Source organism: Taudactylus pleione, unplaced genomic scaffold (assembly GCF_031769625.1).
Source record: "Taudactylus pleione unplaced genomic scaffold, aTauple2 ptg000044l, whole genome shotgun sequence".
NCBI classification, from domain to species: domain Eukaryota; kingdom Metazoa; phylum Chordata; class Amphibia; order Anura; family Myobatrachidae; genus Taudactylus; species Taudactylus pleione.
The window spans coordinates 6902840-7044594 of record NW_028284446.1 but is presented as its reverse complement, the minus strand read 5'-3'; the positions used below and the strand labels follow the sequence as shown (position 1 = coordinate 7044594).

Here is a 141755-nt window from a genome sequence, read left to right as displayed (position 1 = left end):
CTGTGCTGCTGTATCAGTCTAGTGGTGCTTTGTTACTGTATCAGTCCAGTCCAGTGTTGCTGTGCTGCTGTAGCAGTCTGGGGGTGACCTGCTCTGCTGTATCAGTCTGGGGGTGACCTGCTCTGCTGTATCAGTCCAGTCCAGTGGTGCTGTGCTGCTGTAGCAGTCTGGGGGTGACCTGCTCTGCTGTATCAGTCCAGTCCAGTGGTGCTGTGCTGCTGTAGCAGTCTAGTGGTGCTGTGCTGCTGTATCAGTCTGGGGTGACCTGCTCTGCTGTATCAGTCCAGTCCAGTCCAGTGGTGCTGTACATTCAGTCCTGTGTGGTGTAGGGGTACGCTGCCTTTCATCTAAATATTTTTTACAGGGGCTGCCCTGTGTGGTATAAGCTGCCCTTCATCCAAATAATTTTTACAGGGGCTGCCCTGTGTGGTGTAAGCTGCCCTTCATCCAAATAATTTTTACAGGGGCTGCCCTGTGTGGTGTAAGCTGCCCTTCATCCAAATCATTTTTACAGGGGCTGCCCTGTGTGGTGTAGGGGTATGCTGCCCTGTGTATATTCTCTCCAAATAAAAAGGGGGGATTTAATTAATCCAAATAATTTTTACAGGGGTTATTTAATTCAACCAAATAATTTACCCTGTGTGGTGAAGGGGTCGCTGCCCTATGTGCCGCCGATTTGAGTCACTTAGCATAGTCATCCAGCTACCTCGATGCAACCTTTTGGCCTAAAAACAGGTGTGAGGTGTTCAGAATAGACTGGAAATTAGTGGAAATGAATGTTATTGAGGTTAATAATAGCGTAGGAACAACAAAAAAAAAAATTCTGTGATTTTAGCTGTTTTTATGCTTTTTTCCAAAAAAATACAGATCCAAAACACAAAACTAGAGATGAGCGGGTTTGGATTCTAGAGTTCCGAACCCACCCGAATTTAGCATAACCAAGTCGGATCCAAGCAGGCTCGGAGTTTCCCGCCTTACTCAGATCTCGAAACCGAGGCAAGACGATAGAGCCTGAAATCTTGCGGTTTGCGAGCTTTCGTCTCTATGATCAATGTAGTATATAAGGGACCACGCGACGGACGCCATTTCACTTTGGCTGTGGAGACTGAACAGGGAGGGTGGGTATTGTGGGGCTGGGAGAGGTGCTGTGTCCTGGGCTGGTGCTGATCCATTCTGGTCTCTGGTCACGGTGCTGTCACTGTGCTGTCTGCTGATGCATTCTGGTCTCTGGTCACGGTGCTGTCACTGTCACTGTGCTGACTGCTGATCCATTCTGGTCTCTGGTCATGGTGCTGTCACTGTCAGTACCAGATTAAGGTCCACATGGGCCTGGAGCTGACCTTTATGAAGGGCCTATTGTGTGCTGCTGCAGGAGATGCTAGCAAACAGCTTTGCAATTCAGTCTGTGCTGATATGGTAATACAGCAGGAGGCATCAGGATTAGCTTTCCTGCAGGGCCGCCTTCACGGAGCTGCCTCAGACTGCTGCTTCACTTCCTTCAGGCCAGGGAGCAGGGAGTTTTAAGAGGTGGTGGCAGGACGGCACCTTTGTGACATCATGATGTCACGTGGTACAGAAGAGGCGGATCACATCTGTTGGGGCGTGGCCTCGGATGGCCACTGGCAGGCCGCAGGCTGCTGTAGCAGGAAAAATAGTTTTCCTGTCAACAGCAGGAGCACAGCTATTGCTGGGCCTATTTTGATTGGGGGCCTGGAGCTGTAGCTCCATCAGCCCCATTGTTAATTCGGCCCTGGTCACTGTGCTGTCTGCTGTTCCATCTTGGCTGTCTGCTGTGTCCTGGGCTTGTGCTGTGTCCATCTCTGGGCCCAAGTTCTGGACTCCAAATAAAAAAGTAAAAAGAAAAATCAAACTGTCTTTTATATTTTTCTGTGTGTGCTCGTGGGTGTTAGGCTTAATCGCAGTAGCACACAAGAGCCAGCCAGCAACGCACGTTGCAACCTTGTGCTGCCTGACTCTAGTCATTATCCAAAAAAAAACAATAAAAGTGTCTTATATTTTTTTTCTTCTGTGTGTGCTCGAGGGTGTTAGGCTTAACCACAGTAGTGCACAAGAGACAGCAGTCTTGGTGCTCTGGGCCCAAGTTCTTCTGGAGCTGACAAAAATAAAAAATCATCATTTGTCTTTCTATCTAATATTTTTGTGTGCGCGCACGACTGCACGTGTGTGAATTTTGTAACCGCACCTTCTGTGGAATTGCACATGGAGGAGGAGGATATTTTGGTAGTTGAAGGTGCTAAGGATATTGAGGATGTTGATGATGAAGATGTTGGTGATGAGGATGTTGATGCCGAGGATGTCCTTTGTGTAAGTAAGGCAACAGCTGTTGCCAATGGTTTGAAAAAGCCAAAGCCCATTGTTGTCATGCCGAGACAAAAGACAAAAAAATCAACTTCTCACGTGTGGAATTATTTCCAATCCCGATCCGGACAACAGTTGTCAAGCCATATGTGCCCGTTGCCATACAAGAGTGAGTAGAGGGAGGGACCTAAACCACCTAGGAACCTCCTCCTTGTTACGTCACTTGGAGCGCATTCATCAAATATAAAAGTGTATGTCGCCAAGTTCCAAAACTCAAAACGTAGCAAGTCCAGTGTCACCTACCTGCTCCCTCTCTGTGGGATCCAAGCGCCTTCGATCTCCAAAACCAACACCTGCATCATCATCAACATCCTCATTCGTGATCGGAAGTAATTTAAAAAAAACAATTGACTATTAAACAGTCCTTTGATAGAGGAAGTAAGTATAACAGCTGTCACCCAGTTTCACAGCGGATCACTGACGCCATGACAGCTGTGCTAGTATTAGATAGTGAAATAATACAAAATGAGAATGATAGTGTGGAGGAAGTGCAAAAGGAGGATGAGGGGGAAATTTGTGTCCTATCTGACGCTAATGTGGATGTTGATGATAAGGATGTGGTTTGCGTAAATCAGCCACCAGTGGCAGCAGTTCTTGCTAATGATAAAAAGAAAGCCAGAAAAGCAACGTCTTGGGTGTGGAATTATTTTAATCTAAATTCTGACAACATTTGTGAAGGCATCTGTTCCATTTGTAAAGCCAAAGTTAGCAGAGGAAGATACGTTAACCATCTAGGCACCTCCTCCCTGTTATGTCATTTGCAGCAAGTTCATGCAATTTGTTTAACAAAATTATAATTTGTAAATTAATAACAAACAGTCCAGTATCAGCTACAAGCAGTTTGGACCATAACATGCAATCTCCACCACCAACACCCTCATCATCAAACTCCTCCTTAATAATTGAAGGTAGTCCTTCCAAAAAATGTTTTGTGGGGCCCAAACAAACCATGGAGTTCAGCCACGAAAGTGTCAGTCCTAGTCGCTAAAGTGCTTAGTTTGTTAAACTGTGCATGTCCTTTTTAATATCCCACATAAGAGTGGGTGGGAGGGACAATTCCATCTTGCACCTCTTTCCTATACATATGGCACAATTTGGGGCATTGCCGACTGACATTATTATAGTTTATTAAACTGCCATCCTGTCTGCCACCGCTGTGTGGCAATGTTTCATAGATGTCCTATATTTTTTTTAAACTGCCATGCGTTTGTGCTGCTGCTCTGTTGCTTACTTCAGCCAGCCAGCTCGCTGCAGCCTTTGGCCTACATATTGGTGAAAAATAGTGAAATTAATATTGTAAGCTGTGAGGTGGTTAAAAATGTCTAGAAATGCCTGAAAATCATTGTTATTAAGGTTAATAATACTGTAGGAACAAAAACAGATCCAAATTATGTGGTTTTAGCTGTTTTTATGATTTTTTAAGAAAAAATTCAGATCCAAAACCAAAACACGAAAACAAAACACGGAGGAAAAAAATCCAAAACCAGATTCAGATCCAAAACCAAAACACAGGGGTTGGCGCACATCTCTACACAAAACATAAAACACGGAAGGGTGGTTTTGGCAAAACCAATCCATATCCAAAACATGAAGATCCAGATCCAAAACCAAAACACGAAAAGTGGCTGGTGCACACCTCTAGTACACACTTGTCATTGGTGGCACAAATCACAGAGATGGATGGTATTTAATTTTATTAAGCAATTGTTGTAACCGCTCCCCCTATATACTAGTATTACAGACTTTCCAGTATGTATTTTGTGAAAATTTGTTGTCTAGTGCCTGGGCTATTGTTTCTCATAAATGTTTAAAAAGTAGGTTTCATACTAAAATATACAGAAAAAGCCATATCTGCATTATGAGACAAAATGAGTAAAGGGGAGAGAAGATCCATTTACTAGTCTTGCAGATGTACCCCAAAGTGAGTTATGGTGTTGCCCAATGACAGCTGACGTAGCGAGGGCTTGATTCAGCAAGGAACGCAGTTAGTAATACTCATGCAATCGGCTGATTGTTGCGTACTGCGCATGCGCAAACTGGCCACTACCATCTATGCAGACCCATCGCAGAGTGATTGACAGGAAGTGCCGTTTGTGGGTGTTGATGAGGGGGTGTTCGGCATAACACAGGTGTGCCAATGCATTTGAACGCCGTTGCAGGGGCGTGCATAAATTATCCACTGCGATGCCCTACGCAGCCTGAGGCCTCATAACGTGCGTGAAAGTTAGCAATTTCTGAGTAAGGTCAGAGCTTGTGTAAGTGTGCGTGATGCTGCGATGATCATCGATTGTACCGATGTTTTCACAGTCTTGCTAAACATCACAGATGTGTGTAAGGTAAAGTGGGCGTCCTTATGTAGTGCTGCGGCGGCATAGTGATCGCAATGGATTAGCATACTATCCCAGTGGAACTGTGTGCGTAATCGCTATTGCATTCGCAGTTGCATTCCGTAATGAGTCAGGCCCTGAGTTCAGAACCTTCTCCAACTCCATATTAATATGGTTCAGCTCAGCTATGTTGGAGTGGAAAGCTTTGTAAAGACGTTCTTGCACTGGGTGGTCATTCTTACACACTCCTTCAAGCTTCATTGTGGAATCAAACACAAAGGTATTTCAGTTTTACCCCAAAATGTCAGGAAAAACATCAATGGGCTTCCTTAAGGTCGTCCAGTTGCACCTGAATAGCTCTTTTGCATTGTGTAGTCGCTTTAGCACAGAGCAGGTTTAACAGATATAGGCGTCTTTTATTGTGTATTCTTATTGCTATTTTCATAGATATTGTATGGGTTTTTTTTGTAAGCATATTTAACTGTGTTCTGTGTGGATCTATAATAAACATATCTTTAAAAAAAAAATATAGGCGTGTTCCACCAACCTGAAGGGGCCCATTTATCAAAGTGTATTTGAGGTAAAATCCCCCAAAACACCCGTTTTCGGTGGTTTACCTCAAATACTAAGTATCCCCCGTATGTATGAAGGAGGGACTGCAGCAGGTGTCTCCGATACCTGCTGTGATCCCTCCATTAACGCTGGCAACCACATCCCCCATAGGTTCTATGGGGGATGCGATGCTGAAAAATTTACCAATATACGGAATGCAATGCATTCCAGATATTGGCTAACGTCATCTGAAGATGGCGTTAGCCTATTAGCCAGCAGAGGGATTTGCTGGAACCCTCCCCAGATATGGCGGATGTGCATGTGCAATACACGGGACTGCGCAAGCGCACCACCCCCTGCACTGGCCGGCAGCTCTCCGGAGACCTTGCAGGGACGGGCTCCTTTCGTGTCCCTGCCTGTCCCGGATGATACATCCGGCTGAAGAGATCGTTTTTTGCAATGCGATCATGGGTGTTACTGGCATGCCCTGATAGCGTTGCAAAAGCGATCCTTGATAAATGGGCCCCAAGTTTGAAATCAGCTTTGTGGACTTTTGCACATTTAAGCTTCAGGAAGGCTTTGTTTGATGCATTCCCTAATAAACTACATGTGTCATAAAACTTATGCTTCAGCCTTCATCCTTTTCAGGTGATTGCAGTCACCATCACCACTGCATCATCTGGCTGATATCAGGGTTGTGTTTTTTTTAACTGACTGGAATGAGATTTTTCAAGCTAGAGTTGCACCATTTGAAGGTCCAGTGTAATAGCCTGTGAGATGCAGCCACTGGCGATATTTTGGTGATGTAGGAACTAACTTTAAAGTAGTGATTTATTTTCATTCAAAACCTTTTTATTTTTGCTTTAAAGAAAATTGCTGCTTTAAAGCTAATGGCTACATTGCCAAAATCTTGCAGGCTGTTAAATTTGGTCGTCAGAAAGTGCCCAGGAATTAGCTGATGGCCCACCACCAAACTCCACTTATTTATTTATTACCAGTAATACCCCTTTTACACCGGAGTTAAAATCCGGGTTTTTGAAGGGTTAACCCGGGCAGCTCCCTGGTGTAAAAGGGGCGAGAGTTGGATTGCCGGGTCGAGTGACCCGGCAATCCAACCCAGGTAACTAGCAGGGTTTAACACGGGCGTAGTCCGCGAAACCCTGCTGTGAAAACAGCGCACTCTGGGTCACGATGACCTGGAGTACGCTGCTAGCCGGCCGATTGGTCCGGCTTCAGTGGCGCTTGGAGATGACGTCATCTCCAAGCGACCACTTTCACTCCGCAAAAGCCGGGTCTATGCAGACCCGACTGCGGTGTGAGCGGCGCTGACTCGGGAATATCCCGAGTCGGCGCCGGCAAAATTCCGAGTCTGATCCGGATAGGAACTTTGTTCCAACTCTGGGTCAGACCCGGAATTTAGGTGGAAAAGGGGTATTATTTATATAGCGCTCACATATTCCACAGTGCTGTACAGAGTATATTTGGCCATTCACATCAGTCCCTGCCAAAGTGGAGCTTACAATCCATATTCCCTATCACATGCTTACTTACATACACACATACATACACACATTGGTTAATTTTGTTGGGAGCCAATTAACCTACGGGTATATTTTTAGAGTATGGGAGGAAGCCGGAGCACCTAGAGGAAACCCAAGCAAGCACAGGGAGAATATACAAACTCCACCGTCTGTGCTGCTCACTTCTATGTTATCATATATTACAGGTTTATGGGAAGGGAACCTGGAGCGTCTCAGAGGTTACTGTAGAATATAGTCATTGTATATATTCTAAACCTATTTCATTCTCTCACACTATTTGTTATACATTGACAACAGATATATTCTAAATTGCACAAATTCTACACTACTTTAGTCAATGAAGGTCATTTGTAAACAGTGGAGGAGAGATTCACCGTGTTTTAAATCCACACGTGCTGTCATCATCTATTTTCCGCTAGACTGACAAAAGCAACTGGTTCCTGTGGTGACTGTGCAGATTTGCACCTTTAAACAGTTAGTAAATACCTCTTATAGTCTTAATTATCATGATCTCGTGTAATAAAATACTTCCCTGAGGAAAAAAAACCCCAAAAATTCATTTAAGCTGGGTATACACTGAGATGTCGGCACAAAATGTTGTTTTCGGCTGAATTGGAACGACATATCGTCCCCAATGTGCGCGCTCCGGCAGCCGTGCTGCACATCCAACCAAATTATATTGCAAGCGGCCCCGTGGAGGTATCACTCTGTCAGTGTGTACCCAGCTTAAGCTAAAACACATGAAATGGTGCAATGCTCAGAGATACAATGTTCACATGGTAAGCACAGAACTGCATGCGTACATTACCGCTGTCCATATAGGCAACAGCACATACGAGGTGTGTCTATTAAATAGCTAGACAGTACTTGTAAAAAATAAACCATACTGCGTGAGTTAAAAGGGAATAGCGAAACATTCACTTTGGACTATACCAAAACAGTTTTGAAAGTTTCACCCCTCTTGCACAGACTGTTTGCTGTCACACAGCGTTTGAAGAAGTTGTGTTTTTACCGTGCGTCGTAAAAATGCTTAGTTCAAAAGAGGAGCAAAGTGTTAATTTAAAGTATGTAGGTAAATTGAACAAAACCCCCACCGAATCTTTCAGGAAGCTAACCTAGGCGAGGCAGATCGTAGGTCACGTGCACTGTTTGAGTGGCACAAAAGATTTTGGGGTCTATGTACTAAGCAGTGATAAGAGACAGAGTGAAAAGTGATAAGAAAGTGATAAGGTGCCAGCCAGTCAGCTCCCAACTGTCATTTTTCAAACACAGCCTGTGAGATGGCAGTTGGGAGCTGATTGGCTGGCACCTTATTACTTTTCACTCTGTCTCTTATCACTGCACTAATCTTACATTATAACAGAACCCTCGCCCTCTAAGTATAGATTAGTGATCGTCTTTTCAACAGTAAGGTAATAGCAGCGCTTTCAGACTAAGGAGCTCATTCAGTCCCACTTGCTAAGATGCATACTCTCGCTCTCGAAGGTTTGCAGTGTGTATGCATTGTGCACATGTGCATACCTTAGCGAAAGTTCACAATGCATTGGCTCGCAGCGCATAGACAGCCCAGCAGAGTGAGTGACAGAGGAAGCCATTTGTAGGTGGTAACAGGGACTAGCCATTAAAAACGGGGGAGTGGAGGTGCAAACGCAGGCATGCCTGAGCATCTCATCAGCGTTTTAGAGGTGTGCATTATTAAGATACAGCATCATAGTACATGTCACCTGGCTGGTTTTTACACTGAAGTGCTCACAGTGCTTGCGGCAAGGTATGGTCAACCTCAAGCGCTGCGATAGCATCCGATGTAATGATGGTTGCATACACAGCCTAGACTTGACGTGCACAAGTGGGTGTCTTAAAACAGACTGGTGGGTGTCTGCATACACTATGCGATCGCTCTCTAAGAAATACTGGGCGTGCTAATGCAATAATGTTGTGCAGTAGCACTGCCTACACAATTTGCATACACATCGTGCGAGCGGCTCTGAATCAGACCCTAAGTATACAAGTTAATATGCATACATAAAAGATTAACCTTACAAAATGTTGCATTCAGTGCTAGTCATAGGAAAAGCTATCAATAACTTGCTCAGGAAGACTGGATCCATGAGTGTGTCAATGTGTCAATGCCATTGTCTCTATCCACATTTTCAATACTTTTGTTCTTTTATAAACCAGTTGGTCTTGTTCAAATTTAAAGCTGGCTACACATCAGAGTTGCCTACCTTTGCAGATCTCTTCCCGGGAGAAGCCCGGGTAAGAGAAGCAGGAGGGGGGCAATGGGGGTGGGGCCTGACGATTCGCGTCATCAAGCCCCGCCCTCTCACGTTAAAATTGCCGCGATTGGCTAGAATTTGCATAGAGGGCTGGGGCCAAATGACGTGATTCATGTAGAATCACGTTTTAAGCCCCACCCCCTACACGGAGGCTCGCGATTGCCACAGGTATTCTTCTCATTCTGCCCACTTCACTAGGAAGTGGGCAGAATGCGGGAGAAATGCCTACCCTTCTGGGGGTGCGGGGGGTTACCCAAAAAATCGTGAGCCTCCCGCGAAAACCGGGAGGGTAGGCATGTATGGTACACATAATACAATGTATCATAAAATATATTGTTCTAGCATGGAACGGAACAATATATTGTACACATCATATAGTGTGTACGCACAATCAGTTGTTCATCACACTGTCCCATCTGCTGTCAAGCACATCAGATGGAACGATGCAACGATAGACGCGGTGATGTTACATTCTGCATGTAATGATACATCACACCATCGTACACCAGATCATACAGTGTGTATGGCGCGTATAAAGTGTTGTTACATCGCACGGTGTGTACCTAGCTTGTTGAGAAAGTTTCACAATTTAGAAACATTACAACAGTTTGGACACTGTTTTACATCAATGCTAGCACCTGCATTATGGACCATACACTAAGGATCAACCAAACTTGGACTGTTTATAAAGACAGTGCTTCCCAAACTTCCTTAAATCACGGTACCCTAAAGTATCAGCATTTTTTCACGACACCTCTGTCAAAAGTTTCTTATTTAGCAATTCAGCAAAATGATGATATTATAAGTAAATTGTGCCTGCCTATCTTCATTAGGCTCAGTAATGTAGTGGTGGATTGTGTTTGCCCATATATTTTATGATTGGCAGTCACCAGCACTGGTTTTGCCCGTCACATTGATAATAAAATAAATAATTTGGTCCTGGACTATAGGGAGTATTCATGAAAGCTTGGTGATTGATATAATTGTGAAAGATAAAGTACCAACCAATCAACTCCTTTCATTATTCAAGCATGTACAATGACAGTTAGGAGCAGATTGGTTGGTACACGCAGTTTAAATGCACAGGACTTAAGAGAATGGCAGTTGAAATAATAAAGTCTCACAATATACTGTAGGTTTATTTCAAACAGCTAATCTCTTTTAACAAGTTATCTTTTTGCTCTAAACTTTCCTTCATAACGTCTTGGACATTAGTATTAAAAAAAACATTGGGCCTGATTCAGAGTTGGGAATAGAGAGAGATAGATAGCACTTAACTGTGTACCTGGACAAACCATGTTGCAATGCAAGGGGTGTAAATACATAATTTTTTTTTGTATGTAGGGTAAATACTGGCTGCTTTTACATGTAGCCCACAAATACTGCACAACTGTATTATTACTCTACAATTTAAATGTCAGTTTGGACACCTCCATCCCAAATCTAAATCTCTCTGCACATTTTAAATCTGCCCCACCTGCAGTGCAGCATGGTTTCACCAAGATGATCAGTTGAGAGAGAGATCTCTCTCTATTCCCAACTCTGAATCAGGCCAATTGTGTATACAGAGCCTTGCAAAAGTATTCACCCCCCTTTGCATTTTTCATGTCTTGTTTCCTCACAACCTGGAATTAACATGGATTGTTTGAAGGTGTGCATCATTTCATTCACAGAACATGCCTACAACTGTGAAGTTGTGTTTTTTTTTTATATTGTGAATTAAAACATTTAGGACAGCATAACAGAAAACTTCAGCATGCATAACTTATTCACCCCCCCTAAAGTCAGTACTTTGTCGAGCCACCTTTTGCGGCAATTACAGCTGCAAGTCGCTTTGGATAAGTCTCTATGAGCTTGCCACATCTTGCCCCTGGGATTTTTGCCCATTCATCAAGGCAAAACTGCTCCAGCTCCTTCATCTTGGATGGTTTCCGCTTGTGAACAGCAATCTTCAAGTCTGACCACAGATTCTCAATTGGAATAAGATCTGGGCTTTGACTAGGCCATTCCAACACATTTAAATGTTTCCCCTTAAACCACTCAAGTGTTGCTTTAGCAGTATGCTTCGGGTCATTGTCCTGCTGGAAGGTGAACCTCCGTCCTAGTGTCAAATCACAGGCAGACTGAAACAGGTTTTGCTCAAGAATACCCCTGTATTTAGCACCATCCATCTTTCCCACGACTCAAATCAGTTTCATAGTCCCTGCTGCTGAAAAACATCCCCACAGCATGATGCTGCCACCACCATGTTTCACTGTGGGGATGGTGTTCTTGGGGTGATGGGATGTGTTGGGTTTGCGCCAGACATAGCGTTTTCCTTGGTGGCCAAAAAGTTAAATTTTAGTCTCATCTGACCAGAGCACCTTCCTCCATACATTTGGGGAGTCGCCCACATGCCTTTTAGCAAACTCAAATAGTGTCTTCTTATTTTTATAACTAAGTAATGGCTTTTTTCTGGCCACTCTTCCATAAAGCCCAGCTCTATGGAGTGTACGGCTTATTGTGGTCACATGCACAGATTCAGTCTCTGCCGTGGAACTCTGCAGCTCCTTCAGGGTTACCTTTGGTCTCTGTGCTATCTCTCCGATTAATGCCCTTCTTGCCCGGTCTGTGAGTTTTGGTGGGCGGCCTTCTCTTGGCAGGTTTGTTGTGGTACCATGTTCTTTCCATTTGATGATGATGGATTTGATGGTGCTCCAGGGGATCATCAAAGATTTGGATATTTTTTTTATAATCCAACCCAGAATTGTACTTCTCAATAACTTTGTCCCTGATTTGTGTGGAGAGCTCCTTGGTCTTCATGGCCTCTTGCTAAGTGGTGTTGCAGCCTCTGGGAGCCTTTCAGAAAAGGTGTGTTTATACTGACAGATCATGTGACACTTACAGGGGTATTCAATATGAAACGTTAACTTCACTGTCGAAGTTAACGTTTCATATCGGAGTTTTTACCTGCGTTAAAGTATCAGGCGCGCTCCCGCTTATACCCGTATTCAATATAAAATTAAACAGGAAATTCCGAAGTTGGATTTGCGTAAAGTTACAAATTTTTCCTTAAAAAAATGGTAAGACCCCCCTAAAGTAGTAAAAACATGGGGGAACTCTATGGGTACCCCCGTTTTAGCCTTTAATTGAAAGTCGGGGCTTTAAATAGCCGCAGCAGGTTTTTTTCCTGACATTGAAGAAGTGATGCAGAAGAGCACTTAGGTTATTTTTTTCGTTTTTTTAAGTGGTCCCATCAAATTTGGGGTCCATGAAAATGGGTACTAGCATATTTTTATGTCCCTAAAGTAAGTTTTTAAAAATTCTGCATTTGTGCACCTGCCGCTATGATTCTATTCTAGAAAACACCTGCCGCATACTTGCAGAATAGCCCTGAAGCTATTTCCCTATTGTTAAACAATTTTTTCCCATTTTTTTTTTCACCCCAATTTTTTAATAAATTTTTTAGGGTGTCCCTATTTTTTTTAAAACTTTTTTTGACACAGTTCTTTTTTAAATGTCATTCCCAGGGGTGCAGGCTATTTTTTTTAAGCCTGAACCCCTAAACCCCAATTCTGCACTTTTTTTCGACACCTATTCAATGGTGAAAACTTATCCCCGTTTTTTATCAAAGACTTTTCAAAACTGCGAAAAGTCTATGAAATTGAATACGGTGTAAAAGTCAAACCTGCGATAATGACGTCAAAAGTGCGACATTAACGCAAAAACGATGTTATGGCTACCATATTGAATACCCCTGATAGATTTCACACAGGTGGACTTCATTTCACTAATTATGTGACTTCTGAAGGTAATTGGTTGCGCCAGAACTTTTGAGGGGCTTCATAGCAAAGGGGGTGATTACATATGCACATGCCAATTTTCAGATTTGTATTTATAAAGATTCTTTTTTATATATATTTTTCTCATTTCACTTCACCAAATTAGACTATTTTGTGCAGATCCATCACATAAAATTCAGATAAAATAAATAAATAAAAAAATTACAGGTTGTAATGTAACAAAAAAGGTAAAAGGCCAAGGGGGTGAATACCTTTGAAAGGAGATATATATATATATATATATATACACACACACACATATATATATATACATACATACACACATTTTCTTTTATTTATTTTTTTAATACGGTGACTTGAGACGTGCCTGAGTATTAGTGTGTTTTGTACGCACAAGCTGATCTGCAGCCTCACAAACTCATGCTGTTGTAGGAATATTTATGTTGTCATAGCAACTTGCAACGGCTTCCTGTATCTCCTCATCCACCCTAGAAAGGTTTCATTCATCTTCTTGGAATAATCTGTTTTGCTGTTAGAGTGAGTTATAGCTACTACAGAAGTGTGCTTCAGTATGAACCAAAATCAGAGTGTGCAGTACAAACTCTAATAGAAGAGGGGAGTATCTCTGAAACTAACCTTCCACCCCCCCCTCGATTACCCACGGTCTCTTCCTGTCCTGTACCAGGAACACTTGCAGCTACTTCTCGGCAGCCAGGGTACTAGCCTCCCCCTCAAAACACCAAAATTAACTTTGGTGTTTGAACAAATTACTGCTTTGTACCGGCAATCTTCATAAAGGCCACAAACTAAACAAAAACAAAAAAAAAGACACCACTTCAGGGAAAGGGGTCTCAAACTGCCATTAAAAATGTTAATACTGAATATTAAGCAAAAAGTCTACAGCTGTAGATAGTATTGCTGAGAAAGTGCTAGATTTAGCAAAACACCAAGCACATACCTGCCCTCCTGCAATGTATACACTGAAAACACAATCACCATGAAACATTAATTTAGTCCTGCAATGCTGAACAATGCATGGCTTCTTTGCAACTAGTCCTCACGCCTGCAGCTTGTGTGTAACCTGTAGGGCACAGGTTCTCAAAGTCGGTCCTCAGTACCCCCAAACAGTGCATGTTTTCCAGGTCTCCTCACAGACTCACAAGTGAAATAATGTGGATCTTTTAAAATGTTTCAGTAAGTAATGACTACACTTTTGCACCTAATGGGTGACCTGGAAAACGTGCACTGTGTGGGGTCCTGCGGACAGAGTTTGAGAACCAATGCTGTAGGAAATCGGTATGTATTAGTGCCAAACCTAAGCCCGGCGGATGAAATACTGACGCCGGAAGGCCGGCAGAAGAAAATCCCAACTGAGGAGAGTATTTACCCTAATCCTCCCCTCTCTCCCCATCCTAACCTCCCCCCAGGGGTACCTAAACCTAACCCCCCCACGGCTATGAGCTCCCAGAAAACCATTACAATGTAAAAATTCCCAGGATGTCCATTTCATAAATAATTGAGCTTATAAATGTGTTTTCCACCAAACAATTGGTATACATGCCCTTTGATCACCTTGGCAAAGTGTTATACTCAAGAGCAATTACTTCACTGTACCTAGCATCTTGTTATATATTTCAAACAAACAGTTCAAAAGGACAAATTGAAAAAAAAAAAAATAGCATTTACAAGTAATATACCTGAAGGCAACTGTGAATCAGGGCTCAATAAAGACCAGGGGCCATTTAGGTAATGCATTTTGTTTAAATATATTCTATTAAAATATACAGATTTACTTCTACCCTGGTTCTAACATAGGGAGCAATTCAATTCAGCAGGAGATTGGGAGTGCAAATTTGCAACTAATGGGGGGTATCCACTAGACGTTTAAGATGAATGATAACGATAACATTTTTCAATAATCGTTTGAACATCGTTTGAAAATTTGGTCTTTTAGACAACTATCATCGTTCAAACATGCTGGTCAACCTGACGATATCGTCAGGTTCAGCATGTTTGAAGATGATTGATTGTGCCTGCACTGAACGACATATCGTTCAGTGTGGGCACCCTGCAGTGTAGTGAATGACTGAATTACATAGTTATCGTTCAGTCTTTTCAGTGTCGGTTAGTGGACACCCGCCTTTAAATATTGCACACATGGCAACTAATATTTATGAAGCACACTCCAGCACCTCTCACAAATCTATTGTAAATGACCATTCCCAGGAATTGCGACAATATTTTAGCTATTTCTACAATGTGCGACCAGGGAAAAGTTGATAAATCACTCTGAACATCCCAAAAGTGCCAAATAAAACCCCTTTACCACTAGCTCCAATAACACGGGTTATTGAGCGGTGTGAAAGAACTGGGTTGAAATAAGCAATTCAACCCTGGTCACGAGTAGGGTTGAATGCAGTGTGAACGGGTAACCCTGTTCAATGCGACCCGGGTCCCGTTCTCTGCATAGGAAGAGCCGGCGCTTGGAAATGAGAATCTCCAAGCGCTGACTCATCACGTGACGCCAATGGCGTCATCGACCCAGCATTAGTGCTGTCTGACAAGTGTTTCAGCCGGGTCGAAGCCGGAATGGGTGCGTGAACATAATACAGAGTGTGACCTGGCATTCTAGTTGAAAAGAGGTAGCAAGAAAGTAATAGAAGGCAAGCAAATTATTGGATGCTCTTAAAAGGTGTGAAACAGTAGAATTTTCAATTTTTTAGTAATGATAGAAAAATGGTAAGTAAGCATTTTACAGCAAATTAAAATCTGTGCAATATTTTGGGTGACAGAAAATTGTATTTAATGCCCTTTTTCAGTGTTTTAAGACAAATTTGCAAAATGTTGGAAAAACCTTAACTCACACCTGCAAGTTCAAAAGCAGTTTGCCATAAATGCAACACCCCCACATACCTGTGCCTGATTATTCAGTGTCAGAGAGGTTCTGCATTGTCCAGATTTTATTGTATTTTTAAAGTTAATAGATTTCCGCACCTTTTTCCATGCTCAGGTGGGTGAGAGGGAAAAAAAAAATTTGATTTTGCTGTAAAACTTGTCTAGGAGTTTGGAAATGAATTGCACCGCTGACCCAAACTCCCATCACATTGTGCTGAATTGAATCACCTCAATAGTCTGCTATTAAGTAAAATTAATTATATCCTTGACTTTTACGAAAGGGGTTCCAGGTTCCATACAAAAGGCAGACAATGATAAGGTCAACATGAATGGTCTCCTTTTTTTTTTTATTAGGGTTGGGCACTTAACAGAGGGCTAGGGTTATGCCGGGTACACATTAGACAATATGTAGTTTGATCCGTATCGGATGATATATCATCCATATTAGGCAGTGTGTACCCGCAATGTCGCTGACTATTCCATGTCAACCTTTTGAACCAGTCAACCTTCTTTACGTTCTACTTTTTGTCATGTCGACCTTTTGTATCAGACCCTACCAAAGATTACAAAATCCACAGCCTTATGACAATAAATGTATAAAAAAGGTGGCAAATATACGAGACAGCTCCAGATGCCACAGTTTATCATATACATTACTGTTTCCAAATTCAAGCTCTGCCAATCAGTACTGAGAACTAGGTACAAGACAGCAATCAAAGTTTCTCCCTCCTTTTATTGTTTATAGAAGGCATCTCTCAGTAGACCCTAAAGGCGGGTATCCACTTATAGATATACAAACGAGAGCACGATTATGACATTGTAATCGTGCTCTCGTTTGTATATCTAGTGATGTGCCTAGACTGAAAGTTCACTCGTTCAGTCCAGGCACATCCCTCATATGCTGAACCTGACGAGATCGTCAGGTTGACCAGCATGTACGGGAGATGTCGGAAGCACCCAGCTGGCATGCGCATCGCCGGTCACTTCCAACCAAAACATGCCCGATGCATGCGCGATTTCACGATAACTACGTAGTTATCGTGCAAACGCTTGGTTAAATCGTTAAGTGGATACTCCCCTTTATTGAGGTCACACTTCTTGCAAAACATGTTTTTTTGTAGATCGCAGTCACCATTTCCCTTCATCCAGGATCTTAAGCTATTATTCACACACCCAACAGTATATATGCGTCACATTAATACACTAATTAGACATCTGCTCATATTCATGAACTAATCACACAAGGCTTGAAGGCTAACTGATATTATATAAATAGCCATCCAAGACTATTACCAAGCTGAATACACATTGTTTTAGTTCAAACAAAAGCAGTTGTCCACTGTTGGACAAGATCTTCTTTAAAACAATAAACAAGCCCCAACTCCCTTTACATACCTAATAGTCTGATACAAGATATCCATGTAATACTTGGGTGTAGGACAATTTAGAAATCCAGCACACTTGTAGTGCTACAATAGCGCTCTATGAAACACCTTTCAAGAGGGAATGTGGCCAGATTGGAGTGATACTTCCTAATGCTGGGCATACACAGCCAGATTTAATGTCTGTCAGACCGACAGACATTTTATCTGGCAGGCTGCCAGCCGCAGATGTCGCCGGCATACACGGTTAGAGAAATCTCACAGTGTATAGCCCGACATCCGCGCTCCGCCCCCGGGGGAGGAGACATTTCCCTGTTCCTTCCAGAAATGTCTGTCTGTTGGCCGCGCTGGGCATACACTGCCCGATGCGGCCGACAGTTACCGGGTAAATATCGCATCGGACGGGCATGCAGGACAATCCTGCATGCCTGACCGAGCAATATTTAACCCTCGGTCGCCCGCACACACGCTACAATTATCAGGGCGATCCGCCGATATCAGGCGGATCGCCCCGATAATTGTAGCGTGTATCGCCAGCATTAGTTATTTCACATAAATGTGCTGTCCTAGAGTTCAGTCCCTTTAACTATTCTGGAGAAGCTTACCATGTTAGGAGGGAGTTACAATTCTAGCACATATTGAATAGCTTAGCAGACTAATGATGCATCAGAATCCACTACAACATTGCTCTAAAAAGGTTGTAAGATCCTGAGTTATAATAATCATTTTATTTATATAGCACTTTTCTCCAACAGGACTTAGGACGTGGAGGGAGGTAAAGTGAATTATATCAGGTGATCACTGACTACATTCATGTATCATCTGAAAATGTCAGTTTTCAGGTACAATGACAACTATCCACCATTGAGCAGAGACATGGAAAACAGTTTATAAATCGGTCAGAACAGAATAACTATTGTACAGCAAGGTTCATTGGGCATGAAGAGTGACATTTATATATATATATATATATATATATATATATAATCATATGCACTAGTCTACGGCTATACAAGTTACACACTATAATATAGTGAGAGATCTGTTCACCCAAGCGGTTGAGCTAGAGCCCATCTGCATAGCTAGCAGGGAACCAACCTTGGAAACCAAAACGCTAGAAAGTCAGTGGTCTAGCATTTTATTCCTGAATGAGTATGGGGTGTCCGTTTAATGAGGGGTCCTTTTTTAAACATGCAGATGTGGATATTTATCTGTAATTTGCCAACTAGTTCTAGAGAAACTGGCTGTGGACATGACATCCACTAAAGAAGCACTTGCTTCCTAACATGGAGCCTGCTGCTGTGGAGTGCAACTCAGAATTCGTGGACATATTTAGCAAAGTAAAAAAAAAAGTTATTTCTAGTGTACAATTCTTCTTAACACCACTTCTGACACTATGCACAATAGTGATTTCCCCTTTTAATAGAATTTAACTTAATCACTCAAAGTTTAATTCTAATGCAGTACAAACAAGTTTGATAAGATGTAAAAGTGATTCTTAATCAAAGAGAATATGGGCCAGAGACAGATTTTGCAGTGACAGAACACAGAATAAGCCATAACCAGGACAAAGGCACTAACAGATCAGTAGTAGCTAACATGTGGCACTACACATTACAGAATGCCCTGCCATAGTGTTACTGGTAGATCATGATCAAACTGTGGCAAGCATGCTGGAATGTATAGTTCCAAAGTAGTTGGGTTCTCTGCCCCGGTTATAGAGAATGCTTCCATATTCAGCACAGATCATGTAATTGGTCTAGGAACAGTCAAATCCCCAAAACCACTGACACAAATACATACTACAATCCTTCAATCTGGCCTAATACTGCCATGTGAGCTCAGCCCCAAAACCAGCATGGCAGATGACCCACAGACTTTGTGGTCATCTCGCAAGGGAATCAACAGGCATTTGTGAGATCTGGAAGCTTGACCAGAACTTTAAAAGAAGGTGAATGTCAAAATTGGCCAACAATGTACCACCAAACTAGAAAGTGACCCTCTTACTTGGCAAAGAGATGAGATCTGGAAAAATGGCACTTGTTTACAGCAACTTAATCTGGATCTTTGTTTCTTTGCCTTTAGCTTTGAAACAAAACAAAAAAAAAAACCACAACATACTGCTACATTTTTTTTTCTTTTTATTTGGAGAAAGTCTAATCTGAAGGACTACGTTTTCTGGTTAGTGTACTTTCATATCAAACTGCAAATGGATATGTGCCCCAGCAATGGTCTTCGCTCAGTATTTCCAGAAAAGCAGTGTACCTGTGTGTAACCCTGAGGTACAAAAACTATATTTAAACAAAAAAAAAAACAAACAACCCCTTCCCCCCCAAAACACTGGAGTTTATAAACCATTTAGAAAGGCATAAATAAAGCAGGTGCTGAGCAGACTAGGCTGTTAGATGCATTGTCTGCACTAGTAGAACCCACAGATCCGCAAACAAGAATTAGATTCTCCGGAAACATGTATTTGGAAATGAAATCACTGCTTGGAGCACACTATTGTAAATTGGTAAGATGCAAATACAAAAACAGATCACACATTGCAGATTTGATGGGGAAAAAAAAATTAACAGACACAAACAAAAACCATAACTGGCTTTTGTGACACTACATCCATACAACATAGCCTGAAGAAAACAGAAACTGATGAAACGGTATGCATCATCCCTGCTGTCTAGCTTGACCGTATCATCAGCCCACTCCACTACTTAATGTTAACATTGAGATCAGTGTCAGTTCCAGGTCAGCAGCAACACAGAAGAAGAGTGGGCCCAAGCTCAGTCTCTCTATGTTGTAGCGTTGTAGAACGTCAGTGATTTGCACTTCTTCCTGCAACACCCACAAGTGGGGGAGAAACACTAACAATTCTCACGCACAGACTGCCAGGAAACATACCTGGTGCATGCAGAGAGTACGTCACAGTGAGAAAGCAAATTCTCTGCATAGAGCAAGAGAGCAAAGGAAAAGGGCAGAGAGAAACACTAGGACAACATACCCATGTGTACCAATACTGCATATAGAATTCATTCCCCCCCAACATTAGCACACAGCTCCAAAAACATTTAAATTGAAAGAGAAAAAAAAAGTTTCAGTCAAAACCCAAAAAAAGTGTCCTAAACTGTTGATCAGGGGGGGCAAGGAATAAAAATAAAAAGTCCAACATGTGAGGTAAATATGATAGAAAGCTTAAACACAGCACAGAATGCTGCCTCCCCTCCCTGCTACTGTCCCCCACTTCATGGTTATTAGAGGGGCAGGGATGGATGGGAGCCACAGCATGCAGAACAGAACCCACCCCAACACCAGTCAGAGGAGGCACAGAGGCCCACAGCATAGTACATTGATGCTACATATGATGGTAACGGTGATGATTACAAACAAAGTATTGTAGATGAGTCCCGGGTTATCCTCGACCCAGGTAATTCCAAGTACAAAGTCCTATAGAGGCAAAACGCACCCTGAAGAGCAGCATATCGGAGGTTCTGTCCCAGAGCAGGTGTGTTAAGTATTCCCAGGTTCTGAAATGTTCCCACCTGTGCATTCATGTGTTGTGGAATTGATCCAGGAGTGAGGGAGGTGGGAAGAGAAACACCATCTCCAGGAACCAGAGTGTGCCTTATTGCTTTCACACTCCAATGCAAGGGTACAGTTTAAACCTGTAACACTCATGATAAAGCGTTTAAGGCAGACAGTTATGTTTTTATTGTCATTCAAGTCTAAGATTTTTTTTTAAAGGTTGACCATTCTTTGTGTTCCATGGTAAATCACATCTTCAATATGATACGAGTCTTAGTTTCCAAGGTACATACACAGCAATCGAAGCAGTTCTTTCCTGGACCAAAAAAAATAAAAAAAAATACAAAAAAGTAAAATAAAAATGTACGATGCTGTAGTATATGCCTCAGGCCACCACAAACTCAGAGTTAAGTTCAGCCTTGACCTCTGGTTTCCATAGAGAATCCTCGAAGTCCATGTCAAGGGCACCCTCCCCACTAGATGCACTGCTATTACTGCTGGTCCGACTGGACTTTCTAGTAGGGAGCCACTGATATGGTGCCCTAGAGTCCCTCCGTGCCTTCCGACGCAGTCTCTTCTGATGCATAAGCAACTGCAATCTTTCCACTTTACAGCGAGTTGCCCTGTTTTCTGTTTGCCGCAAGCGATCACCTGTGAACAGAATTATGACATTTGAATGTGCTTTAATGTCAACATATGAGCTAAAATTCTAGGCACCCTGCACACAATACATGCATTCAGTGGTTCTGTAACGCAACAGAATGCTGAATACTTCATATGCAGGTATGGTCTGCTTCTAGCAACTGATGAGCACCAATCCATCTATAACAAAGGAAATTACATTTCAGGGGAGCACAAATTTAAAAAAGCCAGATATACTGCAGAAACCAACCAATCTACAGACAAGAGCTTGGGCACCGTACCCCTTTGTGTACACATTGAGCTTTTCCAACCAGGAGCATACAATAGGTATAAGTCACTGAAATAGTTAAACAGCCTGTGGACTATCAGCTGCACACAGGCATTGAATATTTTATCATGAAGCTCCCACAGCTTCCTGCTGTATAATGGGATCTGCTCACCCCTCCCACACTCAGTCGCTCTTTGTTCTCCAACATAAAACACACAGAATGAAACCGGCCAGATGCATCAGGCCCTCCCCCCTCTCACCCACACCCTCCATGAAGGAGGTGTCAGGCACCTCCTCCTGGGGTCTACAAATACACTGAATGCTGGAGTCACATTCTGAGAATGTGCACACTGTACAGGCAGACAATCTTCCCAGGGTTTGCCAACTAGGTTGTCTTGTTAAATACACTGCCCCTAGGAAACAGTCAACCCACTCTATTTGTACACCCCCACAAATCCTGTGTAAGCACACATTCCTCACCCTACTGCACAGACTCCACATAGGCAGGTCAATGGGAAGAAAAGAAGAAAAAATGGCTGCATCAGCATACCTGCAATATGTACACGTGTTTGACTTTGCCTTCTTTCAAATCTGTTGCAGGCTGTGGTTGGGGAGAAGAGGTGGGCAATACAGGTTTAATCTTCTAACACACACCTAGACACCATGGGTGGGGCTTGAATGTGGTATTGTGAGGTCTATTTTCTTTTATCTAGTCCCCTCCTCCCTGCCCTTCTGCAGTCCACTGAAGAAACAGGCAACTGGCCTCCACCCCCATGAACATGCAGAGGGAGAGGTCAAATAACCCATTCAGTACTGGTCAGGCCATATCTTGTTCCCAAATTCATGCACACATTCTACTTACCAGTAGGTTTGCATTGGCGAGTTTGGGGCTGGGAATGTCCTGTTGGGAGGTTTGTCTGCTGGGTATCACTATTTTTGGGAGAGGTAGCCTTGGCATTCCGGGTCTGTGATGCACACTGGGTGTGGCAGCGGAGTGTGGTGAGTGAGGGTGGCATACCCTGGTAGTGGCGTGTGGCACTCAGCAGGTCATTGAGTATCTGCAGAATTGTCCCAATGTCACGTCGAGGACGTCCTGTACTGTCCTGGCAGTGGGGGTGCAAAGTGCCTGCGGAGTGGAGGTAGTATGAAGTTAAAATTAAATGAAGTGCAAGATGCCCAATCATACTACATGAAAAATGCATGTTGTATTTCCTTTGTCGCTATAACATACTGTTGAATTCCCTTACAAGACTTTTCCGTCAAACAATATTCTGCAATTTCCAAACCATCCACTTAACTGCCCTAACTAATCCACTCTCACAGTTTCACTTATTTTACTTTCCACACTCTAATCAACCCACTGCTGTACTACTCAATCATTTAGCGCTAAGCAGTTTCCCATTTTAGCCTGGGGCATTTCATGAAACCGCACTGATGGGATGTAGTTAGCAGACCGAAGGCTGCCGATCTAAATCCCAATGGTTGAAGCCCAACAAGGAACTTAAGATAGGTGTCAAAATACTGACGCCTATCTTAATCCTGAGGCCGGAACACAGGAGGCAGACTGAACGAGGTAAGTCCGGGGCGTCCTTAGTGTTAGCCGCGGGGGGTTTAGGCACCAACGGGGAGGGTTATGTTTAGGCACCAAGCAGGGAGGGGGGTTGAAGGGAAGACTTATGTTTAGGCACATACAGGGAGTGTTAAGCTACAAGAAGGGAGGGTAAGTATAGTTACCCGACCCCTGTCCGGATACCAACCAACCATCGGGAGACGCCGCTGTCGGTATTGTCACAGGAGGCATCCGGACAGCCAGCATTACATACAGATCCCCACACCAACTGGTTAAATTTGCCTGCAAACTGTAAAGCTGGGTACACACTATAAAATGTATAATTCAGACAAGGAACGGAATGCTACATCGTATAGAGTGTATGCCAGCTCTGGCGTTCATCTCATCGTCCCATCCGCTGTGCAAAACAGCATATGGGACAATCTGAACGACACACCATGTAACTGCACCGCAACAATACATTGCTCCGTCGTACACCGGATTGTGCAGTGTGTATACCGCGTGCACTGTCGTTCAGGTGTGTACCCATTTTAAGAGGGCCCCGCTTCGTTTTGCAAATACTCAAGTCTTTATTACCATTTATGTTCCCTATTGCACTGCACAGTATGTTAGCTCTATATGAACATGAATAAAAACATAGGGACTGCATGGAATGGGTTACAGAAGGATGATCATTGAAAGGTAAAGAAAAATTATCAGCTACAACACTGCACAATTTTTTCTAGCGATAGGAGCAAACACATACTTACATTACTCTAGACTGCGCTCATACTCCTAATTTAAAAAAAAATAAAATATGAAGCTTTATCTTCATATTTTTTATTTTTTTTAAACTAGCAGGAGTAGGAGTTTAATAAGTTTGCTCTAAATGCATGCTTTACTCCTTATCCCATTTCCTTAATATGCAACAATCACACAAAAACGAAAATGAAGATGAAGATAATGGTGTAGTCATTACTAGGCCAGACTTCGCTTCCGGAACAAGCTTCATATATTTTAGAGTGGAATACTGGTGGGAAACTGACCCGAAAAAGTCCCTGAGAAGACACCAGGAGCATGGTTGACAAAACTCTCTATAATGGCACCAGGCTTGCGTTGTCGACCCGATTGGGAAGTACTGGCATCTTCGCTACTCCGACTGCTACTACTGCATTCCACCTGCTGGGAAAGAATGGAAAATTTGATCAAATAAAGTCTATATGAAACCAAGAAATACCAGGCTACAGACAGACCAAGCAACTTTATTCCATAAGTTTTATCTTGACCTCAAACTCAGCCAGACTCCCAGTGTACTCACCTCTGTACGGGGTGATGTAGTCACACCCTCTCCATGCGAGCGGAAGACGCTAGTGGTGAGGGAGGAGTGAGGGGCATTGCAATGTGTGGAAGCAGTGGGTGCTGACACAGGTGGAGGAGGAGAACTCTGTGAGCAACCTGCCAGTCGGGTAAGCGCAGGTGTGGTGCTTGTATGCAGGGTACGGAAGTGGGGAGCTGCATTGTGCTCAGTCCCTCTGGTGATCAGATGGCGGTGCTGGAGGTGAGACCCCCCAGCTTGCTGGGCAGCCAACTGCAGCTGTACAAACATCATGTGATCCCCAACACGAAGTGCCAGAGTAAGAGGGGAGCGTCCAAATAAGAAGTCATTCACCTAGGATATAAAATACATTGCATCATCCCAATACAGCTTTATATATTCAGCACAATATAAGAGATCAGCACTAGCAAACCTACATATGAACGGTCTATCTACACATACAAAAATCACACGATACATTAGCATAAATCTGTTGTAACATGGATAAGCACATGTCAAGTAACTGCTTCTGGATTAATGTAATATTTCATTTGATATCAGTTAACTTACACCTTTCACATAAACCAAACATTTCTGAGCTATAAAATACTGTGATCTCTGCAACATCCTCTTATCTGGCCATCATCATCATCACCACATTCATCAGAAATTAAAATGTGGCTATTGAACCAGGAACAGGTTAACAGAAATTGTGATCAAGAGTCTACAATCTGAACCCATCCAAAAAAAAAAAAAAAAAAAAACACAAGCTACACAGAAGCACCACGCCATCACGACTCAGTCATACAAGCAGTCATGAATTCAGCACCCCTCCCCCACATCACGACTCCCCCACCCCCGCATCACTGGACAAAGAGCAGAACATTAACCCTGCAAGAACTGGAGAATACATAAACAGACTTCATATATGACCAGTACAGCATGTACTCTTCTCTTTTGCATATATACATGCACACAGCTACTCTCCCAGTTTTATCAGGCTGCTCTCTCTGACTCACCCCCTTCCAACCCACGCCTGCAGGAACAGCTAAAAATAGCAGAGTCCAGCACGCAGCTAGGAGAACAAGGCCATGGGAGGGGGATGAGGGGACTCAGGTACAGAAATGGTAAAGATTTACAAGGTACGAGGAAAAAGGTAGATCCACAATGCTAGGAGAAATGTACCAAGGTTCGGGACTAAAAAAAAAAAAAAAAAAATAGCAGTGTTCATGATGAATAAGTGTTAAGCTGCTGAATAAGAAGTGACACAAGTATCAATGGCATGTAAGTGTTGCAACAAGGAAATGCCAACACCATATAAATAAGGAAATGCCACCACAGGATGGAAGTTACTCCCTGAGATTCATGAATTAAAAAAAATAAAATAAAAGCAAAACATCCACACAAAGTAGGAAGTCAAAGGCCTTAAGAAAAAGTACAAGAACTACATAAGGAAAAACAAAACAAAAAAAAAAAAAAAAAACACACCCTCCACACCATCTGATTAGCAACCAGTTTGTCAGTAGGACAGGCATGATCTGCGTCAGAGTACATGGTGACACCACTCTGAACGTAGTGACTTCCCCTTGCCCTCCCCCACAATACAGTGTTGTAGCTACTCACCTGCGTCTCTGTCAGACTCTCTAGGGCCTGCATCACTGACTGCTCTGGGCGGGACATCTGGGACTATGGGGACAAATGGGGGGAGAGTCATCACTATACAGTATAATTTGTATGGATCAGGATTAATGCAGGAGCTGGTTTAGACACTCACCATGAGTCCAGCCTCAACAGTAGGTAGGAGAGTCAGTCTGCTTCCGTCTGAAACCCCCAGATCCAGCAGCTTTCCAGAGCTTAAACGTCTAAAGAGAGAATGGAGATAGAAGTTAGACAGACATTCCAGAAAAAATGACTTGGCAGCAACCCCCATGCAGACAAGAGACCACCCTCTACTTAGTTGACTTATTGGTTCTCTTTCAACCTCCCGTCATGTTTTGGCTATTCTTGGCAATGAATGGGTTATGACTAGGCCACTTTGGAAGTGCCAGAGTGGTGATGGGGGCAGGGGGGGGGGTGAGAAATTATGTTGATGTCATCACTTTTAGAGCCTCCCTGAATTACTTACTGGAAGAGGGGGTAGCTGGGGCCAAACTGGGGAGCGGACAACAGATTCCACTCTCCTAATAACCAATATCCACATTTTTAAGAATGTAAGTTGATTTAGGATGAGAACACAACACTAAACCTTATAATGTTACACAGTACTCCCCTGAGGAAGGAGAGTCGCATAGTATTAAGTTTATAAACTGGGGCAAAGGAATTGAAAAAAATATTTTTAAAGCATGAGCAACAGTATAGACTACAGGAGTCTAGCTATAGGAGCACAGGGAGATACACAGGCACAGGGGGGAATGGGAGCAGATATGCAACCTAAGCTGGCACATTAGCAGATGGGGTGACGGTGAATGTATGTGTGTGGGGGTAAAGGACAGCTGTACACCGGGACAGACAGACACAGGATGGGGGGTGCACAGACACACTGATCAGGAAGGAAGCAGACATCGCAGGTCGTGTAGGTTTCGTTAAACAAAGACCCACCGCCCAGGCTTGAGGAACAAAGGCCGGAAACACCGGGGGACCCGTGGCGGAGGGGGATCACACGTCCACACAAAGCCCATCACTCTGCCCGGAGCACTCTCCCCTCCCCCCACGACACATCCACACATGCTGAGCCCGGCGCTAACCGGCCGGGGCACCCAGCACGGTGGGCAATGTACCCGGGCACTGCTGCCACTCACGTCTCCCGGTGCAGTAAGGTGAGCCGCTCCTTGGGCACCTTGAGCCGCTGAGAGATCCGCCGCTTCAGTCCGTCCACCGTCTCCTCGGCCGGCACATGAAGCTCATAACGGGTGCCCGTGGTGCTTTGGATGTTCAGGTTCATGAGCGGCTCTCTAGCTCCGTTCATGCAGCTCCGAGTGCTGGGCTGCTGCTCCATCCGGGGATCGGTCGCCAGCTCCGGTCTCCGCTCTCAGCTCCGGCGTAAAACTAATACAGAAAGTTACATGGACTCTCCCCCTCCAGAGAAGAGGCGACCGACGCCGCCGCCGCCGCCCCCCAGCCAATGGCAGCGCACTCTCACCTCCCCCCACGTGGCGGCTAAATGACACCTTCTTCATGACGTAACACCAATCATCATCCAGTTTCTAATGCCACCGCCCACTCCAACAGTCACCACGCCCTCACGGCCATTCATAATAAATTGGATTTAAAACAAAGAGACGGGAGACGCAGCCAGCGGGTGACGGGGACGCGGAGGGTTACACGGGGCGGTCTCTAAGGTTTAAAAAAAAAAAAAAAACTAAAATACACCATCCATCCATCTGCAGAAAATGATGGATTTAATATGCAGCTTTCAGAAGTAAATGTAGGATTAATGCCATGGAGGACTCAGAGAAATAAACGCACAGAAGCCTTTTCTCTGTGTATGAAAGCTGGTGAAACGATACAATGCAGGTCAATCCTATTCCATACGAAGGGTGCGACTGCGAGTTACCGTTGTTTTGAAACTCTGGCAACGGACTGGCACCGCGCACCCTTCACGGCCTACTTCAAGCCCAAATTTACTTAATTTTGCTCTGAGCCCTATGAAACAGCGAACACTTTTAGGCGTAACTGGGATTCCATCACACGTGGCTGTTGTCGCGATGACTCACACCCCACGAGTACATCACGTGGAATAGGATTAGCACCTAGGTCTCAGTACACATCGCAGGCTCGCAATATAAAAACTTGTATCACCACAATACACATTTTAGTAGCTGCGCAATTTACCAACTCTGGGTGGTATTCAATTAGTTCCACACCCGCTGAAACGTTTTGCCTGCTCGACTTTTCGCCGACATTGCGTGTTTTGGATGCGGAAACTTATGCACATCCCCACTATTCGCCGTATTCAATTACAAACCATGCGAAAACGGCAAATTCAGAACAGACGGAAAGTGCTGTCAGAATTGGGGAAATCAGCCTGAACACCCCTCCCAAAGATGCACTAACATTGGGGAACAATCAGTGCCGGCCCTAGCCCAAATTTTTTGGTAAGCAAGTATATCTTTTGGCGCCCCCCTATGCAGTGCCCCTTTTACAGTGCCACCGGTAGTGGTCCCCCCTGTGTGGTGCCCCTTGTGCCCCCAGTAGCAGTCCCCCTATGCAGTGCCCCCAGTAGTAGTACCCCCTATGCAGTGCCCCCGGTAGTGGTCCCCCTGTGCAGTGCCCTTGTGCCCCCAGTAGTACTCCCCCCCCTATGCAGTGCCCCCAGTAGTGGTACCCACTATGCAGTGCCCTTTATATAGTGCTCCCAGTAGTGGTCCCCCCCTTGTAGTGCCCCTAGTAGTAACCCCCCCCTGTAGTGCCCTCAGTAGTAATCTCCCCTTGTAGTGCTCCCAGTAGTAGCCCCCCCTTGTAGTGCCCCCATTAGTAATCCCCCCCTTGTAGTGTCCCCAATAGTAATCCCCCCCTTGTAGTGCCCCCAGTAGTATTACCCCCTGTAGTGTCCCCAATAGTATTATCCCCTGTAGTAATCCCCCCTTGTAGTGCCCCCAGTAGTATTACCCCCTGTAGTGTCCCCAGTAGTATTACCCCCATAGTAATTCCCCTTGTAGTGCCCCCCAGTAGTATTCCCCCCCAGTAGTATTACCCCCTGTAGTGTCCCCAGTAGTATTCCCCCCCTAGTAATCCCCCCTTGTAGTGCTCCCAGTAGTATTCCACCTTCCCCCGCCCCCCGCAGTAGAGACGTAATGAAAATTAAAAAAAAACCACTTACCTGAAACCCGCTTCTGCTCCTGGTCCCGCCGCCGATACCAGCTCCTCCGTCCGCCGCTTTGCATTATGGGAGTGACGTCACGTCATGACGTCACGTCTGACTCTCATCAGCTGCTAAAGCAAACACACAGCTGCCGGCAGCTGTGTGTTTGTGCTGTGTAGCGCTGACCGAACTCCATCCGGTCAGCGCTACACACGCGGTGCAGCTGTGTTACAGAGACACAGTCTGCACCACGGCCCACATGGTACGCAGCTGAGGCGCCCTTCACTATGTGGCGCATTACGCAGCTGCGTACCATGCGTAACGGAAGAACCAGCCCTGGGAACAATGTAGATGTATCTGAATAGCCCTAATAAAACTGTTTGGGGTACTTAAGTTGTTTCAATAGCTTATTAGCGTATTTGCACAGTGGTGAAGAATGGCATTAAGCAGTATTTTTGTGTGAAAATAAGTAGTCCTGTCATATTTGTGGTACTTGCAATGGGTACTAGCATATTTTTCTGTCTAAAAGTGAACTTGTGGAAAAACCACCCTCATACATGCACCTGCAATCCCAAAAACACTTGGCCCCTCCTTACAGCACCCCAAGAAGTCTATTTCACTAGTTTTTATGCTTGTCCCCCCACTTTGTACTTTTTCGCCTCCAAAATGAAAGTACTTTTTTGGGGTGTTCTTATGGGGTTTTTCTCCAAGGGATTTTTTGACACAGTTGTCCTTTGGGGGCTGTCCCAAGGTTTCTGAGTGGTTTCTCCACGTTTGCACCCCAAAATAAAAATGTTGCACTTCTCTCCTGCTATACTTAGGTGAATCTTTTTCACCTATTACATTGTATTGACGTTCCGCGTACGTGAAACCCGGCTGGAATTGAATTTGGAGATAAGTTCCGACCACACAAAAAGCTCCGATATGCGATACTTTTCCGCAGAAAACGTATTTTCGCTTCTAATTGAATATGGCCCTTTGCGAGGGTTTTCTCCACATCATCTGCAGCTTAGCTCTGGCAGTGAAGGGTAGATGTGAAATACCAGAAAGTTGGTTTTGGACTTGTGCCAGATATACAAAATTCAACGGAATCAGTTGCAGCCAGGAAAATTGAAGAACCCTTCATCCCAGCTTTTGTGTATCTGGAAAACACTCTATGATCCTCAGATCTTCTGCTATAGTAACTGTAGCCAATATTGTAATGTCCCTGTAGTGCTGCTTGCAGAAAAAAAAAAAACGAAAAAACATTACTTACCTCAAACCCCGCTCAAACCCCCGCATCCACTGATGCTCAGTCCGCCCGGCTGCTTCTCAGAACTATGGGAGAGACGTCATGATGTCTCTCCCATAGTGCCCGTGGGGAGAGGCAGAAGCTGGAGTTCAGGAGAGAACTCCAGCCTCCGGCTACCGCGGCGTTGAAGGGAAGGAGCCGAGCGCCCGCTGGTAATAAAATCAGTGGGCATCCGGCTTGGAGCCTCCCTGCGGCGCCGGCGGCGGGTGCTTCGGCGCACCCGGTGCACGTGCACCTCCAGCCCTCCCCTGTACAGCTGTATTTTTATGGACAAACCCCCATCCCCGGCAGGTACAGGCCAGTCACTTGAGAGTCTAGGTAACCTATATGTGGGTTCTCTGCAACGGGGAACCTCTGAAGAAATTGTTCCTCTCTGGGCAGATGGTGACTTACATCAGTATTCACTATACACATAGAAGATCACATGGTCTTGAAGATGCCTGTTTGCTAAGTAATGATAACATTGGTTATATTTCTACACAGAGGTTTGACCAAATACATACAGGTTGAGTCTCCCATAACCGTATATTCTAAAAACCGAAATATTCCAAAAACCGGAATATTTCGGGGCAGCCGTGACGTCATGACGTCACTAGTGTCAATGGCCAATGACTAGAAGGTGGGTGTGGCTTCAGAGGCATTTTCTCACCAGAAAATATGAGTCTTCTTCTCCTCCACATGCCGGATCTCCCCCACGGCACACTCCAGACAGCACGTCACTCACCGGATCCCCGCGACATCCGACGGACATCCTCGCAGCGACCTCCAGTGACACCCGAAGCGCCCGCCGAACCCAATGCACTCGCCGGAAATTCCAGTGACAAGTGCCGGACCCCCTGCATCCTCCTGTTACACAAACAGCGGCACCCGCCGGAAATCCCTCTGACACTCGCCAGAGCCCCTGCAGCATACCTCCTGTTACACCTGCACCACAGGCTGGACCCACTGCGGCACTCACACACTCACACAGCACCCTGGCCTCAGGTATTCTGAAAACCGAAAAAACCCAATATCCGAAATGCTCCTGGTCCCGAGCATTTCGGATATGGGAGACTCAACCTGTACTAACAGAAGTTTTGGTGCAGGTCAAAATGTGAACTTCCCTGATCAAACAATTTTCTATTATTACATTTTATTTGCTAATTTGGTACCAATTGTATCAGTAATGTTTCTTAAGAATGAAGATTACTGTCCCTGAGCCTTTTCCTTCTAATCCTGCTAGTTGTGGATAATCTCCAGCCTCATACCAACCCTCCCCTATGTCTCTCCAGCTACCTTCTCTTTCTCCAGCCCCTTCTGTCTATCCCAGACCCATAACAGGGCTTCAGTGTGCCCTATGCGCTGCCGCCCCCTCCCTCTGAACGTATGCCTTCATAAGGCTGCTCCCCAATGGGTGAGTGGGGGTGTCAAGACGAGAGCACTGCAGCACTAGCCCGAGGGTCCTCAGGACACTCCGACCAGCTGTAAAGGCTGTATGGCCGAAGCATCTGATGGACACTTCGGCTGGCACTGCAGCACCAATACACGCTGTAGGGTGCCTTTCCTGGCACCCTACTATCCAAATTCAGGGGTTGTGCCCCTACAACCCTCTCTCCCCCCATAGAAGAAAGTGTGGGGGCTGGAGAGATACTATGTCTTGTGGCTGCCCACCGCGGCTCCTCTCTTTCAACAGAGTGGCGCTGCCTGCCATCATGTCGTTACGCACACTGCGCCTTAATAAACAAAAAACAGTATTGCAGCGGTCACCACCAGTGCAATAAAGCTACAGCGGCTCCCCAGACAGATCTCGTATATGCCTGCACCCTTCTGATCACTGCAGCAGTTTGAGTTAGTTATAGATGTGCTCCTAGTCGTCCCCATCCCGACCCCCTCCCCCCGTCGCCACTGGGCCTGATCGTAGTCATAAGGAATATTTTTTTGTGCCATCAACAGACTCTAATAAGAGCCTATCCTGGTAACGAGTAAGAAGTGATAGGCTAGTTTACGCACACGTGCACAGCAGAAAAGTAGCAATGGGCATAGTGGTGTCGAAGCCGGATGATTGCCTGAGACCAGATCTTAAAATTAATATTTGCACAACGCCATTTTGCGTTGTCCACACAACGCCATCTTGTGGCGCCTACATGATACTTTCGTGTACGGCGCTATGTTATGATTATTAGCGTTGTGCGTCTGCCACTGCCCTACATCAAAAGTCCTCACTATACAATACATACATTTATTAGACCATATAATATGAACAACCCCGCAAAGCATGTACCATGGTGTACTCCACAAACACATAGACGCATAACGCATACTAGCATCTTTTCTTAATATCCCCACACCAACACACTGCATACTTACACTGAAATGTTCCCTAGCATTAAGGTCAATATTAGAGGTTTTATTCGTTATCAATTATGTTGTGAAATGAATGTTATTTGATATCTCAGGTTTAGTACATAATAAACAGGCCATGTTTGGTGCCTTTCTAAACCACTGTTTATTTGCAGATCTCCAGGTCCATCGGCAAGGAGATCGCAACATGCTTCTGCAAGTTATGAATTATAGAGTTAGGTATTGAAATATACTCTGTAATGTAATGTTTATTAGCCAGTTTAGACTTGTTTTTCGGTGGGAAAAGATACACAAAGAGCCGTTGGAGGGCTGAACTACCACTGTACAAACTGACCTATGAACGACATCGTAACAGAAGAACCAATGGGATTATGCCAACTCGTTCCTATTGTATTGCCTACTCTCTGTAAGGGTATATATTCAGGCGCTCTATTTCCAGTAGTCAGTCATCTTATTCTTTATTTTGACGGAGGCTTCACCTTTGATGCCGGGAAATCTGCATCCAGATTTCCTGCGTATGTAACGACTGTACCTTGTGAATGTATAATCTTTTGCGCTAATTGTATTATAGATCAAGGTGTGTAACTAAATGCTTTTATGTGAATAATATCTTTTTGTGCTTTGGAACCACACTCAAAGTCTGGAAAGCAGTTATTCCTTGTGCGACTTATAACGCTAAATAGCGACATTTGGGTATAAAGATCATTAGGTATTCATAGTTGGGGGCTCTCAGTTAGGTCACACTACCGGAATTTACATGGTAACACATGGTTATCGATCTCTCACCAAAGGGTGGACGGCGCCATACGCAGGAAAGAACGCACTGTCTCCGAAAACCTACCACTTAATGTTGAGAGACCGATATCCATTATTGTGTGAGTTCAAGGAGCGCTGATTAGAATCAAGGGACATGGAAGGAAAAGTTTGTTTTCTTTCATTGATAAAGTTTTGTGTTAGGGGGTAAGTCGCACAATAGCGTAGGCATATTTCCTGTATTGCTGCCACGTGTTCAACCAGTCATTGTATTCATAGCATGATTGCTTGTTAAACCTCTGAATTACACTACTATATTTGGGGAAAAGGTTTTAATTTTTTTCTGCACAGAAAAAGTGTATGTAATTGACATGTGTGATTGTAAAGTAGAGGCTGCTGTCTATTAAGCCTAGGTTAAAACTCAGTAGGTGCCTGACGGGGTTGTACAAACTACTGGGCCAGTGTACAAAGCAGGTACATTGTGGTTATCGAGAAACTAAGGGGTTTCTTGGTCCGACACCCATTAATCGCAAAGTCCATTGATCTGTTAGGTTCTTTGGGCAATGCGATCGGATCTCATGGTTATATAAAAAACTGTGATTGTGAAGTGGGTTGTTGTGGGAGTGAAACTGCTGGCAAGGTTAGGAGTTATTAGAACTTCTAGATGCTACCAGCTGGGAGTAAACTTAAGGTAGGAAGCGAGTGGTGAAGCTTGAGGTGAATTCATCACAAGTAAAATAATCAGCTAGGCAGTTATTTTACTCCTCGTTTATGCACACAGACCATATCGCTTATCGGGAAAGTGGTGCATAACGGGATGAAGCGAGCGGCTGAAGCTTGATTTGAATTGGCCGCTAATAATTTACAATAGGTGATTATTCTGCTCCTTGTTGTGCAGGCTGACTGTAACACCCTGCGGGCCGGCTGTGTATAACGGGAGGGAATGCGTGAACGTAGCTCACTAAAAATCGTGCACCAATCAAAACTCTCTAGAAATTGCTAAGCGTTTTCTCAGATGGGTGCAAAGCAATCTCTAGTAATGGTCGATGATGTGCTGCTGGTGGAAGGGCCGGTTGGTTCAGCCAGGTATGTCATGTTTAAAAAGTATGGTGCGTACGCTACGGCGTACTGTGGCATATGGGTCAACCTGTCCAAGGAATGTAGAAAACCTTTTCCTAAGATTGCTAGCTTTGATTCGGAGGTACTGAATAATGTTAGAGACAGTATATATTTAGTGAAATCTCTGAAAAGGATAAAGTTTAATGATTGTTTGAAGTTGTGGCAGCACGTGGGGAACATGTGACTTAGCAGTGTGCATGCGACGCAAATTAGCGTCGCGCGCACGATGCAAGGCAGCGCGCACACAATGCTAAATAGCGTTGTGTGCACGCCACAAGGGAGCGTACACGCACAGCAAAGTAGCGTTGCTGAAGGGAATGTTAGTAGCGCATGCGCACCACCACCGCCCTATGCGGATGGGGGTGAAGGTACAGTCGATCTGAAAAATGATAAAAATGTAATAAGTAACTTATACCCTCTCCTAAGTAACTATAAGGAACATGTTTATGATACAGATGATGAACCTGTTATAATGTCAGCTCTTTCCCATGTTGCCCAAATGTTAAATGTACCATCACAGCAAGCACAGGTAACTGCCCTGCTAGTACCAGAAATGGAGGTAGGCCCACCAGTGCAGGAAGTATTAACACCCACTGTAACAGTAGCGGAGGTTGTTAATACCATACATAGTAGTAATAGACTGAACCCTCAACCAGGTAGCAAGGCCAAAGGTAGCGGTGTGGCAGGCTTCCATCCCGTCAGGACAATAACTGTTCCCAATGGGAATCCGGACGCAAATGGAATAATGACTACAAGGGATGTAGCGATGCATTGTCCATGGACGAGAGCGGAGCTACATTCCATAATAACATATTTCCCTGACCCTAGGAAAGAACTAGCAAAGTGCCAGAGATTTGCAAAGGATTTAGGTAATGCTCATGAGCCAACCAACAAAGATTGGCGAGTGGTATTATGGGCATGCCTTCCACACAATACCGACGTGAAAAAGTTTATCACGGCCTATGTATTGGATGGAGATAGGACCTGATTCAGAGCCGCTCGTAAGCGGCCGCTCATTCGTTCCGACCGATGTTCGCACAACTGCACATGCGTACGGATTTTAATACACTTGCGCGAACCAGTCAGTGCGGCCGAAAATCGTGTGCTCACTAAATAGCGAATGCCTGCTATTTTGAGTGACAGAATGAGGCGTTTGTGGGTGGTAACAGGGGAAGGTGCTTGAAAACGGGGAGTGTCGATCCGAACGTAGGCGTGCCAAAAGGTCAAAACGGGCGTTTTAAGGGTGTGCATAATTAACAAATCAGCGTCACTGCCCACGTCACTTGGTTGTTTTGTAGTTAGAACTGCTCGCATGATTGTGGTAGGATAAACCAACCACAAGAATAGCGAGCAGTTCATACGCCGTCCGATGTACTCGATTAATCTAATAAATAGCGGACATGACGTATGATGGGAGCAGCCAGGGGGCGTTTTTGTCAAAATTACGTTTGCATGCTTTGTTCGCTCGTTCAGACATAGAGGCGTGAACAAACCGCAAAGAGCGAACGATTAATTTAAATAGCCAGACCTTTTTCTGGACGAGCGAGCGCAAATAGCGTCCGGCTCTGAATCAGGCCCATAGTCCCATAACTGATGAAGGCAATCAGGACAACATAACCCGCATTGTCACCCAATTGGCCGTATTTTTCCCATTAATAGTTAACTTGAGTAAAATCTTCACAATTAAGCAGAAAGAGAGTGAGACTGCAGCAGATTATTTCACTAGAGCGCTGCAGACTATTACCCAATACACAGGTATAGAAGATATAAAAAACAACACACACCACAGGGAAATGACCATAACGGTGCTCATGTATAAAGACACTCTAAAGACCAGGGTTCAGACCTCACTTCCTGGATGGAGGGGAATTACAGTAGACACACTCAGGGAATCTGCAATTGACATGATAAAAACATCTTTAGGAAGAGAGAAATGCAGAGAGAGAAACTAATGGCTGTTAGTATTCAAGCTCTGGAAGGAATGCAAATATCACCGCAGCACTCTTTACCCTCACAGCCACAATACACCCGTCCCACACAACCTCCAAACTAATATCCCTATATACAAACACAATCTTTCCACACTCCCCAACCCACACGGCAACAACATTTCAATACACGTCAACTATGAAGGTGTTATATTTGTAACAAGGAGGGACACATAAGTAAGTTTTGTAAAGCGAGAAAGTGGGAAACGCCAAACCAGGGAACACCGACATACCCACAGAAGGGGCACCCACAACAGTCAGGACAGTTCCTGCTAACATTGTGGCAGTAAATGCTTACTGGAGGAAGACAGTCAGCTCTAGGGGTCAGGTCACACCTGTAGTCTACAGCCAGTCAGGTTAACTGGGAGTACTAGGGAAGAACCTGTAATGACGGTTGATGTAGCTGGTACTAAACATTCTTTTCTTGTAGACACAGGGGTGACCAGATCAGTGATAAAATCTCCATCTAATTTACAGGTGACCTGCAAGACAGTAACAGCAATTGGTGTAATGGGTAAAGTGCAACATTATCCTTTAACCAAGTCTGCAGAGGTTACTATTGGTCCATTGCATACCAGGTATTCCTTTCTCCTGGGAGCAGCGGCTCCTACTAACCCTACTGGGAAGGGATTTGTTATGTAAAAGGGGATGTGTCATTTATTGTACCCCTGATGGTATATATTTAGATATCCCAGAGAGAGTTACGCACGAGGGATATACTGGACACTCCCCAAAGGTTAATGTTTCACTCTACTGTTTCAGATAAAAATCCATCTCAGGTAGAGCAGATGTTATCTCAGATATCAGGGTCCCTCTGGACGAAAGATGGACAGGACACTGGATTGATGGCAAATGTAGCTCCCGTAATGGTAAATTTAAACAGTGGTAGGCAAGCTCCAAAAATTCCTCAGTACCCATTAAAGCCAGAAGTAGAGATAGGGGTTTATCCCATAATTGAGCGGTTATTGCAACAGGGAATTTTAGTCTGTACAGTAAGTGTAGTCAATAGTCCCATTTTTCCAGTGAACAAGGCTGGGGGGAGGGGCTATAGATTAGTATAGGACCTTAGAGGGGTTAATAAGGTAGTTGAGAGCCAATTTCCTGTAGTGCCAAATCCAGCTGTCATCCTTATGCAGATTCCACCATCTGCAACCCATTTTACTGTCATTGACCTCTGTTCTGCCTTCTCTGTCCCTCTTCATCCTGTCAGTACCTATTTGCATTTACATACAGGGGGGCACAATACACATGGACACGATTGCCCCAGGGCTTCATAGACAGCCCCAGTATCTTATTATCTTATCCCAGACCTTACACGACTGTTTACAATCTTTTCAACCTGTCAATGGATCTGTTCTAATACAATATGTAGATGATTTATTGTTGTGTTCTGATTTGTTTTTGTCATGTTTAAATGATACTAAACTACTGTTTCTTCATCTCTCACAGACAGGACACAAGGTTGCTAAGGACAAATTACAGCCATGCCAGTCCAGGGTTAAATACTTGGGACACTGTCTAACCCAAGGATTATGACATCTGACTACTGACAGAATCCAGGCCATACAGACCATGACACTGCCGCAAAGCCAACAGCAAATCCGTACCTTCTTGGGAGTGTGTGGATACTGCAGAATGTGGATCCCAGGTTTTTCTATTTTGGCTTTACCATTACATGACTTAGTCTCTTCCTCAAAGCCCGATCGTGTCGTACACACAGAGGAAACAGAGCAGGCTTTCCTTAACCTTAAGGATAGTCTGACAAGAGCACCTGCATTGGGAATACCTGATTATGAAAAACCTTTTGATTTGTATTGTACGGAAGCTGACGGTTGCGCAGCAGGTGTCCTCACACAAAAACATGTTGATGCCAATAGACCTGTAGCATACTACAGTGCACAATTGGACACTGCAGCAAGATCACTCCCAACGTGTTTAAGAAGTGTAGCAGCAACTGCTCTATTGGTCAGTAAGAGTGAGGATGTAGAATTAGGCCATGATATGATTGTCTATACACCCCATGCTGTATCTGCTTTCTTGAATTCTGCCCAAACCAGACATGTCTCTTCAGCTAGGTTCACGAAATGGGAACTAGCCCTAATAGCACCTGCAAACATTACCATTAAATGGTGCAGTACGTTAAACCCAGCAATGTATTTACCATATGTGCCTCAGGATGCACAAAGAGTGGAGAGAGGTGAGTCGCTGGTGGAAGGAGAGTTCTGCAGGTATATTGATGCACATGATTGTATGGAATATTTGAATCAGACCTTTACTGCAAGACCTGACATACGTGATACACCTTTAAATTGTAGATGTGACATTTTACATGGATGGGAGTTGTCATAGACAAACTGACACTGGAGAGTTATGTACAGGTTATGCTGTTATAAATGATGAGGACGTTATAGAAGCCGAATCTCTTGGTCCACCACACTCGGCCCAGGTGGTGGAGCTGGTGGTACTAAGAAGAATGTGTGAATTAGCAAAAGGCAAATCTGCTAATATCTACACTGACTCCAGGTATGCCTTCGGGGTAGTACATGATTTTGGTGCTCTATGGCATCTTAGAAATTTTATGACAGCAGCAGGCACACCAGTCGCACATTCAAAACATATAAAAGGACTATTGACAGCGATTAAAATGCCTAAGGCAGTGGCCGTCATTAAGTGTAAAGCCCATACATGTGAAGACGATCCGGTGTCACTGGGCAATAATAGAGCAGATGAAGCTGCCAAATGGGCAACAGGTTTAAAATGTAACATAACAGTTGATAAGATGATGGTTTTCCAAATGATTTATATGCACAAATTAATTGAGATGCAAAATTTGTGTTCCATTCAGGAAAAGGCAGTCTGGAGATCCAAGGGATGTGGGCAAGAGTCCTCTGGAGAGACGGACAAGGTAAGCCGGTGGCACCCAAGGCATACTACCCAAGCTTGGCTGAGGCAGCGAACGGTCTGACTCACCTGGGAAAGCAAGGTATGTGCAAGTTAGTCAGGGCATATTGATGTGCACCAGGTTTCTCTTCCCAAGCCGAAAAGAGGGCAATGTCCTGCTTGACATGCTTTAGGAAGAACGTTGGAAAAACAATACCAACCGAGCCATCCCACATTCCTCCAACAGACGGACCCTTTCGGGTAATACAAATTGATTTCATCCAATTACCACCCTGCAGGAATCTCAAGTATGTATTAGTGTGTACAGATGTGTTTTCTAATTGGGTTGAGGCATATCCAGCTGCCACTGATACTGCTGTGTTCACTGCTAAAAAGATTGTTCAGGAATTTGTATGCAGGTAAGGTATCCCTAGAATTATTGAAAGTGACAGGGGTACTCATTTCACAGGTGATGTCTTCCAGAACATGTGTCAGTTGATGGGTATTAATAGTAGACTTCACACCCCTTACTGACCGCAAGCCAGCGCCAAGGTGGAGAGGATGAATGGTACTATTAACAACAAACTAAGTAAGATCATGGCAGAAACTGGACTGGGGTGGCCAGAAGTATTACCGCTAGTCCTTCATAGCATTAGGACAACTCCTAGACCCCCTCTTAATCTGTCCTCCTTTGAGATACTGTTTGGTAGACAACCTCATTTGATTATAAGCCCGCAGGAAGATTTGAAGAGTAACAAGTAGGTTACTGTAAGGTATCTTATAACAATGAGTAAACAGTTGAAGCAGAAACTTAAATATTTGTCACCTGATATGCCAGAAGCAAACTGTCATGATGTTGAACCTGGAGAATTTGTTATGATCAGAAATTTCTTACGTTCAGGTTGTCTGACAGATCGGTGGGAAGGTCCGTATCAAGTGTTGCTGATGAGTACAACTTCCTTGAAAGTGGCAGAGAGAGATACCTGGGTCCATTCCACTCTGCAGAAAGGTCAACCAACCTGTGGAGAGACAAGGCGGAGTTGAGGCAGATAACGTAGACCTGTCAATTGTGAGCCTGTTCCGGGAGGGATAGAAGTTGCAGTGAGACACCTGAGTTAAAGAAATTTATAGATCACTGTTCCAACAATGGAGGTGTGTGCTTGGGTTACATTTGTGTCTTTTTCCAGAGTCTTCATCATCCTAGTTTGTTTTGGATGTCTGGTTTCTGTGACGGAGGACAGATGACGGAGAGGGGAGCTGATGGTGCTATCGATGGAGTGGAGTTAGAAGAAGGAGTGCTAAACCAATCGGCGGAGTATCTGACAAAACTCAGTACAGTAATTGCTAAGAGATCTGTTAGTCTGGAAAATCAGTGTGAAGGTTTATTGTCTGAGGAATATTGTATTTGTGAGTTTTGTGGGTCCCTAGTTGATGAGAGATGCACCCAACGGTGCCAACCTAAGTATAACCAGTATTGGGGTGGGTATCCTTTAGAGGATTATCATACCATGGTGGGCAAAGTTTTAAACCAAACTGACTGTTGGGTGTGCTCTCATGTGCCTCAGGGACAACATAATGTAGGGTGAGTGCCATTTACATTAAATGTCTCTGAGGTTTTAGAATTACAACAAGAGAAGAAGCTGGTTGGAAAATTTCTTATGTCCAAACCACCTCATTTTAAACTCCACTAGTACCAAGTAGATAAATCACTTTTGTGTTTGAACATCACCAACTTCAACAAACCAGGAAGCTGGGAGGTGACTGGGAATAACCAGACGATGACCTTCTCACTAAGAGCTGATAATGAAAATATAACTTTTGAACTTTTACGCAATTAGCTTAAGTGGGAGACACTTCCGGTATTGGTATACACGTAGGGACACCAAAGAATTGGTTGGTAGGGTACCAGAAGGGTACTGTGCTAGGGTTATACAACCAGAAACGTGTGTCAGTCAGATGGGAGAACCTGAGGTAGAATCATTTGCTAGGGAACTGTGTTTGATGATTATGATGCATTCTATTCCTTATGTTCTCCCCAATGATGTGTGTTTTATATGTGGAAAGAAAGCGTATAAGTGGCTCTCTCTGATATCAGAAGGTTTATGTTGCCTGCGAAAGGGTACTCCCAGAGGTTATGACCCTGACACATGGTGAAATGCTTGGTATTCATAAAAACACACCATCACCATATCTTCACACACAGTATGAACACAGACACAAAAGAAACATGATACCTGATGATGTACATAAAACCACACGGTTGACTAGTGCAACAACTGGCTTTCAAGTTTTAGTAGCATTGGATCCCACCAGGATCACTCGGGGTACTTTAAATTTCAGATACATTCAAGATCTTGCTAAATTAATAGATAATATCACCGAGATGTATGATGACACGTTTAGGTACACATGTAAGGAGTTACAGGTCTACAAGAAAGACCTTGGGCAACATAGACTAGTATTAAATTATTTAACAGCTGTCACTGGAGGATACTGTGTGACCTTAGCCACCCAATTTAGTGTAAAGTGTTGCACATACATCACCACTAGTGACAGACCGGAAAATGGACTAAAATTCTGCAGCTAAAATAGGAATTTCGGAAGAACCATAATGCTTCAGTGGCTGAAGAAGAGGAAAAGGTAGAAGAGTGGTTCTCTTGGTTGAACCCAGTGAAATGGTTCTCCAGTCTAGGAAAGTGGGTCCAGGAAATGGTTGCTAGAATACGTAAACTCCTGATCCTCATATTGGTGTCATCTTAGTAATTGGCTTATGTGTCAGGTGTGTTCCTACTGTGCTGAAATGTGGAAAATTTAATTTTAAAGCAAACCGTGAGAATGAAAATCATAATGAAGGTAAGCAATGATAGTATGAATACCAAGGTAAATGAAGAACTGTACTACAATCCTGAACTAGAATGTACCATCAGATGATGTATAGATTTAGCCATGCATGAAATGTATTATTAAATGTTATTTTAAACATCCTAAATAATGCGAGTCCCTATACCCTTCAAGACTTCCTTTATAGGTTAGGTGCATCCCCATGTCTTTCCCATGATCTTCCTAGATCCGCAGTGTGCGTATAAGGGTAGTTTTATGTCCTTCCCAGAGACACATTATTGATGGTTTAATGACCACATTGTGCCATCCCATAATATAACATTAAATAATGTCATAGTGTAAGCCTGAATAAAACTTTAAGACCAGAGTGTGATAGCGTGTCTTTTGCTATCAAAGGGTGGACTGTTGAAGCTGGATGATTGGCTGAGACCAGATCTTAAAATTAATATCTACACAACGCCATTTTGTGTTGTCTGCATGACACCACCTTGCGGCGCCTACATGATACCTTCGTGTACGGCGCTATGTTATGATTATTAGCGCCGTGCATCTGCCACTGCCCTACATCAAAAGTCCTCACTATACAATACATACATTTATTAGAACATATAATATGAACAACCCCGCAAAGCACATACCATGGTGTACTCCACAAACATGTAGACTCACAACGCATACTAGCGTCTTTACTTAAATATCCCTATACTTACACATTGCACACTTACACTGAAAGTTTCCCTAACATTAAGGTTAATATTAGAGGTTTTATTTGTTATCAATTATGTTGTGAAATTAATGTTTTTGATATCTAAGGTTTAGTACATAATAAACAGACCATGTTTGGTGCCTTTCTAAACCACTGTTTATTTGCAGATCTCCAGGTCCATCGGCAAGGAGATCGCAACATGCTTCTGCAAGTTATGAATTATAGAGTTAGGTATTGAAATATACTCTGTAATGTAATGTTTATTAGCCAGTTTAGACTTGTTTTTCGGTGGGAAAAGATACACAAAGAGCCGTTGGAGGGCTGAACTACCACTGTACAAACTGACCTATGAACGACATCGTAACAGAAGAACCAATGGGATTATGCCAACTCGTTCCTATTGTATTGCCTACTCTCTGTAAGGGTATATATTCAGGCGCTCTATTTCCAGTAGTCAGTCATCTTATTCTTTCTTTTGACGGAGGCTTCACCTTTGATGCCGGGAAATCTGGATCCAGATTTCCTGCGTATGTAACAACTGTACCTTGTGAATGTATAATCTTTTGTGCTAATTGTATTATAGATCAAGGCGTGTAACTAAATGCTTTTATGTGAATAATATCTTTGTGTGCTTTGGAACCACACTCAAAGTCTGGAAAGCAGTTATTTCTTGTGCGACTTATAACGCTAAATTTGGGTATAAAGATCATTAGGTATTCATAGTGGTTAGCTCCAACTCACCAGACATGGGGCCTGATTCACTACCGTACGCAACTGCAAATGCAATAGCGATTACACAAGCAGTTCAACTGCAATAGTATGCTAATCCATTGCGAGCGCAATGCCCTCGCAGAATAACATAAGGACGCCTACTTTACATACCACACATCCATAATACTTTGCAAGTCTGGGAAACCATCGGTAACATCGAGTACCATCGGAGCCTCATGCACAGTTACACAAGGTCAGACCTTACTCAGAAATTGCTAACCTCATCACATGCAGTGAAAGCTCAGGCTGTGTATGGCATTGCATTGGCTAATTTATGCACGCCCCTGTGATAGCGTTTTGAAACTTACTTCTGCCTTAAACATGCAGAAATATCCATTTCCGCATGTTTGTAGACCTTAATAATTTGGTGGAAAATCAGTATAAGGAGTCTATTTATCAAAGTACCATGTCTGACCCAGATTTGAAACGCTACAGCTATGGCCAAAGGTTTTGAGAATGATTCAAATATTGGTTTTCACAAAGTTTGCTTCATAAGTGTCAAAGGCTTTTATTGACAATTACATTAAGTTTATGCAAAGAGTAAATATTTGCAGGGTTGACCCTTCTTTTTCAAGACCTCTGCAATTCGCCCTGGCATGCTGTTAATTAACCTCTGGGCCACATACTGACTGATGGCCGCCCATTCTTGCCTAATCGATGCTTGGAGCTTGTCGGTTTTTGTTTGTCCACCCGTCTCTTGAGGATTGACCACAAGTTCACAATGGGATTAAGGTCTGGGGAATTTCCTGGCCATGGACTCAAAATTTTGGTGTTTTGTTCCCCGAGCCACTTACTGTAGTTATCACTTTTGCCTTATGGCAAGGTGCTCCATCATGCTGGAAAAGGCATTGTTCATCACTAAACTGTTCTTGGATGGTTGGGAGATATCACTCTTGGAGGATATTTTGGTACCATTCATTATTCATGGCTGTGTTCTTAGGCAAAATTGTGAGTGATCCCACTCTGGCTGAGAAGCAACCCCACACATGAATGGTCTCAGGATGCTTTTACTGTTGGCAGCAGGGCCGCCATCAGGGGGGGACTGCCGGGTCTGGAGTCCCGGGCCCGGGCAGCAAGGGGGGCCCGCACAGGGACAGACCTACCAGTCATGCAGCAGGTGCCCCTTGGGAGTAATGGCCCGCAGGTATTCCCCGGCACATAGCAGATCCTTCTCACTGAGGATCCGCACCGCAGCGCCGGGCATCTGTCACTGACAGTGATTAATGAGCAAGCATAGCCTCCTTTACTTCCTGGTGGCTGGCCCCTCCTCCACCTGACAATGAGCACAGACAGAGCAGCTCAGAGACAACATATGCCTGAGAGAGCTGCAGTGTGACTCACCAGTCTGCCCACACGGACTCTCTGCAAGTCAAGCCCCTTGCAACAGACGGAAGTGAGCAGGAGGGCCTCTCAGGACACTGACAGAGGTAAGTTAATTGGGGAGGGGCACCACTGAGAGACAGGGGGGAGGGGGGCAATGATACAGAGGGAAATGTCTGGGGGGGGGGAACTTACAGACAGTGGGGAATGTCTGTGTCTGGGGGGGCACTGAAAGAAAGAAGGGAATGTGTGTGTGGGGGGGCATTGACAGACAGGGGAATCTGTGGTGTGGCACTGACAAACAGGGGGTGTGTGTGTGTGTCTGGGGGGGCACTGACAGATAGAGGGGAGTGTGTGTGGGGAGGACACTGACAGAGGGGAGTGTGTGTGTGTGTGGGGGGTTACTGACAGAGGTGAATGTGTGGGGGGTCACTGACATACAGAGGGGAGAGTGTATGTGTGTGTGAGGGGGGGGGTTACTGACAGAGGGGAGTGTGTGTGGGGGGGGCACTGACAGACGGGAGTGTGTGTGGTGGGTCACTGAGAGAGGGGAATGTGGAGGGGATCATTGAGAGAGGGGAAAGTAGGAGGTGTCATTGAGATGGGGGAATGTGGGGGGATTGCAACTGGTACAATAAAGTTTTTATTTTGTTTATTGAGGCAAGGCACGCATGACGCCATTACATCATGCACGCCGCACCACTGACAGAGGATCCGGCTGCAGCGCGAGGAGGAACAGCCAGAAGATACAGGAGAAGGTAAATGTCTGTGGACTGTAGGGGGCAGAATAGAGACAGAGGGGTGCTGCTAGGGAGACACTGTGGGGCTGGAGTTGCAGAAACACGGGGAGGTGGCGGGGCCCTGCCTATTTTGTGAGTCCCGGGCCCCACGATTTCTGATGGCAGCCCTGGTTGGCAGCATGCCAGAATGAATTGCAGAGGTCTTGAAAAAGAAGGGTCAACACTGCACATATTGACTCTTTGCATAAACTTAATGTAATTGTCAATAAAAGCCTTTGACAGTCATGAAATGCTTGTAATATTACCTCAGTATACCATAGTAACATCTAACAAAAAGGTCTAAAAACACTGAAGCAGCAGACTTTGTGAAAACCAATACTTGTGTAATTCTCAAAACTTTTGGCCATGGCTGTATTCCAAAATGGGTCACACCCCTTTTCCACAGTGGTGCCGATCCGTGTTATTCCCAGATCGGCGCCGTTCACACCGCACACGGGTGAGAACATCTCTTTGAGCCGGAATGTGGCTGTCTCTGCTGTAAAAAGGATTCTCCCTCCTACACAATTCTCCTGTACCAATTCACCCCACATTTTGCTACCTTTACAACCCCCCACGCTCTTCCCCCAAAAGCAGATACCTTCATGGTTCCCCATGCAGACTTCTTCCTGTCCCACTTGCCCATGTCCCCTCCATCTACTCATCAGCCATGCAGTTTGCATCTCCCTATCTGCTTCTGTCTCCCCAGTAAGTTCCCCACCCCTGATCTACTTACCCTAATTGCACTCTTCCAAACTATATTATCTTCCTGTACTTTGAACACACTTTTCTCATTTCATTATCTCTAAAGCTAGCTTCACACGGTCAGATTTTTTTGATCGGGGTGATTTTTCAGCAAATTGCCAGTCCCAATATCTGTGCTACACATTATGCAATTTGTTTATTAGAAGCTACTGATTTTCCAACACACCACACACATTTTGCATATGTACGCCCACAAGGAGGATGACATAGTGACAGGAGAACATATGAAACATCAGCAGATTATCGAAAATGCAGATGCACTGCTCGATATCGGGAAATTGAGGCCGAGAATTTTGATCTTGGCCGATCAATCGGTTAATCAAAAGAATGCATTTGTGGATGTTTAACCATTTTAATGGCGAAATGCTAAAACAATCATTCATACACACTATACAATAAATTAGGCCAATCACCTGATTAATGACAAATCGGCCCAATAATTGTATAGTCAGTGTGTAGCTAGCTTAAGTTTCTTTCACCCATTCACCAAGTTCACTTTCTCATTATCATTTTTTATTTATACAATGCAATAAAGCTGCAGTGCCAGAAAGGTATACAAATAATCATGAAAAAAATATAGATATGCAGTATATACATAGAGGATGACTGAGAATGTGCGGAAATTAAACAGCGTTAATTCTGCCCTTTCCTTTAACTAGACAAGCAGTATCTGGACCCCGTAAGGCAGGCGGCAGAATTCTGTATTTAACGTGCGCCATCATGTTGACACTCGTGAAAAGCTTCAAGTGGCACAGAAGGGGGCTGCTGGTGCTGAGGACACAGAAGGGGGGCTGCGGAGACAGAGGGGGACTGCTGGGGACAGAGAATGGGTGCTGCTGGGGCTGGAGACAGAAAAGGGGGCTGGCTAGAGACACAGGAGGGCTGCGGACAAAAGGGGGGCTGTTGGTACTAAGGACACAGAAGGGGGGCAGCTGGGGACACAGAAGGGGGCAGACTGGAGACACAAAAGGGGGGCTGCTGGGGACACAGATGACAGAAATGGGGCTGCTGGTGCTGAGCACACAGAAGGGTGACTGCTGGGGACACAGAATGGGGCTGCTAGTGTTGAGGACACAGAAGGGGGTCTGCTGGAGACACAGAAGGGGGGGTGCTAGTGTTGGAGTAACAGAAGAGGGGCTAGCTGGGGACACAGATGACAGAAGGGGTCTGGCTGCGAACACAAGACAGAGAAGGGGGGCTGGTGACACAGAAGGAGGCTGCTGGTGCTGAGGACACCCAAGGGAGGCTGCTGGTGCTAAGGAGGCAGAAGTGGGGCTGCTGGTGCTGAGGACACAGAAGGGTGGCTGCTGGGGACACAGAAGGGGGGCCTGCTGGGGCTGGAGACACCCCAGGGGGGCTGCTGGGGCTGGAGACACCCCAGGGGGGTTGCTAGGGCTGGAGACACACAAGGGGGGCTGCTAGGGCTGGAGACACAAGGGGGGGCTGGCTGGAGACACACAAGAGGGGGCGGGCTGGAAAGACAAAGGGGGGAATGGCTGAGAAGACATATGGGGGGATGGCTGGGGAGATGGCTAGGGAGACAGATGGGGGTATGGCTGGAACTGTAGATACAGTGTGGGGCTGGAGTTGCTGAAACACGTGGTCACCTATTTGGTCAGTCCTGAGCCCCACAATTCCTGATGGCAGCCCTTAGCTCCCCTTTTCCTCAGCAGTGTCACTTCAGTGCAGACTGCTGCGAGCAATACTGCAGGAACGTTAGTTTGAAACTAAGCAGTTCGCTGGTGCTGCCCATGGGAAGGAACACTGTGAAGTGTATAATGGAGGAGTACTGTGATGTGGTGAATATTGAAGGGGGGTGCGATGTGAGGTGAATATTGAAGGAAAGGTTGGGTGCTGTGATGTGGTGAATATTGAAGGAAAGTGGGGGAGTGCTGTCAGAGTAGAATGTGTGTTGTGCCCAGACCTGCCCACAGACACTCACCCTGTGACGCACCAGACCTGTCATGCACCCTCACCCTATCACCTACCAGACCTGTCCCCACACCCTCACCTTGTCACCTACCAAACCTGTACCCGCTCTCACCCTGTCACCTACAAAACCTGTCCTCGCACACTCACCTTGACACCTACCATACCCGTACCCGCACTCACCCTGTCACCTACAAAACCTGTCCTCGCACACTCACCTTGACACCTACCATACCCGTCCCCACATACTCACCCTGTGATCCACCAGACCTGTACCCAAAGATTCTCTCACCCTGCCAAACACCAGACCTGTGCCGCCCACGGCTTCTGTTACTGACAGGTTAGTCGTCTGTGCGGGAGCTGGGGCGTATTGCTTTTTTTTCCTTTGGGGACCAATGTTTGTGTTTTATTCCTGTGGGGCAAATGTGTTTTATTTTTTTCCAGTGAAGGGCAATGAGTTTTTTGTTCCTGTGGGGACCAATGTGTGTTCTTTTAATAGTGAAAGAACTATTAATATAGTTGGAAGGGGACGCTCAAAAATCTCTCACACAGGGTGCTAGTGAGTAGTGGGAGTGCTACGAGCTCGACATTGGGTGGGCCGAGGGGTGCTGTGAGGTGGTTGTTATAGGGGCTAGGGGTTGCTGTGTGGTGGACAGGGGACGGTAGTGTGCTGTTAGATGGCAGTGAAGGGGGGAGTGCTGTGTGGTAGAAAATGAAAGAACAGTGAGTGCTGTGAGGGAGTCAGTGAGTGCTCTGAGGTGGACAGTGGGTGCTTTTAGGGGGGCAGTGAGGGTGTCAATGAGTGACCTGTGTGTGGAATATGGAAGGAACTGGCAGTGAGAGCGCTTTGGAGAGGGTAAGGAGACACAGCTATGGAGGGGGCAATCAGGGATATATGCAGGGTGGACTAGATCAGACAGCTATGAAGGGGGCAGTCAGGGAGATATGGAAGGGCAATGAGACAACAATGGAGGGGGCAATGAGACGGCTATGGAGGGGGCAGTAATATATATATGGACAGGGAGAGGGCAATGAGAGAGATCTATTCTAATGCTTTATGTTGGCTGGCAGTTGCAGATTCAGGGAGAGGGATCTAAATTATTTGACACTTTTAAATGCAGGTGTATATTCCCTCTCTCTTTTCCAGACAGGTCTGAAACTTTACAAGATTAAGGGATCTATTTACTAAGCAGTGTTAGGAGACAAAGTGAAAGGAGATAAGGTGCCAGCCAATCAGCTCCCAACTGTCATTTTTCAAACACAACCTGTGACATGGCAGTTAGGAGCTGATTGGCTGGCACCTTATCGCATTTCACTTTGTCTCCTAACACTGCTTAGTAAATAGACCCCATAGACAACTAGCAATGGAGCTTAGACCACCAGCTGGCAGGCAGAACATAAGTTGTGTTGGCTTTAGTTATTGTATGTACTTTGTTCTGGATCCCCCCCTGGGTATATCATCTCTAGTACATACTTGCCTACACTCCCGGAAGTTGCGGGAGGATCACGATTTTTTGGGTGACCCCCCGCAAGTGTAGGCAGATATCCCACATTCTGCCCATTTCCTAGTGAAGCGGGCAGGATGGGGAGATTTAATAGGGAAACTGCGGGTCCAATAGGAGGGGGTGGGACTAAACAAGAATTGCATAATTTAGCCCCGCCCTCTCCTTGTGGGTCAGCGGACCTTTACAGGGAAAGGGGTGGGGCCTTATCACATCATCAGTCCAGCCCCACCCCCGAACCGGCCTCTAGCGCCAGCTCTCGGCTGCTCCCAGAAGGCATGTCTAAAGCTGGCCACACACTAGACCAACTTACATCCAACCAGCCAACTTGTTGATTGGTTGCAATGAAAATCTGGTAACGTATGGGAGTAACTGATGATCAGCAATTTGCTCCTAAATGCCAGAAAACAGATGAAAATGGTCGTCAGACAAGTTTGTTAAATGTTTGATCTAAACAATTTGTTCAAACAAAAGTTTTTGTCCATTTTCCGGCATTTGGGAGCAAATTGCTGATTGTCATTTGCTTTCATACCTTACCAGATTTTCATTCCAACCAATAAACTAGTTGGCTGGTTGGACAGATAATCTTTAGATGTGTGGCCAGCTTAAGTATGCTCTAGTACAGTGTTGGCTAACCTTGACACTCCAGCTGTTATGGAACTACATAACCCAGCATGCACTGCTACAGTTTTGCTATTAGGGCATGCTAAAACTGTGGCAGGGCATGCTGGGATATATAGTTCCACAACAGCTGGAGTGTCAAGGTTAGCCAACACTGCTCTAGTAGCAACTCCCCCCTCCTGCTCCATGTTCCCAGGGCAGAAGTTAAAGCAGCTAGTGTAACCCCGCCCCCTGCTCAGATCATAGCAGCATGTGCAAGGCTCCACCAATCAGGGCTCAGCACATGCTCCTCTGCTCTGACCTCAGTGTCTCACCATAGAGGCACATCCATGCTGCCCGCACCTGCCACTGCCCTGATCTCACCAATCTCAGGTACCTAGTTGCCCTGGAGTGATCCGGCTGAGGAGGAGAACGGCTCCAGGCTGCCTTGCTACAGTGCGTTTATTTGGCACCTGCTCCTCTCTGCACTGCGGGCAGCCACAGATCGTCACAGGCTCACCTGCACTTAGGTGGTGCATGCTGAGGAGCAATGTCGCGGGCTACTCTGTTTCCTATGACAGGTACCGGCAGGCTACTTGTCATGCAAAAAGTGGGGGTGGGGCCAGGGCCGCATGTACAAATAAAAAAAAGTCACCCGGCCAGACAGGTGGCCCCACAGGTGCATCTGTAAGTGCATACATACTTGCCAATGCCGGGAGCGATGGCTCCCGCTGACTATATTGCCCGTTGGACCTGCATGCAGGTTACGACGGACGATGTTGCTGACAAAGCGCGGGAGCGCGCATCTTCAGTTACATAGTCAGTACACAATGGCCAATGTGGACGATATGTCGTCTAGTGTGTACACGGCTTTAGATGTATTATTGTACCTAGATCTGATGACTGTGGAGGCCATTACAGTACGCTGAACTCATACACGCCCATTTATTAATGATCACATTTGCAATGCAATTTGGGCTCGATATTAGCGCCCCTGATCGCATTGCAGGATTCGGTCATACTGGTTAAATGAATGAAAAAGCACCTGCAGGGACAAGGGCTGGGAGTTAAGTAACTGCATCAGCGGTCTCTTCACTCCTGTGCTGGGGCTCCTGTGCATGCACAGTCTACAAACCACACATTTGCGATGTGTAGCCCACAGGTTACAGCATCTTATGCCATCTTCAGATGGCATAAGCTGCTGGGACCAAATTCCGGGAATGCTTCACATTCCAGAACCTGGTAAATCGGACAGCATCGCATTCCTTATAGAAACCTATGGGGGTTACGGCTGCTGGAGGATATGAAGGGACCACAGCAGATATCGGAGATATCTGATGCAATCCCTACATAATATCTAGTGTCCCTAAATGTATTAAGTACTAAGCCACAAATATTTAATGATAAATGGGCCCCATTGTCATTTTCATGGCATAAGCAGATCACGTGTGTTTTGTTATATGAACCTTATCCTGCTGGGAGTTGCCGTTAGAAGATGGGTAGTTGGTGGCCATAAAATAATGCACATGGGGCCTGATTCACTACGGATCGCAACTGCGATTGCAATAGTGATTACGCACACAGTCTAACTGCGATAGTATGCAAATCCACTGTGATCGCTATGCCGTCGCAGCACTACATAAGGACGCCCACTTTACCTTACACACATCCGTAATCCTTAGCAAGACTGCAAAACCATCTGTAACATCGAGTACCATCGCAGCCTCACGCACACTTGCACAAGCTCTGACCTTACTCAGAAACTGCTAACTTAAACGCACACTAGGAGTACTCAAGCTGCATAAGGCATCACAGTGGATAATTAATGCAAGCCCCTGCAACGGCATTCGAAAACACTGACACGCAACAATTGCCCGATTGCGTGCGTAATCGCAGTTGCGATCGGTAGTGAATCAAGCCCATGAACAGCAATAATACTCAAGAAAGCTGCTGCATTTATTAAACGATGCTCAATTAGTATTAAGGGCCCATTATACCACCACCACTAATCTAAAATGTTGTCACAAGACAGGATGGATTTATACGGTTTATACCAAATATCCCTACAATCTGCATGTTGCAGCAGAAATCAAGATACATCAGGCCAGGGGGTCTATTCATATAACAGTGAAAATCCCTTTAAGTGACAACAGGGCTTTCACTACTTCCTCCTATTCATAGAAGGGAAAACTGTGAAGAAATCGCAGATGTTTCTCCAGCGGTGTCCACGATTATGGTACATGAGCCTGATTCACTACGGAACACAATACTTCGTACGCACGCAATTCAACTGCGATAGTATGCTAAACTCTTGCGATCGCAATGCAAACTCAACACTACATAAGAACACCTACTTTACATTGCACACATCCGTAATACTTAGCAGAATAACGAAACCATCGAAACATTAGAGTACCATCGCAGCCTCACGCACACTTGCACAAGCCCTGACCTTACTCAGAAATTTCTAACAACCACACACGCTATGAGACCTCAGACTGCATAGGCTATCGCAGTGGATAGGGGCGTGCCAGTGCGCCCCTGCACTGGTACGCCTTCCTTTCCCCGACCACCCCCCCTGTCACCACCCACAAACGGCATTTCCTGTCAATCGCTCTCTGATGGGTCTGCGTAGTGCAGTCCCGATGGCAAAAGCTAGTTCGTGCCCACTCCCCAACATAAAATCATTCCGACGCCCCTGGAACCCAGCCCATTAATTTCAAGGTTCAATACTCTGGTGCTCTTCTACAAATGACTGTTGTAAAGCTGGCCATACACGCTACAATTATTGGGGCGATCCGCCCGATATCCGCGGATCGCCCCGATAATTGTAGCGTGTGGGGGGGCGACCGAGGGTTAAATATTGCTCGGTCGGGCATGCCGGATTGTCCAGCATGCCTGTCCGATGCGATATTTATGGGGTAAACTATCGGCCGCATCGGGCAGTGTATGCTCAGCAGCGGCCGACAGACAGACATTTCCTGTGTCCCTTCCCATGGAAGGAACAGGGAAATGTCTCCTCCCTCGGGGGCGAAGCGCAGATGTCGGGCTAATACACTGAGAAATCTCACAGTGTATGCCGCGGACATCTGCATACCCTCCAACTATGCCGTTTTAGCCGGTACAGTACCGTTTTTAATGGGCTGTACCGGCAAACTGGGGCTGTACCGATTGTACCGGGTGGGTACACTCACCAGATTTCATAGGCAGCACTGCTGGGACACAGGACTCCCGCAGCGCTGCTGAGTGACAGCCGGATCTTCTCCGACCTCCGTGCTTCTCTGCCAGCCGGTAATTATACAGAACTTGCAGTATAACAATAACTGCAAGTTCTAAACCAGCCAGCGCACGATGCCTCCAGCCCCCATAGACACGCCCCTTTATCTGCGGCCACGCCCCCCATGTACCGGGTTGTTACAGGAAAATGTTGGAGGGTATGCATCTGCGGCTGGCAGGCTGCCAGATAAAATGTGTGTCGGTCTGACAGGCATTTTATCTGGCCGTGTATGCCCAGCTTAAGGCATGGTTATTTGAGTTACTGACCTCTCCATGTAAGTTTGAATCAGTCTCGCTTTTCTCCTCTGACCTCTCTCGTTAACAAACTGTTTTTGCCCATGGAAATCACCACTCACTAGATGTTTATTTTTTCCTCTATATATAATTTTATGTAAACTCTAAGGACTGCTTTGTGTGAAAATTCTAGATCAGCAGTTTCTGAGATACTGGAACCATCCTTATGCAGTTGGTCGGGAACCTTTTTTCTGCCGAGGGCCATTTTGATATATATAACATACTTGCGGGCCTGGTGCAGGCCACGCCACCTCCGTGTGATGTCACAAGGGGCCGTGGCCACAATCACCAGTGATTACAGCAATGCCGGGAGTATCCTGAGGATGCTCTGGGGAGCTGTAAGGGCAGCTAAGGATGCTCCAGGCAGCACTGCTGCATAGATTCTGGCTGCAGGGTGCTATTCTAGGCACCCTGCTAGCCAGATGAGGCTATCATAAAAAAGCTCAGAGGGCCAGACCAAATTATTCTGGGGGCCTTATACGGCCCCAGGTTCCCCATCCCTGCTTTATGGTACCAACATTCATTCTATAGTCAAAGTTGCTGCCACATAATTGGCTGATTAGATATTTGCATTAACAAACGTGTACAGATGTACACAATAAAGTGGCCACTAAGTATATATCACGTTATTAACATCCCACTCTTTGGGGTATATTTAAGTGAATGTTTACAGTAATGGAGATGTTGCCCATGGCAACTAGTCAGATTCTACTTACAATTAACTAGCACCTTCTAGAACAGGTATTCCCAACCACGGTCCTCAAGGCTCACTAACAGTCCAGGTTTTAAGGATCAGTTATTTTGATTTTAACCACCTGTGCTCAAGCATGGATATCACTAAAACCAGGACTGTTAGTGTTGCCTTGAGGACAGAGGTTGGGAATCACTGTTCTAGAAGATAATAGCTAGAATCTGCTATGGGCAACATCTCTTCTAAAAACCCTCAATTTAGTAAATATACCCCTTTGTCTCTAGAGCTTACACTTAATCAATAACTGCAGTGTATGAGATGTGGAAAACCGATTAACGGATCTGGTTGCCTCTGCTTGTAGAACACATCTGGTTTATCCTGCTGATTAAAGTTGCAGGAGTGTTAAAACATCATCCTCAGACTCCAGACTCTGGGCCTGATTCAGCAAGGAACGCAGTTGCTAACACGCACGTAATCGGTCGATTAATGTATCGTAGTGTGTGAACTAGTAATTGTGATGGGAACTACGTCTGTAGAGGCTACTCAGACCCAGAACAGAGTGGTTGACAGGAATTGCCGTTTGTGGGTGATGGTCGGGCGAACACAGTGCCAGTGCGTTTCAACGGCGCTGCAGGGGCGTGCATAAATTAGCCAAGGGCTACCACAGCTTGAGGCCTCATAGCGTGCACTAAAGCTAGCAATTCCTGAGTGAGCTAGGTCTGACCTGTCTCAACTATGCGTATGGGTCCGATGTTGGTGATTAATCGCTATGTTGCCCAAGTATACGGATGTGTGTAAGGGGACTTGGGCGTCCTTATGTTAGGCTGCGTTCAGGGCCACCATCAGGGGGGGGGGAGGGGGACAGCCTGTACTCCTGTACCGGGCCCGGAAAGCTGAGGGCCCCAGCTCCCGGCAGAGTAATTGCTACAGTAATTCATCACCCTCACACAGGACACAGAGAGAGTTTTATGAATGAGTAATCACACACAGGACACAGCTGAGCTGTGCTTGCTGAGTCATTCATTAACTAAGTCTCCAGCCAGCGCCCTGCATGATCAGCACATACCTACCCTGCACCAATGTCCTACTTCTGATACTGTGAATCAGGATCAGCTGCAGGAGGACCATCTTATAATAAAGTTAGGAGCACTGGGCCCCCTCTTACAGACAGGTCCTCCTCTCAGGACCCCATCAAATGGTAGAGCTCATTTCCCCTTCATGCTAGGGACTTGGAAGTGACGTGAGTGAGAGTGGAAGTGCAGTTCACGCCCATTAAGGCCAGCTAAAGAAGTGCTACACTCCCCACATGGTTATATTCCTCCTCTATGCCCACTTGGACACTGGTTGATGATGTCATGGTCATCTCCGTGAAGGGGATTTAGACAATACCCCCATCAAATAAGTAGTATCACCTCTGCGAGTCTGCCTCCATACTAGTTGCTCCACCCTCAGATCTCCTCCTGCTCTCATTGGCCAGATACTGTGGGCCTGATTCAGAGACGGACGCTCTGAAAGAGCACTCGCTCGGAATCAGGGCGTTTTTTTTTGGTGCGGCCTCCTGGCAGCTCGCTTAGCTGTGGGTGACCACCCACAGCTATTGCGAGCGGCCAGGATGATGGTCGCGAAGGTCAAGACCATCACGACCATCGGGGCTTGCGAGGAGACCTTTGTGGTAGGGTCTCGTGGCCGCAAGCCCCATAGAGCTTCTGGCTCTAATAGAGCCAGAAGCTCTCCCACTGACATCACTACTGATGTCAGTGGGGCCGCCCACAAACGGCAGGTGTTCGCTTGGGAACGCCTCCGTTTGTGAAGCCACCCCCTGTCACGCCTACAAAATGGGCGAGCTGTCAATCAACATCGACAGCCGTCCCTTTTGCAGTGAGCCACCGAGCGAGAGAATTTCTCTATCGCTCTGGAGCTTGCGCAGTGTGGCCGCTGCGCGTGCGCAAAGCCCACCATTGACCCGCTTGCGAGCGGGTCTGAATCAGGCACCGTGTGCACTGCACTGAGGAAAGAAATGAGAGCAACTGCGGTGCACACACAGAGATGCCTCTGTCTCCTCCCCCCTCCTATACAATCTGTCCCACTGTCCCCTTTACTATGCCTGAATCCTGCCTCCTCCCCCTTCTATACAATCTTCCCCACTGTCCCTTTACTATTCCTGAATCCTGCCTCTGTCCCCCCTCCCCAAATCTCTCTGTACTCTCCCCATATGTCTTCGCTCCCCCATATCTGTGCCCGTTCCCACATACCTCAGCCTTTGCCACCTCTCCATATCTATGCCTCTGCCCACTTCCCTTTTTTGACTCTGCTCCCTTCCTATCTGTGTCTTTGTGTCCTATACCCAAGTGTGCATCTCCCTATTTCCACCTCTGTCCCTTTTACCAAGGTGTGCCTCTCCCCATGTCATATCCGTGCTGCGTTCCACACCACAGTAATGCTGGCCATACACCTGCATGCTTTCAGGCCGATTGCCCGATTTTCGACGAGTCCTTAGGATGGATCCTGTGAAAATTGTGTATTTTTGGAGTAAGATACGATCTGATGCGCGCTCCCGCAGCTCCTATAAATGGATCGTATGAGCAGATGTGCAGCACATACAGTCAGGTGCATAAATATTGGGACATTGACAGAATTTTCATATTTTGGCCTCTATTCACCACCACAATGGCTTTGAAATGAAACAAACAAGATGTGCTTTAACTGCAGACTTTCAGATTTAATTTGAGGGTAATTACATCCAAATCAGGTGAACGGTGTAGGAATTACAACGGTTTCTATATGTGCCTCCCACTTTGTAAGGGTCCAAAAGTAATGGGACAAACTAAACAATCCTAAATCTAACTTTCACTTTTTAATACTTTGTTGCAAATCCTTTGCAGGCAATTACAGCCTGAAGTCTGGAACGCATAGACATCACCAGACGCTGGGTTTCATCCCTGGTGATGCTCTGCCAGGCCTCTACTACAAATGTCTTCAGTTCCTGCTTGTTCTTGGGGCATTTTCCCTTCAGGTTTGTCTGCATCAAGTGAAATGCATGCTCAATCGGCTTCAGGTCAGGGGATTGACTTGGCCATTGGATAACATTCCACTTTTTAGCCTTAAAAACCTCTTTAGTTGCTTTTGCAGTATGCTTCGGGTCATTGTCCATCTGCACTGTGAAGCGCCGTCCAATGAGTTCTGAAGCATTTGACTGAATACGAGCATATAATATTGCCTGAAACACTTCAGAATTAATTCTGCTTCTTTTGTAAGCAGTCTCATCATCAATAAATACAAGGGAACCAGTTCCATTGGCAGCCATACATGCCCACGCCATGACACTACCACCACCATGCTTCACTGATGAGGTGGTATGTTTTGGATCATGAGCAGTTCCTTTCCTTCTCCATACTCGTCTCTTCCCATCACTCTGGTACAAGTTGATCTTTGTCTCATCTGTCCATAGGATGTTGTTCCAGAACTGTAATGGCTTTTTTAGATGTTGTTTGGCAAACTCTAATCTGGTCTTCCTGTTTTTGATGCTCACCAATGGTTTACATCTTGTGGTGAACTCTCTATATTCACTCTTGTGAAGTCTTCTCTTGATTGTTGACTTTGACACATATACACCTACCTCCTAGAGAGTGTTCTTGATTTGGCCAACTGTTGTGAAGGGGTTTTTCTTCACCAGGGAAATAATTCTTCTGTCATCCACCACAGTTGTTTTCCGTGGTCTTCCTGGTCTTTTGGTGTTGCTGAGCTCTCCAATGCATTCTTTCTTTTTAAGAATGTTCCAGTTGATTTGGCCACACCTAATGTTTTTGCTATCTCTCTGATGGGTTTGTTTTGATTTTTCAGCCTAATGATGGCTTGCTTCATTGATAGTGACAGCTCTTTGGATCTCATATTGAGAGTCGACAGCAACTAATTCCAAATGCAAATGTCACACCTAGAATCAACTCCAGACCTTTTACCTGCTTAATTGATAATGAAATAACGAGGGAATAGCCCACACCTGTGCATGAAATAGCTTTTGAGTTGATAGTCCCATAACTTTTGGCCCCTTAAAAAGTGGGAGGCACATATAGAAACCGTTGTAATTCCTACACCGTTCACCTGATTTGGATGTAATTACCCTCAAATTAAATGTGAAAGTCTGCAGTTAAAGCACATCTTGTTTGTTTCATTTCAAAGCCATTGTGGTGGTGAATAGAGGCCAAAATATGAAAATTCTGTCAATGTCCCAATATTTATGCACCTGACCGTATGTTCCATCCTATCGTGTGCAGATTGTACCTTGTATTTTGTGCATGCGATGCACCGTGTGTCCATTCAAGTAATTTCAATTACTTTTTCCCTGATGAGCGCATGAGACACAGGATCAATCATACGACAGATCCTGTGCTAAGAAAAACAACAAACTTGCTACCGGGACTGCCAGGGAACTCCAGGGAGTCGGATGGTGAATCTGATCTGATGCTGGTCGCACAGGTGTATGGCCAGCATAACCGAACCTACGGATGGCACGTAAGCACAGTTTCCTGTTGTAAATTATTTGGCTTTTCTCCCTTTAGGGTTAGGTACCAAGGAGGTGGGGGGCCCTGTTTTAGTCATTTGTACCGGGCCCCACAATTTCTGATGGCAGCCCTGGTTGCGATCACAAACATTTGCATATCACCACTGATATTGGCAACTGCGTAGCGTGCGTATTAGCAGAATAGCGATCCTTGCAGTATCAGGCACTCTTTACGCATGCTCAATTGAAGCTATTAAACTAGTAAACCGTGTGAGAGCGTCTGTGTGTATTCAATCAGCCATAAGCATACTTGCCTACTCTTGAAAAAGCATTTCATGGAGATTGTGAAAGCAGCACCTATGAGCACGGTGGTGAAGTGGGCGTGTACAGCTACATCTGGGAGGTGTGTCATAAAATTGATTTACATTCAAATGTAAATGAGCCCCAAAACAGTTAGTAAGATCAGGATGTAGTTCTCAGTACCGACATCGGAATCCCGGCAAGTCACTTAAGATAGGCGTCAAAATAGAGTTAGGTATCCCTAGGGGGTTGTTAGGGTTAGGCACTAAGGGAGGGTTAGAGTTGGGAGGAGAAGAGATACGGTACTTACCTGCCCTGCCGGGATCTTCTCCCTTCGGGCTGCTGGCGTCGGGATATGAACTGGCGGCTATTCAGCTGCCGGGACTTCATACCCATTCCATAAGATCTACGAGCAGTCGTTCAGTGAAGACACATCAATCATCTGCGAACATGTTGAACCTGACAAAATCGTCAGGATGTACAACTAAAGGCCCCCCCATACATCAGCAATTGTGTATAAAAATCTTTCCCTTTTTCAATCGATTGCAGAATTGCCACAATCGATTGCAGAATTGCCACAATCGATTGAAAAAGGGAAAGATTTTCATACACAATCGATTCGATTGCAGAATTGCCTCAATCGATTGTGTATAAAAATCTATCCCTTTTTCTATCGATTGTGGCAATTCTGCAATCGATTGTATATAAAAATCTTTCCCTTTTTCAATCGATTGAAGAGAACACAATTGCTGCAATCAATTGCTGATGTATGGGGGCCTATATTTGTACGATGATAGATGTCTAAAACGACGAGCGATGCGCACTCCTGCTGGTCGTTTAGACATCTTTTAAACCATCTGCTAACGATTATCGAACGATAACGATATTATTCAATGCAATCGTTTAATGGATGTGTCCCTTGTGATGTTGCCTACAACAACCAGATTCTACTTCTCATTTATCTAGCACCTTCTAGAAGATAATACCTAGAATCTGAATGGTTGCTATGGGCAACATCACTTCTTAAATAGAACTCCCATCTTAGTAAATTTACCACTAATCCTTTTCAGGAAATGCATTTGTGCCTTAGGGATCATTGTGCATTATAACTAATATAGGGAAATTATACTAATGATCCAATTTGAATGTATAGATCAAAGGTTTTTTTTTATATAACAGCTAAATAATGGGGGTAAGGTGCAATCAGGGAAATTGCTAGGCTCTTCAGGGATACAGGGAGATTGTCAGGGAGACTCCCTAAAATAGTAGAACTGAGGGAGAGTTGGCAAGTATGCAGAGTATACAACATTTGAGATCCAGAATTTGGACAGAGGGCATGGCTACAATACAACGGGTGTGCAGTAACATCCCAGTGACCTGTCTAGAACTCATGAAGGTGCTTCTTCACCACCTTACTTCCAAACATTTGTTCATTGCCATACACGTGTACCTGTAATGATATTGTATAGGTGGGATTTCACAAACATATTATATAGAACTCAAGCACTGTGAACAAAATCTGTGCTAGTATTCTACAGTCAAAAGGCTACAATACAGTAGACAGAAATATAGCATTATTTGACATGGTCAGAGTAATCTGCCATTCCAAGACCTCCTGAACATAATAGTAATCCAGAAAACAAAATAAAGTAATGTGGCTGTGCTAATTTTCCAAAAGTATAAATGATAAAAATACAACAAGTAAAATGTAAGAGTCCGGAGATCATCTTCACATTAGATTTAATATCCAGTATCTACATATGTGCAGATCCTGCTACTCTATAAAATACAAATGTCAGGATTAAGATCCAATTTTACCACACATAGGTGGCCTAATACATAATCAAATTATCAAAATATTTGGCCCCTTATACTATGCAGCCAGATCCTCTGGTTTTATTGGGGCATGTAATGAGATGAGATAACAAACCTGTCTAATTAGATCCATCTTAATTTAACATTTTCTAGTCATTCAGACAGCAATATTTGTCCAATTATAATGGCGGCTGTAATATAGCTCTAAGGAAATATGTTTGCAGCCACAGAACTCTTAATAATGTAGCGCTGCGTAACATGCTGGTGTTTTATATATAATATTGTTTTTCAAAGGCGGCCGTGTGAGAATATGCACATATTGCTTACAATGAAAGAAAAAAAAAAAAAAAAGAACAAAGATATGGACAGTTCTTCTCTATGGCAAGATTATTCTGCATTTGAACCTAACGTTGCCTGACCTAGTCCTGATAGTCTGAGAGACAATCTGAAATAGACTAGAACAAAAACATAGTCAACCCTGAGTATAACATTGCTTTATTGTGCAGTGTTCTGAGTTCTAGGGGGTATTCCCTCACATGAATTGCTCTATTAATAAGGATCACACATCCCTCTCTATGCCTCAACTTCCCGCAGCCCGTGAGCAGCTATTGTGAGTAAGAACATCCTGGGCAGACAAAGGACACAGTGTACAGCAGGGAGGAAGTGGCTTTTCCTTCCGCAGGTCACTCTGACCTTGTAGGTTCTGCAGCTTGATTAAGAGTTTATATCAATAAATGCATGTGCAGATCCCAGAATCATGGCCCTGGTAGATCACAAGCATTACTTGATACAACTCACACCATAATGTGCTCCATTACATGTCAAAGTCACGACCTATGAGGCTTACATTATACATAGGCTAAGAAACAACCATTATGTGATAACAGTGCTATCTATATTTTTAGAAGATATATAGACCAAATTCAAATACTGATCGATATGCAAATAATACCTATATAACAGATGCATTATAAAAGGTGCTTCAAATTTATATATATTTTCTGCTGTTCTGAAGCACCTTGAAGCTACAGATATATACCTTATATTTTTATTTTCCTTGTAGGTATGCATGGAACATTAGGACTGTCTAATTCTCAAAACTTCTGGAAACATCAAGCTTAATACATGACTACCAGGTTTAGGAATTGAAGCATACTTGTGAGTGGTAAAGGTACCCTAGGTGCATAAGAGTATTTATAATGGGCGCAGGCTGTGCGGTGCACGCAGGCCCCTGGGTCCAGGGTTGCCTGAAACTGCACACCCTGCACCCAAAGTAGTGGGGAGGATGAAGTCAGAGTTGGTCAAATGGATGGAAAAGATGGGAAGAGGCAGGCTGGGAAAGAAGATGATGGAATGACAAGAGTCTGTTAGGAAGTGATGTTCTGACTTATGGATTACATTTTAGATGAAGTCGGTGGCAAAGTCAAGAGCAGAGAGTGAGGAGGGAAGGGGAGAGGAGGCAAGGCGGTGGAGGGCAGAGCAGGAAGTTAAAGGTGGTTTAGAAACAACAGAAGTTGGAGGACTGGGAGGAGATGAGTGTCTTGAAATAAGACTGTTTAGAGAGTGAAAGGGAAGCACTGTAGGTCAAAAACATACATTTTAAATGGAGGAAGTCTGCACTGGAGCACAATTTCCTCCACTGTTACTCGGCAGTACGTGAACACTTTTGCAGGTATCTGGAGCATTTGAAATGCCAAGGTTGAGGTGTGGATCTGCAAAGGTGATAGTGACTGCCGGAGCAACAGAGTCAAGAGCAAAAGTAAGGGAGGCATTGTATAGGGAAACCGTTTGGTCAGGGCAGAAGAGAGAGACAATGGGGGAGTGAAGTGAGTCGATCAGGGAGGATAAGAACATGTGTAAATAGCCTCAAGATTGCGCTTGGAGACTGTAGCCTTGGGACACAAAGTGGAGTGAGGGATAAGTTAAAATAAAGTCAGAAGGAAAGGAATAGGAAATTGGTAGAGTCAGAGATATGACAAATGTGAGTGAAGACCAGATCAAGTGAGTGTCCACTTACATGGGAAGGTGAGGAGGTCCATTGAGAGAGACCAAATAATGATGAGAGGGTAAGGAGTTTAGAAACTGTGGCGTTAATGGTGAAATCAATAGGGATATTGAAGTCACCTGGGAGCGAAGGTCTGAAGAGAGGAAACGGGGGAGCCAGGAAGCAAAATTGTCAAGGAATTTGGAGATCGGGTCAGGGGGACGATAGATGACAGCTACTCGAAGGTGAACGGATTGGAAGAGACGAAAACCATGAACTTCAAAAGAGAGAATGAAAGGGATAGGTCTGAGGGTATGATTTGGAAGGAGCATCAAGGGGACTCCTACAACACCACCATGCGGTCCCCAGGGAGGGAAGTATGAGAGAAGCAGAGTCCAGCAAGGGAGAGTGCAGCGAGAGATGTGGTGTCTGAAGGGGAAATCCAGCATTTGGTGATGGCTAGATTTAGGGAGTTGGAGATGAAAAGGTCATGGGTGGGGACAGGAAATAAGGGGAGAGGATGTGAATGACATTATCATGGTTGCTGTATCGTGGAGGTGAGATTGATTTAGAGCAGGAAGATGAAGAGAACATTAGGATGGTGCGTTACCCCGATCGAGGAAGGGAAACTGCAGTTGGTAAGCAAAGGGTTTAGTGTGATGTGAGTGGAAGTTAGGAGAGGCGACTGGGAGGGAGGGTAGGTGCAGGGCTTAGTGGTGGGGTAGCAGGACCATGGTGGGAGAGATGAAAATGGAGGGGAAAATGGAGGGAGAGGCAGGGGAGAGTACCAGACAGGTGGAATGAAGATAGGGGAGGAAAAGGTGGTGGAGACTAAGGTACACGAGAGGTGGAAACAGGTGATAGAAGAGAGGATTATCTAGTCACTGAGTGGGGGGGGGGGGGTGGAAAAAAAGAGGAACATGGTCATGATGAGGGAAATATAGTGAGAGGATAAATTGCAGTAGTAATGGAGTTGTGTGATACAGAAACAGTGCAGTGAAAATGTCAAAAATGCAGATAAAAACAACAGTGCTGTTAAGTATATAAGCGCAAGTACAATAGTATATTATGAAGATTAATAATCTAGAGCTGCTATGGATGCAGGAATATAATACTAAAATAAACAATGTTAAAATTGCATAAATATGAAAATGGTAAAAAGCAATGGCAATACAGGTAAAAATTTTATTTAAATAATGGTAAAATGTCAATGGCATAGCAAAGAGTTATTTAGCAAAACTAAAGGCCCCCATACATCAATAACTGATTGCAGCAATTCTACAATCGATTGTGCCACCTGAGCGCATTACATCACAAAGAGGGAGGCAGGGCCGTCAGCACCGGGAAGTGCAGCACTGCCTGGAGCATCCTGAGCAGCTGCACAGATAGTGGGATGTCCGTCTGGAGCAGCGATACTGGCTGCAGGTTGCCATTCCAGGCACCCTGCTAGCCAGTAGCAAGGGCTGCGGACCAGTGACTGTGCTGCCCCCTGGACCCTCCGCCCTGTGTGACGGCACATGTTACACACAACTAATTATAGCGCTTTGTTAAATGGTCTCCTTCTGCTTTCCTCCTATTTAACAGTATAACGGCAAATATGGAATAAAAATCTATTTGCACTTTGAACAAAAAACACTTAGAAGAAACTTTGCAGCCAAAAAGGTACTCTGATCTCCATTGGCCAGGCGCAGGCTCCGACTGGCCCGGGGAATCGGGGACATGCCCAGTGGGCCCCGCCAACTGAGACACCCGCCCTCTACCACAAAGGGTGGGGCTAACAGTTTCTCGTATCTCTAGTGGTGCAATTTGTAAAATTAAGAAAAACGTGCTACATTAACCTCCCCCTAGGTTGCCCAATAGGTCACGACTGCGGTCATGATCAGGGCTCGCCAGTGCTGTGAGGATGTCTCAGCTTCCCCCTCTTACTTAGACTCCGCCCCTTCTCCTCAGAGAGTCCACACACCTTTCTCTCCTCTACCCAGTTTCTGTCCTCCTCTTCTAGTCTCAATCTACCTGGCTGCCTCTGGTTGTATCCTCCACCTCCGCTGAAGTGCTAAGACCAGAGCTTTCTTTATGCTGAGGTAAAATGTGAGACAGTGCATATAGGTGGGGAGGATTTATGTTATTGCATACCTCCCAACATTTTTTTTATGAATAGGGATATCTCGCGCGTACTCAAAAAGTGTCATGGTCTAGCACAGTGGGGGGCGTTTCGTCACTCTGGAGAGACTCTGCTTGCACAGTATAGACCGGGCATCCCCTGGATGCCAAACCACGCCACTTTTCGAGTACACAAAAGATATCCCTCTTCTGCATTCTAAAATGTTGGGAGGTAGCAAAGCAGCCAGTCAAGCCCCTTTCATGCGCAACATCATGATGTTGGGCACTCAGTGGGCAGGGCTGGTACATGGCGCCACCATGCCCAGTCATGGTTCTGATAGCTGCATTCGCAATCATAACATTTAAATGAGCAGCAGGGCGTCAGCAAACATTAAGTGCCGTTGTGGGGAGTTACTGTAGGAGTAAATTAAGGTATAAGTAAGGGTAGGAGATGCACATGTTCCCCCTGCTCGTGGGAACTTACATTTTTAATGTAACACATCGCAGGGATAAGCTCCCATACAAGCCTGTCCCTGGATGTGATTTTTGTTACATTAAGGTCTAAAACCTGATAATAAATACACCACTAAGTAATATGGAACCCACAGTATTGCGCTATATACTTAGAGTTGTAACTAAGCAGTGCAACATGTACCACTGCCAAGGGTCACTACCAAACATGTGCATTGGGGTGGTGGTATATCTGGGGGCGCCAGTGTGGTCTCTCACCTAAGTCAGTAATATGTTTAGTTACAGCTCTAAATAAACTTGCAATTTTTTACCATCATTTGCTGTATCCCAGTTATAAACCATCCTAGACAGTTACAATTTATAATTTATTTTTATTATTTAATAAATGCAAAATTCCACGCAACTCAAACCCATACTCCATAGCCTTCTACTAGTGTCCTGATAATTATGGCTTTTTAGCAGCTTGACTAAGTAAAAATAAGTAAATCTAGTGTTTGAGGTGTGTGTTTATTTTCGTTTTTGTATACTGTATTGTGTGGTGCAGTGTGTCTTAAGCAACACATACGCCAGTGCATCATACACTGCTGTGTCTGTGTAGCCGAGACTGCATCATAATATCCCGTGTTCTTTGTTGGATGATCACGCTTTCCAAGTGAATGACAACTCCCACTCAGTGGCTAGTCACACCCCTTCGGCAGGCCCCTGCATTTCCCTTGTGGGCCCTTCATGAACCAGTCAGACACTGGCCAGGCGACAACCCTATCAGTAGGTTTGGTTTCAAAGCAGTTATTATCAGTGCGCATTGTGCCATCCCAATCCTTGGTACAGAAGTAACCAGCATTATTATGGGTTTTACATAAATCATAAGGAAGCAGAAACCATCAATTATTTACAAAACATTAATAATGGATAATAAAAACAATGCCTCCTTTAATGTTACAGTATTCTGAATTTGGATTGATTGCCAAATATTTTGTGTATTTAACATGCAATTTTTCCCTCCCATATAGCCAGTGTAACATATTGAAATAAATTCCATTGGGTGACATATAAAGAGATATGTTGCAATAGTAAAACTGAAATGGTTTAATTTATTTCACAATTTTACCTTAAAATATAAAATCAAATAATCTTCTTGAAGCCAGATTTGGTCATTTAACTATCAGTTGATTCTGTGAGCAAGTTTTCATTCCAGAAGTCCATTATACATCGAGCTTTGATCATTTAATATTTCAAATATCTGCATTAGTGGGTCCAAAAAGACCAATTCTCCAGAAGAACATTAGGACAAATCATGGAGCTCAAATGGTCACATAATCCTGTCAGTGCAATCTGCCTGTGCATGTGGTACTAAGAAAAGCACAAATTAGGTTCCTCATCCATCAAATCTGATCAGACAATTGTGGCCAACTTAAACACAGATCTGATTGCTCTGAACTTTGTTAGAGAGATTAGCAGCTCTGTGAATGCTCCTTTAACAATAAGGCATATAATATCTTTAAAGGCTAATTTACAGCAACCCAGCCAGAATACCAAAACCCATTGGAACGGAAAGTACGTTTTTCCCTACCTGATGCCTAAACCCAACCCCCACTTCCTAGTGCCTAAACCTAACCTCCCCGCACCCTAAACCTAAGACCCCCCTCCCCACACCCTAACCCTCCCCCTAATGCCTAAACCTAACGCTACCCTCCCCGGGCACCCCGATACTTACCATTCGGGATGCCAACGGTTGGGATACTGGTGCCGGGATCCCGACCTGTCGGGATTTCGGCTCCGGAAATTAGACAGTCGGCATCCCTCACACTGGGATGCCGACTACATCCCGTTAACTATACATGGGGAAAAACAAAAAAATTAAACACGGGTCTAAAAGCACGTTTGGACAACCGGTGCCTCTCCAGGTATTACAAAACTACGAGTCCCAACATACCCTGCCAGCTATCTCCTACCTGGCAAGGAGCCAAGAAGTTGTTCAGGCCTTGCCCGAATACCTAGGGCTCAAATCATCAAGCAGTGAACAGCCAATTAAACCATGGAAAAATATCCCTTTACTGCTTCGTTCAATTAACCAAAGGGTTAGCCTATTTACCGGCGCCTACTGCTGTCCTCATAAACCTGTACAGGGAAGACAGCGGCATCCTGACAGTAAGAAACTTGACGCCCTAAGGTAAATTGCCTAACCCTAATCCACCTTTCCCAGAGCCTACCCTAACCCTTCCCCTAATATTTAGCATTGTGATGCGGGCGGTTGGGATTCTGGCTCCGGGGTTCCGAGTGCTGTCGGAATTCCGGTGCTGGGATTCTGAGCGCCAGCATCCCGACCGCTGAAATCTCAACTACATCCCATTTATCAAACAGCATTATTTAAACCTGGCAATGGGGACCAAAGAATTAATATAAACATACTGAGGTGCCCCTTTACTAGTTGATAAACAGAGCCCTTAGTTTCTTGGGGTTTCATAACTTTTTTCCAACATGTGTTAACAGGGCCCATATGATTTCTTGGTTTGGATAAAAACAATTCAATTGCCAGCTGTTATATCTAGTAGAATGAATATACTTATTTTCTCCAAGTGAGATTATTACTTCAACTTGAGGATATGGGCGATCCCTAAAGAAATCCCGCAACATAGCATCGTAGACGTTCTCACCAAAATATTCAATGAGATCCTAAGGACTTTGACACATAGGACCTGATTCAGAGCCGGACGCTCTGACCAGAGCGCTCGCTCTGAATCAGGGCCCACCTCCATTAATATGGAGCGCCCTCCTGGACGCTCGTATAGCTGTGGGTCACCACCCACAGCATATACGAGCGTGCAGGATGATGGTCGCGATGGTCTTGACCATCGCGACCATCAAAACTGCGAGCAAAAGCCTGCGGTTGAGTTTTTCAACCGCAAGGCCAGGAGTGATTTTGGCTCTATTAGAGCCAAAATCACTCCCACTGACATCACTAGTGATGTCAGTGGGGCCGGCTTCAGACGGTAGGCGTTCCCTTGGGAACGCCTCCGTCTGGCAGGCACACCCCCGACACGCCCACCAAAGGGGGCGTGCTGTCAGTCAATATCAACAGCACGCCCCCTTTGCTGAGACACTCCGAGCGAAGGAAAGTCCTTCGCTCGTCGGGTCTCGCGCATGCGCACGACGGAGCTCCCTCCGTCGTGCGCATGCGCAGTATGGACCATCGACCCACTTGCGAGCGGACAGCCGCTCGCGAGTGGGTCTGAATGAGGGCCATAGACCACATATGCTGTTTGCCATCCGAGGTTCCTCAGGAGATTAGCTGATGACTCTTCGCAGTCTCATTCGCTTTTGACCGGTTGGGTTGGAGCTTTCCTGCAGAGGTGCTGGAGCACTTGGGCATTGGGGAAGTATGTCACGCCCACATTTTGGCACTCTATAGTCGACCCTCCGCTAGAGTCAAGGTGAATGAGATACCCTCAAACCCCTTTAGTATTCCTATTGGAACTATACAGGGTAGCCCTCTTTCTCCTCACATTTTCATCATTTTAATGGAAACCCTGGTAAGGGCAATAATGGCCACCCCTGATATTTCAGGTTTCTCGATCGGGAGGCTATTTGCCAATGATTTATTAGCTATAGTATCGAATCCAGTGGTTTACCGCCCTACTTTGACCAGTGAATTTCACAGCTTTATTATCTGCTCCAATTTTAAGATTCATTTTTCCAAATTGACTGCTTTAAACCATTCAACCTCTCCCCATATAGTAACCACCCTTTGACAAGCTTTTGGCTACACTTGGCGCCCCTCTCATATATTACATTTCAAATTGAGGATGCTTCCCTTCATATCCCTGCGGAAATCCTGCCTTGGACCCCGGTCCTCCTGCACACACACACATGTCCCCCACTGTGGGCTCAATAATCTCCTCCCTCACTTCTCTAATGCATAATTCAGTGTTTCCTTCAGCCACTTCTTACCCCTGGAATAAGGAGGGTCTGTTGCAGGATGGTCAGGTGATAGTTTGAGGTAGGCTCAGTTCCTTTGCTGCCGTAAGGGTATGTTTGAACTTGCCCAGCTCAGCGATTTGGTCCAGTGTTTGAACTTGGCCCAAATTAGGCACAACATTAATTCGGTATGAAATGGTGATAGATATAGATTATATATATATATATATATATATATATATATATAGGCAGAAATAAACAAGTCCAAGTGATGTGTGGCTGAAAACAAATGTCTGGCAGGAAAACAAAGTCCAATTAGTGAGGCTGGAAACAGGTGTCAGGCAGAGAAAACAAAGGGCCTGATTCAGAGCCGAACGCTCTGACCACAGCGCTCGCTCTGAATCAGGGCCCTCCTCCATGAAAAAGTGACCACCCACAGCATATGCGAGCGTCCATGATGATGGTCGCGATGGTCTTGACCATCGCGACCATCGGGCTTGCGACGGAGACCCTGCGGTAGGGTCTCCCTGCCGCAAGCCCTGGAGTGATTTTGGCTCTATCAGAGCCAAAATCACTCCCACTGACATCACTAGTGATGTCAGTGGGGCCGGCTTCAGACGGTAGGCGTTCCATGGGAACGCCTCCGTCTGGCAGCCACGACTACCAAAGGGGGCGTGCTGTCAGGCACCATCGACAGCACGCCCCCTTTGGTGCGAGACCCGGGGCGATGGAGAGCCCGTCGCTCGCCGGGTCTCGCGCATGCGCACGACGGAGCTCCCTCCATCGTGCGCATGCGCAGTGGGGGAACATCGACCCGCTTGCGAGTGTCCTGCATTCGCGAGCGGGTCTGAATGACCCCCAAAGTCCAATGGAAGTGTGACTGAGGAACAGAGGTCTGAAGTACTGGAGTGGGTTCTGAATTCGGAGAGCTGGAGGGTTCACAAACAGTGTGGTGAGTAACGGGGTATAGCAGGGTAGATGCAGGTATCTGGGAACAGCCTGTGATGGAGACAGAGCAGGAAACGGAGTACTGCTGGGACTGCAAATATCACACTGAGCTAAGGCGCACAGAGAACTCTTGAGCTGTGTATACATTGCACTGGCAACTAGAGGGCGTGCTGAACACCCTTAAGTAGCATGGGAAAGTGCATAATAGGCCGCTGAGAGTACTCACAAGATGCTCCAACCTGATGTGACCTGAATGGGCCAATGCCGAAAACCAAGATGGCAGCACCCAGCAATCCCCAGTACTGCCAGTTTCACCTGTCACCTCATGGCCTGTACCCTTCAGACATCCACGCGCACCTCGCGCCAACCTCCAGACACCAGCAGCCCCACCGGTAGGACCACGCCAAAGCACCCACACAGGCAGAGACCGCGATCCGCCAGGTACAACAACTCTGGTCATGACACATTGATATTGAATATAAATCGGTTGCAAAAATATAAATTAAAAAATCAGCAGTAATATACCAGAAGAAACATAACTGCACAAAAACAGTGAAAGGAAGTACCATAACAGGAACGCGTATCTGATCTGACATCATGTGTCCTTTTGTACAGAGAATAGCAATTACTTCAGTCACAGGTGATGACAGAAGTGATATCACACCCAAACTGCCTGTAATTGCGTATAAAATCTGACCACATCCATGTGCATAACATCATAAATTTGTGAGTCACTCGCCTTCCAATTACAGGATAACCAACGGATTCAATAACACCATTATCACTCTTGCATCCAAAGGGTGAGCTACATAAACCAGTACTTGCCAATGTAGCTTATAGAAGGACGGATCACTATAAAGAAAATATTCCTCTATATTAAACATTTCAAATTAAATCTATACCACTGAAAGTTATATTATATATATTTACATTGTTCAGAATGAAGGACAGATGGCCCCATAACTGCAGCCAAAGCACATCATTCACAATTGCTAGAAGATTCAACTTCTTTAACTGAAAAACTTGCCCATTTCTTTGGAATGTCCAATTCGAATAAGGGAAGCTCTCCAGGGATCTCACCCACTTCTGCAATGGGTGAGATCCCTTCTGCAATGAAGTGGGGTGTGATAACAATTAGCAGTATCATGGCCCCACCTTCCTCTGCAAAATATTGTCAGTCACTGTATTTTTACAACAGTGGAGAGGCTATAACGATGCAATTCACTGAGCCATACTCTCCACCATTGCCCTTTGAGACCTCACCCTCCATGATCTTCCAGTAGTCCCACAAAGTCAACAACCATGCCTTAATCAGAAAGTAACGATTGGTAGATCTTACTTTAAAAAAAAAATAAAAAATTGCTTTATGGAATCCAACAAGCATACTGTAATCTACATGCTACTTACAGGACATACTCCTATGATTTACCGGTCTAGTGGTTTATCAGCACACGAGATGCTTGCTTGTCTGTGAAATGTGTATGTCACCCCTTCCCCCTGCCTTCCTAACGTCAAGGGTTTTCTCCAAACGTCAGACAGATATTTTCAGGAAGGTTGGAATTTCAACATCCTGTACCACAGGGAGCTGACATTTACGCTAACACTTCATTTATAGTTCTTTTAACCCATCATCTGTCGTTAAATCCATGTGACATTTAAGAAAAAAAAAATATATATATATATATATATATATATATTTATTTCAGAGTGGTTTCCTGTGTCAGGCATCGAACATTGCAGACAGCAGTCCCTATTATTTTTCAATGGTGACTGCAGTCTAGTCCAATTTACCAATCTCCAAAAAAAAGCTTAGCTTTATCGTTTGGCCTGTTAGTAGCTGTAGCCGGGAGGCTACTGGTTTGCCGGAGAAGGATTTTTGAATCAGTCTCAGGTAGAGGAGTTGTGCGTATACACAGACAGACAGTAGTTTCCCCAGGGCTTCTAGGAAGTGAAGTCCGTTGCTGAAAGCCTTCACATTGGGAAAAATGCTTCACAGAGAAAGCCTCTTTTTGAATAGGGTGTTACCGCAAGCCAAGTGTGATAAAGCTAGGAGCTGTGATGTTCGCTGTCATTAATCAGGTGAAACAGACCGAAATTAAAAATAAGTCTCATATATTAAAGGAACAGAAAACTACTGAATGTGTATACTGCAACCAGAAAAAAAATCCACACCAAGCTCCGATTTCTAGTGTGTGGTCAGCAATGACCAAACACACTAACAAGAACCATTACATAGACAGACAGCTGTAACCACCTTACGCACCTCAGTCTGTTTGATTATGCCACCACAAACATGGATATCCTTAAAATCTGGACTGGTCAAATATATTGAGGACCGAATTTGGGAAGCCCTGGTCTGCACAAATAGTTGTTGGAATATTTTGCAGTATATTTTAATACAGGGTGTTTCACTCGATATTGGCCCCAAAGTTTTTCTTAAAACTTTTAAAGTTATAGATGTAATTTAGTGATGTGACACAGATATACCTTAGTCTATAAGAAACATGAGGAAGTCATCGCAAGTGTTCAGTGTTCTCCATTAGCATCCAGGCCAGCTATGCATGCGCAGAGTGAAGGCCAGCTGTTCACCAACCTAGTCAGCAGCGCAGTCCAAAATTCAAATAGGGGAACCACACCAACTGCCAGCGAGGCTGTAACCAGCGAGGATGGCAGTTGGTATGGTTCCCCTATTGAATTTTGGACTCCGCTGTAGTCCCACCACTGGAACCGCCACTGCTAGTCAGTAGGTATTGCTGCTTCTGACAGTGGTGTTGTGTACTGAGGCATCCACATTCATCGTGTCTGGGGCCAATAGCTACTGACACATCCTGTACATATGCCTGTTCGTTTAGAATCCTTTCACATTGCTTAAAAGGAGATTGCAGATCAGTGATTTTAATTGCTTTTGTATATAAAATTCTGGGCATTTTTAATACATTTAGGTGCCCATTTGTCAACTAGTTTTATCATGCGCAACAAGTTTTAAAATCCATTGCATATAATGGTGTTTCAGCCAATCTGCTCCTAACAGTCACCTGTTTGAAAAATGATAGTTAGGAGCTGATTGCATATGATAAACTGTGCTCAAGCCAATGAGTTCTAAAACTCATTGCGTATGATAAAACTTGTTGATAAATGAGATCCTTAGGGGTCTATTTACTAAGCAGTGTTAAGAGACAGAGTGAAAAGTGATAAGAAAGTGATAAGGTGCCAGCCAATCAGCTCCCAACTGTCATTTTTCAAACACAGCCTGTGAGATGGCAGTTGGGGCTTGCACCTTATCACTTTCTTATCACTTTTCACTCTAGGCCTGATTTAGACCCGCTCGTAAGCGGCCGATCGCTCCGAGCGATGTTCGCACATCTGCGCATACGTATGGGTCGTAATGCGCATGCGCCAACTAGTCATTGTGGTCAGAAATCGTGTGCTCGCAAAACAGCGAGTGCCTGCTAATTTGAGTGACAGAATGAGGCGTTTGTGGGTGGTAACAGGGAAAGGTGCTTGAAAACAGGTAGTGGACATCCGAACGCAGGCGTGCCAAACGGTCAAAACGGCCGTTTAATGGGTGTGCATAATTAACAAAGCAGAGTCATCGACCACGTCACTTGGTTGTCTTTTAGCCTGAACTGCTCGCAGTGATTGCGGGAAGTAAAACCTACCACAAGCACTGCGAGCAGTTCAGATGCCTTTCGATGTACTCGATTAATCTAATAAATAGCGGAGATGACGTATGATGCGAACGGCCAGGGGGCGTCTTTACAAAATAGCGAGCGCATGTTTCGTTCGCTCGCTCAGACAGAGGCGTCAACAGACCGCAAAGAGCGAGCGCTCAATTTAAATAGCCGGCCCCTTTTTCTGAACGACTGTTCGCAAATAGCGTCCGGCTCTGAATCAGGCCCTCTGTCTCCTAACATCGCTTAGTAAATAGACCCCTTAGTCAGATAATGCAGCAGTATATGGTTTTCTTAAATGTACACAGTTGTAACTTCTTTCTAGGAGAAAGTTCATTGAAATCCCTCCTTCCTACAGTTTCTTCACTTTTTGCCTTAGTAGTATCCACTAACAACCTCAACATATTGTTAAGCCAGTTTAATAAGAATCTCAAGAAAAAGAAATCTGCAGATACTATATAGACAAAATTTGACACTGACAGCAAATCGATCAACAAGATTTTATTGACGTCAGTACTTTGTAGGTCCACACCGTGCAGTAATTACTGCAGACACCCTTCTTGGCAAACTGTCCATAAGTTTCTGGACAAAGCAGGTGGTATGTTTTGCCACTCCGCCTTAAGTACAGTGACCAACTATGACAATGAAGTTGAGTTGGCCTAGAACACACCCGTCGCTCCAGTTCATCCCAGAGGTTCTTAATGGGGTTAAGATCTTGTCTCTGAGCTGGCCAGTCCATCCGGGTTACCGAATATTCTGTATACCTGTCCAGCGTTGTCCTAGAAACATGACAGGTGGCATTGTCGTCCTAACTAAAAACATTTGTTGTTTTCCGTAGAACTGCAAGTGAGTGGGCCTCCGCAAAGTGTTCTTATCAAAACCGCCACATTAGTGGCCATTTGGAACTCGTGTGCAATGGTATGCATGGGACTATTTCACTTGTGCAGGGGTGTCCACTCACTTGTCTACATAGGGGCATATTCAATTAGGTGCGAAAAGCCGTATTCGGCTGTAACGTTTTGCAAGTGACGTAATTTCGCCATGCGAAAAGTTTCCTCTGTATTCAGTTCCAGAGACACTTCGCCGGTACGGAAACTCAATGCCATGGAGCCTGCGTAAAAGATTCGCCTATGAATAGGTGTCGAAAAAAAGTGCAGAATTGGGGTTTTGGGGTGCAAATATCGGAAACCACACTGCACCCTTGGGACAGTCCCCCAAGGTAAACTGCGTAAAAAAAAAGTGTAACTAATACTTTAGATAACCCCAAAAAAGTACTTTCATTTTGGGGGTGAAAAAGTCCAAAGTTGGGGGACAAACTTAAAAACTAGCGAAAGACTCCAGGGGGGCTCCTAAGTATGCCCCAGGTGTTTTTAAGTTTGCAGGTGGATTTTTGTTATTTAAAAGTTAATTTTAGCAACTTTAAAATATGCTAGCACCCATTTTCATGTACCCCAAATTTGCTGGGACAACTTATTTTCACAAAAACAACTGCTAAATGCTATTCTTCACCTCTTATGCAAAGACGCTAAATAGCAGCTATTGAGACCATTTAAGTACCCCAAATACCTTCTGCAGGCCTATTCGGGGGTATCTACAGTGATCCCCAATGTCAGTGCATCTTTTGGGGGGTGTCAGGCTGATTTTCCCAAATCTGACAGCACTTTTCGCATGTTACAGTTTCACCGGGTCCTGTTTTTGCTAATTTCTAATTGAATACAGGGATAAGCGGGGACTTTTTCACATTGAAAACCAGCGATGTCTATCTACACAAACATACATACTTCTATATTAATATATACTGTACATACACGCCCCATTTGATGGTACTGAGAAATGCAGTGTCCAGGTTCGTTTTAGAATGTCCCATAAATATCTGTGTTCAGATCTGGTGACAGACAAGGCCATGACACCATATGGATAACACCAGTATCATGCTCGTTAAACCAATGGGCAAACAGACATGCTCTGCTAGCAGAAGTTATGGTTATTCTTTTACACACCAGTCGTTATATAAGAAATATTGCAACATGGGCTGAGGACAGGGGCAGAACTATGGGAGGCAATGGAGGCGTCTGCCGCCGGGCTCCAGCACTGAAGAGGCACCTCATCCATTAACCACAATATATTCATTCCACTTTGGGCTGTAACTATGTACCCAGAGAGTACTGTCACGGACACCCAATACATGGCACCTGAGAAGCCACTATACACTAGTGGAGAGCTCTGTGTCAGACCATCAGCTGCCGTCTCCGTCTATCTATAGCCTGTCCCTACTCATTGGTGTTGCTGCTCCTCAGCAGCTTCTGTTGTCAGTGTGACATGTCCGGCGCCCCCTCACCTACAACTCTAGCTCACTCCTCCATGGCATGCCTATATTCTATGTGCAAATGCGGGTGTATCTAATCGCCAAATGCTAAATTACAGGGTCATCGGCTTTGGAGGGGGGCACCAAATTATAACTTGCCTCCGGGCATCTGGGATGAATTTACTGAGGACAACTACTTGCCTTGTAATGGAAGGACTACTCAAATTGTGCCAGGAAAATACCCCCCATAATATTACAGACCCACAAGAAGCCTTCACTACAGGAAGCCATAGTTCTTAAGGTTGGCATCGATTGCTGAGAACACTGTGAATTGTTTTACTTGATCACTTGCTTAGGTAGACAACTGTCTAGGATAAATACACCACTGAGCTTGCAATCATCCATTTACTACCTGTAATGCGGAGTTTGTGCACTGAAACACAGTTCCATTTATGTGCCACCACCAAGTCACTGATCCATGGTAGCCACAATTGTAGGTAAACTATCAATTTTAGCTGTGACCAGGGCTATGCTACGTAGCCATTTGCTTAGTTAAAGACATGGAAAGATGCTCTTCCATTTAAAATGCTTGATTATAAAATGTGTATATACATACACACGTTAATACGGTGTATATCATAGTGAAAAACCTTTAGTTGACCACTAAACACATCCCATTAAAGACACTTTTTCTTGGAGGCGAATGACATGCTGGCTTCTATTGGGTAAAACATGCTGTTGCATAGGAAGCTTTTTTATGTTAATGTAGAAGTTTAAGTAGAATGTGACCATGTGTCCTCCCGTACATGCATATTATATGTTTAATTATCCTACTTGGCAGAGTATGAATCAGATGCTGTCACCTGTCCAGGTGTGTGCTTGAAGGGTGGGTAGCAATGACACACAGGATGTGCACATTCCATGTAGTGACACAAAAGGGAAGGAATTCATTCCCGAAATTTGGAACTCCCAGAAAATAGGTGAGTCTCTGAGCATGTGTGTCACACGCGTGTCATCTCTGCACTAGGTCTGTCATTTTCCTGTGTCTCAGATGTCTATATGTGCTTAGCTGATCCAAAGTACAGTTCTGTGCCTGCTTGCTGGGTGGTTTAAATATATTCCTCCACAAAAGGAGTCCATAAGCAGAGACCACCAGCCTAAATGGTTAATGCTGTGCGTCAAACTCCCCCTTATACGGCAAAGCCTGGTAAGAGCTATTCGAGTGTGACGTGGAGAGGACAGAGAGAGGTATGGGCTGGAATGGAGGGAGGATAATAGAGAAGGAGAGAGAATGTAGGGGAAGGCGGCTGATGAGGGGGGAGAGGTGGGAGGAGAGGACTTCCAAGAAAAAGCAGAACAGCCTGTAAGGAAGCTAGGACAAAGGAGGAGGGATAGGGGTAGTGGGAGTTAACCTTTTAACTGCCTGCAGATTCACATAGCCTGCATACATACTTTGAATAGTTCTCCACTGAGGTTATTAACCAAAACATCTGAAATAAATGAAGGAGACCCAGTAACTGCAGGCCACCAGTAGCAGTGATGAATCACTGCCGGGCCTATTTGGAAAGTAATAGGGAGGTCACATTTCGAAAGGGTTAACTGCTCTGAAAAAGTCAACAGAGGTGACATGTAAGCTATTTTTTTTTTCTTAGACTGGAAGGTGGTTAGCTAAAACGGCTATAATGCAACCTTACACATATTGCACATGGAATGAGTTAATCAGAGCAAGGTTTGTCATGGCTTGGCTGAGTCATACATGACGTGTTTAAGAGGAGTTGCTGACAGGACCTGATATTACCTTAGAGTGACACTCAGCCAGACCAGGGCGAGTCTCCTGCACCCAACTCTATTGTTTTCCTCTCCTTTCATAAAGTGGAGACACACCATGGTGATATAAATGCTAGTGACAAAAACAAATGTTGCAATAACAGGTAGCAGGTCACAAACACACCTCAGTTTCAGACTCTGAACTAATTAACATGGCTCGGTTAGAAAATGTGGCTGATAGTGCGCAAAGGAACAAGGATAGGAGCAAGCTCAATCTCAGTGCTCAGGCGTCTAACTGCTCATGTAACCATCTGCACAATTAAGGAAACCAGAATAATTCTACCCAACCACCACTAAGGTCCATTCAGAATGCTAATAAAACCAATACTGCCCACGTATTAGGATATTCATTTGTAAAATTGTAACATAGCAGCTCTTCATAGCATTTAATAAAGCCACAGTGCATTGTTTAACACAATAATTATATTTCTAGTTCATCTCTTGAAAGTGCCCCACCATACTTAACATTTTCATTTTTCCAATTATGAGCTCAATTCAATGGTCTGTGATGATCTTGCGGGTGCGAGTCATCGAGACAATGGCCACACTTGACGGCAACCCAAACTCACACAAAGGTGCTCATAGCCCCATAGGTCTCCGAGCAAAATTGTGCGAATTCAGGCTCGGAGCGGGCCACGAGATGAGGTGCCGTTGCTGGCAATTTAACGCAGTGACAAAAAAAACACACCTTTCCACACAAGTCTACGAGAAAGCGGTCAGGAGACCCCAAAAAGCACCAAAACAAGTTAAGTTTCCAGACAAAGGAATCTATGTATTAATTGCGGCACTGCGATGATTATTAACAGTACCCAAACAGATATTTTCATTTTGAATGAAAAGATCCCCACTATGTACTAAAGTTTACTCGCAGGAATAGCGGTAGCAATAACAGACCGAGCTTGCGCAATATCCTTCTCCTGCAAGATTGCCTCCATAGGCATAAAGCGGTTTATGCCATCTGAGGATGGCGTAAACAGACAGGGCCAAACTCCGGAAAGCAGTTTTATATGGTATGCGTTGAGCATCCCGACGGTCTGGATGCTGACCTTACCGACGCCAATCAGAATCCACCCGCCGGCATCCCGAAGGTAAATTGCGGAGTGGGGGAGGGTTAGGTTTAGGGAGCGGGGAGGGAGGGGTTAGGTTTAGGCACTAGGGTGAGGTTAGGTCAGGCACCAGGAAGGTAGAGTGGGAGGATTAGCATACCGACCACCAAGTGTTGGTATGTTAACCCTGTCGGGATTCTGACTGCCTGGATCCCGTCTATCGGTATTACATACCAATTCCGTTTTATACATAGTGGTCAGATCGTAGTTTCAATTAATATTGATGACTGAGCTAGTTAGTCTTTTGCAGATTTCTGTGAAATCTCCTGCATTAGGCTATTAGCACATAGCGGTGAGACATAAAATGATGCAGAAAGTGCAGTTCTGCATAATTTTATGAAAAAACGCCTTGATAAATAGACCTCTAAATCATCATGTAGCTACACCATACCTTAGTGTGGCTCTCCCTCTACATGCAATAAAAAATTGCAAAAGGTAGAGTTAAAAACAAAATCCACCAATAACCATCCACCATGAGTGGGTTTGGCTACAGCGAGGTCATGAGAACACTGATTCCACAACAAGCATACGCTCTGCTAGACAACATACTATGCCAAGGATACAGGAACACTCTGCTTCTCCTCCCCCTACTTATAGTATAATTTACTCCGAACTCCCTACAACGGCACCTAACACTTGGTTGCTTATGTCCTGCAGCTATGTCTATAAACCATGTCCTTGTCCTGCATTGTATTGCACGGCTAATAACTGTTTTTCTTGTGTGCTCATTTATGTACTGTGTAAGGCGCTGCGGAACCTTTGTGGAACCATATAAAGGATAAAAATAATAATTAAAAATCTCAATCTCTCAAAGCCTAGCTAAAAAAAACCCCAAAAAACAAACAATATAAAACTTGGGGCAAACCCTTTTTGGAAGGCTAGCAGTCTTTTTTTTCTGATTGGCATGTTACCTATTAATTTATTGCCTACGAAATGTTTTCCATCAGCAGCAAAGAAATGACATTTAAGTATAAATAGTTGGAGGGGGTCTCTATATTCTCACCTCCACCTGAGCGACTCCACTGTCTCAATACAGTGCTCCACTTTTGTTACTGGAAATTAATCACACTTATTTTGTGAATGGTCATCAATAGTGTTCACAGAAAAAAAAATTACATAAATAGCCACAATATTTACATTAACTTAGGGAAGCTCTAGCAACCAAATTTGTGCCCCAAAATATGCATGGGCACCCACATTTGAGAGAGGCGAATTGAATATCTGAATAAAAGTGGTAGGTGTTTATTTTCTTCACACTTTAATCAGCCCACAGAAACTGGTTGCTATTCTTATCACGAGACTGGAAGCTATGCAGAAGGGTAGAAAAATCCCACACAACTTTTTGATCGACTTTAATTTAGTAAATAAATGACAAATGTGAAAAAAATTTCCTCTATTGAACCTCCTTCTGGAAACTAATGTATATTATTGTAAAAATTGGATTAGATGCAGCAAGTTATTTATTTTTGTATATGGTATGCCTATCCCACAATTATTTGGGCACTCATCTAACGGCCCCCAATACACGGTGCAATATAGCAGCCGATCCAACGGACTGGAACAATATTGCTGCTATATTGTTCCGTGTATGTGTATATCATCGGCCAGTGTGCGCTCCCGTGGGATCGTACATCGCTCCCCCAGACCTTACATGCTGCACATAAGATCTAGTGATGCGATGTACGATCCCATGCAGCGCTATGCAAGGGGGGAAAGGGGGTGGCGGCATATCGTGCGGTGGATTGCAGTGTGTGGGGACCGCCCAATATGTTGGCCATCGGTTCAGACATCGCAAGGTGCATATCACACAGTGTATGGGGGCTTTAAGGAAAAATAAATAAGCAAACAACACACACACAGAGGCCCGTATTTAATTAGAGGCGAAAAGCCGCGATCCACAAAGTTTTCGCCGATGCGCGGCTTCCAAAGTATCGCCCTATTCAATTCCAGGAAGTTTTCGCCTAGGCGAAAACTCGATAGGCAAAACCAGGAGAAAAGAAGTGCAAAATCCATTTTTTGGGGTACAAATGTGGGGACTTGGTTCAGAACCCTTTGGAAACCCTCCTAATGACTAATTAGGCAAAAAATAAAAAAATCGTAATTCACCCCTAAAAAGATGTCATTTTTGGGGCGAACATTTAAAAAGTGTTGGAAAATGGGTCTAAAGTACTGGGACAGGAATTTTTTTTGGGAGGGGGCTGTATGGATGGGGCAGGTGTTTTGGGGGTTGTATGGATGGGGCAGGTGTTTTGATTGCAGGTGTATTTTTAACACTTTTTTAATCTGCACTTTATAGTCACAAAAATATACTAGTGCCCATTTTAATGTACCCCCAAATTAACAACAGCAATTATTTTTCCCAAATGAAATTGCTTTCCATAATTTTTCCACACTAATGCAAATATGCATATAACAGCCCTTTGACTCAATTTAAGTACCCCAATTACTTTTATTAGGGTTAATTTCTATATTGATTCCCCGTGTCAGTTAGGCTTTTTAGGGGGTAGACTGATTTCCCCCCAAAAGCTGTCCTTTTCGCTAGTTTCGCTGCATTCGCACATATGCGTTTTCCCGTTCTGCAATTGAAAAGCGGGGACGTGCATAATGAAAGTATGCGAAAACTTTGCTTCAAAGCAGGCAAAAAAGGTGAAAACATTGCGCTTTTCGCGGCTAATTGAATCAGTCCCAGAGTTGTAGTCTCCTCTTCCTACTTCCACTGAATTAACCAAGACAACTTCAACAAATGTGGTACCATTTGCATCTGAAAAACTGCAGTTATTTGCAAAGGTAGAACAATCTTTTTAATTTCTTTTCACTGTTTGCGCAACTTTTTTAGTTTAGTACATTAATAATGTGTTATTTTCCTCAATTGCACCACTTTCCTGTAGGGACTGTGCTTTCCAATCTTATAAAGACATTTTCTTAAAATATCACTTGTATACAGATTCAGAGACTCAGTCACACACAGATATGCATACCAGATTAATCAGTGCAGTCTGTTTTCATTTGCACCTTGTTTTTTCTACATACATACTAGTGACTTTCTTATAAGGCTCACATAAGACACACAAAAACTCACAATATCAATATGGTTTATTTTATTATTTTTATTTGGGGGACGGCGGCTGGAAACAGTGTTGTGCGAGAGGCTGAAGTCCTGCAAGAGAACATAAAATGACTCAGAAATAAGGACGAACAAATCACACTTTCAGGCTTTAATGCCCCAATGATACCAAGCAATAAGCATGAGTAACATAGCATTACTGCCACCTGGTGGCAAAATCAAATACAAATGGCCAACGTCTAGCTTGGGCAACATACATAAGTTTTAAAAAAGTGAGCAAAAATGTATATGAAATGAACTGGGTTCTTGTATGCATTTAAAAGGAGTTTAGGTGTATACACTATCCCATTATACCAAAATTTGTATTTTACACAGCCTTAAACACAACATTGGTTTATTATATTATGCTGGGTACACACTGGCAGATATATTGGTTAATCAATTGATCGGCCAATATATCTAGTGCATGTCGGCTAATGTGTACCAGCGAGATATCGGTGAACGACGTCATTCGTAGACATATTGCGTTGGCTGTGCTGCACAGCCGATGGCAGATATATCTGCAGACATATTTGGGCACCGTGCTGTGTGTACGGGTTGTCAGCCGACCTCCCGTACACTTACAGCAGAGGCAGCAGGAAGAGGGGTGCGACGCGTCCCCCGGCCAGCAGGACCCACGGCCAGATGAAGATCACTCGATCTGCAGATATATCTGCTAGGTGTGTACCCAGCTTAAGGCATCTGAAACATTTTTTGTTTATTAAACAAGGGACTGTACGCTCTAATGGCCCGTACACACGGGATGATCATACAACGATCAGATATTGTTCGATATGGAACATACAGCAACATGCACCAACCCCCAAACGAAGTAACGCGATAGATGATAGCGGGTCCCTATAGCAAAGCGGGCTAATCTGGTCGATATCAACCAGGTAGGCCAGCATGCACGGGCGATGGTTGATATCGATCATCCGTGCATCAATCATCGTTTGGTCGTTTGAGAGGTTAAAAAAAAAAAAAAAGACTGATAAACGATTTTATCTGACAGTGTGTATGCACCATAACAGAAGAAAAAAAGAAGATGTAACAACTTTTTTAATAAACAAAAACTTGTTTCACATGCCTTAAGCTGGGTACACACCTAGCAGATATCTGCAGATCGAGTGATCTGCAGATGATGGTTGTTCATACACACTGAAACACCATCATCTTTCATCTGGCCGTGGGTCCCGCTGGCCGAGGGACGTGTCGCACCCCTCTCCCCGCGTTCTCTGCTGTAAGTGTATGGGGGGGGGGGGTCGTATGACCACTCGTACATAAAGCACGATGCCCCAATATAATCCAGATATATCTGCCATCGGCTGCGCAGCAGAGCCGACGCGATCTGTCTGTGATCAATGTAGTTTAGACATACCGCTGGTACACACTGGCCGATCAATATATCTGTCAGAGTGTACCCATCTTAACAGTATTTTATATTCTCTACATGTGCACAGAGTTATATTTGTGCAGAAGACAGCAGATGGAACTGGTAATGTAAAGATGGATGTACAGAATGAATGAACATCTCTGTGTGTCTGTGCATAAACTGATAGGGAGGATGTGGTGTGTTTAGAGAGCAGGGATACCAGCGACTGATGTGTCAGCAGTGGGTGGAACAGTAAAGAATAAACCTGAGATTAGAACATGCTGAAGGGGGAACACATACACAGCAAGAGGTACAAGACAACACAAAGGTAGTGAGAATGAGAATCACATACAAACAGATCTAACTATATTACAAGTGTGCAAGCAACCGTATTAACAGAGTGTGGCTCTAAAATATACATACTGCTGGATTATGCTAACATGAAATACAGTATCATGCTTATTTTATTGACATACGGCAGAGGAGAAGAGAAAAATCTGCAGATTATAGAACCACCATCTGTGCAATGGGGACAATGCGATACATACCTGCCTTATTCCAGGGCTTTAACGATGGCTTCACAGGTTTCCACATTAATCTGAGCTTCTGCCCTTGCCACCTCATCTGCTGTGCTCTGCAGTGCTGCCTGTGCCTTTTCCAGGTTTGACTTTGCTGACTGGTGGAGAAAAATGTATATTACAGAACAAAGTAGTATCTCCTTATTTTCTCATACACACACCACAAGCTGTAATCAGGAGTGAATACTACTTTGTTAATAAAGCCCTGTGGCCTAAGCAAACCACTACTACTTACAGTATGTCGGCAGGATTATCAGCAGAACACACTACGTCAGCTTTCTCCATTCTAAGGTTTTGCAGTGTCTGCATAATTTTATGTAAGAAACAGCTTGATACATGTGCGCCGCAGAGTCAAGCTACCAATAATGCAATAAATTGTAGGACCAATTATTTTAGACCAACTCAACTGCTAATTGGTGCATGTGTGAGCCAGAAACTACAGGCAATCTTGGTTACCATTAAATCAAGGAGGAACTCAAGACTATCAGGATTGCTGTTGTGTGCGATCTGACAATGTACTTAATTGGATCTAATTATTCAGCCGAAGTATTAAATGTCCACAAACACGAGTAAAGGGCCCCATACATCTGCGACGGATTGCCGCGATCCTGCAATGCTGCAACCCGGCATCGCAGGATCACAGAAATCCAACATGTTGGATTTTCCCAATTTGACGATCGCGATCAGAAAATTATCGTGATTGTCTAATCGGGGACATTTAACATGTAAAATTTCAGCGATCCTGCGACGGATCGCTGAACATCGATGGTGGGCGGTCGGCGTTTCCACCCGGCAGATCGGCATTTCCGATGGCATTGCTACAAAGCGACAATCATTAAATGCTCTACATCTAGGTAGCTAGCCAGTTTATGGATGGGGGTGAGATTTCAAAAGAGTGACATTAAGTGACAACATATGTGCTATTGGCTAGTGGGTGCATTTACAAAGGGTTGGTTTGTATTTACCATGTGTGTATAAGGAAACAGTGAGGAGAAGATTTGGGGGTGGAGTAACAAAAGGAGGTAAATATTTACAAAAAAAAAAAAGTAACAAGAACTTGAATGAAGCATGAAAGTGCTAGTGGTACAGTAGATACACGTTATATGCTAAAGGAAGAACACATTTTTGAGAATTATTTGCAAGATAGATAATATTTTAGGTTATCAGCCTGGCTGAGGTATAGCAACAAAGTTTGTCTGTATTTTTGTTTTGTTAATTTCTAAGGGAATGGAGATACTGCAGAGATACCCAAGTATGTATGCAAACACAAATATACAAAAACAAAATGATGGTAATGACAGGATGGGCGTAATGGAGAGAACTGCATTCATGGAGTGTGGGCTGTAGGTTTAGGTCACATGAAATCACAGTGGTTCTTTTTTTCCCAGCATAAATGTGAGGGTTGGGTCCGGGACGCCGGCGCTCGGGATCCCGGTTGCCAGAATCCAGATGCCGCATCCCATCAGGATTAGGATACAGACACTTGTCGTTAAGTATCCTACCCCTAACCCTCATAAACCTGACCTCCCCCTAGTGCTTAAACCTAACTCTCTCTCCCTAGTGCGTAACCCTAACCCTCTCCCTAACTCCACTACTTACTGTCGGGATGCCGGAGCCAGGATTCTGACTGGTGTCAGGATTCCGGCGCTGGCATTCTGACAGCCGGGACTTCATATACCTCCGGAATGTTATATCCAAGTGCGTCCACGCAAGTATTTTACTTTTGCCATTTAAATCCCATCGATCAATGGCATAAAACTTTAGCTTAACATCTATCCACCAAGTGTGAACGTTTTTTAAAACAAGTTTTCTATTAATCGTGCTACTAAAAATCTCTGGAATAAAAATTACGATATTTACTCACCGTAAAATCTCTTCCTTGTAGTCCATCTGGGGATGCCATTACTTCTGGGTTATGCGTAGTGGTGTGTGGAGTCAGACACTAGCTAATTAAAAACTGTCTCCCACCCCCTATATAACCCTCCCCTTCCACCCTAAGCTCAGTATAGGTTTAACAAAGCCGGAGAAAGAACCACGGAAGAACGGAGAAACCAGAGACCAACAGGTATCTAGCATGAAGCCACACGGTAAAAAATTTGTAAAACTCTGTACGGATGACTAGGTAGCTGCTTTGCGCAGCTGCTCAACCGAGGCTCCATGCCGTGCAGCCCAAGAAACCCCGACAGCACAAGTCGAGGGGGCCCGAATTGAGGGCGGGACCTTCACACTTGAGGACAAATATGCCTGCGAATGGCAGAAGTGACCCATCTAGCGATGGATCCTTTTCGAGGCAGGCCAGCCTCTTTTTTGGTGCATCAATCAACACCAAAAGGCAATCCGTACAACTCAAAGACGCAGTACGGTCCAAGTAAATGCGTAATATCTATGGAGGCCTGAAATTCCTCTTCCTCCATGGAACAAATGACTGACCTTATTGACTCTTTCTAAATGGAGATAAGCATTTAACCCCCTGAGGTTGAAAATGGGACGAAACGACCCATCTGGTTTCTCTACCAAGAAAAGACTTGAGTAGAACCCCAGACCTTGCTGTAGTACCGGAACTGGAATATTTACTCTGGAATCGGAAAGCGCAGAAATTGCCTGCATGAGAGCCACCTTTCTGAAATCATCCACAGGGAGAGGAATGGAAAAATAAGAGAGTTATAGTAGACTTACCTTTGTTAACGCTTTTTCTTCACGGTCCATAGGGTCCACAGGGATACCATGGGAAATGTGGTTGGAGTGATTCAGGAACCAAAGAGTTAAGCTTTCAGCTCCCAGGATGCCTCAGGTCCTCCTCCACATATACCCTGTCCCTGGGTATATGTGGAGGAGGTAAACATGCCCAAGACAGGAGAAGGAAGGACAATGTACACCAGAAACACACTGACAGAAGTTGAAGGAATCCGAAAGAAAAGTTACCAAATGCAGCCAGGTACGTCAGGGTGAGTGCCCTGTGGACCCCATGGACCTCGAAAACAATTTCTTCAGGGTACACAGGGATACCATGGGGATGTCCTAAACCAGTTCCCTTAAGGATGAGGACGCTCCTGAACAGAAAAGAGAATCCGCCTCCCCAAAGAAGCATCCTGAAGCAAAAGTGTCAAAGACGTAGAACCTAAGAAAGGTGTGGACAGAAGACCACATGGCCGCCTTGCACAATTGTTCAGCAAAGGCACCACGTCGAAACGCCCACGATGGTCCCACAGACAGAGTAGAATGAGCTGTCGCCATGTTTGGAACAGGGAGATCAGCCTGCGTGTAAGCCTGAGGGATAGTCATGCGCAGCCATCGAGCCAGAGTTGGTTTGTTAGCTGGCCAGCCTTGTTTGTGAAAACCATACAGCACAAAAAGTGCATCCGATTATCTAAAAGAGTTTGTACGATCCACATCCAGGGAGGCTTCACCTACAGTAAGGTCTGAAGACTGGAACCACAATCTCTTTATTCACATGAAAACGGGATACTACCTTAGAGTAAGGTAACCCCGCCCGTGTATGGAAACTGCTCTATCCTTGTGAAAAATCAAAAAGGGGGAGTGACAAGAGAGCGCTGCCAAATCAGAGAGACTGCGGGCAGAGGAGATTGCGTGGAGAAAAACTGTCTTCGCTGTCAACCACTTCAAATCTACTGAGTCCAGAGGTTCAAATGGAGGAGCCTGTAGCCCCTTTAGTACCAAAGGCAAATCCCACTGTGCCACCGGTGGGACAAAGGATGGCTGAACTCAGAACACCCTGAAAAACAGTTCTAACATCCGGCACGGAAGAGATTCTTCGCTGGAACCTAACTGGCAGCGCAGAAACCTGTACACTCTAAGGGTCGCCAGGTGGAGAGGTCTAACCCAGCCTAGAGAAACGCAAGTACCCGGGAAACCCTAAAAACCTTAGGGTCACACTTTGCGTGCCTCCTTGATGATTGAGATAGGCTACTGTGGTCGCATTGTCGGACTGGATCTGGACCGGCATGCCCTGGAGGAGGTCCTGTGCCAAGATGAGCGCTTTGTATACTGCACGAAACTCCAGCATGTTTATGGGCAGGTGACTATCCTAATTTGTCCATCTTCCCTGAAAGGTACGATGACCTGTCACCGCCCCCCATCCGCGAAGACTGGCATCCGTGATGAGCAGCACCCAAAATGGGCGACCCTTGTACAGATGAGACTTTTGTAGCCACCACTAGAGCTGAACCTCCAGAGTGAGAAGGATCCTATGGGACCGCATTAGACGTTACCGCCCTTTCCACCGGGAGAGAATCAATTGTTGCAGAGGCCTGGAGTGAAACCAACCATATTCCACCATGTCGAAGGTGGATACCATTGACCCCAGGACCTGCATTGCTGATAGAATGGATACCCTTTGCTTGCGGAGCAATTTGTGCACTCGCAATAATAGGGCCGAAATCTTGTGTCCTTTGTATCTTATAATCCAGAAGTGCCCCCAGATGTAGCATCCGCTGTATTGGAGAAAGGGAGGACTTATTCCAATTGATGAACCAGCTGTGCGTCTGTAGGCAGGTAATGATTGTCAGCTGGAGATGGTGTTGTAAACCAGCTGGAGACTGCACAAATATCAGGAGTTCATCCAAGTATGGCAGTATTCTGGCTACATGATGCCTGAGGTGGGCCGTCATAACTGCTATTATTTTGGTGAAGACCCGCGGGGCCATTGATAGACCAAAGGGCAGTGCCTGGAATTGGTAATGTTGTTGCAGGACAGCAAACAGTAGAAAATGTTGGTGGGATGGGCACATGCAGATAAGCATCCGCAACGTCCAGGGAAGCCATAAAATCCCCAGGTTCCATTGCCAGAATGATTGACCGAAGAGTCTCCATACGGAACTATGAGAGTACACTGATCAACTTGTTGAGAGTTTTCAGATGCAGAATAGGGCGATGAGACGTATTTTGATTTCTGAACCAAAACCACCCTGTCTTCCTTGTTGAATACGGTGGAATAACCACCCTTTCCTTGTTGAACCACAGGAACCGGGATTATCACCCTTGCCCGCAACAGGGAGTAAATAGTCTACTGGAGGGCCAAAGACTTGATAGAATCTGATGGGAAGTCGTACAAGAAAAACTTCTGCGGAGGATGCCTCCAGAAAGTGAGGACATAGCCCTGAGAGACCACTTCTCGGACCCAGGTGTCCGTTGTTCTCCCCCAGGAAGAGGTCCACCCCATCAGGCAGAGGGTTTGTTGTCCGGCTTGGAAGCTGGACGTCTGACCTGCCAGGACCTCTTAGTGTGCGGCTTGGTGGTCCTGCGTGAACTAGATAGCCTGGAGAAAGGTTGTCCTTTTGCTCTTCCCTGAGGGCGAAAGGACCAAAAATGGGATTTTGGTACCTACCGGTAAATCCTTTTCTCTGATTCCACAGGGGACACTGGAGGTGCTTACGCTGGGGTATAGACACGTGGATAGCTGTAGCTTGCACTTTAAATAATTTAGAAGTGTGAAGCTCCTCCCCCTCTATGCCCCATCAGCCCTCAGTTTAGAAAATGAAGACCGAGAGGAGATAGAGAACAAGAACAAGATAGAGAACAAGCAGAGTAAAAGGAAGAGAACACACAATAACAAAAACATACAACATACGGAACAACCGAACAGGCAGGCAGAGAGCGCTGAGGTGGGCGTCCAGTGTCTCCTGTGGAATCAGAGGAAAGGATTTACCGGTAGGTACCAAAATCACATTTTCTCTTTCATCCACTAGGGGACACTGGAGGTGCTTACGCTGGGGACGTTCTAAAGTTTTCCCCACGGGCGGGAGAGCTCTGCGGCACCTGCAGAACAAGACGGCCAACACGATGCTGAATCCGCAAACGTGTCAAATCTGTAAAAATTTACAAACGTGTGAACTGAAGACCAACTTGCCGCACGACACAATTGTGACGTGGAGGCTCCCCTACCGGCCGACCATGATGCACCCACAGAACGTGTGGAATGAACTGAAATGGACGAAGGAGGCCGGCGGTCGGCACTAACATAAGCCTGATGAATAGTCTGCCGGAACCAACATGCCAAAGTCTGCTTAGACGCTGGCCAACCCCTCCGAACCGCATCAGAGAGGACAAAAAGTGACTCAGACTTACGGAGGGAAGCAGTCCAGACAACATAGATGCGGAGAGCTCTAACCACATCCAAGGTAGAACATCCAGAGTCCTCCACCAAAGACGGTACCACAATAGGCTGATTAATATGAAAAGCAGACACTACCCTGAGAAGGAAGACGGCCACCGTCCGGAGTTCCGCCCTATCTGCATGAAACACCAGGTAAGGTGGCCTATAGGACAGAGCACTCAATTCCCAAACTCTACGAGCCGAAGCTAGAACCAGGAGGAGGACCGTCTTTCAAGACAAGTACTTAATACCCACCTCTTCCAAAGGTTCAAACATGGACGACTGAAGAAACAGAAGCACTAAGTTCAAGTCCCAGAGAACTACCGGAAGTACAAAAGGAGGCTGCAAGCGCAAGACCCCTTGAAGAAACGTATGCACCTCAGGAATGAGGGCCAAGTTCCGTTGCAAGAAAATGGAAAAGGCAGAAACCTGCACCTTTAAAGTTCCAAGACGAAGTCCAGAATCCAAACCCATCTGAAGATAAAAACAGAAAACCGGGACAACCGAAAAATCCAAGATGGAAGATCCCAACTGGAACACCACGAGATATAAGAACGCCAGAAACGATGATAATGCGCAGCCGAAACTGGTTTCCTGGCGCATAGCATGGTGGGAATAACTGTCTGGGATTCCTCTGCGTTCAGGATATCGGTTTCAAGAGCCACCCCATTAAGCGTAGTTGCGCTAAGCTGGGGTGTACGAAAGGACCCTGCTATAGAAGATCTGGGCGCAGAGGAAAGGCCCATGGATTGTCTGACAATAGGGACCGAAGTTTCGAGAACCAAATTCTCCCTGGCCAGTTCAGAGCCACGAGAATGACAGAGGCTGACTTGTGTTTTATCCTCTTTAGCAGTCAAGGAAGAAATGGAATCGGAGGAAAAAGGTAAACGAAGACGTAGGTCCACGGAACTGTCAGAGCGTCTACTGCCTCTGCCTGCAGATGTCGAGTTCTTGACACGTAAACCGGGAGCGGACGATTCAATCATGACACCATGAGGACATCCCCATCGACGTATCAGCGCGTTGAACACACCTGGATGAAGCTTCCATTCCCCAGGATGGATATCCTGGCGGCTTAGGTAATCTGTACCCAGTTGACTTCTCGCATGACCATGCGACTCAGAGGCCTTCCTTGGCGGTTGATGTACGCGACGGCTGTCGCGATTGAATTCTTATTTCTTCTATCAGAGCATTGTAAATCGCTCTGAGTTCCCACACCTTTATGTGCCACCTTTGTTCTAGATGGGACCATTGACCCTGAAAGTGATGATCAAGGAGTACTGCTCCTCATCTTTGAAGGCTGGCATCCGTTGTTACGATGATCCAGTTCCACTCCGAATCTTCAGCCCACTAAAAGATTGGTGGATTGTGTCCACCAGAGAAGGGCTACTCTGGTAGCTGGACTCAGAGGGATCTGTCGATGTAGAAGCAGATAAGATCCTAAACCCTGTTAGTAGGTCCAGCTGAAACAACATTGAGTGGAACTTCCCGAACAGTAGTGCTTCGAAAGCAGCTATCATCTTCCCCAGGAGACGCCTACAAAGAAGTAGGGAAAACTTCTTTGGTCTGAGGACCAGCTGAACAAACAACCGGATATCCCAGGCTTTGTCTATTGGAAGAAAGATCCTCTGTGATGCCGTATCTAAGATCATACTCTGATATGTCAGTAAGGCTGATTTCGCCATGAGTAACAGGTCGTCCAAATAAGTGATTATGTTCACTCCCTTTGACTGAAGGAGAGCAATCATGACTGACATGATTTGGGTGAAGATGCTGGGAGCCGAGGAAAACCCGAACGGCAATACCCGAACTGATAATGATCTTTCAATATGGCAAAACGCAGAAAGGCTTGGTGTGGTTCCCAGATGGGAACGTGGAGATAGGCATCCTTAATATCCAGGGATAATAGGAACTGTCCTGGTTCCAAGCTCGCAATAACACACTGCAGAGACTCCATTTTGAACCTCCCCCTCCGCGCTACACCGCGTGTATCAGAGGGGAGAGGGGAGAAGCAGGGAGCCGCATGTAGCGCGGTTTCAACTGCGCTATAGTAATTAAACAGCGCCGACCTGTGCCAGCGCTGGACAGCGGGGAGAGGGGAGAAGCAGCAGGGAGCCGCTTGCAGCGCTGATTCACTGCGCTATGTATAAATAAACAGCGCTGACATGTGCTAGCGCTGGACAGTGGGAGAGGGGAGAGGCAGGGAGCCGCTTGTAGCGCTGATTCACTGCGCTATGTATAAATAAACACAGCGCTGACATGTGCTAGCGCTGGACAGTGGGAGAGGGGAGAGGCAGGGAGCCACTTGTAGCGCTGATACCACCGCGCTATGCATAATTAAACACAGCGCTGACATGTGCTCACGCTAGGACAGCAGGGAGAGGGGAGAACCAGGGAGCTTCGTGTAGTGATTACACACAGCCTCCCTAACACAGCAGGAGCAGGAGCCGGGGGATGTGCAGTTTCTTACTCACTGCGTGTCCCCTGTAGTCTCTCTCTGGCAGGTCAGCACAGTCTTCTCTTCTTCTGTGTGAAGACTTGCTGTGGCGGTAAGGAGCTGTCAGGAGCTCTTTGGAAATGAGCCCTGTGCACTCCTTCCTGATGTTTGTTAAAACATCAGGGCGCCAGGTACCCGGACCCCACCTTTTAGATAGGTGGCGAAGGGTACCTATAGGAATGTGAAAGATGCTTTAAAATTAAATAAAATAAATGTATTGCTGGAGCACAGCATGAAGTGACCAGCTCCTAGAGGCACATCTTCTAAACTGAGGGCTGATGGGGCATAGAGGGGGAGGAGCTTCACACTTCTAAATTATTTAAAGTGCCAGCTCCAGCTATCTACGTCTCTATACCCCAGCGTAAGCACCTCCAGTGTCCCCTAGTGGATGAAAGAGAAAAGAGGACTGCCTAGGCTTTGATGTAGCTGTTGATGGAAGACCTGCAGATCTTGAGGCTGCCAGAGTAGCCACTATCTAATCCAATTCTGATCCAAAAAGTAAGGTTTCCATAAAAAGGCAGGGATTGCAGCATCTGCTTTCCAGGACCTTAACCAAAGGGCTCTACAAGCAACAACCAAAGCTGCAAATGCTTTAGAAGCCAGGAGTCCAGCATCTATTGCAGCTTCTCCCAAATAGGAGGCCGCTTCCCGTATGTGGAAGGAGATATGTGTCAGCTGTTCTCTGGTAGCATTTGGTAGAGTATCTTCCAATGCCCCCATCCATTCTTCAACAGCCTTGGATACCAAAGCAGCAGCCATAGCCGACCGAGTAACAGCTCCAGACAATGAAAATACTGATTTAAGACATGTTTCAAGTTTTCTATCTGTAGGATCTTTAAGGGAAGATGCGGCTGTATAGGCAATGTAGCGCTCCTGACTAAATGTGTCACATGAGCATCAACAGTAGGAGGGACTACCCACTTAGTACATTCAGTAGGTGGGAAAGGATACAAAGATGCTAATCTTTTTGTAACATGAAACCATTTATCCGGAATACTCATTGCTTCACCCATAAGTTCAGTGAGCTGCCCAGAATCCGCTTTTACTACCCTCTGGTGATTAAACACTTGAGCCTTAGGTCTAGGAGTTGGCTCATTATCCTCTATATTTAGGATTGATTTGACCACCCTCACCAAAGAAGGGACATCCACTGTAGAAGGATGGTTCTCCTCTCCTGAGATAGACCCTGGAGAAGAACCCGGCACATCATCTGACTTCTCCGATTATGCGTCCGAATCTACATGCTGGACAGACTGACAAAATGATATCGTCCGCTTAGGCGCTTTAATGGCTACCGGTCTGTTTGCCTGCAACATTTGTTGAAACGCAGTAGCTGACTGAGCCGTGCTCTGACTTGAGCATCTGCAGGCTGGAACTGGTGTGGGTAACCCATTTAGGGAGGCAGCTTGGTAGCAGCCAAACGGCCCACTAGCTGCGTCATAACCTGAGACAAGGACACCCAGGATGGCTCCTGTACATGTGGCTGGTAGACTGGACCGTATAAAATCCTTAGGGGACAAGCCTGCCAATCAGCTTTTACATGAAACCAGCATCGGGGCCTTGGCTTCCTGTTTACCCTTTAGATATAAGTGTAAATGTGAGTGCCTTCACAGAAAAAAAAAAAAAATGTAGCAAAGGGTTGGGGAGAAATAGCAGTGATAGTTCTAACTGACAGTAAAGAAAATAAAGGCAGTATATCAATACAGCAGAGCTAGCAAGAGTCACATGCAATGCATATACTCTATACTTGCAAGGGACCCTGAATCAACTACTCAAAACACAATGCTTGGTAGGATTTGAGCACTGTATAAACAGGCCTCTGGGGAGAGGTATACAGGGATACTAGACCCAAAACCTCCTGAGACCAGCAGCTTCAGCAGAGCACCGATAGTGGTTGCTGGGCGTCTCATATACAGAGGAGGGTAGGAGGAGCAACCCAGACGCGGGAAAACCTCAGCTGGATCAGCGTCAGGGCTGAAGGAGGGGCTGCCGGGGAGAGCCTACCTCCCCCTATGCTGCATTAACCCCCCCCCGGGTGCACTGGCCTTATAAACATGGCTACTGCCACTGTCCCCAGCACCAGACTCACTTGCCCCAGTGGTCTAGTGGGGGAGCGGACGCACCGGTCATCTTACTACAGCAACCTTCGGCAGGTCTCCAACCGAACTGCCAGAGGTATGGACTGCCACGTGGTTCCCTTACCTGCAACCCCGTGCTTCCGGCTGCAATCCCAGGTCCCAGCAAAGCCACTATAGCCAAGCTCCGCCGAAATCACCAGTCTGGTTACTAGTGTTGCGGCGCCTCGACGGGTGGAGCAGCAACACAGATGTCCTTTAGGACACCAGGTACTGCTTGCTCTGAAGTAAAAATAAAATAAAAAAACAAAATAAAAAGCTTGGGACTGCCTGAGCAGACCCCTTTTATAAAAGGTGCATCTGAATCCTGCTGCACCAAACTAAAAACTGAATGCCTGTGACCAGGGGTGGGGTATATGTGGAGGAGGACCCGAGGCATCCTGGGAGCTGAAAGCTTAACTGCTTGGTGCCTGGATCACTCCAACCACATTTCCCAATGGTATCCCTGTGGACCCTCTATGGACCCTGAAGAAGAAAATCTTTCTGGAACAGGACCCTCCAAATCCAAAATGTAACCCCTGGTTACTATCTGATTTACCCAAAAATCCGGATTGGATTGAATCCAAGTTTCCCGGAATTTGAGTAAGCAACCTCCCACCAGAGGATGGGTCCCAGTTCCGTGACAGTCATGTGGATTGAATTTCTGGCTTAGCCGCAGGGCGACTGGTGCCGGGGGCAGCACGTCCCCTAAAGGTCCCTCTTCGGGGCCCCTAAGTACACCACGGAAGGCATGAAAGCTTCCTCTGCTTTGAGTCCGAAAGGAACGAAACCTAGGAGATTTTGTTTTAGGTGTAGTTACAGGAAGATGAGAACTTTTTCCTCCTGTAACCTGAGAAATAATTTTAGTTAATTCTGGACTAAACAAAGGACCTCTTTCAAAAGGCAATGCCTCTAAAGCATGCTTAGATTCTATGTCTACCTTCCATGTTTCAAGCCATAGCGAACACCTAGAGGAAATGGCCAAAGCTTAAATAATATGAGATATGGTAATAACTTACCTTTGTTATCTCTATTTCTACGAAGTCCATAGGGTTCCACAGGATACCTTGGGGTATAGGTGTGACGTCAGTCATTGGGCACCATAGAGTTAAGCTTTCAGCCTCCCAGGATGCACTAGGGTCCCTCTCCTATACCCCGCCCCTGAGCCAAGGCACCTCAGTTAGTTACCAAGCCATAGGCCGGAGGAGGAGAAGGAAGAGAGAGAAAGAAGATCTGGATACACACAAGAATCACACTCTCACCAGAGGGAGACGGGAAAACCGGTGACCAGAGCAAAGCCCATCTGCAGCACAGGTGCGACAGGGCGGGAGTCCTGTGGAACCCTATGGACTTCGTAGAAATAGAGATAACAAAGGTAAGTTCTTACCATATCTCATATTTTCTACTTCAGGGTCCATAGGGTATCCACAGGATACCTTGGGGATGTCCCAAAGCAGTATCCTTTAAGGGTGGGGACGCTCCTGTGCTGAAAGGAGAATCCGCCGCCCGAAGGAAGCATCCTGAGAGGCGAAGGTGTCAAACCTGTAATACCTCACGAAGGTATGGACAGAGGACCACGTAGCAGCCTTGCAGATCTGGACTGCAGAGGCACCACTTTGAGCTGCCCACGAAGGACCCACAGACCTAGTGGAATGAGCCTTCAAAGAAGGAGGAACCGGTAGACTTTCATGAAGATAAGCTTCAGAAATAGCCATACGGATCCAGGCTGCCAAAGTTTGCTTTGAAGCAGGCCAACCCTTTTTACGGAAGCCATAGAGGACAAACAAGGCGTCCGACTTCCTAAAGGAAGAAGTGCGGTCAACATAAGTCCTTAAGGCCCGCACAACATCCAAAGTGGCCTCACCCACTGAAAGACCAGGTGAGTTAAAGGCCGGAACAACTATTTCCTCGTTAACATGAAACTGGGAAACAACCTTGGGAAGAAATTCAGGCAGAGTGCGGAGCACTGCCCTGTTCCCATGAAAAATCAAGAAAGGGGGTCTACAAGAGAGAGCCCCCAAATCAGAAACACGTCTGGCCGAAGCTATGGCCAGAAGGAAAACAGTCTTAGCTGTTAGCCATTTAAGATCCACTGAGCCCAGTGGTTCAAACGGCGGTCCCTGGAGAGCCCTCAGGACCACAGCCAAATCCCAAGGCGCCACAGGTGGAACAAAGGGCGGCTGAATGCGGAGAACACCTTGCATAAAGGTGCGTACATCCGGGATTGTAGCAATCCTACGGTGAAACCAGACAGACAGGGCCGAAACCTGTACCTTCAAAGAGGCAAGGCGAAGCCCATGATCTAGTCCCGCTTGTAGGAAGGCAAATATCCTAGACAGACGAAACTCCCGCGGTGCATTACCTCTCGGTCGACACCATTGGAAGAACGTATGCCACACGCGATGGTATATCCTCACGGACTACGGTTTCCGAGCTCGCAACATGGTACGCACCACAGAGCTGGAAAACCCCCTGGACCTCAACATGGCTGTCTCAACAGCCACGCCGTCAAAGACAGCCGAGCCAGGTCCGGGTGAAGACAAGGACCCTGTGACAGAAGGTCCGGTCGTAGCGGCAACCGCAGAGGACTGTCCACGGACAGACCCTGAAGGTCTGAGAACCAGTGCCGTCTGGGCCACGCGGGAGCTATCAACAGGAGCGTCCCTCCTTCCTGTTTGAATTTCCGGATTACCCGTGGAAGAAGGGAAACCGGAGGAAACAGGTATGCGAACCGGAATGTCCACCGGACGGACAGAACATCCACCAGAGACACCTCTTCGTCTCTTGTGCGAGACCCGTACACCGGCAACTTGTTGTTGTGCCGGGACGCCATGAGGTCGATCTCTGGAAGACCCCACCTCTCCACCAGCAGTTGAAAAACGTCCGGGTGCAGGGACCATTCCCCCGGATGAACTTCCTGGCGACTTAGAAAGTCCACCTCCCAATTTAGCACTCCCGGGATGAAGACAGCTGATATGGCCGGAAGATTGCGCTCCGCCCATACCAGGATCCGAGACACCTCTACGAGAGCCGCCCGACTTCGGGTTCCTCCTTGCCTGTTTATGTAGGCCACGGTGGTAGCGTTGTCCGACTGGACCTGCACCGGACGACCCTGGAGAACCCGATGTGCCTGCTGGAGAGCATTGAAGACCGCACGGAGTTCCAAGATATTTATTGGAAGTTCCGCTTCTGCCGGTGTCCACCTGCCCTGGAACATGTGTGGACCCGAAACTGCTCCCCAGCCCCGAAGACTGGCGTCCGTTGTCAACAGGACCCAATTTGGTACCCAGAACGGACGTCCCTTGCTGAGATGGGTCGTCTGCAACCACCAGGCAAGGGACAGGCGAACCTCCGGGGTGAGCACTATCGTCTGGGACTTTAGAGACTGAGGCAGCCCGTTCCACTTGGACAGGATCAGGTGCTGCAGAGGTCTGGAGTGAAACTGGGCATATTCCACCATGTCGAACACCGACACCATGGAGCCCAGTAACCTCATCGCCGAGTGTAGAGACACCCGGCGGCTGTGCAGACAACTGCGCACCCTCGACTGTAAAGCAGAGATCTTGTCCTCCGTCACAAAGATCCTTTGCTGTCCGGAGTCCAATAAGGTTCCGAGGTGCAGAATCCGCCGAGACGGGATTAGAGTGGACTTCTGCCAGTTGATTAACCAGCCGTGCCTTTGCAGCAGCGCAATGGTCAGGTCCAAGTGGCGTAGAAGGAGCTCTGGAGATCCTGCCACTAATAGAAGGTCGTCCAAGTACGGCAACATGCGGACTCCCTGCAGCCGCTGAGAAGCCGCCATGACCGCCATCACCTTGGTGAAAACACGTGGTGCTGTCGCCAGGCCAAAAGGTAACGCCCGAAACTGAAAATGGTCGCTGCGGATTGCAAACCTGAGGAACTGTTGATGGCGCAAAAGAATAGGGACATGCAGGTAAGCGTCCTGTATGTCCAATGACACCATGTAGTCCCCAGGTTCCAGCGCCAGAATGATGGACCGTAGGGTCTCCATCCGAAACTTCGGCACCCGCAAAGACTTGTTGAGAGCTTTGAGGTTGAGAATCGGACGATACGAACCATTGGGTTTCTGCACCAAAAAAAGATTTGAATAGAAACCCTGGCCCCTCTGGGAGAATGGAACAGGCACTATAACTCCAGCCTGGAGCATAGTGTGCAAGACCTTCCACAGCTCCGTGGACTTGTTCCGGTCTGATGGTAGACCCGTGGTGAAGAATCAAGCCGGGGGTCTGTGCCGGAACGAGAGGGCGTACCCGTGGGAGACCACCTCGAGAACCCAAGTGTCTGTCGTGGTGACCGAACAACACCGGGCGAACTGCAGCAGGCGGCCTCCCACTTTGGGATCCCCCAAAGGGAGGCCCGGACCGTCAGGCCGCAGGCTTGTCATCAGACTTAGGGGCCGGACGTCTGGTACTCCATGCCTGCTTCCGGGGCTTGGCCGATATTTTGGGCCAGCCTGTCGGGGAAAAGACTGGTTTGGGCCTGCCCTGGGCCCTATAAGACCGAAAGGACGATGGTCCTGAACCAGAAGGAGCCGCGGCCGACGGGAGACATGCCGATTTGGCTGCCGCCAGCACAATCTTGTCCAGATCTGGACCAAAGAGAACTTCTCCGTTAAAGGGCAACGCCTCCAAACCCTTTTTGGAGTCAGCGTCCGCCTTCCAGGATCGCAACCACAAGGAGCGACGAGCAGCCACCGCTGCTGAAGAAATTCGAGACACCAGTGTACTAATGTCTAAGGCCGCCTCGTTGATATAAGTGGCCAAATCACGGAGATTACCAATCAACTCCGTTTGTTCGGCCGGACAGTCGGAATCAAAGGACGCCTCCAATGAATCCGCCCTGCGCTCCATCGCTCTGGCAACCCAACAAATGGCAATAGCCGGCCGCGCTGCCCCCCCCCTCAAGAGAATAAGCGGACTTCAGGCAGATCTCCACCTTGCGGTCCGTAGCATCCTTAAGGGAGGACATGGATGGCATCTGCAATGTGGCACTACAGACAAGACGTGTCACATGAGAATCCACCTGTGGAGGGGATTCCCACTTAGCAAAATAATTATCTGCGAACGGATAAGCCACTGCCAGGCGCCTCTGCGGCTGGTATCGCTTGCCAGGCTGTTTCCACGCCTCCTCTAAATGGTCCATTAACTGGCCCGAAAGAGGAAAGACTGTGGCGTCACCCTTCACATCCTTAAAAAAGGCATACTTGGATTTAGCAGCTGGGGGAACTTCGTCCTCAATCACCAAGGCTGTGCGGACTGCCCGAATAAGTCCAGGAATATATACCTTGGACCTAGCGTCAGCGTCCTTAGTATGGAGAGGTTCCTGATCGTAAGGATCCAGAATCTCCCCATCATCAGACGTCCCTTCGTCATCCTCATAAGGAGCTGACAGAGACGCCACCGGCCGTTTATGTGGCCGCATCACAGTCTCCCCCTGCAACACATCCGACAAGTGCTGTAGAGAACTCGTCAGGGAGTTAACCCACGCCGGCTCCTGAGAAGCCGGGAGAGGGGAAATAGGGAGACTGCGGGGTACCACCAATTGTCTTGGGAAACCCTGCATGGGTGACGACACCACTGACTGCTGGGACAAACCCATCTGTGTAAACGCGGGCTGCGGAGCTAACTGGCCCACTAAGGTTGTAAGCGCCTGAGCGAAACAAGCCCAGGGCGGCTCCTGTACCGGTGCTGTAACCGTAATAGGCCGCGCCATCGACAAACACTGCCGGCAGAGGCCCTCCGCGCTGCCCTCCCCCTCCGCTAAAGGTACTTTACATGTAGTACACTGGAGCCGGAGAGGAAAATCACTTTCAGACATGATGGTACTAAGTATGTGACCCCTCTCACCAATTGTATTTTAAAGAGGTGAGAGACCACCCTGCAGCACCGCACCGCAAGGGCTTAGCAGAAAGAACAGGGACAGTAATAAAGCTGACAGTCAGAATAGAAGATACAGGCAGCAGCGCTAGCACAGTCACATACAATGCAAAGAAAATCAATTCCTGCACTAACCAGCGCTGATCACTCAACTACACAGACACAGGGTTTGGTAGGACACAGCGCTGCATACACAGACCTGACCACAAGCGGAGGAGAGGTATGCGGGGGGACCCAGACCAAGAGGCTTCCTTCCAGGCTTCCAGCAGCGTTCACCATGCGTTCAGGAAGATGGCCGCCGAGGAGCAGAGAGGAGGCTGGCCTGGGGGAGGAGCGCTGCCACAGGGCCAGTCGGCAGAGTGCAGAGAGGGCTGTGTGCAGCGGGGGAGGCGCCGGCTGTGAGACAGGGAAGGCGCGCTCCCCTGGCATGCATTTAACCCCTGCTGCGGTCCGCTGTCCCAGGGGGGTAGTGGAAGCGCAGGTTCTTACCTGGCTCGACGCTGCAGCCAGTCCCCAGGGAGCCCCGACTGGGGACTCTGGACCATGTAACAGCGGGGACCCACCGCGGGACCCCGCTGCTTACCTTGTTGTCCCCCTTGAATCCGTCCATGGTCCGGAACATCTGGGGTCACCGCTAGCTGTGACCCCAGATGCTCACCAGCATCCCCGGATCGGTACTGGCGTTCTGGTACCGGCGGGGGTGTAGGGAAGACAGCATGGACGTCAGGACTGACTGTCCATGCGGTACAACCAGATGTGCAGCCACAGTTGCATGTAGAAAAGCTTCAAGGGCTCTTCTTAGCCCCCACTCCAACAGGTGCACCCGACTCCGGCCAGGCACCAAACTAAAGTGAGATGCCTTGGCTCGGGGGCGGGGTATAGGAGGGGGACCCTAGTGCATCCTGGGAGGCTGAAAGCTTAACTCTATGGTGCCTGATGACTGACGTCACATCTATACCCCAAGGTATCCTGTGGATACCCTATGGACCCTGAAGTAGAAATGAGACTGTACATGAATAGTATCTATTAAAGCGTCACCTATATAGGTTAGAGCTCCCAAAATCTAATTAGCTTCAGATACATCTCCTGTTTGAAAGCCAGTAATCATCTGTTTCATCCAGGGATTGATAGCCTTGATCACCCATGCATTGGCCAGAATTGGGCGCAGCGAGACTCCTGACAAAGTGAATAAAGATTTAACTACAGCCTCATTCTTCCTATCCATAGGATCTTTAGGAGTTACAGACTGTTTTGTGGGAATAATCGTATTCCTAACCAATCTAGCAATAGGAGCATCCACCGTGGGTGGAATTTCCAAAAGCTTGGTGTCCTCTTCAGTGGACCCACTTTTGAGGACTGAGGACCCACTTTATAAAAAATGGTTGGGTCCCCGGGGACGCGCTCCGCTACAGCCCATCCCTTGCTGGCGGGCCTTTCAAACATGCCCCGTAGCCGTAGGAAATCCGGACTGCATGAGAGGACAGCACTACAAAGTCACTGCGCACGCTACTGATAAAGGTGGTGGCGCCTCACTGATGGAGCAGGACTTTCCGTGCGGGGGTGGGGAGGGCGGAGTTGTCGAGGGCAACAGTAGTCTGCAGCCGCTGCCATGTCCGCGCTGCTCCCCGGCTACTCCCCCAGCTTTAAGAAGCCCTCGGAGGACCTGCAGCTGAGTTGGCGAAGGAGCCAGAGCAAAGGCGTTGCTCTTCTCCCTGGGGGATGCCACCAAGCGGGCGGACAGGGTGTGGCCCTTCTCCCCGTGCCTGCAGCAGCAGAGCGGGGCGGTAAAGCGGAGGAACCCGTTCCCCAGCCTGGAGAACACGGTGCAGGGGTAGAGGAGAGCGGGGAGTGTTACAAATTGCAGGTGGGGAGCTGTACGCTGCCGGAGCAGGAGAACGCGCTGCCGCCCGCTGAGGTGAGGGGAGCAGAGTGACCATGCCGCGGAGAGCTGCATTACTAGCGAGGTAACCACCAGGGAGCTGTCATCAGCAGAGAAGAGAGAGACCGTGCGGCTGAGGGGGAGCTGCATCATTACTGGCAAGGTGAAGCGAGTGACTGCATGGGATCTGCAGCACTGTCAGCAGGGAGTAGGAGATGGATCGTTGGGGAGTTGCGGTACTGCTGCCTGGGGAGGTAAGCTGTACACCTCTGGTGAGGGACTTTTTATATTATTTCATTACAATGTCCTCCCAATATAATATTGTTAGAAATAATGGGCACTGCTGTGTGTGGGCCACTATATTTATGGGGTACTCCTGTGTGTGATGTACTGTAAATATGCCTGTCCCTAATCTCCTCCTTGCCCCAGCTGCTGTCTACCCTTAAGGTGCATACACACTAGACGATATGCTCCCTGAGCGATATCGTCTAGTGTGTCCCCGGCAGGCTGTGCTCAATGTCGTTTATGACATTGAGCACAGCCGCTGAACGATATCATTAACGATATCGTTCAGCGCCGGGCTATTCCCTGACATGCAGCAACCTGACGAGATCGTCAGGTTGGCCTGCATGTCAGCCCGATGAAGACGAACGACCCGCGGGAACGCGCGTCGTCGTTATCGTTCATCTTTTTGGGCTGAAAAATGGACGATAAAGTGGACGACTGAACGATAACAATATCGTTATCGTTCAGTCGTCCACTTTATCGCCCAGTGTACACGCACCTTTACACCCTCCTTACCCTTCAGCACCGCCAGCCCTAGCTATCTACACCATCACCCTCCCTACCCAGCCCTAACTTCCTCCTTGCCCACAGTACTGCCCAAGTTACTGTCTATACTCGCCCCCTCCCTATCCCCAGCACTGCCTGCCCCTAACCTCCTCCTTGCCCCTAGTACTGCCTCAGCTGCTATCTACACTTGCCCCCTCTCTACCCTGAGTACTGTGTACCCCTAGCCCCCTCCTTGCCCCCCAGCACGGTCTGCACTTACTCCCCTCTACCCCCAACTTCTCCCTGTCTTTCCCTCCAGCTCTACCCCAACTGGTACCTGCCCCCTAGCACTGTCCCAACTGCTGCCTGCTTTCACCTTACCATAATATGTGATGGGACCCAGAAACAGTGGAGTATGACCCCATTTTTATAAAGAGTCGGGTGCCTGGGATCCACAAATCTTTTCGCTTATCGCGATCACTGATCTTCCGTAAAGGAATAAAGACACTAAAATTTTTTGGAATATGAAATTTTGAATCTGGTTTTAACCAGGCTTCTTTTATTTCCTCAAAATGTGGGAATTCCGGCAAAACAGATACATGTTTTTTCTTACGTTTAAAGAAAGAAACTGAGCTAGTCTCTGGAATAGCTTTTTCCTGCAGCTGCAAAGTCTCCCTGACCGCATCTATCAACATAGAAACTCCTGAATCATAATGGGAGTCACCCTCCCAGTGTGAGGTGTCTTCCCATTCATAATCCAATTCCCTTCTTCCTGGGAAGAGGTTGGTGAAGCCTCTTCTCCAGGAATGGCCTGAATGTCTCATAGCGGCTGTGGCCCCTGCATAAGTTACCATTTTATTTTGGGATGTTGCCATCGGAGAGAGACATTGTCCCAAATTCTGGGCCCATCTGGGCTCTACCGAGGATCAGAAAGTAGGAGCTTGAGCACAGGTATCATTTTCCTGAGAGTGACGTAATTCACCTATTGCCTCAACCATAGAGCTGGCCCGGTAACGAAACCCCCCTGTGAACAACCAGCACAGAGCGACCCTGGGTCCGTACCTTTTGGCAATTTTTTCTCACATTTTATACAAGTATAAACAGTGACTGATCCCTGTTTTTAGTACCCTTGTCTGGCTTATCCATACTGAAGAAGACCGACAAGACAAGTCTAACCAATACAGATAGCTTTCTAAATTCCTATGGAAATAAGTGTAGCACTGACTGAATTGCAAAAAAACAAGGAGAGGCTAATTAAGGGCCTGATTCACTACAGATTGCAATATAGCGTACGCACGCAGCTCAGTGCGATAGTATGCTAATCCATAGCGATCGCAATGCTGCTGCAGCACTACATAAGGACGCCCTCTTTACTTTACACGTACATCCGTATCGGTTAGCAAGACATGCGAAAACATTGGTACAATTTAGTAACATCGGAACCATACGCAGAGTTAAGGCAAGTCAGATCTCAATTAGGATTGATTGAGGCCTCAGGCTGCGTATGGCATCGCAGTGGCTAATTTATGTACGACCATGTAACGCTGTCGAGATACACTGGCACACCTGCATTCAGCCAACCCCCCCTCCCGTCACTACCCACAAACGGCACTTCCTGTCAATCACTCTGCAATGGGCCTGCGGTCACTGCGATCGCAGTGCCGATCGCAGGGGCCAGTTCGCACATGCGCACTGCAATGCTTACGCAAGTACGCAACAATCAGCCGATTTCAACGTATAAGCAACTAAATCAGGCCCTAAGACTCTAATTCTCTCATCTGTTTAAATGCAAAAAAACTCAAGACTCCTAGAAGTCCTTATTCTTTGCGAAAACCAAAGGCAAACAAATCTTAATATACCCCTGTATGTTACTGCCTAAACTGTGGAGAATAAGTGCAGTAAAAAAGTTGCTTATACATACATCACAATATATAAGCCCCAAAAATCACAAGGTTAATACCCATAAGTAATAATCCTAGTTAACTGCTTATCTTGTTAGTACACAGCCATCCGCCTGTATCTGCTGTGAAACTCCTCCAAGCAGACACCAGCCGCTCTCATCAGCTGTACTGTTGTGTGGCTCTAAAGCCTCTTGAGCTGCTGCAAGTAAAATACCTGGGGGAGGCATGTCCAGGCCTCTCAGGACACCTGATGTAATCCTAGCCTTCGGCGTTCTCTGTAGACTATGTACGGTCCGGAATGACATCACGCCCGGCACGCCCGCACATGCAGCGGCGCCGTGTCCTGGAACCGACCAAGCCTCTCTCTACCTAGTTGCTGCTCCTTAATCCCCTCCGGCAGTCCTGTAAGGGAACCGTCGGGGTCCTGAAAGCTGCGGGTGCTGTCAAAGCCCAGGGAGGTGTGAGATATGCCGGCTCTACAGTGTAGTCATGTGAGTAGTAACATACTCGGCTGCTCTGCTCAAAAGCGGCATGCCGGGCAGCAGTACATAGAGACAACCAGGTCTTTTACATACATCTGTTAAAAGCTTACCTTCTCTTTGCCACCCACCCCCTCAGATGTGTGTCTGGTAAGGAGAGAGACCCAGGGACTATGTAGTTTGGCGACTCTCCCAGGGGCCATCTTTAGAGTGAGATACAGGGTTCACACAATCCTCTATCTACTCCCACTCTGCTAGTGCTTGCCACCTGTATCCAGGAACTAAGCACCCAAACAAAACCGTAAAATAAAGAAATTAAACCTAACTAAAAGCTAGGACCTAGCCAGTGCCTTACTCCACGGCACTAAAAAAAAGACGAACTTAGGGTGGAAGAGGAGGGGTTATATAGGGGTCGGGAGCTAGATTTTGGTGGCGGATAGGGCCCCCCGGGGGGAAGTTAGGGTCAGGCAGGGTTTGGGGGGGGGGGGGGGGGGGGGGGAGGGTCAGAGGGTTAGTTATACTTACCTTTTTTTAGCTGTCAGGATTTTCACTCCTGCTGGTCTTCCGGCGTCGGGATTTGAACCGCCAGACATAGGTCTGGCAGTCATTCATACCGATTCTCCCGGAAATAATGGCATCCCCCAGATGGATGAAAAAGGAAAGTTTACAGCTTGCTTCAGCTGAATAACAATCGATACAGAAGGTATGGCGACTTTCTTCACTGCAGCAAAGTTTAGAACAGACTAATCTTCTGAACAAAACATTTTTATAAGTGGGTAAATGGCTTCCTAAGTGCCAGGCCAACCTGAAGCATACCACTTTTGTCCACAAGTTAATAGAGCCCGTCCCCACATGTCACAGAACTTTATCACTACATTGCTACTGTACAAGATATACACTTAATACTGAGGAAACCAACTCAGATCGTACTGGTTAAATTAAACCCTTAATCCACTAAATGTGCTTGTCCTGAATGCTGCTAGCTACCCATTGCACTCCCCTGGCTTCTCACCAACTCACAGCTGGTTTGTTAACCATTCCACTGACAGCAGCTATGAACTTACACTTGGATCCAGCATGTCCAGGGTCACCGCTTCCTCAGCCAACAACTGCACAGAAGAGTCTGCATTCACCGTCACTGAACCGCTGCTCACTAGGAAGGTGACAGTTTTGTAATCATTACACTATTCTATTATAGGCTTTACAGCTCATTTAAGAAAAAAAAGCCAGACTTCTATTTAACTGTTCATAGCAATAAAAATATTGTCAACCATCTCACCATAACACTACCAAGGCAAAATCAATTAGATTTTTTTTTTTCTTTTTTAAAAAGCTAAAACATTAGGTCATGTGTGTAGGCTCCTAATGAAGAAGTGCAAACGCGATGGACCGGAGTCTGTGAAATGGTGTTACATCACTGAGGGTTGTTTGTCCTTGCCAGCGTAAAAGCCATTGGACCGCTATAGGGTCTTAACCAAACTGGAACACTTGATGAATTTACTATTTGAGGGAAGGCTTAACAGATGTACTTCTCCTTATGGCATTTATATTATTATTTTATTATTATTTCTGAGCCAAATATACTGAGTATATGGGTTATGAAGAGTAAATTGATATATGAACTCAATGATTAAGCAGGTCCCTTAGATGTATACTGGATGGTCAGCTCAGTTTATGACTGAGATGTAGGTCTGCACACAAGTGAGATTTCTGGGCAAGCTGAGACTGAGACACTGGCAGATTTCAGGAAAGAAATACTCAGAGCACATTGTGTATGTACGAGATCTAAAGGGAAAACATCACAATCCAAACATACTTAGAGGGCTTATAATGAGCGCACCCCATCAGATTAATAGAATGGTGGGGTTCCCTATTTCGTACAACAAAGTGGCTGAGCTGGAGATTTGCATCTGCCTGTATTGCCATCTGCAGAATTATAAAATACTGCTGTGTTAGCACTGGCATCGGATTCTCTTTGCAGAGAAGTGGGATATATACTTTCTACAACATGACATCTGACTTTCAATAAACAGGGATAGTTAGCATAAGGAAAAGTGGTTAAAAACATATCTTCAATGCCAGTGGGGCACCAAAGAAGCTGAGGCATAAGTAAAAAGGGCAGGAAAAAGATAGTTGGAAAAGGCGCCATAAACACAAAATACCACTGGTAGTCATAGATATAAAGATGTACTTTTAATATAAATATATGAAGCAATGATGTAAAAAGGGTACCAATCGCACAGAACAAAATAAAACAATCTCAAACGTAAGATATCTAAATCGTAAATGGTGTGTGCTGAATATCCACAAATAATGCAGGTGAATAGGATACAAGTAGGTAACCGTATCTGTACAATGGGAAATAGTCTCACTCCAAGGGATATTGGTGATAATTGTATCCAAGATGAAATCAATGTTAAATGAAACCCGTCAAGTGGCAAAGCAGGTAAATATCCATAGGATGTGGCTCCAAATGAATGGCAAACAGTGTAGTGAATGTTAGAGAAGTAATAAAACACCAGCCGTGTCTGGGATATACAGCTATCAACAGGTCCGTTCCAGGAGCTCAGTGGGACCGCTGCTCCCGCTAGCCAAATCCCCGCTGTGGTTAGCTGCAGTAATGACCTCTCCAGACTCGTTTGCAGTGTCAGGCTGATAAATCAGAGGGAATTGTGACTAGGAGGTGCCGTGGAGTACCCTGCAGACTGGCAGTGACGGAGGCCAAGTTGGAGCAAATAAAGTCCACAAATACACCTGCATTATTTGTGGATATTCAGCACACACCATTTACAATTTAGATATCTTACTTTTGAAAATGTTTTATTTTGTTCTGTGCGACTGGTACCCTTTTTACATCATTGTTTCATATATTTATATTAAAAGTACATCTTTATATCTAGGACTACCAGTGGTATTTTGTGTTTATAGCGCCTTTTCCACCTATCTTTTTCCTGCCCTTTCCAGCATTTTTGTGCTGTTTGGGAGTGTTGGAGTCGCTCCCAGGTGGTAGGCAGCTATCTACACAATTGGACATTTGTTATTTGTCCGTTGAGGTTCACTCCTTCCTGGCGCTTGGTTATTTTTCCATTAGTAAAAAATATGAGATATGGTAAGAACTTACCCTTGTTATATCTATTTCTACGAAGTCCATAGGGTTCCACAGGATACCTTGGGGTATAGGTGATGACGTCAGGCATCGGGCACCATAGAGTTAAGTTTCAGCCTCCCAGGATGCACTAGGGTCCCCCTCCTATACCCCGCCCCCGAGCCAAGGCATCTCAGTTAGGTACCAAGCCATAGGCCGGAGGAGGAGAAGGAAGAGAGAAGAAAGATCTCGACACACACAAGAATCACATTCTCACCAGAGGGAGACGAAAAAAACCGGTGACCAGAGTAAAGCCCATCTGCAGCACAGGTGCGACAGGACGGGAGTCCTGTGGAACCCTATGGACTTCGTAGAAATAGAGATAACAAAGTTAAGTTCTTACCATATCTCATATTTTCTACTTCAGGGTCCATAGGGTATCCACAGGATACTTTGAGGATGTCCCAAAGCAGTATCCTTTAACGGTGGGGACGCTCCTGTGCTGAAAGGAAAATCCGCCGCCCGAAGGAAGCATCCTGAGAGGCAAAGGTGTCAAACGCATAATACCTCACGAAGGTATGGACAGAGGACCACGTAGCAGCCTTGCAGATCTGGACTGCAGAGGCACCACTTCGAGCTGCCCACGAAGGACCCACAGACCTAGTGGAATGAGCCTTCAGAGAAGGAGGGACCGGTAGGCCTTCATGAAGATAAGCTTCAGAAATAGCCATACGGATCCAGGCTGCCAAAGTTTGCTTTGAAGCAGGCCAACAATTTTTACGGAAACCATAGAGGACAAACAAGGCGTCCGACTTCCTAAACGAAGAAGTGCGGTCAACATAAGTCCTTAAGGCCCGCACAACAGCCAAAGTGGCCTCACCCACTGAAAGGCCGGGTGAGTTAAAAGCTGGAACAACTATTTCCTCGTTAACATGAAACTTTGAAACAACTTTGGGAAGAAAATCAGGACGAGTGCGTAGCACTGCCCTGTTCCCATGAAAAATCAAGAAAGGGGTCTACAAGAGAGAGCCCCCAAATCAGAAACACGTCTGGCCGAAGCTATGGCCAGAAGGAAAACAGTCTTAGCTGTAAGCCATTTAAGATCCACTGAGCCCAGTGGTTCAAACGGTGGTCCTTGGAGAGCTCTCAGGACCACAGCCAAGTCCCAAGGCGCAACGGGTGGAACAAAAGGCGGCTGAATTTGCAGAACGCCCTGCATAAAGGTGCGTACATCAGGGATTGTAGCAATCCTACGGTGAAACCAGACAGAGGGCAGAAACCTGTACCTTCAAAGAAGCAAGGCGAAGCCCGTGGTCTAGTCCCGCTTGTAGGAAAGCGAGTACACGAGACAGACGAAACTCCCGTGGTGCATAACATCTCGGTCGACACCACTGGAAGAACGTATGCCACGCGCGATGCTATATTCTCGCGGAAGACGGTTTCCGAGCTCTTAGCATGGTTCGTACCACAGAGCTGGAAAACCCCCTGGACCTTACCATGGCCGTCTCAACAGCCACGCCGTCAGACAGCCGAGTCAGGTCCGGGTGAAGACAAGGACCCTGTGACAGAAGGTCCGGTCAGAGCGGTAAGCGCAGAGAACTGTCAACGGGCAGACCCTGAAGGTCTGAGAACCAGTGCCGTCTGAGCCATGCGGGACCTATCAACAGGAGCGTCCCTCCTTCCTGTTTGAATTTCCGGATTACCCGTGGAAGAAGGGAAACCGGAGGAAAGAGGTAAGCAAACCAGTACATCCACTGGACGGACAGAGCATCCACCAGAGACGCCTCTTCGTCTCTTGTGCGAGACCCGTACACCGGCAACTTGTTGTTGTGCCGAAACGCCATGAGGTCGATCTCTGGAAGACCCCACCTGTCCACCAGCAGTTGAAAAACGTCCGGGTGCAGGGACCATTCCCCTGGATGAACGTCCTGGCGACTGAGAAAGTCCGCCTCCCAGTTTAGCACTCCCAGGATGAAGACAGCTGATATGGCCGGAAGATTGCGCTCCGCCCATACCAGGAACCGAGACACCTCTACGAGAGCCGCCCGACTTCGGGTTCCTCCTTGCCGGTTTATGTAGGCCACGGTGGTAGCGTTGTCCGACTGGACCTGCACTGGGAGACCCTGGAGAACCCGATGTGCCTGCTGGAGAGCATTGAAAACCGCTCGAAGTTCCAACATGTTTATTGGAAGCTCTGCTTCTGCCGGAGTCCACCTGCCCTGGAACAAGTGTGGACCCGAGACCGCTCCCCAGCCCCGAAGACTGGCGTCCGTTGTTAACAGGACCCAATTCGCCACCCAGAACGGACGACCCCTGTCGAGATGGGTCGTCTGCAACCACCAGGCTAGAGACAGGCGAACCTCCGGAGTGAGCACCAACGTCTGGGACTTCAGACTCTGAGGCAGTCCATTCCATTTGGACAAGATCAGGTGCTGCAGAGGTCTGGAGTGAAACTGGGCAAATTCCACCATGTCGAATACCGACACCATGGAGCCCAGTAACCTCATCGCCGAGTGCAGAGACACCCGGCGGCTCTGCAGACAACTGTGCACCCTCGACTGTAAGGCAGAGATCTTTTCCCCCGTCACAAAGATCCTTTGCTGTCCCGAGTCCAATAAGGCTCCGAGATGCAGAATCCGCAGAGACGGGATCAGGGTGGACTTCTGCCAGTTTATCAACCAGCCGTGCCGTTGCAGTAGTGCAATGGTCAGGTCCAAGTGGGCGCAGAAGGAGCTCCGGAGATCCTGCCACTAAGAGAAGGTCGTCCAAGTACGGCAACATGCGGACTCCCTGCAGCCGCAGGGAAGCCGCCATGACTGCCATCACCTTGGTGAAAACACGTGGTGCTGTCGCCAGGCCAAAAGGTAATGCCCGGAACTGAAAGTGGTCGCTGCAGATTGCAAACCTGAGGAACTGCTGATGGCGCAAAAGAATAGGGAGATGCAGGTAAGCGTCCTGTATGTCCAATGACACCATGTAGTCCCCAGGTTCCAGTGCCAGAATGATGGACCGAAGGGTCTCCATCCGAAACTTCGGCACCCGCAAAGACTTGTTGAGAGCTTTGAGGTTGAGAATCGGACGAAACGACCCATTGGGTTTCTGCACCAAAAAGAGATTGGAATAGAAACCCTGGCCCCTCTGGGAGAATGGAACAGGCACTATAACTCCAGCCTGGAGCATAGTGTGCAAGACCTTCCGCAGCTCCGTGGCTTTGCTCCGGTCTGATGGTAGACCCGTGGTGAAGAATCGAGCCGGGGGTCTGTGCCGGAAGGAGAGGGCGTACCCGTGTGAGACCACCTCGAGAACCCAAGTGTCTGTCGTGGTGACCGACCAACACTGGGCGAACTGCAGCAGGCGGCCTCCCACTTTGGGATCCCCCAAAGGGAGGCCCGGACCGTCAGGCCGCAGGCTTGTCATCTGGCTTAGGGGCCGGACGTCTGGTACTCCAGGCCTGCTTCCGTGGCTTGGCCGATTTCTTGGGGCCAGCTTGTCGGGGAAAGGACTGTGCTTTAGGCCTACCCTGGGCCCTATAAGGCCGAAAGGACGACTTACCGGAACCGGAAGGAGCTGCAGCAGACGGAAGACATGCCGATTTGGCTGCCGTCAGCGTGGCTACAATTTTGTCCAGGTCCGGACCAAAGAGAACTTCTCCATTAAAAGGCAACGCTTCTAAACCCTTTTTGGAATCCGCGTCCGCCTTCCAAGATCGCAACCACAATGTGCGACGAGCAGCTACAGCTGCTGAAAAAATTCGAGATGCCAGGGTACTAATATCCAAGGCCGCTTCGTTGATGTAAGTGGCCGAATCCCGGAGATTGCCGATCAACTCCGTCTGCTCAGCCGAACAGTCGGAATCGAAGGACGCCTCCAACGTATCAGCCCAGCGCTCCACAGCTCTGGCAACCCAGCAAATGGCCAAAGCTGCCCGCGCTGCCCCCCCCGCAAGGGAATAGATGGACTTCAGGCAGATCTCCACCTTGCGGTCCGTAGCATCCTTAAGGGAGGACATGGATGGCATGGGTACTGTGGCACTACGGACAAGGCGTGTCACATGAGAATCCCTGTGGAGGGGACTCCCACTTGGCAAAATAATTGTCCGCAAACGGATACGCCACTGCTAAACGCCTTTGAGGCTGATATCGTTTGCCTGGCTGTTTCCACGCTTCCTCTAAATGGTCAACTAATTGCCCCGAAAGAGGAAACGCTGTGGTATCTCCTTTAACATCCTTGAAAAAGGCGTATTTGGACTTTGATACTGGAGGCTCCTCATCCTCAATAACTAAAGCAGTACGGACTGCACGATTAAGGCCAGGTATATACACCTTAGACTTAGCGTCCGACTATTTAGGACGGGGAGGTTCCTGGTCAGAAATATCCAGAATCTCCCCATCGTCGGACGTCCGGTCGTCATCCTCATAAGGAGCAGACAGACGCCACCGGCCGCATCACAGACTCCCCTTGCAACACTTCTGACAACTGCTGTACAGAGCTTGTTAACGAATTTACCCACGCAGGCTCATGAGAGACCTGAGGAGGGGAAAAAGGGAGACTATGGGGTACCATCAATTGTCTTGGGAAACCCTGCATGGGTGACGATACCACTGACTGCTGGGACAAACCCAATATAAGTGAAGGCAGGCTGCGGAGCTAACTGGCCCACGAGGGTTGTAAGCGCTTTGGCAAAACAAGCCCAGGGCGGCTCCTGTACCGGAGCTGTGAACGTAATCGGTCGCGTCAACGAATAACACCGTCGACATAGTCCCTCCGCACTACCGTCCCCCTCCGCTATAGGTACCTTGCATGTAGTACATAAAAGCTGGAAAGGAACATCACTTTCAGACATAATGGTAAGTATGTGACCCCTCTCACTGATACTCGTTAGTATAGTGAGAGACCACCTTGCAAGCACCGCACCGCAAGGGCTTTAGCAGAAAGAACAGGGACAGTTAAATGCTGACAGATAGAAAATGAAAGTACAGGCAGCAGACGCTAGCATAGGTCACATACAATGCAAAGAAATCAATTCCTGCACTATCAGCGCTGATCCTCAACTACACAGACTCAGAGCCTGGTAGGACACAGCGCTGCATACACAGACCTTAATCCAATGGAGGAGAGGTATGCGGGGGGACCCAGACCGCGATGCCACCGTTCATCAGCATCCAGCAGCGCTCACCATGTTTCTTCCAAAGATGGCCACCGAGGAGCAGAGAGGAGGCCGGCCTGGGGGAGGAGCGCTGACACAGGACCAGTCAGCTAGAGCAGAGAGGGCTGTGTGCAGCGGGGGAGGCGCCGGCTGTGAGACAGGGAAGGCGCGCTCCCCTGCCATGCATTTAACCCCTGGTACGCCGCAGCACTACCGCTCTGCCGCGGTTCTCCTGTCCCAGGGGGGTAGTGGAAGCGCAGGTTAGAACCTGGCTCCACGCTGCAGCCAGTCCCCAGGGAGCCCCCTGCCTGGGGACTCTGGACCATGTATCAGCGGGGACCCACCGCGGGACCCTGCTGCTTACCTGTTGTCCCCCTTGATTCCGGCCATGGTCCTAAACATCTGGGGTTACAGCTAGCTGTGACCCCAGATGCCTACCAGCATCCCCGGATCAGTATCAGCGTTCTGGTACCGGCGGGGGTGTAGGGAAGACAGCATGGACGTCAGGACTAACTGTCCATGCTGTACTTCCAGATGTGCAGCCACAGCTGCATTGAGGAAAACTTCAGGGGCTCTTCATGGCCCCCCTCTAACAGGTGCATCCGACTCCGGCCGGGCACCAAACTAAAGTGAGATGCCTTGGCTCGGGGGCGGGGTATAGGAGGGGGACCCTAGTGCATCCGGGGAGGCTGAAAGCTTAACTCTATGGTGCCCGATGCCTGACGTCATCACCTATACCCCAAGGTATCCTGTGGATACCCTATGGACCCTGAAGTGGAAAGTAACTGTAATAACAACTCAAAACAAAGATGGACATAGGCTACACTAAGAAAGTGAATTAATAATAACTAAATGTTTATTATATGATGAACCTCCAGATTCGGACTCACACTTAATTGCAACTCACCGAAGTACTTGGTTGCTGTTCCATCATCACTGAACACTGTGACAAGACCGGGCCTAAGAACCTGAAGCGTTGGGACATGATTGGAAAGGATCCCGAACATTCCTGTCGTTGTGGGAACGTCCACTTGTTTTACACTAGCACCATTATAAAACACCTGTTCAAAAACAAAACAAGTTACCACGATTGGCACAGTTACGTATAGTAATTCTATGGTATATACGGGTTGTATTCACACTCCTGTCTTGTACACAATAAGAATAACAATGTCTGTATGAATTTAATGCACTGGTCACAAATAAGCTGGATCCTAGACTTTTATAATACTAGTAAAAGAAGAAAAAAAAAAAAAAAAGGTATAAAGTATGCAAACCCTCAACCCCAGTATAAGGAGGGGGGTGTTAATGTTTATATAATTAGCTTAACGCAGGTCAATACATTCCCGGAGATAATTACTTTATAAGAGAAACCGTCATATTAGATATATAGTATGTGCATCATAATTCCATCTTTTCTCTGTTCTGAGGTGTGGAAATAAATAATCTTATACAGATCACTATAGGAACATGAATACAAAGGCTGTGTGCTTCCTTCACAGATCAATCTTAACATTAACCAGTCAACTCTCTTACACTAAAAAAAAAAAAAAGATATAAAGATGCCCATGTACATATCTTTAGTAACCATATATAAATACAGAATTGGTATGATATCCCGACTTTCATGATGCAGGTTTTCAATATACTGACAGCGGCATCCCGATGCCTACAATCCCGACATGCAGACGGTAAGTAGTGTTTCCTTGCCCTATTTACCCCCTAATCTCCTTTATTGTACCCTAACAATTACCCTCCCTACCCGCACCCCAACTCTCCCGGTAAGTGCCTAAACCTAACGATCCCCTCTTAGTGCCTAACCTTAACACTCCCCACTTAGTGCCGCTAACCCTAACCTCTCCCCGGTAGTGCATAACCCTAACCCACCCTGTCTGGAGCCTAGCCCTACCTTCCCCCTCTCATAAAGGAGGCTTTGGAAAAACATAAGCCCCCCCCCCTGCGGCTACCACCTACCCAGCCCCGCTATACTTATGATCGTGATGCCGGGTGTTGGGGTCCCGGGTCGGCATCTCCAGCCATGTTGAGATTCCGGTGCCGGTCTTTAAACGCCGATTGGGATTCCGGCGCTGAGATTCTGACAGCCGGCATCCCTGCCATAGGTATATTGACCGCATCCCAAAAATACTTATCTCTCTTATAACAATGAGTAAATATTATAATTTCAAAACATTTCCATTTGACAAATACAAAGAGAAAAATGTTATACACTTTCAGATGGCAACTACACCTAAAATACAAGTTGTCTTGCAGAAATAAGCTTCTAGACATAGATATAAGAAGTAGCACCAATTCCTCAGAAGACATGGAGACTGGTGACACTGTATAAGTCTGCTGCTGTGTAGCAAACTTTGTTGTACATGACCATGAATTTCAGGCTGAAGAGCTGCTGTGTGTCAGTACTCATTAGACCAGCAAGCAGCACTGAGTACAAAAAAACTCATGATGGATTTTCAAACTGTCCTATATAGATGTAGTCACAATGTCGACAGTCACTATATCTAAACCACAATGCCAGCACCAATTTCCTAACACGCTTGTAATGCTTCTTAAAGCATCTTTTTAACTGTGTGGGAATTAAAAATGTAAACGTGCCACTTTAAGAACATGTTTAAAGTTATAATACCGGCACAGGTAAAATGCTGTGTGTAGCATTGCAAGCATGTTGAGATACTGGCACCCGGATTGCGGTGTTGATATTGTCACTGTAGACATTGTGAGTGACTGTAGACAAAGGCCCTCATTCAGAGCCGTACGCTCTGAGCAGAGCGCACGCTCTGAATGAGGGCCGGCCTCCATGAAAATGGAGCGTCCTCCTGGACGCTCGTATAGCTGTGGGTCACCACCCACAGGCTATAAGAGCGTGCATTTTGATGGCCGCGATGGTCTTGACCATCGCGACCATCGAAACTGCGAGCCGGAGCCTGCGGTTGAGGTTTTCAACCGCAAGCTCCGGAGTGATTTTGGCTCTATTAGAGCCAAAATCACTCCCACTGACATCACTAGTGATGTCAGTGGGCCAGCTTCTGATGGGAGGCGTTCCCGTGGGAACGCCCCCGTCAGGGAGGCACGCCCCCGGCACGCCTACCAAAGGGGGCGTGCTGTCAATCAACATTGACAGCACGCCCCCTTTGATCAGACACAACGAGCGAAGGACTTTCCTTCGTTCGTCGCGTCTGGCACATGCGCACGACGGAGCTCCCTCCGTCGTGCGCATGCTCAGTCCAGAACATCGACCCACTTGCGAGCGGACAGCCGCTCGCGAGTGGGTCTGAATCAGGCCCAAAGTATGTATCCCGTCCTATCTAGGTTGCTACAGTATTACACCAGGGGGTAAATCTACTAAGCAAGACAGCTCTCAGCGTATTTAAGCAGGAAACTAAAAGTGGTGGGTTTTGCTTTAAATAGTATTGCCGTTTTACATTTTCTGCTTAACCACACCATGAAGTAGCAGCTTGCTTACCAAATTTACCCCCTGGTTTACACAAATAGGGAAACACTGTATGGGCAGCACTGACGGTGTAATGGTTATCATTACTGCCTCACTGCACTGAGGTCTTGGGTTTGATTCCCACCATTAACTGTGTGGAGTTCGTATATTTTCCCTGTGCTTGGTAGGTTAATTGGGTCCTGACAAAAAAATGAACCCTAGCACCTGTGTGTACATGTTGTAGGGAACATACGGTAGATTGTAATCTATTTATGATACATAAATAAAAGAGGGAGGGTTAGAGGCAATTCACTTAGAAGAGAGGGCCAGAAGGTCTGTTTGAATAACTTGCGATCAGCAACATCAGACATTTTTCCTTGTACCCATATGGCTGCAGATGAAAAGGTGCGATGTTGGGGTGCTGCAGCTGCACATCAAATAATTTATTTGCCCCCAAATGTCCAACTTAAAGAAAAGACATCAAAACAGTTAAAAATATAATGAGTAAACTTAATCTAACAACTTTGGGACACCATAAAACCCTGTTGTATTACACTTCACCAATCATTTGGCCTATCTTGAATATATACATACACTTTATAGCCAAAAGTATGTACCGTATACTCGAGTATAAGCCGAGTTTTTCAGCACATTTTTTGTGCTGAAAAAGCACCCCCTCGGCTTATACTCGAGTCATGCCTGCATGGTACGCAGCTGAGTAGCGTACCATGCGGGCAGTGGTGCAGACTGTGTCTCTGTGACACAGCTGCACCACGCGAGTAGCGCTGACCGGACGGAGTTCGGTCAGCACTACACACTGCCAAACACACAGCCGCCGTAACTGGCAGCTGTGTGTTTGTTGTAATCAGCAGCCAATGAGTCTGTCAGACTCTCATCGGCTGCTGCTGCTCCCACTGCGGGAGCCATCTTCCGGCACCCGCAGTGGGTAATGGGAGAGACGTCATGACGTCTCTCCCATAATGCAAAGCGGCCAGAGGAGACGATAGCAGCGGCGGAACCAGGTGCGGGGTTTCAGGTAAGTATTCTCTTTTATTTTTATTAGGACTTCTGAGGGCACTACCAGAGGGGGATTACTTCTGGGGGCACTACCAGGGGGGGGGGGATTACTTCTGGGGGCACTACCAGGGGGGGGGGGGGATTACTTCTGGGGGCACTACCAGGGGGGGATTACTACCAGCTGCTACATTTCCCACCCTAGGTTTATACTTGAGTCAATAAGTTTTCCCAGGTTTTTGGGTAAAATTAGGCACCTCGGCTTATATTCGGGTCGACTTATATTTGAGTATATACGGTACTAATTTATGTATTTGAAGTACATAAAATCAAAGTCAAACAATAGCGGTAGAATGGGTCACACTGATGAGCTCAGTCATAGGATACCATCTTTCCAACAAGTCAGTTAGTTATATTGTCCTACTAGAGATGCCACAGTCACCTATAATGAAGTGGAAAAGACTACAGAACAGGACAGCTCACAGTACTGAAACACGTAAAAATCATCTGTCCTCACGGAGTTCCGCCCTGCCGCTCAAAGCAACTGTTATCACAGAAGATCCTCAAAACATGACCCGTTGGGAAAACTTGAGGCTTGATGTTGAGAACCACTGCTCTATGCTTCCAAATTTGTGACAGCAGTTTAGGAAATGCCATTTTCTGTTCCAGCATGAAAATTTGTTCAACAAGCGCATAAGGAGTCTGATGTTTTGAGTGTTCAAATACTTTTGGCTGCAGACAATACTACATCCTCCAGACCACCTAGCATGCCAAGTAGGAGGAGCAGCCATGGGTGGCACATAAAAGGGGCAGATCCATGCACAGCCCACAAATATTAAACAAAAGGAAAGTGTCAGGGGAGAAAGGAGGCGGCAAGAGTAAGTGGTCGGATGGACACAGTGGGGCAGGGTAGAAATTCAGGAGTGAAATATACTGGTAGGTTAATTGGCCCCCAACAAAAAATAACCCTAGTGTGTATGTGTGTGAGTATGTGGTAGAGAATATAGATTGTAAGCTCCACTGGGGCAGGGACTGATGTGAATGGCCAAATATTCGCTGTAAAAGTGCTGCGGAATATGTGCGCTATATAAATAACTGGTAATAAATAAGAGGGGAGAGGAATAGAGTGTCTCTCTCATGTAACACAAGAACCACACGCAGCCTGCACAGTGATCTAGTGAACAGAGGAGTATCTGCTTGTGAACAGATCAGAGAAAGGCTACCAGCGAAGTAGGAAGGCTGAGACTTGCAGTGCCACAACTAGCTCCAGTGTCCCCAGGGCGTGGTACCAGCTGTAAAGAACACTTACAGCCATCCCAGACTGCCTGAACTGTATTTGCTGCATAGTTAAGTATATTTAGAAGAAAGCATCATCTAGGCGTATGTGATATTGCCTTAGTGTACCCTAAATTGAATGGGATTTAAGAAATACTTACTATCTGTCCGTTAATTGAAGTGACCAAATGGATCCTTAATTTTGGAGGTCACTAGAAATAAATACAAAAATAATTTTGCATACATTCTGTATGGCATTTTGTCTGTGTAGGAAAGGGTAAGTTTTACTTCACTCTCTGCTGTGATGCGGGGGGAGGAACAAGCAACATTGCCGCCGAGGACAGAGTGCGGGAGCAAGTGCGGATTCCTGCCAACGCAAAGCAAATAGGTAACGTGGGGTCTGATTATACAACACACACTATAAATTTATTCGGGGTGCCATATTATAAATAGCGCTGGCAAGACTTGGGCCAAATTCAAATGCTGAAACGAGAACATTTTGCAGATCAATGCAGAAAGAGGTGAATATTATGTGAAACAGTTTTAAAAATGTTGCTCATCTCTATTCAGCAGCTTTGATGGTTTCATACTGTTTACTTAGCAAGTGCATGTGCAGATATTATGTAACTGTTTGAAGCACTGCTGAGCTTTTCTTTTTTACATACATTTTCTCTTTGCTTTATTACACAGTATTTGCAAAGGGTTTTTACTGTGCTGCATTATAATTATTGTATTTACCACCTTTGTTCCTACTTTTCAGGCACAAAACCAATTCTTATTTACAGCAAAAGCCACATATGTAATACAGATGTTAACTATTTAAATGCTCTAGTATTAGTCAGTGGATGTGACTTTTCAATGACAACAAAACCTATTATAAAATATGTCCTATATAAAGGTTTTGCTAAACATATGTAAATTATTATTTTTTATATATATATATATATATATATATATATATATATATTTTTTTTTTTTTAGAAACCCAATGTTTGTGCACATAAAAATGCAAATGTTCAATCTCACTTGGCATAATTTACTTCACAATTATTTACAGGCATTTACCTTATTTAGAAAGCCATCTCATGCAGGACTGTAATGCCACCATATACAGGTTGAGTCTCCCATATCCAAAATGCTTGGGACCAGGGGTATATTGGATATCGGAATATTCCGTAATTTACAATATTTGCATACCATAATGGGATATCTTGGGAATGGAACCCAAATCTAAACACAGAATGCATTTATGTTTTATGCCATATTTTCAATAATTTTGTGGCTCAAGCAAAGTTTGTGTACAGGATTTTAATTAAAGTTTCATATAAACCTTATATACACAGCCTGAATGTAATTTCATAATTTTTCTAATAATTTTGTGCCTTAAACAAAGTTTCTGTACATTAAACCACCAAAAAGCAAAGGTTTCACTATATGTCATGCTAAAAATATTCTGTATTTCTAAATATTCGGTATTTCAGAATATTTGGATACAGGAGACTCAACCTGTACATACCCTACTGAGAGAGCTGTTGCAGCACCAGTCACACATTTTTGAGTATGCATTTGTCATTGAAGTAGTGGGCAGTAGGTGTCCACAGTGGCCAAGCAAAACAAAATGATGACACCGTGCTGATGTGAACATGCACAAGATTACTGAGGTTGGACAAGTGAAATGCATAATGGCTATCCTCCAAGATGCTGCTGATCTGCTAAACGCTGGGAAAGGCTCAACAAACCATTTCCAATGTTATTATAACAAATTAAGGGGCATATCCAATAGTGTTGGATATCGTCCGCAAAAAATTTAGCACACATCGCGCCAAATTTTAGTTTACCCTGGAGTGCGCGCTCCCAATACCCACGGTATCCAATAAAAAAAAAGAAATGGTCGCAAATTTTTCTGCATGTGCAATCCTGCAGCGAAGAAAAAAAAATGTGCTGCACAGAACACTGGGCTCTCACTGATGTGTTCTGGACGCTCCTGGTCTCTCACCCTCCATGTTAGCATCCTCCTGTCAGTCAAGTTGCAGATTAGGATGCTAGGAGGAGCAGGGGTCTTATGGGAGATGTAGTTCCTGGCTGCTGCTGACACAGACTGGGGTCACACTCACACACAGACAGGGGGTCCCACACACACAGCTGCAGAAGACGACCAGCATGTCGGGGAAGCAGAGGAGGACAACGCTGCAAAAAGTAATTATGGACTAATTAAGCTAATTGGAAACTTCCAATTGCTTAATTAGTCATTAGGGGAGGTGTCCAAGGACCCCAGATGCAAGCCCTGGTAATTTCTTCTTATATTATCAATTTAAGAAAAAAAATAGGACATGCACTGGAGGCGCTAAAAGAGACTAAAAACCTTGCACCAAATGGAAACCCTGTAGGCACGACATTTTTGGTAAACTCGCACCTAATATGATATGTCCCTGAAAGTCATGCATATTAAAACATATTCCTACATACCAGTACCAATATTTTCACTAGCCATAGAGGCCTATACCAGTGCTTAAAGTAGCCTTGGAAGTTATTCACAAAAATTTGCGCAAACAGGAGTTTGTTATTACAACATTAGTGCACACATAAATGAGGTTTCATGAAGCTCCTGATACTACTAGGTAGGGCAGAGGTTCCCAAACTCGATCAAGGCATCCCAACAGTCCAGGTTTTAGAAATATCCATGGTTAGCACAGGTGGTTAAATCAAATTGACTGAGGTACTAATTAAGTCACCTGTGGTCAAGAATGGATATTCTTAAAACCTGGACTGTTAGGGTGCCTTGAGGACTGAGTTTGGGAAGTTCTGCACTAGGAGAACAGACTTCATCCATAACACACACAGACTTGGCAGCACCTGCCCTGGTGGTGGCCTTAGATGCGGAAAAGGCCTTCCCACAAAGGACCCTAACCGGTTATGCAGCAAACTCTCTCCAACAGGCCTGTTAAAGAGGCTTTCTGTAAAGTATACCAGCACTATGCCTTTACCCTTTCAGTAGAACTCCTTACTAACAGTTAACCTTTCCCTCCTATTCCACATCCTGACGACAACATAGGATGTCCCCTCTTACTCATAAGTTTAGCTTTAATAATGGAACCATTAGCTTCATCAATGACTTGGGGATAAAGGAGCATAAGAATAGTTTGTAGAGTTGCAACATTCTATTCCATTTATCAAAGCCCTAGCATCCCTCCATAATCTTATTGAAAACAAAAGATTATAATTTTAAAACTTACATGGATAAATCAGATATACAAGCCCTCAATTATTGAATAGTGTACTCAGACTACAGAATGAAAACCTTGCATTCCACTGTCAGCTTCACAGTATTTAATAGTGGATACCAACGCTCAACTGAATATGGCAAACTTGCTACCCAGAGTAAATACAGAGGAACTACATAGGACAAACTATTTTTATTATGGATTGGATAAATCATTGTAGGAAGAATGAACATGCTGCAAAACACTCCATATCTATTTCAGACGCTCTTGGTATCCGTGCAAACCCCTACACAAGTCTTCTCCGGCAAGGCAAGAGACCCAGTATCCATATGCGCATCAGATCCAAGGGAAGGCAGTCTGTGCCTCCCCGACAAGGATGTTCATTGTACGCAATGCATTCTCCGTCAACCACTCAAACGCTAGACTGTTGTTTGACATAGAAGTGGATTTAACTGAGCTACTCTCCAGATACATACTCATTTGGATCAAACCCAAAGACATACCCTTGAAAGCCGAGTTTTAAATTGCCTGAATGGGAAATCTTCCATGTGCACTTATAGCTTGATTTCAAATTCTGCCAGAACCAACCCTTTTTGAGACAATTTTTTATCACTTCTTTCCTCAACTCAAACATTTCCACCAACTGGACCGAAAATAAGATTAAATGCTTTCACACATTTAGCAAAATACAGCCATTCTTTACTCAATAGAAAGTTATTTAAAATGTAAATATTCCAATAATGCTTCTAAATTTGCTTATATTTTGGGGTCGGTCCAAATAAAAGTCCTTTGAAGGATACTGCATGGAGCTCATCTCAGAATTAAAGAATACAAAAATAAAAAGACATATTTGTAAGCACAGAAGAAGTTACCTCAGTGTCAATGTTAGCCAGGATGCTTTATACTGTTGTGACTGAGCCCAATTTAAGTTTAGGGAATTTATAGGTTTAGGATTAATAAGCCACTGATTGCAAATCAGATGTTTCGATTTGCCTGACAAGTTTACCAAGTAGAAAAATGGTTCATAAATCCTGTACTTGGGACATGCGAACAGAGCATGTTCTCCATATCTCCTTGCTGGTGTACAGGTGTATTCATTACTGACATTTCTAATTATTTCACTTGTGATTCTCTGAGGACACCTGGAAAAAATGCAGTTATACCCCTTTTAGACCTAAGTCAGACCCCTTTTACACTGTGTGCGTTCCTCCCCGGGTCAGCGCCATTCACACTGCATCCGTGTGCAATGGAGAAGACATCATCAATCCCATGCTGTAACAGGCCCTCAAACATGACCCCTTCTACCAGGTACAAATTGCTCTGCTCCTGGACTTCCCCCATAATTTATAATTGCCGTCACCCGTGTTGAACTGATTAATTGATGTAAAGGATGTTTAAACACAGGTGACGGCTATAATCAATTAAGAGTGAAATCCAGGAGTAGAAAATTTTGTACCTGGTGGAAGGGGTCACGTTGAAGGCTATGCTGTAAACGGGACCAGGGTCAGATGACCTTAGTTACCCATTTACACAAGTCATTCCAGTGTTAGTCCCTGCAATATAGCCAGATTGGATTGACACGGGAATCCAGCCCTGGCACATTTTACACTGAGCCGCGACCCGGGTTGACACGGCGGTGAGAAAGTGTTAATAAGGTGTCCCAAGGACTGGATTTGAGAAGTAATGAACTAGAATAAAGAATAACTACAACAGCACTAATATTTTTAGAATGTAAGCTATCACGAGCAGGGCCATCTACCCTCTTGTGCTTCTCCTTACTATAGTGTCATTTACTTCTTACTCACCACTAGGGCACCTAACACTTGGTTGCTTATGCTCTGTTGCTTATCTGGGTGATATGGTCGCTAAAGTAGCAGTATATATTATCCATGTCCTGTATTGTATTGTTCTGTAAGTCACTTGTATACAATTTGTTTTTGTACTTTGTAAGGCGCTGCGGAACACTTGTGGCGCCATATAAATAAATGATAATAATAATAATAATAATAATAATAATATAGGGTGAATTAGCCAGTGAATAAACATTTTTCAAGTTTCAAGTTTTAAAATAACCATTCATTTTCTCAAATAATCATAAGTGTCTAACTATATGCTTTGAAGCCTTCTGACATTAGATGGATTCTGATTGGATACACAAGTCTTATGACTAGGTTACAAATGGATTTGAGTTTTTTGTTTGAACGAGTCTTTGCTGCTTTGCTCCCAAAAATAGGTAATAAATTGCCTAATCTGTACTAAACACTTTATAAAAATATGAGATATGGTAAGAACTTACCCTTGTTATCTCTATTTCTACGAAGTCCATAGGGTTCCACAGGATACCTTGGGGTATAGGTGTGACGTCAGTCGCAGGGCACCAAAGAGTTAAGCTTTCAGCCTCCCAGGATGCACTAGGTCCCCCTCCTATACCCCGCCCCCGGGCCAAGGCACCTCAGTTAGTTACCAAGCCATAGGCCGGAGGAGGAGAAGGAAGAGAGAGAAAAAAGATCTGGACACATACAAGAATCACATTCTCACCAGAGGGAGACGGAAAACCGGTGACCAGAGCAAAGCCCATCTGCAGCACAGGTGCGACAGGGCGGGAGTCCTGTGGAACCCTATGGACTTCGTAGAAATAGAGATAACAAGGGTAAGTTCTTACCATATCTCATATTTTCTACTTCAGGGTCCATAGGGTATCCACAGGATACCTTGGGGATGTCCCAAAGCAGTATCCTTTAAGGGTGGGGACGCTCCTGTGCAGAAAGGAGAATCCGCCGCCCGAAGGAAGCATCCTGAGAGGCGAAGGTGTCAAACCTGTAATACCTCACGAAGGTATGGACAGAAGACCACGTAGCAGCCTTGCAGATCTGAACTGCCGAGGCACCACGTCGAGCTGCCCACGAAGGACCCACAGACCTAGTGGAATGAGCCTTCAGAGAAGGAGGGACCGGTAGGCCTTCATGAAGATAAGCTTCAGAAATAGCCATACGGATCCAGGCTGCCAAAGTTTGCTTTGAAGCAGGCCAACCCTTTTTACGGAAGCCATAGAGGACAAACAAAGCGTCCGACATCCTAAACGAAGAAGTGCGGTCAACATAAGTCCTTAAGGCCCGCACAACATCCAAAGAGGCCTCACCCACGGAAAGACCCGGTGAGTTAAAGGCCGGAACAACTATTTCCTCGTTAACATGAAACCGGGAAACAACTTTGGGAAGAAACTCGGGCCGAGTGCGGAGCACTGCCCTGTTCCCATAAAAAACCAAGAAAAGGGGGTCTACAAGAAAGAGCCCCTAACTCAGAAACACGTCTGGCCGAAGCAATGGCCAGAAGGAAAACAGTCTTAGCTGTTAGCCATTTAAGATCCACTGAGCCCAGTGGTTCAAACGGCGGTCCTTGGAGAGCCCTCAGGACCACAGCCAAATCCCAAGGCGCCACAGGTGGAACAAAGGGCGGCTGAATGCGGAGAACACCCTGCATAAAGGTGCGCACATCCGGGATTGTAGCAATCCTACGGTGAAACCAGACAGATAGGGCCGAAACCTGTACCTTCAAAGAAGCAAGGCGAAGCCCATGATCTAGTCCCGCTTGCAGGAAGGCGAGAATCCGAGACAGACGAAACTCCCGCGGTGCATAACCTCTCGGTCGACACCACTGGAAGAACGTATGCCACACGCGATGGTATATCCTCGCGGAAGACGGTTTACGAGCTCGTAACATGGTACGCACCACAGAGCTGGAAAACCCCCGGGACCTCAGCATGGCCGTCTCAACAGCCACGCCGTCAAAGACAGCTGAGTCAGGTCCGGGTGAAGGCAAGGACCCTGAGACAGAAGGTCCGGTCGTAGCGGCAACCGCAGAGGACTGTCCACGGACAGACCCTGAAGGTCTGAGAACCAGTGCCGTCTGGGCCACGCGTGAGCTATCAACAGGAGCGTCCCTCCTTCCTGTTTGAATTTCCGGATTACCCGTGGAAGAAGGGAGACCGGAGGGAACAGGTATGCGAACCGGAACGTCCACCGGACGGACAGAGCATCCACCAGAGACGCCCCTTCGTCTCTTGTGCGAGACCCGTACACCGGCAACTTGTTGTTGTGCCGGGACGCCATGAGGTCGATTTCTGGAAGACCCCACCTGTCCACCAGTAGTTGAAAAACGTCCGGGTGCAGGGACCATTCCCCCGGATGAACGTCCTGGCGACTTAGAAAGTCCGCCTCCCAATTTAGCACTCCCGGGATGAAGACCGCTGATATGGCCGGAAGATTGCGCTCCGCCCAAACCAGGATCCGAGAGACCTCTACGAGAGCCGCCCGACTGAGAGTTCCTCCTTGCCTGTTTATGTAGGCCACGGTGGTAGTGTTGTCCGACTGGACCTGCACCGGGCGACCCTGGAGAAACCGCTGTGCCTGCTGGAGAGCATTGAAGACCGCACGGAGTTCCAAGATATTTATTGGAAGCTCCGCTTCTGTCGGCGTCCACCTGCCCTGGAACAAGTGTGGATCCGAAACTGCTCCCCAGCCCCGAAGACTGGCGTCCGTTGTCAACAGGACCCAATTTGGAACCCAGAACGGACGTCCCTTGTTGAGGTGGGTCGTCTGTAACCACCACGCAAGGGACAGGCGAACCTCCGGGGTGAGCACAATCGTCTGGGACTTCAGAGACTGAGTCAGCCCGTTCCACTTGGACAGGATCAGGTGCTGCAGAGGTCTGGAGTGAAACTGAGCGTATTCCACCATGTCGAACACCGACACCATGGAGCCCAGTAACCTCATCGCCGAGTGTAAGGACACCCGGCGGCTGTGCAGGCAACTGCGCACCCTTGACTGTAAAGCAGAGATCTTGTCCTCCGTCACGAAGATCCTTTGCTGTCCCGAGTCCAATAAGGCTCCAAGATGCAGAATCCTCCGAGACGGGATTAGAGTGGACTTCTGCCAGTTGATTAGCCAGCCGTGCCGTTGCAGCAGTGCAATGGTCAGGTCCAAGTGGCGTAACAGGAGCTCTGGAGATCCTGCCACCAATAACAGGTCGTCCAAATACGGCAACATGCGGACTCCCTGCAGCCGCAGAGAAGCCGCCATGACCGCCATCACCTTGGTGAAAACACGTGGTGCTGTCGCCAGGCCAAAAGGTAACGCCCGAAACTGGAAGTGGTCGCTGCGGATTGCAAACCGAAGGAACTCTTGATGGCGCAAAAGAATAGGGACATGCAGGTAAGCGTCCTGTATGTCCAATGACACCATGTAGTCCCCAGGTTCCAGCGCCAGAATGATGGACCGTAGGGTCTCCATCCGAAACTTCGGGACCCGCAAAGACTTGTTGAGTGCTTTGAGGTTGAGAATCGGACGATATGACCCATTGGGTTTCTGTACCAAAAATAGATTTGAATAGAAACCCTGGCCCCTCTGGGAGAATGGAACAGGCACTATAACTCCAGCCTGGAGCATAGTGTGCAATACCTTCCGCAGCTCCGTAGCCTTGTTCCGGTCTGATGGTAGACCCGTGGTGAAGAATCGAGCCGGGGGTCTGTGCCGGAAGGAGAGGGCGTACCCGTGGGAGACCACCTCCAGAACCCAAGTGTCTGTCGTAGTGAACGACCAACACCGGGAGAACTGCAGCAGGCGGCCTCCCACCCTGGGATCCCCCAAGGGGAGACCCGGACCGTCAGGTCGCAGGCTTGTCATCTGGCTTGGGGGCCGGACGTCTGGTACTCCATGCCTGTTTCCGGGGCTTGACCGATTTCTTAGGGCCAGCCTGTCGAGGAAACGACTGTGGTTTGGGCCTGCCCTGGGCCCTAGATGACCGAAAGGACGATGGTCCAGAACCAGAAGGAGCAGCGGCCGACGGGAGACAAGCAGATTTGGCTGCCGCCAGCGTGGCCACAATCTTATCCAGATCCGGACCGAAGAGAACTTCTCCGGTAAACGGCAACGCTTCCAGACCTTTCTTGGAATCTGCGTCCGCCTTCCAGGATCGCAGCCACAAGGTGCGACGAGCAGCTACCGCTGCTGAAGAAATTCTAGACACCAGAGTACTAATGTCTAGAGCCGCCTCGTTGATGTAGGTGGCCGAATCACGGAGATTGCCAATCAACTCCGCCTGTTCGGCCGGACAGTCGAATTCAAAAGAAGCCTCTAATGAATCCGCCCAGCGCTCCATCGCTCTGGCAACCCAGCAAATGGCCATAGCCGGCCGTGCTGCCCCCCCTGCAAGGGAATAAGCGGACTTCAGGCAGATTTCTACCTTGCGGTCCGTAGCATCCTTAAGGGAGGACATGGATGGCATCGGCAATGTGGCACTACGGACAAGACGGGTCACGTGAGAATCCACCTGTGGAGGGGATTCCCACTTAGCAAAATAATTATCCGCGAACGGATAAGCCACCGCCAGGCGTCTCTGCGGCTGGTATCTTTTGCCAGGTTGTTTCCACGCCTCCTCTAAATGGTCCACCAACTGACCCGAAAGAGGAAAGACTGTGGCATCGCCCTTCACATCTTTGAAAAAGGCATACTTAGATTTAGCCGCTGGGGGAACTTCGTCCTCAATCACCAAGGCTTTGCGGACCGCCCGAATAAGTCCAGGAATATATACTTTGGACTTAGCATCAGCGTCCTTAGTATGGAGAGGTTCCTGATCGTAAGGATCCAGAATCTCCCCATCATCAGACGTCCCTTCGTCATCCTCATAAGGAGCGGACAGAGACGCCACCAGCCTTTTATGAGGCCGCATCACAGACTCCCCTTGCAACACATCCGACAAGTGCTGTACAGAACTCGTCAGGGAGTTAACCCACGCTGGCTCCTGAGAACCCGGGAGCGGGGAAATAGGGAGACTGTGGGGTACCACCAATTGTCGTGGGAACCCCTGCATGGGTGACAACACCACAGACTGCTGGGACAAACCCATCGGAGTAAACGCGGGCTGCGGAGCTAACTGGCCCACTAAAGCTGTTAACGCCTGAGCGAAACAAGCCCAGGGCGGCTCCTGTACCGGTGCTGTAACCGTAATAGGCCGCGCCATGGACAAACACTGCCGGCAAAGGCCCTCCGCGCTACCCTCCCCCTCCGCTAACGGTACTTTGCACGTGGTACACTGTAGCCGGAGGGGAAAATCACTTTTCGACATGATGGCACCACGTATGTGACCTCTCTCACCAATTAAGTATTAAATAGGCGAGAGACCACCCTGCAGCACCGCACCGCAAGGGCTTTAGCAGAAGAACAGGGACAGTAATAAAGCTGACAGTTTAGAGAAGAAAAGTTACAGGCAGCGCTAGCACAGTCACATACAATGCAGAGAAATAACAATTCCTGCACTAACAGCGCTGATCACTCAACTACACAGACACAGGGCCTGGTAGGACACAGCGCTGCATACACAGACCTGAGCCACAGCGGAGGAGAGGTATGCGGGGGGACCCAGACCACGATGCTTCCGTCCAGCGCTTCCAGCAGCGTTCACCATGCGTTCTGGAGAAGATGGCCGCCGAGGAGCAGAGAGGAGGCTGGCCTGGGGGAGGAGCGCTGCCACAGGACCAGTCGGCAGCATGCAGAGAGGGCTGTGTGCAGCGGGGGAGGCGCCGGCTGTGAGACAGGGAAGGCGCGCTCCCCTGGCATGCATTTAACCCCTGGGACGCCGCAGCGCTACCGCTCTGCTGCGGTCCGCTGTCCCAGGGGGTAGTGGAAAGCGCAGGTTGGTCGCCTGGCTCCACGCTGCAGCCAGTCCCCAGGGAGCCCCCTGCCTGGGGACTTAGGACCATGTGACCAGCGGGGACCCACCGCGGGACCCCGCTGCTTACCTTTGTCCCCCTTGGATCCGGCCATGGTCCGGAACATCTGGGGTCACCGCTAGCTGTTACCCCAGATGCTCACCAGCATCCCCGGATCAGTACCGGCGTTCTGGTACCGGCGGGGTGTAGGGAAGACAGCATGGACGTCAGGACTGACTGTCCATGCTGTTCATCCAGATGTGCAGCCACAGCTGCATGAAGAAAAAGCTTCAGGGGCTCTTCTAGCCCCCACTCCAACAGGTGCACCCGACTCCGGCCGGGCACCAAACTAAACTGAGGTGCCTTGGCCCGGGGGCGGGGTATAGGAGGGGGACCTAGTGCATCCTGGGAGGCTGAAAGCTTAACTCTTTGGTGCCCTGCGACTGACGTCACACCTATACCCCAAGGTATCCTGTGGATACCCTATGGACCCTGAAGTAGAAATAACAATGTACAGTGTTTATACCTCAATGCATATGGGTAGAGGTATTTAAAGGGCTAGAAATTGATACTCTGAGGTGAAGAACTAAATGGATAGTCTTGATAAGGTATGAGGATGTGTTCATTTACTGGATACCATCGTCAATTTTTTACTAAATGAACAAATTGTTAATTTATTGGGTTTTTACGGATTATTATTGTATATACCCTAAAATCAAGGTCAATTTAGGTTAATGTATACCAAATGGAAAAAACATAACCTTAACATTATAGGGGGGAATTCAATTGTTTTTGCACGTTCATTTGCTAGCTATGTGTGTTCAATCATTGGTAAATTCTCCTGTTTTTCATTGTAAATTTCTAACTATTACGACGATATTTAAACCACAATTTCTTCGAAAAGGGGAAACATTAATGATGATGGCACATCTCAAACTTTAATTTATGTTGAGTCTGCTACATACACCATCGTCTTGCACAAGAGAATTTCCTTAACTGTTAATTCACTGGACGACTCACCCTAACAATGTTTCCCCTTAACTAACAGAAATGTGATGATCCCATAACCAGGACCTTATTCAGAAACATTACATGCAAAATGTTCGTCACAGCAGCTAATATGCTGTAGCTGGAGTGCTCAGCAGGGATACTATATGAAGGGGTAGGGTATGAAATTCCGACGCCGAAAGCCCGAAATACCAGAATCCCGACAGGGCAGGTAAATATACCAACCCTAGACTTCTCCCACCCCCAACCCTCATAAAACCCCCAGGGTGATGCCTAAACCTAACCCCCCTTCCCTCACCCTAAACCTAACCCTCCTGGGGGGGTCCCTAACCCTAACCCCGCCTACCTTCGTTCGGGAAGCAGTCTGTCGGGATTCTGTCTTCAGGCTAAAGATAGGTGTCTTTAGTACTAAGTCAGGATTTCGATGCCAGGATTCCGTCAGACAGCTTCCCGTGCGTCGGTATTCTAACTACATCCCATATGAAGATATAATTAGCTTTAACACTATAAAATACTAGTTGATTCAATTCAGATGGTGTTATGCCGTTTTGTGCTTGGTAGAAAACCTGATCTGACCTCTGGTAATGTATGAAATGGGAGCACATTACAATCAGCCATATGCTCCAAAACAGGAAACACGAAAAAGGTCGATCAGGTAAGTTGGTTAAATCTCTTTGATTTAAAAAAAAAACTTGTCTGAACAACAGCTTTCGTCCGTTTTCCAGTGTTTGGGAGCAAATGGCTGATTGTCAATTGTTCCCATGCATTACAGGATTTTCATTCCAACCGACCAACTAGTGGGATGGTTGTAGAAAAGGTGGTCTGGTATATGGCCAGCATTACCATTCAAGTATTGTTTCTGAAAAACTACACAGTGTTCTACCAGACAATTTTGCCAGCCGGAGAACATTAAGAAGTAGGCGGGTGAAGGCAGTGTAATACTTTGCAATTATAAAAAATGTTGATATAATGCCCAGTTGCTAGCTTTACACAGATATAATTGTGCATGTTCCATCTACCTATTCTGCAATGTTCCCATCATCCAAACCCACGACCCTGACTCAAAGACAGGGGAGGGATTTCTGATGGGAGGAATCTCATACTGTCACGGTAACTTCAAATAAGCGCGAGTATGAGGATCTCTGATGAGTGGGAGATCTGTGCACTGTGCCTGTCACAGTAAAGTAAGTGAAGCGTGACCCTGATCAGCACACTCATAGATCTCCATCCCATCAAAGATCTCTACCCTGTCTTTAACCCAATCAGATAGCTCCCCCAGAACAAATGATCTGCAGAGTGTGACCAGTATTACAGTTATGTGACAGACACAGATCTCAGTTAATAGTGCCATATTGCTAGGATAGGAATGGGGCACTATTGGCTGAGCTCTCTAATCAGTCATATGACCACAATGCTGTTTTTACGCAGCCGAGGACTCAATCTGGGGGAGCTATCTGATTGATGTTGTGAGAGTGCCAGGTAGCATGTAAAAAGAGTTGGATGGAGCACCAATAAAATTGATCTCGGGAAGAACACTGCAGTAGCACGGCTAAGCAATATTGCCACATTTGTATATGAATCGCTACTGAGAACATTCTTCTTTATTTAGCTCTATTGAAAGCTGAACCACCATTGGATTCAAACCTGAATTTCACATCTGGTCATTATGTGAAAGTATAAATGTGGCATGTGTATAAATGTGGCAGTACCAACTTCTGGAATTGTGTACCATGCTGAAGCATGCACTCACACCCACTGTTGCCCTTTGCTGATGTTTTTCACCTAGGGTTCCACATGGACATCAGGACATCTCAGACACAATCAATGGTGAAACATCAGCAAGTTGAGCTGTGTTGGTCACTGAAGCTTCTGCATAAATGCACCCTAACAGTCTCCCTGCTTTTAAAATGACTGAGGTCTCCTCTTGCAGTCATACAAATCATAATTCTAGGTAACCCATGACATAATTTGCTTAACTAACTCAAAGCCATCTTTGCGGAATCTCTGTAAATATGGTCAGTGGGCCTAATTCAGACCCGCTCGCGAGCGCTGAGGGCTCGCAGGCGGGTCAATGGTGCCCCAGTGCACATGACGGAGGGAGCTCCGTCGTGCGCATGCGCGAGACCAGCATAGCGACAGCCAAGCTGTCGCTATGGTTCTCGCACCAAAGGGGGCGTGCTGTCGATGGTGAGGACAGCACGCCCCCTTTGGTGGGCGTGCCGGGGCGTTGCTGCCCAGACGGGGGCGTTCCCATAGGAACGCCTACCGTCTGGGGCCGGCCCCACTGACATCACTAGTGATGTTAGTGGGAGTGCTTTTGGCTCTGATATAGCCAAAAGCACTCTTGGGCTTGTGGCAGCGAGACCCTACCACAAGGGTCACGTCGCAAGCCCGATGGTCGTGATGGTCTTGACCATCGCGACCATCTTTTTGGCCGCTCGCATAAGCTGCGGGTGGTCACCCACAGCTATGCGAGCGGCCAGGAGGCCGCTCCAATTTTAAGTAGGAAGGCCCTGATTCAGAGCGAGCGCTCTGGTCAGAGCATCCGGCTCCGAATCAGGCCCAGTGTCCCTTATTTAGCCATGCGTGTCCATTTTTTGGATCCATTATCTGTAGGTTGAGACACTAGTAGGCTTCAAGATCCTTACTGCATTTCATCAAAAGAACCAACACATCCAATTTTTAAATTAGAGAAAACCATCTGGGGGTTCTTGTTATTGCAAAATACTGGGGCAAATCTGGTACATATTTGGCCTTTGAGAGCAGAAACACGTACAGGGCTGCATGCACCTTATTATTTGTTGCAAAATTAGCTTTTTTATACTGCACACAAAAAATTCTTATACTTATGTAGATAATTTTATGCTTACGCTTTGGAGAGGCAAAATGGAGGTGAAGGGTAGAGCAAGCATTAGCAGAGTACAGAAAAGGCATATGCAAATTCATGGCATGCAGGCCACAACAAAGACGTAGGTGCCTGTCAGGAGCCATATGACTTTTGGTAAATACGTACTGATGAACATTCACTTCTAACTGGCTGAGTGAGTAAACATTCCTCCCTATTAGTGTGGCTACTATTTTCATTCTCATTATTGATTTGAATAAGATTTCACGGGAACATGGTGCAGACGCCATATTTCGGGAGATCTGCACTTGTGCAGTACAGTATCACCAGAAATATGGCACCTGGGCAGCAGACTCTGGCACAGTGCAGAGTCTACTGAGAAAATCCATCAGCGTGAGAAGAGAGGACCCGCATGGAGGCTGTACTCTCATCTCTCGATCAACCCCTGCAAGTCTCCATCTATTTTAAAGAGGAAAGTAAACGGCTGTTTGTATAGATTAGTTATTACTTTAATGTTGTATTTGAATCTGTAATGAAATATATTTTACTTGGTAAATGTACACAGACACATAGTGGTCACCTCCCTTTATGCCCAGAACAGACTCATGCATCAACTTTCTTCATTGCATTGACTCAACAAGATGCTTTAAATATTCTGAGTCAGGTCCACGCTGATATGCTAGAAGAACACAGTTGCTGCAGATTTGTTAGCTGTATATATGCATCTATTTTCCCATTAAACCACAATCCAATGGTGCTCTATTAGACTCAGACCTGACTATTGAAGTACAGTGAACTCATTATCATTCTCGTGGAACAAGCCTGAGATGAGGTGTGCTTCGTGCCATGGTTGGTTGCCTTCTACAAGTGGCCATGGAAGGATGGACATTGTCAGCAACAATACTCAGGTAGACGGTGGCATTTCAACAATTGCATGCTCAGTTGGTATTAAAGCATCTTAAAAGTAAATAAAGCCAGTAAAACCATTTTAGCACCACCAGCCTCAGCAGATTACCGAAGGCAGAATTAATGTATTAGTTCAGATTAAATGTGCCATATCCTGACCCTACCATCTGCATAACACAGTAGAAATCTAGGTTCATTAGAACCTGCAATGTTTTTACAATCTTCATCTGTCCAGGATTGGGGAGCCTGTGCCCACTGCAGCCTCTGTTCCCTGTTCTTAGCCGACTAGCAGAATCTGGTGTTGTGTTATGCTGCGGTAGTACATTCACTTCAAGGTTCAATGTGCTGTGCCTTCAGATACACTCTTCTGAATACCATTGTTGAAATGCTTAGTTATTTGCGACTCTGGGCCTGATTCAGCAAGTAACGCAGTTGCTTGTACGCACACAATCGGTCGATTATTTCGCACTGCGCATGCATCACAGTGCGCATGCGCAAGCCAGGCACTGTGTTCGGAACTGCTGCGCAGACCCATGGCAGAGTGATTGACAGGAAGTGCCCTTTATGGGTGGTGGCACGGGGGAAGGGGCGGGCGAACGCAGTAATGCCAGTGCATTTCAACGCCGTTGCAGGAGGGTGCATAAATTATCCCCTGCGATACCAGATGCTGTCTGAGGCATCATAGCGTGCGCAAAAGCAATTCCTGAGTAAGGTCTGGGTTTCCTGTTGGTCAAGTATACGGATGTGAGTAAGGTGAAGTGGACGTCTTTATGTCAGGCTGTAATCGCATAGCGAATGCAAACATTTACATGTCACTGCTGATATTAGCAACTGCGTTGCATGCGTATAAGCAGCATAGCGATCCGTAGTGAATCAGGCGCTCTATCAACTACCTGTCAATCTGGCTATTCCCGTCCGACCTCTCCAATTAAGATTTTTGGCTATAGAACTGCTGCCCACTGGATATTTTTGTTTTGCAGACAATTCTTTGTAAACTTTAATGACTATTCAGCATTAAAATCCAAGGAGATCTGAACTTCCTGAGATACTCCATTCCATCTGGCACCGGCAATCATTCAACAGTCAAAGTCACTTAGGGGGTGATTCAATTCAGCACAATGCCAACTAGCCCCGGGAAGGAGTTCCCGGAGCTATTCAATTGACCGTGCTGTTAAGTCCAACTAGAACCACTTAAGTCGGAGAATGCCGGATAGCGCGCCTTAAGCTGGGTGTTTAGTCACACTAACCGGCATTTTCCGACTAAAGTGCCGACCGCGTGGCTGTTAGCACTGCGACAAACCGGAATACAGCATCGTGGCCAGCACTTAAGTTGGATTTCTGCTTGCATCTCAGGAAGGTGCGAGAAGAAAATCTGTAGTTGGACTTAACGCAGTGAATAGGATAGCTCTGGGAACTCTTTCCCAGGGTTATTCCGCATCGTGCTGAATTGAATCACCCCGTTAGATGACATTCCTGTACCAATCAAGTTTTCGGTCTTAACAATAACTGGATCTCAACGATGTCTGCATGCTTTTATGCACTGAATTGTTGCCATATTGGCTGATTACAAATTAGTAATGAGCAGCAGTACAGGTGTACACTGAATATGTTCTGTATGACAGACCCTGGAGAAACCTGGCTGCTAGAAACAGTCCACGGCGGGATCAGTATGAATGACCGCCAGACCTATGTCCAGCGGTTTAAATTCAGACGCCGGAAGACCGTCAGCAGTGAAGATCCAGACAAGGTAAGTACCTAACTATTCCTAACCTTTACCCCCCCAACCCACCTTTAGGTGTGCCTAACCTCCCCCCCTTAGTGCCTAAACCTGACCCAGCCCTCCGCGCAGCCTAAACCTCCCAGGGGGGTGCCTAACCATAACCACCCACCGGGGGTGCCCAACTTCCCCCTTCCCCCTTCCCCTAGCCTAACTCTTTATGGTCAATGTAATGTAAATATTGGGACAAACAGAAGCACAAACCTGTCCACCTCCACATAACTGCCCCTAAAGCTGGGCATCCACTATATAATATTCTGGCAGATATCTGTGCAATCTGGCTGGTTGGAATGAAAACCTGGTAATGTATGGGAGCAAATGACAGTCGATCATATGGTTTTAAACACTGAAAAAAGGACAAAAAATTTTTTTTTCAAATTGTCTGAACAACTATTTTTGTCTATTTTCTAGTGTTTGTGAGCAAATGGACGATTGTCATTTGCTCCCATACATTACCAGGTTTTCATTCCAACCAGCCAGATTGGAAAGATATCCGACAGAAAATTGTATAGTGGATGCACAGCTCAAGGATGACAGGTAAGCACAATTTACTACTTCACTACATTTATTCTGAATTTCTCAATACCAAACTTTTGGCTAAGGGGTGCCGTGAAAACATTGCCGATAAACTAGGGCGCGTGATTCAAAAAAGTTTGGGAATCACTGGGTTAGCCTATTTCACATGCATCGTGATTTCAGCCATAACAATAACCCTTTGATGTTGTATAGTACAAACCAAAACAAGTCCTATCATCTGTGAATCAGGTGCTTTCAATGGCAATTTGACTTTACACTTTTTAAATAATAGGTGAAATAAGACAGAGGCAAAATATCTGATGTGCAAGGGAAACACTATAAAGGTCACTCCAAGAACTTATTGTGACCTTTAAAGACTAGAAAAACCTTCCATGCTGTCAAACTAAAAAAAATAATGCACTAAAGTATTTGACATCCTAGCCTTGAAGGATAACTTTCCATTTTACTGTTTAGAAGACCTAGCAGAGTATATTAGCTCCACCACTAAGACAAAAAAAATAATATATATACATATTTGTTAACTGCTGCATTCCTTGCAGCAAAAACGAATAGTGTAGTAGAGGCCCAAATTATTATTAGTTCTATGGAATACAAGGACAATGAAACTTAAGGGGTTGAAAAAAAATAAAAAGATTCTCAGTTCAGTCCCATAACCCCTATTAAGTGTGCACTCACCCAGGAGAATGGGCAAAAAGCAGGTGAATGAAAAACTTCCGGAAAGCACCAGGTGCTCTTAGGGCAAAAAAAGTAAAATGTGACAGCCTATAACAGGTCATTTAGCCCACTCTGCCTGCACCTTTACCTACATGGAACCAGTATTGGTTTTAGTACATTCTGGCCAGTGAGTGACAGGAGTGTACATACAACATGATTTTTATACTTCACGACCCACACAGACACATGTACAGACCACACACAAAATGCACCCTATGCTATACGACCTGGCTAGGGGAGGCAAATGTAAAGCTCATGGCCGGTGCCCCAGCGGGCGCTGCCTCGGCATAGCTTCGTACATGACCCAAGACCGACCGGCGGAGAGCCAGGAACCCACGGACAGACTGCATGGTGATGAAGCCGGGCAAACCGTCTATGACCGAAACCAAGGACACCGGATACCAGGCTAGGCCTTCGCGCAAGGAATCATGGGACTTGTAGTCTAAAACTGAGAATAGTTCCCCCACCCCACTGTAGCTTAACGAACACTGCATGTCCCAGCATGCACCCGGCGCAATAGCTGTAAGGTCTGAAGGAGCAGCCAGGCCCAGTCCAGTTATGGCTGCAGCTGTTGGCATTGTGTTGAGCTGATCATTTCGCTGGCTGGCTGTTAATGGGGTGGAGGATATATAGTTTAGGAACTTATTACACACAGATTCAGGGCTGTATTCAATAAACCGTTAAAAGTCGGAATCCGCGATAATTTATCACTGATTGCGACTTATCGCCAGGCGGAAACATCTCCGTATTCAATTGCAAACTGTTTTCATGTACACGGAAAACGGAATGCAATGTAATAGGCGACAAAGATTTGCCTATGAATAGGTGTTGGAAAAAAAAGTGCAAAATCGCTATTTAGGGGTGCAAAGGTGAAAAAAACACTCTGCACCCTTGGGACAGTGCCCCAAAAGATAACTTTGTAAAAACATTTGAGGAACATCCCAAAAAATTACTTTGTAAAGGGGGCAAAAAAGTGCAAAGTGGGGGTACAAATGTAAAAATAGCGAAATAGACTTTGGGGGGTCTGCAAGTATGGGTGAGGTGTTTTTTCGATTGCAGGTGCTTGCTTCAGGTGCGTTTTTTAAGCTTTTTGAAAATGTAGTGACTTCAAACCATGCTTGCACCCATTTTCAAGTATCCCAAATTTGACAGGACTTCTTATTTTAACATTAAAAAACTGCTTTATGCTTTTCTTCAAGACTAGTGCAAAGACGCTTATTAGAAAAAACTGACACACCTTAAGTACCCCAAATAGTTTTATTAGGGCTATTCGGGGGCATGTACATTGATCCCCAATGTTAGTGCATCTTTTAGGGGGTGTCAGGCTGATTTCCCCAATTCTGACAGTACTTTTTGCCTGGTTGTATTCGCCAGGTTGCGTTTTCACGTGTTTTGGAATTGAATATGGCGAATAGATGGAGTGCACACGATAAGTTTCCGCAGCTAAAATACGCGATGTAAGTGAAAAGTCCGACATGCGAAAAAGTATCGCGGGTGCAAAACTAATTGAATATGGCCCTCAGTAGGAAATTGCACATTCAGTCTCTGGTGGATCATATTAGAGAGACGGGGAATAAAAATGGATAGATGGATTAGTCTCAGCTCCTCTCTTATTATTACCAACTCTTATACCCAGGGCAGGACTGGTCATCAGGCACTTCTGGCAAATGCCAGAAGGGCTGATGGCCTCAGAGCCGGCTCGAGGAAGGCGGAAGTGTCCCCCCGACTCTAGATTCACTAGCTCAGGGAGACAGAAGAGGTATCGGCAGTTATGGGCTGGTGCTCTGTGCTCAGCCGGGAAGAGAAGGGGATGTGCCACAAGGCCAGGCCCCCGTGACTCGCGGCACGCCCCATTGAAACAACCCCGTCCCCTTTGTGAGCGTGTGCACCGGGCGAACTGTCAAGGCTGATCTACAGCCCCAGTCCGTCCCTGTTTATACCGATTCAGGGCTGTTGCCAGGGCGCTGCAGTGCTGTCTACCTGATTAGACTGCGCCCGCACGCTCTTGCTTGCGGAGCAGCCATTATAGACAGTATTAAACTGGTGGCAGCACCAGGATGTGCCATTGTATTGCTCTGTTATTGTTTCTTCTACACAGTTGAAAATTGAAGCTGGAAATGAGAAAGTAGCTGGAAAGTTGATGGGAATTCTGGTAGCAGATTTTCAATTAGAAAATAAGTAACACAAAAGGAAACAATATAAAATAATAAACTGTATTAGTCTATAATATGCTAACAAAATACCATTTTTTTTATTGGTGGTGGTCCCAGAAGTCACCGTAAACATGTGTTGGAAAAAATTAGATGACTCCTTTTTGGGGCACTCTTGTAATTTATATGAAAAAATGTGGTATAAGAT

At 46.2% G+C, this 141755-nt stretch overlaps 2 protein-coding genes across 5 annotated transcripts; both read right to left on the bottom strand.

The window, feature by feature from the left end:
• Nucleotides 1-19258: 19258 nt before the first annotated feature.
• On the bottom strand, nucleotides 19259-27564 carry MIDN (midnolin). 4 transcript variants are annotated; one of them, XM_088460363.1, is made up of 8 exons: nucleotides 27229-27564; nucleotides 26205-26292; nucleotides 26054-26116; nucleotides 24434-24784; nucleotides 24162-24297; nucleotides 22429-22692; nucleotides 22117-22167; nucleotides 19259-21307 (listed from the first exon to the last, which is right to left on the bottom strand). In XM_088460363.1, exons 1-8 carry the CDS (start codon nucleotides 27423-27425, stop codon nucleotides 21042-21044), a joined length of 1416 nt encoding a protein of 471 aa, XP_088316489.1. In that variant the 5' UTR covers nucleotides 27426-27564; the 3' UTR covers nucleotides 19259-21041. The 4 variants fall into 4 exon arrangements, with proteins under 4 accessions (XP_088316489.1, XP_088316490.1, XP_088316491.1 ...); XM_088460364.1 differs by having other exon boundaries at nucleotides 24162-24294; XM_088460365.1 differs by lacking the exon at nucleotides 22117-22167.
• Nucleotides 27565-83088: 55524 nt separating this feature from the next.
• Nucleotides 83089-139852, bottom strand: ATP5F1D (ATP synthase F1 subunit delta). The gene is made up of 5 exons (XM_088460362.1): nucleotides 139625-139852; nucleotides 115855-116008; nucleotides 107781-107869; nucleotides 85037-85164; nucleotides 83089-83170 (listed from the first exon to the last, which is right to left on the bottom strand). Exons 1-4 carry the CDS (start codon nucleotides 139745-139747, stop codon nucleotides 85042-85044), a joined length of 489 nt encoding a protein of 162 aa, XP_088316488.1. The 5' UTR covers nucleotides 139748-139852; the 3' UTR covers nucleotides 83089-83170; nucleotides 85037-85041.
• Nucleotides 139853-141755: the final 1903 nt, after the last annotated feature.

Bases quoted from the DNA above. Each gene is read 5' to 3' on its own strand.
- MIDN (XM_088460363.1), bottom strand. From the start codon at position 27,425: ATGGAGCAGCAGCCCAGCACTCGGAGCTGCATGAACGGAGCTAGAGAG. The intron at 26,293-27,228 runs GTGAGTGGCAGC...TTCTCTCTTTAG, and splicing joins ACCTTACTGCACCGGGAGAC to ACGTTTAAGCTCTGGAAAGC. The intron at 26,117-26,204 runs GTGAGTGTCTAA...TTGTCCCCATAG, and splicing joins CTGTTGAGGCTGGACTCATG to TCCCAGATGTCCCGCCCAGA.
- ATP5F1D (XM_088460362.1), bottom strand. From the start codon at position 139,747: ATGCAGTCTGTCCGTGGGTTCCTGGCTCTCCGCCGGTCGGTCTTGGGT. The intron at 107,870-115,854 runs GTGAGTTGCAAT...TCACCTTCCTAG, and splicing joins AACAGCAACCAAGTACTTCG to TGAGCAGCGGTTCAGTGACG. The intron at 85,165-107,780 runs GTAAGTTCATAG...TTTCTCCACCAG, and splicing joins TGGACATGCTGGATCCAAGT to TCAGCAAAGTCAAACCTGGA.